Source organism: Salvelinus alpinus, chromosome 1 (assembly GCF_045679555.1).
Source record: "Salvelinus alpinus chromosome 1, SLU_Salpinus.1, whole genome shotgun sequence".
In the NCBI taxonomy this organism is placed as follows: Eukaryota; Metazoa; Chordata; class Actinopteri; order Salmoniformes; family Salmonidae; genus Salvelinus; species Salvelinus alpinus.
The window spans coordinates 103,197,148-103,341,326 of NC_092086.1; the positions used below are offsets into that span (position 1 = coordinate 103,197,148).

Sequence of the window (144,179 nt, forward strand, 5' to 3'; positions counted from 1 at the left end):
AACTGCCCCTCAGTCCAGAGCTGTCTCTCTGTCCGGAGCTGCCCTTCAGTCCGGAGTTGCCCCTCTCTCCTGAGCTACCTCTCTCTCCTGAGCTACCTCTCTCTCCTAAGCTCTCCCTCTGTCCTGAGCTATCCCTATGTCCTGAGCTACCTTGTCCCAGAGCTGTCCTTGATTCTGGTGTTGCCCCTAAATTTAGGTGGGGTTATTTGGAGGGTGGTCATTGTGGGGAGGCTAAGGAAGCGGGGATTGATTATGGTGGGGTGGGAACCACGCCCGGAGCCTAAGCCACCACCGTGGTCAGATGCCCACCCAGACCCTCCCCTGGACTTTTTGGTGATGCGTTCGGAGTACGCATCTTGAGGGGGGGGTTATGTCACGTTCCTGACCTGTTTTCTGTTTAGTTTTGTGTGTTAGTTGGTCAGGACGTGAGTTTGGGTGGGCATTCTATGTTATCTGTTTCTATGTTGGTTTAGGGTTGCCTGGTATGGCTCTCAATTGGAGGCAGGTGTTTGGCGTTCCTCTAATTGAGAGTCATATTTAGGTAGGCTGTTCACAGTGTTTGTTTGTGGGTGGTTGTCTCCTGTGTCTGTGTCGATGTTTGCACCATACGGGACTGTTTACGGTTTGTTCATTTCATGTAGTCTGTTCCTGTTTATTTCGTTCTTCACGTTGTATGTAAGTTCGTTGTTCAGGTCTGTCTACTTTCGTTTTGTTATTTTGTATCATTTTCAAGTATAGTTCGTTTTCATGTTTGTTCGTTTTGTTTATTTAATAAATCATTCATGTCATTTCAACGCGCTGCACCTTGGTTCAATCCCTGCTCCTCCTCTTCGGATGAAGAGGAGGAGGACCGCCGTTACACACCTACATGTACAGATTACCTCAACTAGCCTGTACCCCTACACACTGACTCGGTACCGGTGCCCCATGTATATAGCCTCGTTATTTTTATTCGTATTGTGTTACTTTTTATTATTACTTTTTATTTTAGCCTACTTGGCAAATACTTTCTTCTTCTTGAACTGCACTGTTGGTTAAGGGCTTGTAAGTAAGCATTTCACATGAAGTTTGATTTGAAATAGTCTTCAAAGGCAAAATGTTGATTCACCTTTGCTGTTGAACCATTTATCAAGAAACAACGGACTTGACAAATGTAAAAGGCTTCAACTGTCACGGCCGATGCTGGAAGAAGACCAAGGTGCAGCGTGGTGAGCGTACATATTCCTTTTTATTTGAATGTTGCCAACAAAACAATAAACAATACAAAACGACCGTGAAGCTTAACAGGGCTATGAAGCCTCTAACAAAGTTAACTACCCACACTGAAAGGAGGGAAAAAGGCTACCTAAGTATGATTCCCAATCAGAGACAACGATAGACAGCTGTCCCTGATTGAGAACCATACCCGGCCAAAACATAGAAATAAAGAAACATAGAAAACAAAACATAGAATGCCCACCCCAAATCACACCCTGACTAAACCAACTAGAGACATAAAAAGGCTCTCTAAGGTCAGGGCGTGACATCAACGTTGCTTTTTGCTACCATTCCTACTTCATAAACCATCAAGCTTGATGTATCCCAATTCATTTCAATGGGGGAATGCAGGCTTTAACATTCTAAACTGAAATCACTGCCACAAAACTTTCAGAATGTTCGAACTAAAACATTTTGAGAGCTTAACACATTAGTGCCTATAGAAGGTCTACACCCTTTTTTACTTTTTTCACATTTTGCTGCCTTAAAATTAATTGGGATTAACGGGATTAAATAATATTTTTTTCCTTACAGTTTTGCACAACCTACTCCACATTTTCAAAGTGAAAGAAAGTTATAGAAATTTAAGAAAAAGAGGAAAAAAACTGAAATGCATTATATCGAGCGTTTTTGTCAAAATTGCTTAGGTTTAGTAAATTTGGTTGAGGATCATTGATGGACAGCAATATTTAAACCTTGTCTCTTAAGCAGATTTTAGCCAGAACTGAAACTAGACCACTCAGGAACACTAAACACCTCTTGAAAATATATTCTGGCATGTCTTTGGCATTAAAATTTGTGTCATTGTCTCACTGAAAAATAAAACCCTATCCCAGGGTGAGGTTTTCAAAAGAGTGCTCAGACATGTCCAGGGACACATTTTTCAGTCACAACTATTACAGATGAATAACTATTACTGATCAAATCCACTCCTCAGCTTCTCTCAGCCCATCCCACCTATTTCCATAGACCACCCTCTCTTGCTTTCCTTGTGCTATATATTTTTCCACTGTGCTGTCTTACATAGGTTACGAATCTATCTAATCACATATTATCAACAGATTGTGATTTTAAAATGAAATTTTTTGCTAAGATTATTATGTTGTTGATTGATTGACTATGGCTTTCCAGATCGCCCAACAGTGCTATTTGTATGGTTCATTTTAGAGCACTCAAAATACAGTCAGGCCATCCCTGCACACTCAACAGAGTTTGATCTTGGTCAGAACAGCCGGCTTGTACAGCCTTTTAACGAAAAAGTGAAAGGGGTCTCATTCATTTTGGGAAACGATTTGGCTGGAGGGCAGGTTGTGCCTTTGAAGGTCAGAAATTTGAATGCACAGAGATACCGTGACGATATCCCGAGGCCCATTGTCGTGCCATTCATCGACTGCCATCACCTCATGTTTCAGCATGAAAACGCACGGCCCATGTCGCAAGGATCTGTACACAATTCCTGGAAGCTGAAAATGTGCCAGTTCTTCCATGGCCTGCATACTCACCAGACATGTCACCCATTGAGCATGTTAGGGATGTTCTGGATCGACGTGCACGACAGCGTGTTCCAATTCCCGCCAATATCCAGCAAATTTGCACAGCCATTGAAGAGGAGTTGAACAACATTCCACAGGCCACAATCAACAGCCTGACCATCTCTATGCGAAGGAGATGTGTCACGCTGCATGAGGTAAATCTTGGTCACACCAGATACTGACTGGTTTTCTGATCCACGCCTCTACCATTTTTTTTAAGGTATCTGTGACCAACAGATGCATATCTGTATTCCCAGTCATGTGAAATCCATAGATTAGGGCCTAATAAATGCATTTCAGTTAACTGATTTCCTTATATGAACTGTAACTCAGTAAAATCTTTAAAATTGTTGCGTTTATTTTTTCAATGGGGCCGTACATGACAAAAGACCTCAGGATCTTGTCACGTTATCTCTGTGCATTGAAATTGCCATCAATAAAATGCAATTGTGTTCGTTGTCCGTAGCTTATGCCTGCCCATACCATAACCCCACTGCCACCATGGGGCACTCTGTTCACAATGTTGACATCAGCAAACCGCTCGCCCACACGACACCATACACGCCATCTGCATGGTACAGTTAAAACCAGGATTCATCCATTAAGAGCACACTTCTGCAGCGTGCCAGTGGCCATTGAAGGTGAGCATTTGCCCACTGAAGTTGGTTACGACGCCGAACTGCAATTACGTCAATCGTATAGTAGCAATACATGTTTTATAGAAAATGTTGTTTTGAGAGAACTATGATGTATAATCAGTGGTGGAAAAAGTACCCAATTGTTATACTTGAGTAAAAGTAAAGATCCATGAATCGAAAGGACTCAAATAAAAGTGAAAGTCACCCAGTAAAATACTGCTTGAAAGTATCAACAGTAAAAGTATGAATAATTTAAAATTCATTATATTAAGCAAACCAGATGGCACGATTTTCTTTTTAGTTTATGGATTGTCAGGGGCATACTCCAACACTCAGACATAATTTACAAACAAAGCATTTGTGTTTAGTGAGTCCGCCAGCTCAGAGGCAGAAGGGAAGACCAGGGATTTTCTCTTTAAGTGTGTGAATTGAACAATTTTCCTCTCCTGCCAAGCATTCAAAATGTAATGAGAACTTTTGGGTGTCAGGGAAAATGTATGGAGTGGAAAGTACATTATTTTCTTTAGGAATGCAGTGGAGTAAAAGTGTCAAAAATATAAATAGTAAAGTAAAGTACAGATACCCCAAAAAACAACTTAAAACTTCTTCGGGATTGGTGTCCCGTCCCCGGGACGGTTAAGCTAACATAGGCTAATGCGATTAGCATGAGGTTGTCAGTAACAAGAACATTTCCCAGGACATAGACATATCTGATATTGGCAGAAAGCTTAGATTATTTTTAATCTAACTCCACTGTCCAATTTACAGTAGCTATTACAGTGAAATAATACCATGCTATTGTTTGAGGAGAGTGCACCATTTTGAACATGAAAAGTTATTAATAAACAAATTAGGCACATTTGGGCAGTCTTGATACAACATTTTGAACAGAAATGCAATGGTTCATTCGATCAGTCTAAAACTTTGCACATACACTGCTGCCATCTAGTGGCCAAAATCTAAATTGCAGCTGGGCTGGAATAATACATTATGGCCTTTCTCTTGCATTTCAAAGATGATGGTACAAAAAAATACAAAAGAACGGTTGGTTTTTACTTTGTATTATCTTTTACCAGATCTATTGTGTTTTATTCTCCTACTATCCTTTCACATTTCCACAAACTTCAAACTGTTTCCTTTCAAATGGTACTAATAATATGCATATCCTTGCTTCAGGGCCTGAGCTACAAGCAGTTAGATTTGGGTATGTCATTTTGGGTGAAAATTTAAAAAAAGGGACGGATCCTTAGTATTTTTACTTAAGTACTTTACACCACTGTGTATAATTATATAACGTCTAATAGCATGACATTGCTAATAAGTGTTAGCATTTTGTGTATGTACTGGATAACTTACACACACAAATACACATCCAGTTAGTTTTCAACATGAATCAAAACCTCAAAAATTTGTTTTATTATGTAGAATACACAGTGAACATGTTTGAGATATATTAAAAGATTTGAACTAACCTTTGCCTCCCCTCATCTCTTCTCTCTGTTCAGTCACCACTTGTCAAGATAATTTTCAATCCCAATGATAATAACTAACAATCAATAAGCTTTGACCAATCCCCGAGGTTTGTAAGACCATGGGTTTAATAATAATTAGGCAAAGACTCAGCTTATGCAGAAAGCTCGTACAGTTTATTCATGAGAGTGCTCTGAAGTCCATAATACAAAGACATCCATTTTATAACTCACTCCCTATTTACACACATACATACCCACGAACAGTTAGTGAGTTGTATCCACTGTTTATCACTACCAAGCCGACAGTTCCATTCCCCCGAGATTAGAGGAACCTTGAAAGGACTTGTAAGGACTCCCTGTCCTATCATACGTTTCTCAGAGTTCTAGCCAGGTCGGGTCTAACACAGTTGAATTGTTCTCTGTATTTTCTTATACACACACACACACATTTCTCTCCCTCACATGTCTCTACTGAACGTTATTGGACTTATGTTTAGTACTTTAATCATTCATTATACATGCTACATAAACTAATAATTACTAATAGTTACGTTTCAGGGTGGAATACTTTAATCATTACCTTTTAAGCATATAATTCCCTTATCACCACTCTGAGAAGATGAAAATAATAACTAAAACACCTAACACAGTGAACTTGGAGACACTGCACAGCTTCTTAAGTACTTTTCTCAGAAGCCTACCTTGACTTGAAACATCCAATACCCACAGTCGTTTCATTTTCACAGTTCAAAGACTAGCACAATTGTTAATTCCACCTCTTAAAAATTTACCCACTTTACCCATTTCCAATGCAACACAGAAGGTGAAAAAAAGCATCAATGTTACAGGCTGAACATTACCTTCCCTTTATACCTTTACTTACCGCGATAATAATAATAGTGTACAAACTGGGGATTTTTTTATTTGAAGATGAGAGATTACTGTCTTTTTGACAGATGTTAATGCCCTCTTGCATTTTAAGGAGACACTGCATGGTTTATTAGAGGTTGTAAAAGATAAGCGTTTGGGTCAACTGACACATTCAAACCTGGTATGTGTATGTGATTTTTTTTAAAGAGAGCGAAAGAAAGTTGTATAAGAGAGTGTGGTGAAATCAATATGATTTTTTTAAACACTTAGAGAACTTGTTTATTGGACTTTTTTAAAATTTCGAAGCATGAATTGCATTCGGAAAGTATTCAGACCCATTGACTTTTTCTACATTTGGTTACGTTACAGCCTTATTCTAAAATGATGCGGGAAAAAAATGTATTTAATCCAATCTACACACAATACCCCATAATGAAAAAGCGAAAACAGGTTTTTATAAATTTTTGAAAATGCAAATATAAAAAAAGCCTTAATTACACACTAAGTATTCAGACCCTTTGCTATGAGACTCAAAATCAAATCAAATTTTATTGATCACATACACATGGTTAGCAGATGTTAATGCAAGTGTAGTAAAATGCTTGTGCTTCTAGTCCGACAGTGCAGTAAGATCTAACAAGTAATCTAACAAATTCACAATGACTACCTTATACACACAATGTAAGGGGATGGAATAAGAATATGTACATATAAATATATGGATGTGCGATGGTCGTGCATCATAGGCAAGATGCAATAGATGGTATAAAATACAGTATATACATATGAGATGAGTAATATAGGATATGTAAACATTATTAAAGTGCCATTATTTAAAGTGACTAGTGATACCATTATTAAATCCATTTATTCAAGTGGCCAGGGATTTGAGTCTATGTTGGCAGCAATCTCTCTATGTTAGTGATGGCTGTTTAACAGTCTGATGGACTTGAGATTGAAAAACAGCTTCTATCTCTCTGTCACGGTTGTCGTAAGTATGGGACCAAGGCGCAGCGGATGTTGAGTTCCACATATTTATTTCAAAAGTGAAACTTAAAGCAAAAACAATAAATCAATAAACAAACAACGAAATGTGACTACGTGGTGCACAGGCCAAACACAAAACAATATCCCACAAACACAGGTGGGAAAAATAGCTACTTAAATATGATCCCCAATTAGAGACAACGATTACCAGCTGCCTCTAATTGGGAATCATACAAAACACCAACATAGAAAATATAAACTAGAATACCCCCTAGTCACACCCTGACCTACTACACCATAGAGAAACAAGGGCTCTCTATGGTCAGGGCGTGACACTCTCGGTCCCAGCTTTGATGCACCTGTACTGACCTCGCCTTCTGGATGATAGCAGGGTGAACAGGCAGTGGCTCGGTTGGTTGTTGTCCTTGATTGTCTTTTTTGCCTTCCTGTGACTTCGGGTGCTGTAGGTGTCCTGGAGGGAAGGTAGTTTGCCTCCGATGATGTGTTGTGCAGACCGCACTACCCTCTGGAGAGCCTTGTGTTTGAGGGCGGTGCAGTTATGTATGAGGGCTGTAGCGTGCCCCTGGCTATCCGTAAATTTAAAAAACAAGAAAATGGTGCTGTGAGGTTTGCTTAATATAAGGAATTTGAAATGATTTATACTTTTACTTTTGATATTTAAGTATATTTTAGCAATTACATTTACTTTTGATACTTAAGAATAATTAAAACCATATACTTTCAGACTTTTAGTCAAGTAGGATATTACTGGTGACATTCACTTTTACTTGAGTCATTTTCTTTTAAGGTATCTTTACTTCACTCAAGTATGACAATTGTGTACTTTTTCTACCACTGCTGTTTCCATTGATCATCCTTGATGTTTCTACAACTTGATTGGTGACCACCTGTAGTAAATACAAATCATGTCCAATCAATTGAAAAGGCACACACCTGTCTATATAAGGTCCCACAGTTGACAGTGCATGTGAGAGCAAAAACCAAGCCATGAGGTCGAAAGAATTGTCCGTAGAGCTCCGAAACAGGATTGTGTCGAGGCACAGATCTGGGAAAGGGTACCAAAAAAATTATGCAACATTGAAGGTCCCCAAGAACACAGTGGCCTCAATCATTCTTAAATGCAAGAAGTTTGAAACCACCAAGACTCTTCGTAGTGCCATCCACCCAGACAAACCGAGCAATCGGGGGAGAAGGGCCTTGGTCAGGGAGGCGACCAAGAACCCGATAGTCACTCTGACAGAGCTCCAGAGTTCCTTTGTGGAGATGGGAGAACCTTCCATGCTTTTGTCACTTCTAGGTTAGACTACTGCAATGCTCTAGTTTCCGGCTACCCGGATAAAGCACTAAATAAACTTCAGTTAGTGCTAAACACGGCTGCTAGAATCTTGACTAGAACCAAAACATTTGATCATATTACTCTAGTGCTTCCTGTTAAGGCAAGGGCTGATTTCAAGGTTCTACTGCTAACCTACAAAGCATTACATGGGCTTGCTCCTACCTATCGTTCCGATTTGGTCCTGCCGTACATACCTACACGTACGCTACGGTCACAAGACGCAGGCCTCCTTACTGTCCCTAGAATTTTTACGCAAACAGCTGGAGGCAGGGCTTTCTCCTATAGAGCTCCATTTTTATGGAATGGTCTGCTTATCGATGTGAGAGACGCAGACTCGGTCTCAACATTTAAGTCTTTATTGAAGACTCATCTTTTCAGTAGGTCTTATGATTGAGTGTAGTCTGGCCCAGGAGTGTGAAGGTGAACGGAAAGGCACTGGAGCGACGAACCGCCCTTGCTGTCTCTGCCTGGCCAGTTCCCCTCTCTCCATTGGGATTCTCTGTCTCTAACCCTATTACAGGGGCTGAGTCACTGGCTTACTGGTGCACTTCCATGCCATCCCTAGGATGGGTGCGTTACTTGAGTGGGTTGAGTCACCGACGTGATCTTCCTGCCCGGGTTGGCGCCCCCCCCCCCCCTTGGGTTGTGCCGTGGCGGAGATCTTTGTGGGCTATACTTGGCCTTGTCTCAGGATGGTAAGTTGGTGGTTGAAGTTAACCCTCTAGTGGTGTGGGGGCTGTGCTTTGGCAAAGTGGGTAGGGTTATATCCTGCCTGTTTGGCCCTGTCCGGGGATATCGTCGGACGAGGCCACAGTGTCTCCCGACCCCTCCTGTCTCAGCCTCCAGTATTTATGCTGCAGTAGTTTATGTGTCGAGGGCTAGGGTCAGTCTGTTATATCTGGAGTATTTCTCCTGTCTTATCCGGTGTCCTTTGTGAATTTAAGTATGCTCTCTCTAATTCTCACTCTCTTTTTCTCTTATTGTAACGGCAGCCTTCCTCCTCTTCACGAGAAGAGAAGGTGTAGCAGGGATCGGACCAACACGCAGCGTAGCCAGTGCTCAACATGTTTAATAAAACGAAACTGTGAACACTTACAACAATACAAAATAACAAATGTGGCAAACCGATACAGCCCTATCTGGTGCAGAGAAAACACAAAGACAGGAAACAACCACCCACAATCCCCAACACAAAACAAGCCACCTAAATATGATTCCCAATCAGAGACAACACAAAACACCTGCTTCTGATTGGGAACCATATTAGGCCAAACATAGAAACAGACAAACTAGACACACAACATAGAATGCCCACCCAGCTCACGTCCTGACCAACACTAAAACAAGCAAAACACACAAGAACTATGGTCAGAGCGTGACACTTATTCTCTCTTTCTTTCTTTCTCTCTCTCTTTCTTTCTTTCTTTCTTTCTTTCTTCTCTCTCTCGGAGGTCCTGAGCCCTAGGACCATGCCCCAGGACTACCTGGCCTGATGACTCCTTGCTGTCCCAAGTCCACCTTGCTGTGCTGCTGCTCCAGTTTCAACTGTTCTGCCTGCGGCTATGGAACCCTGACCTGTTCACCGGACGTGCTACCTTGTCCCAGACCTGCTGTTTTCAACTCTCTAGAGACCGCAGGAGCGGTAGAGATACTCTGAATGATCGGCTATGAAAAGCCAACTGACATTTACTCCTGAGGTGCTGACCTGTTGCACTCTCGACAACCACTGTAATTATTATTATTTGACCCTGCTGGTCATCTATGAACATTTGAACATCTTGGCCATTTTCTGTTATAATCTACACCCGGCACAGCCAGAAGAGGACTGGCCACCCCTCATAGCCTGGTTCCTCTCTAGGTTTATTCCTAGGTTCTGGCCTTTCTAGGGAGTTTTTCCTAGCCACTGTGCTTCTACACCTGCCTTGCTTGCTGTTTTGGGTTTTAGGCTGGGTTTCTGTACAGCACTTTGTGACATCAGCTGATGTAAGAAGGGTTTATAAATACATTTGATTGATTGATTGACAACAATCTCTGCAGCACTTCACAAATCGGGCCTTTATGGTAGGGTGGTCAGACGGAAGCCACTCCTCAGTGAAAGGCAAAAAAAACAAACAAAGGAAAATAAAGGTCAGAACGTAACAATGGGTCTGTGATGTTTATCCAACACCTGCTGGGACATCCTTATTCTGTTCCCTTCCTATACTACAAATGGTTCCAAAATCTGCAGCCCGACTCCTGACTCTCACCAAGTCCTGGCAGAAACTTGGTCTGGTCCACAGGATTAGCACTGACTCAGCCCCCAGGTACCTATCCAATTACTTTTATTTTGTTAGATGTCCAGCGTAATACTACAGCCAGAGACTCTAATATTCACTGTTTTAAATGTAAGAGTTTATCTGGTAAGAACACCTTTTTATATACCTGCACTGTTGAGTGGAACAAACTACTACAGCAACTCAAAGCCATACCAACCATAACCAATTTTTATTAAAGTCAAAAGCTGCCTAATGATTGAACAGTATACCATTTTTCATGTCTGTATCTACAGTGCCTTGTGAAAGTATTCACCCCCTTGGCATTTTTCCTATTTTGTTGCCTTACAACCTGGAATTAAAATAGATTTTGGGGGGGTTTGTATCATTTGATTTACACAACATGCCTACCACTTTGAAGATGCAAAATATTTTTTATTGTGAAACAAACAAGAAATAAGAAAAAAAACAGAACTTGAGCGTGCATAACTATTAATCCCCCCCAAAGTCAATACTTTGTAGAGCCACCTTTTGCAGCAATTACAGCTGCAAGTCTCTTGGGATATGTCTCTATAAGCTTGGCACATCTAGCCACTGGGATTTTTGCCCATTCTTCAAGGCAAAACTGCTCCAGCTCCTTCAAGTTGGATGGGTTCCTGCTGGTGTACAGCAATCTTTAAGTCATACCACAGATTCTCAATTGGATTGAGGTCTGGACTTTGACTAGGCCATTCCAAGACATTTAAATGTTTCCCCTTACACCACTTGAATGCTGCTTTAGCAGTATGCTTAGAATCATTGTCCTGCTGGAAGGTGAACCTCCAGCCCAGTCTCAAATCCCTGGAAGACTGAAACAGGTTTCCCTCAAGAATTTCCCTGTATTTAGCACCATCCATCATTCCTTCAATTCTGAACAGTTTTCCAGTCCCTGCCAATGAAAAACATCCCCACAGCATGATGCTGCCACCACCATGCTTCACTGTGGGGATGGTGTTCTCTGGGTGATGAGAGGTGTTGGGATTGTGCCAGACATAGTGTTTTCCTTGATGGCCAAAAAGCTCAATTTTCATCTCATCTGACCAGAGTACCTTTTTCCATATGTTTGAGGAGTCTCCCAAATGCCTTTTGGTGAACACCAAACGTATTTGCTTATTTTTTTCTTTAAGCAATGGCTTTTTTCTGGACACTCTTCCGTAAAGCCCAGCTCTACGGCTTAAAGTGGTCCAATGGACAGATACTCCAATCTCCGCTGTGGGACTTTGCAGCTCCTTCAGGGTTATCTTTGGTCTCTTTGTTGCCTCTCTGATTAATGCCCTCCTTGCCTGGTCTGTGAGTTTTGGTGGGCGGCCCTCTTTTGGCAGGTTTGTTGTGGTGCCAAATTCTTTCCATTTTTTAATAATGGATTTAATAGTGCTCCGTGGGATGTTCAAAGTTTAAAATATTTTTTATAATCCAACCCTGATCTGTACTTCTCCACAACTTTGTCCCTGACCTGTTTGGAGAGCTCCTTGGTCTTCATGGTGCAGCTTGCTTGGTGGTGCCCTTTGCTTAGTGGTGTTGCAGACTCTGGGGCCTTTCAGAACAGGTGTATATATACTGAGATCATGTGACAGCTCATGTGACACTTAGCTTGCACACAGGTGGACTTTAATTAATTATGTGACTTCTGAAGGTAATTGGTTGCACCAGATCTTATTTAGGGGCTTCATAGCAAAGGGGTGAATACATACGCACGCACCACTTTTCCGGGTTTTTGTTCAGAATTGTTTAATTTTTTTTCATTTCACTTCACCAATTTGGACTATTTTGTGTATGTCCATTACATGAAATCTGAATAAAAATCCATTTAAATTACAGGTTGTAATGCAACAAAATAGGAAAAACGCCAAGGGCGAATACTTTTGCAAGGCACTGTATGTAATGTTATGTACAAAAATAAAAACAAGGACCACAATGGAAATAAGTCTGACTTTATTCTGCCATCACATTTAAAAAAAATGTATGCACTCTGTATACAGTGCATTTGGAAAGTATTCAGACCCCTTCACTTTTTCCTAATTTTGTTACGTTACAGCCTTAATCTAAAATTGATTAAATAGATTTTCCCCTCATCAATCTACACACATATATTGTTTTTCTAATTTATAAAAAATAAACTGAAATATCACATTTACATGAGCATTCAGACCCTTTACTCAGTACATTGTTGAAGCACCTTTGGCAATGATTACAGCCTCAAGTCTTCTTTGGTATGACGCTACAAGCTTGGCACACCTGTATTTGGGGAGTTTCTCCCATTCTTCTCTGCAGATCCTCTCAAGCTCTATCAGGTTGGATGGGGAGCGCCGCTGCACAACTATTTTCGGGTCTCTCCAGAGATGTTCGATCGAGTTCAAGTCTGGGTTTTGGCTAGGCCACTCAAGGACATTTAGAGACTTGTCCCGAAGCCACTCCTGCATTGTCTTGGCTGTGTGCTTAGGGTCGTTGTCCTGTTGGAAGGTGAACCGTTGGCCCAGTCTGAGGTCATGAGCGCTCTAGAGCAGGTTTTCATCTAGGATCTCTCTGTACTTTGCTCTGTTCATCTTTCCTTCTATCCTGACAAGTCTCCAAGTCCCTGCCGCTGAAAAATGTCCCCACAGCATGATGCTGCCACCACCATGCTTCACCATAGGGATGGTGCCAGCTTTCCTCCAGACGTGACGCTTAGCATTCAGGCCAAAGAGTTCAATCTTGGTTTCATCAGACCAGAGAATCATGTTTCTTTAGATTAGAGTCCTTTAGATGCCTTTTGGCAAACTCCAAGTGGGCTGCCATATGCCTTTTACTGAGGAGTGGCTTTCGTCTGGCCACTCTACCATAAATGCCTGATTGGTGGAGTGTTGCAGATATGGTTGTCTTTCTGGAAGGTTCTCCCATCTCCACAGAGGAACTCTGGAGCTCTATCAGAGTGACCATTAGGTTCTTGGTCACCTCCCTGACCTATGCCCTTCTCCCCCGATTGCTCAGTTTGGCTGGGAGGCCAGCTCTAGGAAGAGTCTCGTGGTTCCAAACTGCTTCCATTTAAGAATGATGGAGACCACTGTTTTCTTGGACCTTTAATGCTACAGAAAGTTTTGGGTACCCTTCCCCAGATCTGTGCCTCAACACAATCCTATCTTGGAGCTCTACAGACAATTCCTTCAACCCCATGGCTTGGTTTTTGCTCTGACATACACTGCAAACTGTGGGACCTTATATAGACAAGTGTGTGCCTTTCCAAATCATGTCCAATCAATTTAATTTACCAAAGGTGGATGACAATCAAGTTGTAGAAACATCTCAAGGATGATCAATGCAAACAGGATGCACCTGAGCTCAATTTCGATTCTCATAGCAAAGGGTCTTAATACTTATGTAACTAAGGTATTTGTTTTTTATTTTTAATAAACTTCCACAAATTTCTAAAACACTGTTTTCGCCTGTCATTATGGGGTATCTGTGTTGATTGATACATTGTTTTATCCATTTTAGAATAAGGCTGTAACGTAACAATGTATGGAAATAGTCAAGGGGTTTGAAAACTTTTCCGAATGCACTGTATCATTTAAAAAAAACTTTAAACTTCAACCAGTAAAATGGCTCTTTAGCTAGAGTTTGCTACAGCCTATATCAATGAGCGTTAGCATTCTAGCTTACAACTGCTGCATCCAAAATAGTTATTTATTAAAGACCACAAACAAATCTAATCTTAGCAACTGTTCAAGCAAGAATCGAAACCCCAAAGGTTATTTTGTTTAGAAGTAGCCTAATGTAAATGTAGGCTGTTTAATGGGCGAAGAGTCCTGCGTAATATCCGTGTGTTGTGTACTGGAAAAGGGTCTTACACCGCCAATTTATACCGCTAATAATTACCTCAGACAGGGCTTTACCCAAACCCCTGCCTCGTGGCTATGCAAGGTCCATAGGGGTTTGGTGGCATTCATTGAGCCCCGTTGGGGAAGCGCTATCCTTCTCCAATTACATTTTGAGTTTATTGACACTTTACTCAATTTAATTTCGCTTTTATTCTCGAAATATTGTCACTTTTGCCACGAGTACTATCGTGCAAAAAAAGAATGTCCAAGTACCACCACCACCCTTTGTTTTACCTATAATATTCTTTCAGACTCATCAGGGAGTTTTCCATAGTTGAGTTTGTGTGGCTTTGTTCTGCTGTCTGTATTACAGCTGCGAAACAAGGCGCATCTCTGCAGCGGGCCCTACTCGCTCCTCTCCACTTGACGCAAGCGCGCTGTCTCCTCTGTGCGCTCTGTACGGTGTGTTTGCATTGTGTCAGAACTGCCGGTGAGCTTTAAAATATTTCGTAGCCTTCCAACGGCGGCAATGTCGGGCAGGTCCGTACGAGCCGAGACCCGGAGCAGGGCGAAAGATGACATCAAGCGGGTTATGGCCGCGATTGAGAAAGTACGGAAATGGTAAGACAGAGAGGAAAAAACACCATTCGTTACCAAACATGGGAAAAAGCCTTGCACGTTTTTTGGAGGGAAATAGAACGAATGAGCATGCGATTGAAAAATGATTTTGGACAGTATCTCTACTCATGTGCGCAGGGCGCACTCGTGGTGTGCGTGGCTAGGTATATCGAGTATCCTACAAACCGAGATCCCTATTATTCTAGAGAATTTTCCACCAAGGTTTAATGTGGGTTAAACCCAGAAGCCATTTCGTTGCAGTCACATGAAGCCATTCCTTTCTCCTGGCTGCTGTAGTGGCAGAGGGAGAGAGCCGACAGAACACTGGCTCGACGCAAATCATTCATTAACACACTTCAGGACTATGACAAGTGCGCCCTAGAGCCGAAGTAGTTTTTAGACCGTCTGGAGTTTTAAATTAAGCGCTTTGGGTCGCCCTTTAGGTCGAACAGAGATTGCGCGGTGGGGTCTGGGAGAGACAGGGCGTAGGAGTAGTGGATTGCTGAACAAGCAGTCAGTCTCAGGGTTTTACAAATAGATGTTTTTCAAATCTTCAAAATTATGTTTATGAACTTTATATCAAGGCAACATTCATTTTCACCAGTGGATTCGTTTGATTCGTTTTATGAATTAAAATAGAGATTCTGCACCCATGTCTCCATGAAATAGAGTAATTCTGCAAAATAATTGAAAAGATAGGAACATTTTTAAGGCCATTTGCAAATTACCGTTAGGAAACTTTCGAGATGGAAAGAATGTAAACAAAATCTAATAGCTTACTTCAGTTTGTTTTCATATGGATATGTTTACTTGTACCCCTTGAATCAAAACTATTTTGATTTTCAATTGTAATAGGCCCACATTTGTATTGGATCACGTTTGCTATTGCAAAATTGCAATTACTGTTTTATTATTATAATGCAGAAAGTCCTATTTTTTTACCTTTATTTAACTAGGCAAGTCAGTTAACAAATTCATATTTACAATGACTGCCTACCCCGGCCAAACCCGGACGACGCTGGGCCAATTGTGCGCCGCCCTATGGGACCCAATCACGTCCGGTTGTGATACAGCCTGGAATCGAACCGGGGTCTGTAGTGACACCTCTAGCACTGAGATGAAGTGCCTTAGACCACTGCGCCACTCGGGTTTAAACCAGGAGTGATAGGAACTATTTTATTCTATAACAAAAGTCTGGGACTGTCTCCATGTTGTTGTTTATTTCTGACTGACCGTAGTCTGTATTGTGTTTTGTGGGATGCCCTGAGAGAGCTGTTATCAGTAAAGGAACATTGAATGCGAATCGAAGTGAACCATTTAAATACTTGTGTGTGTGTGTGTGCGTGTCTCTCTCTACCAGGGAGAAGAAATGGGTGACAGTTGGAGACACGTCCCTGAGGATCTTCAAGTGGGTTCCAGTGACTGAGCCCAAAACAGCAGATGAAGTACATAATAAACAGCCCACCACACACACCACCACACACACCACACCTCACCACACACACCACAGTCTCATTCAAGTTCAGTGTCTAGTTCTTTTATAGAATTCTCTCAGCATCTCAAACTCATGTCACGTCATTGTGTTGTATGTAAACAGTATTTCTGCCCCTGTCTGCTGTCTTGCAGAAGAAGAAGGGGAAGGATGAGAAGTATGGGTCAGAATTGACCACACCAGAGAACAGCTCTTCTCCTGGGATGATGGACATGAATGGTGGGTAAAGCTCAATTCAGAGTCCATAGCTGCGAAACTCAGACAAACGGTCCATTATTACATATTTACAAACCTTATTTAATTGGCTGTTATCTAGTCGCGGCCATATCTCACAGTAAATAACATGGCTCCACAGCTTTGAACTCTGTAGGACGCTTAACGTCCAGTGTGTGGGTCAGTGTGTATGCCAGTGGACCCAGAATGGAGTTAAAGGTTAAACAAATGTAAAAACCTTCTGTCTTCTTCCCTTTCCCCTTCTTTTTCTCAGACGACAACAGTAACCAGAGTTCTATCGCTGACTCCTCCCCCGTCAAACAGGAAACCAGCAGCAGCACTAGCCCAGCCCCCGAACCCACCACCGTATCCCACGGCGACAACAGTGAGGCCAAGAGCGACCAGAGCCCTGACTGCAAGAGGGGTGAGACACACACACACGACCACTACCACCAACATGGGAAATCACGCTCAAATTCCCAGCCTGAAATCCCCTCCTGTAGTGGCCCATCCATACACTTTTAATAGAACTGGAAGGGTGAACCCTGTGGTAGGGTTTAGTGTTTCTTCAATTGCTGTTTGGTTAGCTGGAGAGCTCCAGTTGTTAGGCCTGAAGTCACAGGGCTGTACTCAGAGGCTCATCACGCTGGGAGACTGTGGGAGAGAGAGAGAAGGAGAAAGGGTTATCTTTTCTATCCCGCTGAGAGAGAGAGGGAGTGCAGCTGTGACCAGACCCTCGAGGCTTCAACTGCCAACCCTCCATCTGCACCCCTGCTAACAAGAGACCTCTCAGCCTGCTACAAAATAGAACTCTTTTTATCCCCTCTTTCACTATTTTTCTCTTTCTCCCTCTCTCTCTTTTTGTCTCCCTCTCTCCCCTTTCCTTTTCTCTCTCTACCCCATCTCTCTTTCTCTCTCTCTCTACCCCTCTCTTCTTCTCTCTCTCTACCCCTCTCTTCTTCTCTCTCTCTACCCCCTCTCTCTCTCTCTCTCTCTCTCTCTAGCTCTCTCTTTCTCTACCCTCCTCTCTCTTTCTCTCTACCCCTCTCTTTCAAGTATGCCTATATTTATTACTCTCTCCCAGTCATGCCTTTTTATCTGAGCACAAGTAATTACCTCATATCACCACACAGGAGCATTAATCCGTTCCAGTTGCCCTTGACTTGAGTTGTTTACAAGTAGCAAATAAAAGTGTAAACATGAATCCTCAACAGTAGGTCTTGTTACAGAAATAATGCATGATTTATCTGGGCCTTTGGTAGCAGCCTTTACTGGTTCTAACAGCAGAAACATAAGCTTGCTGCCAGCTTTTAGCTAACTGTTGGAAAAATTGTGTTTGACCAAATACAATGCTATTTCTGTAATGGCTGTTGGAAGGAGAGGACCAAGGTGCAGCGTGGTACGTGTCCATATTTATTTAATGAACACTGAAATAACAAAAATAACAAAGAGAAGGACCGAAACAGTTCTGGCTGGTGCAGACACAACAGAAAACAACTACCCACAAAACACAGGTGGGATGAGGCGATAGACAGCTGCCTCTGATTGAGAACCACACTCGGCCAAACACATAGAAATATAAAACATAGAACAAAAACATAGAATGCCCACCCCAACTCACGCCCTGACCAAACCAAAATAGAGACATAACAAAGGAACTAAGGTCAGGGCGTGACAATTTCTCTGTAAACAATTTAACAACAGACTTTCACCATGCTTATAGAGAAGGGCACTCAATATGTACTGCACTGACACAAATGACTGATGATTGGTTGAAGGAAATTGATAATAATACGTTTGTGGGAGCTGTACTGTTAGATTTCAGTGCAGCCTTTGATATTATTGACCATAACTTGTTGCTGAAAAAACGCATGCGTTATGGCTTTTCAACCTCTGCCATATCATGGATTCAGAGCTATCTATCTACTAGAACTCAAAGGGTTATCTTTAATGGAAGCTTCTCTAATGTTAAACATGTGAAGTGTGGTGTACCGCAGGGCAGCTCTCTAGACTCTCTACTCTTTTCTATTTTTACCAATGACCTGCCACTGGCTTAAAACAAAGCATGTGTGTCCACGATTCAAGCATATACGCATCAGCAACCACAGCTAATGAAGTCACTGAAACTCTTAACAAAGAGTTGCAGTCTGTTTTGGAATTGTTGGCCAGTAGTAAACTGGTCCTGAACATCTAAAACTAAGAGCATTGTATTTGGTACAAATCATTCCCTACGTTCTAGACCTCAGACTCTGGTAATGAATGGTGTGGCTGTTGAACAAGTTGAGGAGACTAAATTACTTGGCCTTACCCTAGATTGTAAACTGTCATGGTCAAAACATATAGTTTCAATGGTTGTAAAGATGGGAAGAGGTCTGTCTGTAATAAAGAGATGCTCTGCTTTTTTGACACCACACTCCAAAAGCAAGTCCTGCAGGCTCTAGTTTGATCTTATCTTGATTATTGTCCAGTCGTGTGGTCGAGTGCTGCAAGGAAAGACCTAGTTAAGCTGCAGCTGGCCCAGAACAGAGTGGCATGTCTTGCTCTTCATTGTAATCAGAGGGCTGATATCAATACTTTGCATGGCAGTCTCTCTTGGCTAAGAGTTGAGGAGAGACTGACTGCATCAGTTCTTTTTATAATAAAAATGTATGTGTTGAAAATCCCTAATTGTTTGCATAGCTTACACACAGCTCTGACACACACACTTACCCCACCAGACATGCCACCAGGGGTCTCAAAAAAGTGTACAATATCATATAGAGCCATTATTGCATGGAACTCCATTCCATCTCCATATTTCTCAAGTGAACAGCAAACCTATTTGACCTAGATAGTTTGTGTGTATGTATTGATATGTAGGCTACATGTGGCTTTTTTTATGTAGTTCTGTTCTTGAGCTGTTGTCTATTAATGTTTTGTATTATGTCATGTTTTATGTTTTGTGTGGACCCCGGGAAGAGTAGCTGCTGCTTTTGCAACAGCTAATGGGGACCATACCAAAATACCAATACTAATTGATGTTCAAATATACAAATCAAATGTATTTATAAAGCCCTTACACCAGAAAATGTCACAAAGTGCTATACAGAAACCCAACCTAAAACCCCAAACAGCAAGCAATGCAGATGTACAGACAGTCATTCAACAGTTGAAGATCTGACAGTGACTTGTTTAATAGGTATTTAATATGGTGTGTTATTGTGTGTTTGGTGCAGTGAAGAGCAACCCATCAGAGAGAGGACAGAGGGACAAGAGAGACAGCAGCCAGACATCCTCGGGAGAAAAGGACACCTCAGATAGCCGCAAAGCCACTCAGGTACTCTACTCTATATTCCACCATATACCCTGGCCAGTCTGGTACTCTATATTCAACTCTTCCACCACAAAGAATATTAGTGGCATGAGGGCCTCCTTAAAAATCAAAGCCTCCTTAATCTCTTTTTATCCCATCCACATTTTTAATTGAATAAATGGACAAATTGATTTCCTCAGATATGGTTGTGTTTGTATGTTCGTCTGTTGGCTGGCAGGATCCGGAGGAAGAGGCTCCTCGCAGTAAGAAGAACAAGCAGGAGTCTCCATCTTAGGACTATGAGGAGAAATAGTCACACTGCATCCTTTCGTCTCTCTATCCTCTTCCTTCCCCACGTAGCCCCTAACACTCCTCTGAGCAGAGGGAGAAAGGACTTTACCTCCCTTCACTGAGCACCTCTTCTCTTCTTCCACACTCACTAATGCCACGAGTAGCTCTATGATCCAGCCTGTTATCCTCTCCATGGCCAGGGGTGGCGCTGTGTGCTCAGCTCAGCCCAGAAGAGAAAAACACTGCGGCGTCTCAAAATGGACAAACTGCTATTGACGCTTTTTCTCATTTTTTTAAGCAAAGGTCTTTTAAGGGAGTATGCAAGCACACTCGTTCGGTTTGGCTAGCCGAGTTCGGCTAAGCGCCAGCCGAACTGAAACATGCTGACGCCTTAAGGGCATCTTCTAACCCAGGAGCCACGTCAAACCTCCCCCTAACTGACCTCTGGTTGATACAGTGTTTGTTTAGGACAGTTTCCAGTTGTTACGTTTAGTTTTGGGGTTGTTTTTTTTAGCTCAGGAGGGTCAATGCACTGCTAAGATATAATGTCACACAAACACCACACCATGGTTTTACTGCTGCTGTACTGGGTGTGGATTTGTGTCCTTTTTCCTATTTTTCCTATTTTGTGGCCTTATAACCTGGAATTAAAATAGATTTTTGGGGGGGTTTGTATTAGAGGTCGACCGATTATGATTTTTCAACACCAATACCGATTATTAGAGGACCAAAAAAAGCAGATTCTGATTAATCGGATGATTAAAAAAAAAATGTATTTATTTATTTGTAATAATGACAACTACAACAATACTGAATGAACACTTATTTTAACTTAATATAATACATCAATAAAATCAATTTAGCCTCAAATAAATAATGAAATGTTCAATTTGGTGTAAATAATGCAAAAACAAAGTGTTGGAGAAGGAAGTAAAAGTGCAGTATGTGCCATGTAAGAAAGCTAACGTTTAAGTTCCTTGCTCAGAACATGAGAACATATGAAAGCTGGTGGTTCCTTTTAACATGAGTCTTCAATATTCCCAGGTAAGATGTTTTAGGTTGTAGTTATTATAGGAATTATAGGACTATTTCTCTCTATACCATTTGTACTTCATTAACCTTTGACTATTGGATGTTCTTATAGGCACTAGTATTGCCAGTGTAACAGTATAGCTTCCATCACTCTCCTCGCCCCTACCTGCGCTCAAACCAGGAACACATCGACAACAGCCACCCTCGAAGCATCGTTACCCATCGCTCCACAAAAGCCGCGGCCCTTGCAGAGCAAGGGGAACAACTACCTCAAGGTCTCAGAGCGAGTGACGTCACCGATTGAAACGCTATTAGCGCGCACCCCGTTAACTAGCTAGCCATTTCACATCGGTTACACTAGCCTAATCTTGGGAGTTGATAGGCTTGAAGTCATAAACAGCTCAATGCTTGAAGCACAGCGAAGAGCTGCTGGCAAACGCACAAAAGTGCTGTTTGAATGAATGCTTACGAGCCTGCTGCTGCCTACCACTGCTCAGTCCGACTGCTCTATCAAATATCAAATCATAGACTTAATTATAACATAATAACACACGGAAATACAAGCCTTAGGTCATTAATATGGTCAAATCCGGAAACTATCATTTCGAAAACAAAACGTTTATTCTTTCAGTGAAATACGGAACCGTTCCATATTTTATCTAACGGGTGGCATCCCTAAGTCTAAATATTGCTGTTACATTGTACAACCTTCAATGTTATGTCATAATTATGTACAATTCTGGCAAATTAATTACGGTCTTTGTTAGGAATAAATGGTCTTCACACAGTTCGCAACGAGCCATGCGGCCCAAACTGCTGCATATACCCTGACTGCTTGCATGGAACGCAAGAGATGTGACACAATTTCCCTAGTTAAAAGAAATTCATGTTAGCAGGCAATATTAACTAAATATGCAGGTTTAAAAATATATACTTGTATATTGATTTTAAGAAAGGCATTGATGTTTATGGTTAGGTACACATTGGTGCAATGACAGTGCTTTTTTCGCAAATGCGCTCATCACCCGTTTGGCGAAGTAGGCTGTGATTCGATGAGAAATTAACAGGCACCGCATCGATTATATGCAATGCAGGACACGCTAGATAAACTAGTAATATATCAACCATGTGTAGTTAACTAGTGATTATGTTAAGATTGATTGTTTTTTTATAAGATACGTTTAATGCTAGCTAGCAATTTACCTTGGCTTCTTGCTGCACTCGCGTAACAGGTAGTCCGCCTGCCACGCAGGCTCCTTGTGGAGTGCAATATTAGGCAGGTGGTTAGAGCGTTGGACTAGTAACCACAATCGGTGTCCAAAAATGCAGATTACCGATTGTTATGAAAACTTGAAATCAGCCCCAATTAATCGGCCATTCCGATTAATCGGTCGACCTCTAGTTTGTATAATTTGATTTACACAACATGCCTACCACTTTGAAGATGCAAAATATTTGTTTTATTGTGAAACAAACAAGAAATAAGACAAAAAAATACAAAAAAACTGAACTTGAGCGTGCATAACTATTCAACCCCCCCCCCAAAGTCAATACTTCTTAGAGCCACCTTTGGCAGCAATTACAGCTGCAAGTCTCTTGGGGTATGTCTCTATAAGCTTGGCACATCTAGCCACTGGGATTTTTGCCCATTCTTCAAGGCAAAACTGCTCCAGCTCCTTCAAGTTAGATGGGTTCCGCTGGTGTACAGCAATCTTTAAGTCATACCACATATTCTCAATTGGATTGAGGTTTGGACTTTGACTAGGCCATTCCAAGACATTTAAATGTTTCCCGTTAAACCACTCAAGTGTGGCTTTAGCAGTATGCTTAGGATCATTGTCCTGCTGGAAGGTGAACCTCCGTCCCAGTCTCAAATCTCTGGAAGACTGAAACAGGTTTCCCTCAAGAATTTCCCTGTATATAGCGCCATCCATCATTCCTTCAATTCTGACCAGTTTCCCAGTCCCTGCCAATGAAAAACATCCCCACAGCATGATGCTGCCACCACCATGCTTCACTGTGGGGATGATGTTCTTGGGGTGATGGGAGGTGTTGGGTTTGCGCCAGACATAGCATTTTCCTTGATGGCCAAAAAGCAGAATTTTAGTCTCGTCTGACCAGATTACCTTCTTCCATATGTTTGGGGAGTCTCCCAAATGCCTTTTAGCGAACACCAAACGTGGTTGCTTATTTCTTTCTTTAAGCAATGGCTTTTTTCTGGCCACTCTTCCGTAAAGCCCAGCTCTGTGGAGTGTACGGCTTAAAGTGGTCCAATGGACAGATACTCCAATCTCCGCTGTGGATCTTTGCAGCTCCTTCAGGGTTGTCTTTGGTCTCTTTGTTGCCTCTCTGATTAATTCCCTCCTTGCCTGGTCCGTGAGTTTTGGTGGGCGGCCCTCTCTTGGCAGGTTTGTTGTGGTGCCATATTTTTCCATTTTTTAATAATGGATTTAATGATGCTCCGTGGGATGTTCAACGTTTCTGATATTTTTTTATAACCCAACCCTGATCTGTACTTCTCCACAACTTTGTCCCTCCTGTTTGGAGAGCTCCTTGGTCTTCATGGTGCAGCTTGCTTGGTGGTGCCCCTTGCTTAGTGGTGTTGCAGACTCTGGGGCCTTTCAGAACAGGTGTATATATACTGAGATCATGTGACAGATCATGTGACACTTAGATTGCACACAGGTGAACTTTATTTAACTAATTATGTGACTTCTGAAGGTAATTGGTTGCACCAGATCTTATTTAGGGGCTTCATAGCAAAGGGGTGAATACATATGCACTTTTCCGTTTTTAATTTTTATTTATTTTTTGAAACAAGTCATTTTTTTCACTTCACCAATTTTTTTCACTTCACCAAGACTATTTTGTGAATGTCCATTCCATGAAATCCAAATAAAAATCAATTTAAATTACAGGTTGTAATGCAACAAAATAGGAAAAACGCCAAGGGGGTGAATACTTTTGTAAGGCACTGTATATATATATATATACACACAGTACCAATCAAAAGTTTGGACAACACCTACTCATTCAAGTAAAAAAAAAAAAAAAAAAGTTTACTATTTTCTACATTGTAGAATAATATTGAAGACATCAAAACTATGAAATGGAATCATGTAGTTTTTGTATTTTAGATTTTAGATTCTTCAAAGTAGCCACCATTTGCCTTGATGACAGCTTTGCACATTCTTGGCATTCTCTAAACCAACTTCACCTGGAATGCTTTTCCAACCGTCTTGAAGGAGTTCCCGCATATGCTGAGCACTTGTTGGCTGCTATTCCTTCACTCTGCAGTCCAACCCATCCCAAACCATCTCAATTGGGTTGAGGTCGGGTGATTGTGGAGGCCAGGTCATCTGATGCAGCACTCCATCACTCTCCTTCCTGGTCAAATATCCCTTACACAGCCTGGAGGTGTGTTGGGTCATTGTCCTGTTGAAAAACAAATGATAGTCCCACTAAGTGCAAACCAGATGGGATGGCGTATCGCTGCAAAATGCTGTGGTAGCCATGCTGGTTTAGTGTGCCTTGAATTCTAAATAAATCACAGACAGTGTCACCAGCAAAGCACCATCACACCTCCTCCACCATGCTTCATGGTGGGAACCATGATCAACAGATCAACCGTTCACCTACTCTGCGTCTCACAAAGACACAGCGGTTGGAAACAAAAATCTCAAATTTGGACTCATCAGACCAAATTACAGATTTCCACCGGTCTAATGTAAATTGCTCGTGTTTCTTGGCCCAAGCAAGTCTCTTCTTCATATTGTTGTCCATTAGTAGTGGTTCCTTTGCAGCAATTCGACCATGAACAGTTGATGTTGAGATGTGTCTATTACTTGAACTCTGTGAAGCATTTATTTGGGCTGCAATTTCTGAGGCTGGTAACTCTAATGAACTTATCCTATGCAGCAGAGGTAACTCTGGGTCTTCTATTCCTGTGGCGGTCCTCATGAGAGCCAGTTTCATCATAGCTCTTGATGGATTTTGCGACTGCACTTGAAGAAACTTAAATATTTCTCAAAATGTTCAGGATTGACTGACCTTCATGTCTTAAAGTAAAGATGGACTGTCGTTTATTTTTTGCTTATTTGAGCTGTTCTTGCTGTAATATGGACTTGGTCTTTTACCAAATAGGGCTATCTTCTGTATACCACCCCTACCTTGTCACAACACAACTGATTGGCTCAAACGCATTAAGAAGGAAAGAAATTCCACAAATAAACTTTTAACAAGGCACACCTGTTAATTGAAATGCATTCCAGGTGACTACCTCATGAAGCTGGTTGAGAGTGTGCAAAGCTGTGATCAAGGCAAATGGTGGCTACTTTGAAGAATCTCAAATATAAAATAGATTTTGATTTGTTTAACACTTTTTTTGGTTACTACATGATTCCATATGTATTATTTCATAGTTTTGATGTCTTCACTATTATTCTACAATGTAGAAAATAGTAAAAATAAAGAAAAACCCTTGAAAGAGTAGGTGGGTCCAAACTTTTGACTGGTACTGTGTGTGATTTAAAAACATTGTTTTACTGTCTTTGTTTTCTAGAGGTAGAACAACACAGTGGTATTGGTCTCATTTACAGTTGAAGTTTACATAATCTTAGGTTGGAGTCATTAAATCTCGTTTTTCAACCACTCCACAAATTTCTTGTTAACAAACTATACTTTTGGCAAGTCGGTTAGGACATCTACTTTGTGCATGACACAGGGTAATTTTTCCAACAATTGTTTACAGACAGATTATTTCACTTATAATTCACTGTATCACAATTCCAGTGGGTCAGAAGTTTACATGCACTAAGTTGACTGTGCCTTTAAACAGCTTGGGAAATTCCATAAAGTGATGTCATGGCTTTAGAAGCTTCTGATAGGCTAATTGACATCATTTGAGTCAATTGGACGTGTACCTGTGGATGTATTTCAAGACCTACCTTCAAACTCAGTACCTCTTTGCTTGACATCATGGGGAAATCAAAAGAAATCAGCCAAGACCTCAGAAAAACAATTGTAGACCTCCACAAGTCTGGTTCATCCTTGGGAGCAATTTCCAAATGCCTGAAGGTACCACGTTCATCTGTACAAACAATAGTACGCAAGTATAAACACCATGGGACCACGCAGCCGTCATACCACTCAGGAAGGAGACGCGTTCTGTCTCTTAGAGATGAACGTTCTTTGGTGCGAAAAGTGCAAATCAATCCCAGAACAACAGCAAAGGACATTGTGAAGATGCTGGAGGAAACACGTACAAAAGTATCTATATCCACAGTAAAACGAGTCCTATATCGACATAACCTGAAAGGCCCCTCAATAAGGAAGAAGCCACTGCTCCTTAACCGCCATAAAAAAGCCAGACTACGGTTTGTAACTGCAAATGGTTACAAAGATCGTACTTTTTGGAGAAATGTCCTCTGGTCTGATGAAACAAAAATATAACTTTTTGGCCATAATGACCATCGTTATGTTTGGATTGAAAAGGGGGAGGCTTTCAAGCCGAAGAACACCATCCCAAACGTGAAGCACGGGGGTGGCAGCATCATGTTTTGGGGTTGCTTTGTTGCAGGAGGGACTGGTGCACTTCACAAAATAGATGGCATCATGAGAATGGAAAATGTGTGGATATATTGAAGCAACATCTCAAGACATCAGTCAGGAAGTTAAAGCTTGTTCGGAAATGGGTCTTCCAAATGTACAATGACCCCAAGCATACTTCCAAAGTTGTGGCAAAATGGCTTAAGGACAACAAAGTCAAGGTATTTGAGTGGCCATCACAAAGCCCTGACCTCAATCCTATAGAAAATGTGTGGGCAGAACTGAAAATGCGTTTGTGAGCAAGGAGGCCTACAAACCTGACTCAGTTACACCAGCTCTGTCAGGAGGAATGGGCCAAAATTCATCCAATTTATTGTGGGAAGCTTGTGGAAAGCTACCCGAATCGTTTGACCCATGTTAAACAATTTAAAGGCAATGCTACCAAATACTAATTGAGTATATGTAAACTTCTGACCCACTGGGAATGTGATGAAAGAAATAAAAGCTGAAATAAGTAATTTTCTCTACTATTATTCTCACATTTCATATTTTTCAAATAAAGTGGTGATCCTAACTGACATAAGACAGGGAATTTTTACCTGGATTAAATGTCAGGAATTGTAAAAAACTGAGTTTAAATGTATTTGGCTACGGTGTATGTAAACTTCAGACTTCAACTGTATGTTTTCCCGTAAGGACAGGCTTGTAGCGTAGGTAGGTTTTATCTGAGGGTGTGTCTTGGTTGCTATAGTAAAACGTACTTAGTAGGTAAAACAGTTTAACACATTTTTAGTGCCATGTTTTTATTTGCCTTAAGTTTTAAACATGTCACTGAGGTGACACTACATAATTGTAATAAATATTTACATTTAACTATGAATGACAGGTTCAGTACATTTAAACTACAGAGTTGGGAATGGAGTCTGTAACTGAATGACATCATATAAAAACCGTCATTGTTGTTGACCAAGTTGGAATTTAGCCTGGATTCCATCCTGTCTCTGCTGAACTCCTCAACTCTTTTGTGGTTATCATGTCTTTTGATAGGAAAGGAGCTGGTTAAACAACACAGACTGGCACCCAGGCTAGTGGGAAGCTGGGAGGCTAAAGTAAATTCTCCTTTCAGAGATTGCAGAAATGGTTCAGTAGTTGTCATCTACAGTATGCAGCTTGGTACATACAGGACATGTTGAGATCGTTCTTACTGTATCTTGTGTAATACCTTTTATCATCTCCACTCAGCTCACACTCAGTCTTGTAGTTCAAACCGTGTCTCAGATTCTCATTCAAGGTGCTCTCTGTCAGTTGCAACCTAGCTTCAGAATAGGGGGAGGAATGCATATTCGCACATCTATCAAATCTAAATAATCAACCTCAAGGCTATTTATGTATGTGTTTTTATTCAGGCTCAACACTTAGTATTTAAAAGTGATCAACCAATCAATAATTATTCATTTTTCAGGAAATCAATGAGTTCAGATGGCAGATGATGTAGACATGTGGATCTCAGAGCATGAGCCTACCTGACCCAATGTTTATCAGTGGGTGCACACATCCAAACATCAGTTCAATGGAGAGAAATTACATTTCAGTGGAGACAGGGGATGGCTTAGCATATACCTCATTCCCAGTCCAGCAGTGCTGGTACTAGTGATGTTATTGACATGAACAGTTAGAAGAACAGCATTATGTACATCCCTCAGTGTTAGATCTCTATTTATCTTTATTATGTTGTAGCTTTCACCTGATTCTGATTGAGTCAGTTAATGCTTCTAGTTTAACTCATAAACTGTGTGTACGGAGCTGGGAGATGTGAAAATGTCCGATATTTTAGTGTGTTTTCTTGGGACCATGTTTGAGTTTAGAATGATCTTGTACAGATTGATGGTTAGTTTGGACTTATTTATTACATCGCTAGTGCTTGGATTTGATTATGTCCAATGGTTTTGTTTAATTAATAAAAATCCACAAATCATTCTGTTACCCGTTCACATGATTTCAGACGTACTAACTCCAGTACTAGCCAACTCTTCAACAGTCGGGTAAGCCTCAGTATTTCTGTATTTGTCTTTCTGTTTGAATTATAGGTCAAAATAACTAAACTTTTCCACGGAGTTTGAGGCCTGCAGAGTTCTCCTAATGCATATTTTGTGTTGATAATCCAGTGTGAATGAGGATCCCATTAGACTCAGAGAGAAGGGAATCAGTGGTAGCATCTGGCTCTGTGTGCAAAAATACTTCCCTAATCCCTTCCCCTTCTCTTTTAGGGGCCTGTGGTTATTTAATGATTATTTTCCTTCTGTTTTGTTTGACTACATTGGCTGGGAGGGGAACTCATTAAAAATGAAGAGGGTTATTTCAGTTCCCCTTGTCCTGTCAGGGGTAATGGATCTGGGGATGAATGAATCATGAGCAGCTCCTGTACTTATTGGTCCTAGAGATGGAAACAGCCTAGTAGTTAGTTAGTATAGGTGTGGCTGGCTGGTGGCCTTGGGTTGGGGGGGCTGAGCAGAGGTGCCTTGTCCAAAAACAATCCCTACTCCTACCCACTGGACACTGTGGAGATCTGAAAGGATGGATTGGATAGGTGTATGCAATATGGTTGTTGTTTATTCCACCTTCTCTTGATAGATTGTTGGACTATAGTTAACATCATCAGACAAGAGAAAATCAAGACGCCACATGTGGAGTATTTGTTTTTATAGTATTTGTTGTATTGAATCATTAGGTGTGTACAGAACATAGAAAAACAGTACCATTTTAAGGGTCCTCATCTGTAAAGGGTTTATAACAGTTTAACAATTTATAAACCCTTTATAAAGCCTTTATAGATGATGTTAAGTGTAACATAGAAAACAGTGCACTAATCAGACACGTCACTTAGTAAAGTAGAAAGTCAACAATGTGCTTATAGAGTTAATAACATCTTTACAAGTGTGTTAAGTTTGTTCCCTGGAGTCGATACGGCATTATCATACAACAACATACAGGTCCGTTTCCTATCAAGACAAAGCAGAAGAATAAAATACGCATAAAATATCCTTTTGTTTCCATGGCACCTTGTGCACATTTTGTTCTTTCAGAAAACGTCTGATGGGTATTGACAAAGACAGGTGTCATTGGTTAGTCACATAGATCTAGCATACATATCTTTGATACACTGGGAGATTCAATATGATCCAAACTGTGTGCTTCAGTACATAGCTCTAATACCCGTATATCTATACAGGTAGTTTTTATAAGACAATACATAAAAACATAGGCATTACATAAAACGTGACAATAACTACTAGGTACCATTCTGTCTTGACATTTATTATCAAATCAATAAGTTAGAAACTGCCATGCTAAAACAAAAATAGTCTAAGTGTGTCCTGTAGTCTAAGAGGGCGTTTTAAAGTGAGTAGTGCAGTAAGTTAGTAGTGGCTGGCGTCCTGTTGCCTTGGTTTGGGTCTGCTAGCGCATGTTGACGTTAATTGTTATGAGTCTTGTCCTGGAGCGATTTCCCCTTAGATAGGCCAACTACAAAGTCAAAATGAGCTATATTGTGAACATTTATGAAAACAAAAATGTGCTTTTTGGTCTTAATTTAAGGTTAGGATTAGGCATTAGGGTTAGCAGTGTGGTTAAGGTTAGGGTTCAAATCAGATTTTATGACCTTGTGGCTGTGCCTAGTGGCCACTCTGCAGAGCTGCCTCCAGAACAAGATTCATGATGGTAAACGCAAACTTGTGCAACTAGCACCAGGTTAATGTTGAGTGGACATGAAAACGTTTTGAAACTGAAAATGAGCTTTTTTTTTGTTGAGAATTTCCTGAAATATCTCCAGTTCTAAAACGTTCTCTACCATTTGGTGCCTACTGAACACAACCTAGTAGTACAAGTAGATGTGTCCTGTGGTACTAGCTTGTTCCCTATGTGGAGTGGACATCCCTAGGGTCCATGTCTGGGCCTGGATACAGTACACTGACTGGGAATGTGACATGAGAAAGACAGGAATGTGTTAGAGAAACATTAATAGTGAACCAGTCTGGTGCATCCAGGCCCTTCACCACGCGTATGTCTGCGTCAAATGCCATCCCTCTTGCCCGGTTACACATAGGAAGTTTAGTTCCCGTAGGAACTGAAGTCAAAAACCAACCCATGCTCTATATGAAAACAAACAAACAAATACATAAAATAATGAACTAATAACAGAAGACTGATTTCTCTATGGACTAATAACAGAATACTGATTCCTTTATGAACTAATAACAGAATACTGATTCCTTTATGAACTAATAACAGAAGACTGATTCCTTTATGGACTAATAACAGAATACTGATTCCTTTATGGACTAATAACAGAATACTGATTCCTTTATGAACTAATAACAGAAGACTGATTCCTTTATGAACTAATAACAGGAGACTGATTCCTTTATGAACTAATAACAGGAGACTGATTCCTTTATGAACTAATAACAGAAGACTGATTCCTTTATGAACTAATAACAGAATACTGATTCCTTTATGAACTAATTACAGAATACTGATTCCTTTATGAACTAATTACACAATACTGATTCCTTTATGAACTAATAACAGAACACTGATTCCTTTATGAACTAATAACAGAAGACTGATTCCTTTATGAACTAAAAACAGAAGACTGATTACTTTAGGAACAAATTACAGAAGGCTGATTCCTTTATGACTAATAACAGAAGACTGATTCCTTTATGAACTAATCACAGAAGACTGATTCCTTTATGAACTAATCACAGAAGACTGATTCCTTTTGTTCCAATCCTAAAATGTATCTTGCACCACAGCAGTATATCTCTGGATGTAGGAAAGGGAGTTAGAGAGAGGAGAGCGATAAGAGGAGAGTTAGAGCAAGGAAGCAGAGTTAGAGGGAGGAGATTTAGAGAGAGGGAGGAGAGTTAGAGAGAGGGAGGAGAGTTAGAGGGTGATGAGAGTTAGAGAGAGGGAGGAGAGGAGAGTTAGAGAGAGGGAGGAGAGTTAGAGAGAGGGAGGAGAGTTAGAGGGTGATGAGAGTTAGAGAGAGGGAGGAGAGTTAGAGAGAGGGAGGAGAGTTAGAGGGTGATGAGAGTTAGAGAGAGGGAGGAGAGTTAGAGAGAGGGAGGAGAGTTAGAGGGTGATGAGAGTTAGAGAGAGGGAGGAGAGGAGAGTTAGAGAGAGGGAGGAGAGTTAGAGGGTGATGAGAGTTAGAGAGAGGGAGGAGAGGAGAGTTAGAGAGAGGGAGGAGAGTTAGAGGGTGATGAGAGTTAGAGAGAGGGAGGAGAGGAGAGTTAGAGAGAGGGAGGAGAGTTAGAGGGTGATGAGAGTTAGAGAGAGGGAGGAGAGGAGAGTTAGAGAGAGGAAGTATTAGAAATAGTAGCGGGTGATTTGGGGTTATCCGAGTGGACTATGACAGTGAGGGACATACATAAATACTATGTTATTAAAAACCCAGAGAAAGGAGTCTGGTGTGTGTTTGGCGGTCTGTGAAGGGTCTTAAAGCTAGGCCTGGCATGGTTGGGGTGAGAAGATGAGTGTCTAGAAGGTCTGGTCTTCCTGGCAGGACTCTGTGGAGTGACCGAAGGCCTCACAGATGTCGCAATACGGCCGCTGGTCGGCAGGTTTGCCCTTGAAGGAAGAGTGGGGGACTGAGTCGGGGCTCTGGGCCTGGGTTGGACAGTCCTCAGTGTCATGCAGGTCAAAACAGTCACAGATATCACAGAACAGACGAGGAGGAGCCTTCTTGTCCTTCTTAGATCCACCCTCCAAACTAGAGAGAGAGAGAGAGAGAGAGAGAGAGAGAGAGAGAGAGAGAGAGAGAGAGAGAGAGAGGCTAAATAGTGCATTTTGAGGGGTCTGTCAACAACTGTAACTAAGGACTAAATTTGGAGTTAGGGTTCAGAGGTTATTGGTTATAAGACTGACCCATCAGTGCCATTGAACTCCGCCAGAGCCATCTTCTTCAGCTTGACCTTCAACTCCTCATTCTTCCTCTGCAGGTCCACGATCACACTGTTCAGGAAGTTAATCTGAAGGAGGGAAATAGATGGATGGAGAGAAGAGAGATCACAGTCAAGTTAATATAAGAAAGAGCGAAGTGGAATGAGAGACAATGGTGGAAGCGCAGATATCTTTCTATGCAAATGACATACTGCATTAGTGACAAGCAGATGGTGAAATTGTTTTACTAATTGCCAATCATACCTGTCCCTCTGCAAACTCCTTCTCTTCTCTCAACTGGTCCAGAGCTGTGTCACCTGAGGAAGGCACTCCACTGTCCCCTCCCTCGGAAGCCTGCCGTCCCAATAGCCTCTGCTCCAGGCTGGTGACGCGTTCCTGTAGCTGGGCCTTGTCTCTCTCCAGCGTCTCCACGGCAGACTGCAGCGTCTTGGCCATGGCGTTCTCACCTCGCAGCACCGCGATCTACAGGGAGAGGGAGACAGAGGTTTCAGCTAATATACAGATACAGAAAAAAAGCATCGGAACCAATGCCAGTTCTTCATTTCTTCATCAAAAGACCCAGTCTGCCAGAGTTGTGTATATACACTACACCTCATCCCTCAGAGTCTGCCAGAGTTGTGTATATACACTATACCTCATCCCTCAGAGTCTGCCAGAGTTGTGTATATACACTATACCTCATCCCTCAGAGTCTGCCAGAGTTGTGTATATACACTATACCTCATCCCTCAGAGTCTGCCAGAGTTGTGTATATACACTATACCTCATCCCTCAGAGTCTCCAGCTCCTTGTCCTCATCTGTCTCCTGGTTGGACAGAGTTTCCCTGAGGAGGAACAGAGGCAGAGAACAGCTTAATACAGAACTCACCCAGCAACACTGGGCCTGTCAGGAACAATGCAGTAATGTGTGTGTGGATAAGGTCGTTAATAGTTGCCATTATGCACAAATTCTTTGCAAGGTGTTCGCCTAGGCTACGCAGCAGAACATTGTAGCGAATTCGGGGGGCAGACTGACAGGGACTCAACCCTAGTTCCCGTTGTGCAGTGACAGTGCCAATAAAGTTTTTTGTTTGTGCTCATAACGCACCATGGCTGTTAGAAGAGTGTATGCCTATAGTCTGAAATTGCCACGGGGAAACTTGGTGTGTGTGTGTGTGCGCAAGCATACATGTCTCTATGGGTAGAGTGTCTGATGAAGGTCTCTGACTGTAACGTCACACAATGTTTTTAACTTTTGATTTAACATGAATAATATATTTTTATAATGGAGAGTTTCACACCTCAATTTATTGTGTAAAAAAACTTCACACAATAGTTTGTAGTGATACTCAAAGTGAGACAAGCTTCACCAAAACATACTGAGAGTAGTTAGCTCATTTTCACTCACTACACTGGGGAGCCCTGACAACACTAATCCAGATGTTGAAATCATCAGACTTGACAACCAGCAGCAGCAGCAGCAGGGGGAGGAGTCAGATTACAGTGGATTAACCTGTCTGTGGATGGCATTACCCTGCTGGGTCTCATCCAATATAACCTCTATCACAACAGATGTAGCTTTGATGTCTCTCCCTAAACAAAGCCTGTACAATAGATACACGTCTAGATATATACTATTGTAGATCCTATCTTTATCCATTCCTGTCTGGATTAGCGATCATACACTGTTTACCAGGGGGCAGGGCTACCGATGTTAAGGCTAATCTGAAGATGGTGCTGACTAAGGCTAAAACTGGCAAGTTTAGAGAGTATAGGAATATTGTTATCCACGTCGGCACCAACGGTGTTAGGATGAAACAGTCAGAGGTCACCAAGCGCAACATAGCTTCAGCGTGTAAATCAGCTAGAAAGATGTGTCGGCATCGAGTAATTGTCTCTGGCCCCCTCCCAGTTAGGGAGTGATGAGCTCTACAGCAGTCTCAGAACTCAATCGCTGGTTGAAAACTGTTTTCTGCCCCTCCCAAAAGATAGAATTTGTAGATAATTGGCCCTCTTTCTGGGACTCACCCACAAACAGGACCAAGCCTGGCCTGCTGAGAAGTGACGGACTCCATCCTAGCTGGTTGGGTGCTCTCATCTTATCTATGAACATAGACAGGGCTCTAACTCCTCTTGCTCCACAAGTAGAGGGTGCAGACCAGGCAGCAGGCTGTTAGCCACCCTGCCAGCTTAGTGGAGTCTGCCACTAGCATAGTCAGTGTAGTCAGCTCAACTATCCCCATTGAGACTATGCCTGTGCCTCGATCTAGGTTGGGCAAAACTAAACATGGCAGTGTTCGCCTTAGCAATCTCACTGGAATAAAGAGCTCCAGTCACTGAGTCACTGACGTGATCTTCCTGTCCGGGTTGGCGCGCCCCTCGGGTTCATGCCATGTGTATGTGACAAATAAAATTTGTCACATACAAATAAATTTGATTTGATTTACAAATAACATTTGATTTGATTTGCCGTGGGGAAGATCTTCGTGGGCTATACTCGGCCTTGTCTCAGGGTAGTAGGTTGGTGGTTGAAGATATCCCTCTGGGGCTGTGCTTTGGCAAAGTGGGTGGGGTTATATCCTGACTGTTTGGCCCTGTCCGGGGGTATCGTCGAACGGGGCCACAGTGTCTCCTGACCTCTCCTGTCTCAGCCTCCAGTATTTATGCTGCAATAGTTTGTGTCGGGGGGCTAGGGTCAGTCTATTATATCTGGACTATTTCTCCTGTCTTATCCGGTGTCCTGTGTAATTTTAAGTATGCTCCCTCTAATTCTCTCTCTCTTTCTCTCCCTCTCTCTCTCTTTCTTTCTCTCTCTCTTCTCCCAGAGGACCTGAGCCCTAGGACCATGCCTCAGGACTACCTGGCCTGATGACTCCTTTCTGTCCCCAGTCCACCTGGTCATGCTGCTGCTCCAGTTTCAACTGTTGTGCCTGCGGCTATGGAACCCTGACATGTTTACTGGACGTGCTACCTTGTCCCGGACCTGCTGTTTTGGACTCTCTCTCTACCGCACCTGCTGTCTCTAACTCTGAATGATAAGCTATGAAAAGCCAACTGACATTTACTCCTGAGGTGCTGACCTGTTGCACCCTCTACAACCACTGTGATTATTATTATCTGACCCTGCTGGTCATCTATGGACATTTGAACATCTTGGCCATGTTCTGTTATAATCTCCACCTGGCACAGCCAGAAGAGGACTGGCCACCCCTCAGAGCCTGGTTCCTCTCTAGGTTTATTCCTAGGTTTTGGCCTTTCTATGGAGTTTTTCCTAGCCACTGTGCTTCTATATCGGCATTGCTTGCTGTTTGGGGTTTTAGGCTGGGTTTCTGTACAGCACTTTGTGACATCGGCTGATGTAAAAAGGGCTTTATAAATCAATTTGATTGATTGATTGATTAGGTAGTGCTGCTGAATCACAGATCATAACTGACTGTCTGGGTGTGAAATATTCACCTGATGAGGTAGTTATCCCCTGATGTGTCCTGACTGATTAGTTCTGGTCTACATAACATTCCTCTCATCATTTCCCTATGGCTTAAATAACCTTTTTGACGCCATCCTCCTCTCTTCACTCCTCCCTCTTCTCCCTTCCTCTTCTCCTCTCTTCTCCCTTCCCCTGCCCTACTTTTTCCTCCCATTCCATCTCCCTTCCTCCCCAACCTTTTCTCCCCCTCTCCCATCTCTTCTCTTCTCCTTTCCCATCCTTTCTCCTCCTATTCCCTCTCCTCCCCAACCTTTTCTCCCCCCTCCCTTCTCCTCTCCTCCCTTCCCTTCTCTTCTTCTGTCATTAGAAGTGTTCGTGATGGGATATACAAAGACATTACTTTACTGTAGTGGTATTAGGTGCAGTGCAGGCTTTTTGTCTTCTGAGTCCATTCTGAGCCCCAGATGAAATGTACTGACTGTCATCACACTAAAACCACATCTGTCTCTGTCCACTGCTCTCACTGTCTGTTTTACTGTGTTTTAATCATTTTTAGAGGACCTGATCACATCAACTAAATCAACTGTGTTTTTTTTTATAAACCTTCATTTATACTAGGACCCTGATGATAATTATGGTCCACTATGCACAGCTGTTGGAAAGGAAAGCTGTAGATGTCTACGCTATAAGTGCAGCTACTTCCATAGTTAGAAATACTGAAAATGTTTACAATCAACCCGGTCTTCCTAAGGCAGCAGAGAATACATGGTGCAATACATGTCTTACCTGTCTTTCATGTCTGGCTGGTTCTGAGACTTCAGACTGGCCAGCTTCAGTACCTCACTGAGAGAGAGAGTGGGAGAGAAAGAGAGAAAGGGGGAGAGAGAGCGTGAGTTGCCTACCAGGGACAGTCAACATGCATTATATCTAGAGGTACTTTCTAATAAAGAATAATCAACATCAATAATAACACATACAGAAATAAAAATCAATTTACAGCACAAGTGATCTCTGCTTGGCTGTTCGGCTGATATGGGTGTACAGGTTGTCATGGCTATGTAGTGATGAGTGTAGAGGTCATGTCTAACTCTCAGTATGTGTGAACCCCCCGTTTGAGTCGGATGCAGCTGTTCTCCCAGACGAGATGTCTCTGGCAGCACAAAGCTGCGCTTTATCCCTCTCACACACACCCACAAACACGCATACACACACACACGCACGCACACACACACACACATGCTTGCAGGCCTGTGCACTTGGGCTCCTGAGTGGAGCAGCGGTCTAAGGCACTGCATCTCAGTGCAATAGGTGTCACTACAGTCCCTGGTTCGAATCCAGGCTGAATCACATCCGGCCGTGATTGGGAGTCCCATAGGGCGGCGCACAATTGGCCCAGCGTCGTCCGGGTTTGGCCGGTGTAGGCCGTCATTGTAAATAAGAATTAGTTCTTAACTGACTTGCCTAGTTAAATAAAGGTTCAATAAATACACATTTTAAAAATGCACACGTCATGGAGGTCATGAGATGCGATGCACGGTGCGGCCATGTTGGAGGCAGGAGGTTCTAGGAGAAGATGTGATTATATAACACCTCTCCCTCCACCTTATGGGTGGAGCTGGAGAGGGATGAGTCTGTCTCTTTATAGGATGAAGGGAGAGAGGGATGAGTGAAGGAGAAGAAAGATGTATGGCCACTAATAGATAAATCAGGACAAAGTGAATAATAAAGGACCTGATGACACACACAGACAACGTTAAACATGCACTTCAACATGCACACACACAGACGTGTGCACTCATGCACACACATAGACGTGTGCACTCATGCACACATACAGACGTATAAATAGAACTCTACGTCATGCATGACGCTCACCATAACAAAGAGAGATTTCATATGGTCTATCTCTCTCTCTCTGTGGCAGCCTCCCTACATATCTGTACCTATCAGTAGCATACTGATGTCTAGTAAGGCACAGAGGGAACTATGCCATCATAACTGGTTACTGGTTTTCAGGTTCTAATACCAGAAGACTACGTTCTACACAGCATGCTTACACACTGGTATTACAGACTGACTATACAAGTGAATTGTACTTCAAGCTCTCTCAATCTCTCTCATGATCTCCCACTCCATCTCTCGATCGTTTTATTTCTCCCTCAATCTACCTCTCAATCTCTCACTGTGTGTCTCGGCCACATAATCAGTATGAGTAAGCAGCATGAGTCAGATTTATATATGAGTCTATGACTCTATTTGAGTAAGACTTTGATATGAGCCTCTCTCACGTTTCCCTGCACGGGCTTCTGAAGTGCTGGTCTAACCCACACACTGAAACACCTCAAAGCCACATAGCTTACACTCCTCTCCTCCTGTGTATTTTGGGCCCAAAGAAGCTGGCATGTTGGGTTTAGTCGCTGTTTCCAGGGCAGTCTGTAGTCAAGGTATAAATTGAACGCTGAATGCCACCGTATCATCTGAAGAACCATCATTTCCATGCATAGAATTCTGATATGCCGGTACTCCTGGTTCTAGTTCTACTCATTTTTACTAGCACAACATTCCAATACTCTAGTTTCAGCCGTTTACACACACATTCCATCAACAATGCTGTGCAAGCAACAAGCAAGCGTAAGAAACCTTCGTCCATACTCACATTTCCTTGCACAGAGTTCCGATGTGCTGGCTTTCTGAGCTGCCTCGCACCTGCGAGAGACTGAGTTCTTCCTGGAATTTGGAATTGTGCTGTTTCAGTGCCTCGAGCTGGAAGATGATCCACGGATGGATGGAAAGATGAAAGGAAGGAAAGAGACAGACAAAAGAGAGATTTAGACATGCAGTAAACAGTAAACAGAAAAAGCTGTATCTTCTTCACGCCTCTCTAACAGTTTTAGTCACAGACATTAACATGAAGCCACAGTGCTGCGTTACGCTGCTCAACTGGAACAGCCGCTTCCTCGGTATACAAAGATAAACATTACTCATTATATGAGCTGTCTGCCAAACATACGTACAGAGACATACTGTGAGTGTGTGAGGGATGGAGTCACTTCTAGCAACAATATTGATGGAGGAGATGATTCCTCCATCGTCAGTTAAACCACCATTAGGGAGGAGATGGTTCCTTCATCGTCAGTTAAACCACCATTAGGGAGCAGATCGTTCCTCCATCGTCAGTTAAACCACCATTAGGGAGGAGATGGTTCCTCCATCGTCAGTTAAACCACCATTAGGGAGCAGATGGTTCCTCCATCGTCAGTTAAACCACCATTAGGGAGGAGATGGTTCATCCATCGTCAGTTAAACCACCATTAGGGAGGAGATGGTTCCTCCATCGTCAGTTAAACCACCATTAGGGAGGAGATGGTTCCTCCATCGGCAGTTAAACCACCATTAGGGAGCAGATGGTTCCTCCATCGGCAGTTAAACCACCACTAAGGAGGAGATGGTTCCTCCATCGTCAGTTAAACCACCATTAGGGAGGAGATGGTTCCTCCATCGTCAGTTAAACCACCATTAGGGAGGAGATGGTTCCTCCATCGTCAGTTAAACCACCATTAGGGAGGAGATGGTTCCTCCATCGTCAGTTAAACCACCATTAGGGAGCAGATGGTTCCTCCATCGTCAGTTAAACCACCATTAGGGAGGAGATGGTTCATCCATCGTCAGTTAAACCACCATTAGGGAGGAGATGGTTCCTCCATCGTCAGTTAAACCACCATTAGGGAGGAGATGGTTCCTCCATCGGCAGTTAAACCACCATTAGGGAGGAGATGGTTCTTCCATCGTCAGTTAAACCACCATTAGGGAGGAGATGGTTCCTCCATCATCAGTTAAACCACCATTAGGGAGCAGATGGTTCCTCCATCGGCAGTTAAACCACCACTAAGGAGGAGATGGTTCCTCCATCGTCAGTTAAACCACTATTAGGGAGGAGATGGTTCCTCCATCGTCAGTTAAACCACCACTAAGGAGGAGATGGTTCCTCCATCGTCAGTTAAACCACCATTAGGGACAAGATGGTTCCTCCATCGGCAGTTAAACCACCACTAAGGAGGAGATGGTTCCTCCATCGTCAGTTAAACCACCATTAGGGAGGAGATGATTCCTCCATCGTCAGTTAAACCACCATTAGGGAGGAGATGGTTCCTCCATCGTCAGTTAAACCACTATTAGGGAGGAGATGGTTCCTCCATCGTCAGTTAAACCACCATTAGGGAGGAGATGGTTCCTCCATCGTCAGTTAAACCACCATTAGGGAGGAGATGGTTCATCCATCGTCAGTTAAACCACTATTAGGGAGGAGATGGTTCATCCATCGTCAGTTAAACCACTATTAGGGAGGAGATGGTTCCTCCATCGTCAGTTAAACCACTATTAGGGAGGAGATGGTTCCTCCATCGTCAGTTAAACCACCATTAGGGAGGAGATGGTTCCTCCATCGTCAGTTAAACCACCATTAGGGAGGAGATGGTTCCTCCATCGTCAGTTAAACCACTATTAGGGAGCAGATGGTTCCTCCATCGTCAGTTAAACCACCATTAGGGAGGAGATGGTTCCTCCATCGTCAGTTAAACCACTATTAGGGAGGAGATGGTTCCTCCATCGTCAGTTAAACCACCATTAGGGAGGAGATGGATCCTCCATCGTCAGTTAAACCACCATTAGGGAGGAGATGGTTCCTCCATCGTCAGTTAAACCACCATTAGGGAGGAGATGGTTCCTCCATCGGCAGTTAAACCACTATTAGGGAGGAGATGGTTCCTCCATCGTCAGTTAAACCACTATTATGGAGGAGATGGTTCCTCCATCGGCAGTTAAACCACTATTATGGAGGAGATGGTTCCTCCATCGGCAGTTAAACCACCACTAAGGAGGAGATGGTTCCTCCATCGTCAGTTAAACCACCATTAGGGAGGAGATGGTTCCTCCATCATCAGTTAAACCACCATTACAGACAAGATGGTTCCTCCATCGTCAGTTAAACCACCATTCGGGACAAAATGGTTCCTCAATCGTCAGTTAAACCACCATTAGGGAGCAGATGGTTCCTCCATCGTCAGTTAAACCACTATTAGGGAGGAGATGGTTCCTCCATCGTCAGTTAAACCACTATTAGGGAGGAGATGGATCCTCCATCGTCAGTTAAACCACCATTAGGGAGGAGATGGATCCTCCATCGTCAGTTAAACCACCATTAGGGAGGAGATGGTTCATCCATCGTCAGTTAAACCACCATTAGGGAGCAGATGGTTCCTCCATCGGCAGTTAAACCACCATTAGGGAGGAGATGGTTCCTCCATCGTCAGTTAAACCACTATTAGGGAGGAGATGGTTCCTCCATCGTCAGTTAAACCACCATTAGGGAGGAGATGGTTCCTCCATCGTCAGTTAAACCACCATTAGGGAGGAGATGGTTCCTCCATCGTCAGTTAAACCACCATTAGGGAGCAGATGGTTCCTCCATCGTCAGTTAAACCACCATTAGGGAGGAGATGGTTCCTCCATCGTCAGTTAAACCACCATTAGGGAGCAGATGGTTCCTCCATCATCAGTTAAACCACCATTAGGGAGCAGATGGTTCCTCCATCGTCAGTTAAACCACCACTAAGGAGGAGATGGTTCCTCCATCGTCAGTTAAACCACCATTAGGGACAAGATGGTTCCTCCATCGGCAGTTAAACCACCACTAAGGAGGAGATGGTTCCTCCATCGTCAGTTAAACCACCATTAGGGAGGAGATGGTTCCTCCATCATCAGTTAAACCACCATTACAGACAAGATGGTTCCTCCATCGTCAGTTAAACCACCATTCGGGACAAAATGGTTCCTCAATCGTCAGTTAAACCACCATTAGGGAGCAGATGGTTCCTCCATCGTCAGTTAAACCACTATTAGGGAGGAGATGGTTCCTCCATCGTCAGTTAAACCACCATTAGGGAGGAGATGGATCCTCCATCGTCAGTTAAACCACCATTAGGGAGGAGATGGATCCTCCATCGTCAGTTAAACCACCATTAGGGAGGAGATGGTTCATCCATCGTCAGTTAAACCACCATTAGGGAGGAGATGGTTCCTCCATCGTCAGTTAAACCACCATTAGGGAGGAGATGGTTCCTCCATCGGCAGTTAAACCACCATTAGGGAGGAGATGGTTCCTCCATCGTCAGTTAAACCACTATTAGGGAGGAGATGGTTCCTCCATCGTCAGTTAAACCACCATTAGGGAGGAGATGGTTCATCCATCGGCAGTTAAACCACTATTAGGGAGGAGATGATTCCTCCATCGTCAGTTAAACCACTATTAGGGAGGAGATGGTTCCTCCATCGTCAGTTAAACCACTATTAGGGAGGAGATGGTTCCTCCATCGTCAGTTAAACCACCATTAGGGAGGTGATGGTTCCTCCATCGTCAGTTAAACCACCATTAGGGAGGAGATGGTTCCTCCATCGTCAGTTAAACCACCATTAGGGAGGAGATGGTTCCTCCATCGTCAGTTAAACCACCATTAGGGAGGAGATGGTTCATCCATCGTCAGTTAAACCACTATTAGGGAGGAGATGGTTCCTCCATCGTCAGTTAAACCACCATTAGGGAGCAGATGGTTCATCCATCGTCAGTTAAACCACTATTAGGGAGGAGATGGTTCCTCCATCGTCAGTTAAACCACCATTAGGGAGGAGATGGTTCCTCCATCGTCAGTTAAACCACTATTAGGGAGGAGATGGTTCCTCCATCGTCAGTTAAACCACCATTAGGGAGGAGATGGTTCCTCCATCATCAGTTAAACCACCATTAGGGAGGAGATGGTTCCTCCATCGTCAGTTAAACCACCATTAGGGAGGAGATGGTTCCTCCATCGTCAGTTAAACCACTATTAGGGAGGAGATGGTTCCTCCATCGTCAGTTAAACCACCATTAGGGAGGAGATGGATCCTCCATCGTCAGTTAAACCACCATTAGGGAGGAGATGATTCCTCCATCGTCAGTTAAACCACCATTAGGGAGGAGATGGTTCCTCCATCGTCAGTTAAACCACTATTAGGGAGGAGATGGTTCCTCCATCGTCAGTTAAACCACCATTAGGGAGGAGATGGTTCCTCCATCGTCAGTTAAACCACCATTAGGGAGGAGATGGTTCATCCATCGTCAGTTAAACCACTATTAGGGAGGAGATGGTTCATCCATCGTCAGTTAAACCACTATTAGGGAGGAGATGGTTCCTCCATCGTCAGTTAAACCACTATTAGGGAGGAGATGGTTCCTCCATCGTCAGTTAAACCACCATTAGGGAGGAGATGGTTCCTCCATCGTCAGTTAAACCACCATTAGGGAGGAGATGGTTCCTCCATCGTCAGTTAAACCACTATTAGGGAGCAGATGGTTCCTCCATCGTCAGTTAAACCACCATTAGGGAGGAGATGGTTCCTCCATCGTCAGTTAAACCACTATTAGGGAGGAGATGGTTCCTCCATCGTCAGTTAAACCACCATTAGGGAGGAGATGGATCCTCCATCGTCAGTTAAACCACCATTAGGGAGGAGATGGTTCCTCCATCGTCAGTTAAACCACCATTAGGGAGGAGATGGTTCCTCCATCGGCAGTTAAACCACTATTAGGGAGGAGATGGTTCCTCCATCGTCAGTTAAACCACTATTAGGGAGGAGATGGTTCCTCCATCGTCAGTTAAACCACCACTAAGGAGGAGATGGTTCCTCCATCGTCAGTTAAACCACCATTAGGGACAAGATGGTTCCTCCATCGGCAGTTAAACCACCACTAAGGAGGAGATGGTTCCTCCATCATCAGTTAAACCACCATTACAGACAAGATGGTTCCTCCATCGTCAGTTAAACCACCATTCGGGACAAAATGGTTCCTCAATCGTCAGTTAAACCACCATTAGGGAGCAGATGGTTCCTCCATCGTCAGTTAAACCACTATTAGGGAGGAGATGGTTCCTCCATCGTCAGTTAAACCACTATTAGGGAGGAGATGGATCCTCCATCGTCAGTTAAACCACCATTAGGGAGGAGATGGATCCTCCATCGTCAGTTAAACCACCATTAGGGAGGAGATGGTTCATCCATCGTCAGTTAAACCACCATTAGGGAGGAGATGGTTCCTCCATCGTCAGTTAAACCACCATTAGGGAGGAGATGGTTCCTCCATCGTCAGTTAAACCACTATTAGGGAGGAGATGGTTCCTCCATCGTCAGTTAAACCACCATTAGGGAGGAGATGGTTCATCCATCGGCAGTTAAACCACTATTAGGGAGGAGATGATTCCTCCATCGTCAGTTAAACCACTATTAGGGAGGAGATGGTTCCTCCATCGTCAGTTAAACCACTATTAGGGAGGAGATGGTTCCTCCATCGTCAGTTAAACCACCATTAGGGAGGTGATGGTTCCTCCATCGTCAGTTAAACCACCATTAGGGAGGAGATGGTTCCTCCATCGTCAGTTAAACCACCATTAGGGAGGAGATGGTTCCTCCATCGTCAGTTAAACCACCATTAGGGAGGAGATGGTTCATCCATCGTCAGTTAAACCATTATTAGGGAGGAGATGGTTCCTCCATCGTCAGTTAAACCACCATTAGGGAGCAGATGGTTCATCCATCGTCAGTTAAACCACTATTAGGGAGGAGATGGTTCCTCCATCGTCAGTTAAACCACCATTAGGGAGGAGATGGTTCCTCCATCGTCAGTTAAACCACTATTAGGGAGGAGATGGTTCCTCCATCGTCAGTTAAACCACCATTAGGGAGGAGATGGTTCCTCCATCGTCAGTTAAACCACCATTAGGGAGGAGATGGTTCCTCCATCGTCAGTTAAACCACCATTAGGGAGGAGATGGTTCCTCCATCGTCAGTTAAACCACTATTAGGGAGGAGATGGTTCCTCCATCGTCAGTTAAACCACCATTAGGGAGGAGATGGATCCTCCATCGTCAGTTAAACCACCATTAGGGAGGAGATGATTCCTCCATCGTCAGTTAAACCACCATTAGGGAGGAGATGGTTCCTCCATCGTCAGTTAAACCACTATTAGGGAGGAGATGGTTCCTCCATCGTCAGTTAAACCACCATTAGGGAGGAGATGGTTCCTCCATCGTCAGTTAAACCACCATTAGGGAGGAGATGGTTCATCCATCGTCAGTTAAACCACTATTAGGGAGGAGATGGTTCATCCATCGTCAGTTAAACCACTATTAGGGAGGAGATGGTTCCTCCATCGTCAGTTAAACCACTATTAGGGAGGAGATGGTTCCTCCATCGTCAGTTAAACCACCATTAGGGAGGAGATGGTTCCTCCATCGTCAGTTAAACCACCATTAGGGAGGAGATGGTTCCTCCATCGTCAGTTAAACCACTATTAGGGAGCAGATGGTTCCTCCATCGTCAGTTAAACCACCATTAGGGAGGAGATGGTTCCTCCATCGTCAGTTAAACCACTATTAGGGAGGAGATGGTTCCTCCATCGTCAGTTAAACCACCATTAGGGAGGAGATGGATCCTCCATCGTCAGTTAAACCACCATTAGGGAGGAGATGGTTCCTCCATCGTCAGTTAAACCACCATTAGGGAGGAGATGGTTCATCCATCGTCAGTTAAACCACTATTAGGGAGGAGATGGTTCCTCCATCGTCAGTTAAACCACCATTAGGGAGCAGATGGTTCATCCATCGTCAGTTAAACCACTATTAGGGAGGAGATGGTTCCTCCATCGTCAGTTAAACCACCATTAGGGAGGAGATGGTTCCTCCATCGTCAGTTAAACCACTATTAGGGAGGAGATGGTTCCTCCATCGTCAGTTAAACCACCATTAGGGAGGAGATGGATCCTCCATCGTCAGTTAAACCACCATTAGGGAGGAGATGATTCCTCCATCGTCAGTTAAACCACCATTAGGGAGGAGATGGTTCCTCCATCGTCAGTTAAACCACTATTAGGGAGGAGATGGTTCCTCCATCGTCAGTTAAACCACCATTAGGGAGGAGATGGTTCCTCCATCGTCAGTTAAACCACCATTAGGGAGGAGATGGTTCATCCATCGTCAGTTAAACCACTATTAGGGAGGAGATGGTTCATCCATCGTCAGTTAAACCACTATTAGGGAGGAGATGGTTCCTCCATCGTCAGTTAAACCACTATTAGGGAGGAGATGGTTCCTCCATCGTCAGTTAAACCACCATTAGGGAGGAGATGGTTCCTCCATCGTCAGTTAAACCACCATTAGGGAGGAGATGGTTCCTCCATCGTCAGTTAAACCACCATTAGGGAGGAGATGGATCCTCCATCGTCAGTTAAACCACCATTAGGGAGGAGATGGTTCCTCCATCGTCAGTTAAACCACCATTAGGGAGGAGATGGTTCCTCCATCGGCAGTTAAACCACTATTAGGGAGGAGATGGTTCCTCCATCGTCAGTTAAACCACCATTAGGGAGGAGATGGTTCCTCCATCGTCAGTTAAACCACTATTAGGGAGGAGATGGTTCCTCCATCGTCAGTTAAACCACCATTAGGGAGGAGATGGTTCATCCATCGTCAGTTAAACCACTATTAGGGAGGAGATGGTTCCTCCATCGTCAGTTAAACCACTATTAGGGAGGAGATGGTTCCTCCATCGTCAGTTAAACCACCATTAGGGAGGAGATGGTTCCTCCATCGTCAGTTAAACCACCATTAGGGAGGAGATGGTTCCTCCATCGTCAGTTAAACCACCATTAGGGAGGAGATGGTTCCTCCATCGTCAGTTAAACCACTATTAGGGAGCAGATGGTTCCTCCATCGTCAGTTAAACCACCATTAGGGAGGAGATGGTTCCTCCATCGTCAGTTAAACCACTATTAGGGAGGAGATGGTTCCTCCATCGTCAGTTAAACCACCATTAGGGAGGAGATGGATCCTCCATCGTCAGTTAAACCACCATTAGGGAGGAGATGGTTCCTCCATCGTCAGTTAAACCACCATTAGGGAGGAGATGGTTCCTCCATCGGCAGTTAAACCACTATTAGGGAGGAGATGGTTCCTCCATCGTCAGTTAAACCACTATTAGGGAGGAGATGGTTCCTCCATCGTCAGTTAAACCACCACTAAGGAGGAGATGGTTCCTCCATCGTCAGTTAAACCACCATTAGGGACAAGATGGTTCCTCCATCGGCAGTTAAACCACCACTAAGGAGGAGATGGTTCCTCCATCGTCAGTTAAACCACCATTAGGGAGGAGATGGTTCCTCCATCATCAGTTAAACCACCATTACAGACAAGATGGTTCCTCCATCGTCAGTTAAACCACCATTCGGGACAAAATGGTTCCTCAATCGTCAGTTAAACCACCATTAGGGAGCAGATGGTTCCTCCATCGTCAGTTAAACCACTATTAGGGAGGAGATGGTTCCTCCATCGTCAGTTAAACCACTATTAGGGAGGAGATGGATCCTCCATCGTCAGTTAAACCACCATTAGGGAGGAGATGGATCCTCCATCGTCAGTTAAACCACCATTAGGGAGGAGATGGTTCATCCATCGTCAGTTAAACCACCATTAGGGAGGAGATGGTTCCTCCATCGTCAGTTAAACCACCATTAGGGAGGAGATGGTTCCTCCATCGTCAGTTAAACCACCATTAGGGAGGAGATGGTTCCTCCATCGTCAGTTAAACCACTATTAGGGAGGAGATGGTTCCTCCATCGTCAGTTAAACCACCATTAGGGAGGAGATGGATCCTCCATCGTCAGTTAAACCACCATTAGGGAGGAGATGATTCCTCCATCGTCAGTTAAACCACCATTAGGGAGGAGATGGTTCCTCCATCGTCAGTTAAACCACTATTAGGGAGGAGATGGTTCCTCCATCGTCAGTTAAACCACCATTAGGGAGGAGATGGTTCCTCCATCGTCAGTTAAACCACCATTAGGGAGGAGATGGTTCATCCATCGTCAGTTAAACCACTATTAGGGAGGAGATGGTTCATCCATCGTCAGTTAAACCACTATTAGGGAGGAGATGGTTCCTCCATCGTCAGTTAAACCACTATTAGGGAGGAGATGGTTCCTCCATCGTCAGTTAAACCACCATTAGGGAGGAGATGGTTCCTCCATCGTCAGTTAAACCACCATTAGGGAGGAGATGGTTCCTCCATCGTCAGTTAAACCACCATTAGGGAGGAGATGGATCCTCCATCGTCAGTTAAACCACCATTAGGGAGGAGATGGTTCCTCCATCGTCAGTTAAACCACCATTAGGGAGGAGATGGTTCCTCCATCGGCAGTTAAACCACTATTAGGGAGGAGATGGTTCCTCCATCGTCAGTTAAACCACCATTAGGGAGGAGATGGTTCCTCCATCGTCAGTTAAACCACTATTAGGGAGGAGATGGTTCCTCCATCGTCAGTTAAACCACCATTAGGGAGGAGATGGTTCATCCATCGTCAGTTAAACCACTATTAGGGAGGAGATGGTTCCTCCATCGTCAGTTAAACCACTATTAGGGAGGAGATGGTTCCTCCATCGTCAGTTAAACCACCATTAGGGAGGAGATGGTTCCTCCATCGTCAGTTAAACCACCATTAGGGAGGAGATGGTTCCTCCATCGTCAGTTAAACCACCATTAGGGAGGAGATGGTTCCTCCATCGTCAGTTAAACCACTATTAGGGAGCAGATGGTTCCTCCATCGTCAGTTAAACCACCATTAGGGAGGAGATGGTTCCTCCATCGTCAGTTAAACCACTATTAGGGAGGAGATGGTTCCTCCATCGTCAGTTAAACCACCATTAGGGAGGAGATGGATCCTCCATCGTCAGTTAAACCACCATTAGGGAGGAGATGGTTCCTCCATCGTCAGTTAAACCACCATTAGGGAGGAGATGGTTCCTCCATCGGCAGTTAAACCACTATTAGGGAGGAGATGGTTCCTCCATCGTCAGTTAAACCACTATTAGGGAGGAGATGGTTCCTCCATCGTCAGTTAAACCACCACTAAGGAGGAGATGGTTCCTCCATCGTCAGTTAAACCACCATTAGGGACAAGATGGTTCCTCCATCGGCAGTTAAACCACCACTAAGGAGGAGATGGTTCCTCCATCGTCAGTTAAACCACCATTAGGGAGGAGATGGTTCCTCCATCATCAGTTAAACCACCATTACAGACAAGATGGTTCCTCCATCGTCAGTTAAACCACCATTCGGGACAAAATGGTTCCTCAATCGTCAGTTAAACCACCATTAGGGAGCAGATGGTTCCTCCATCGTCAGTTAAACCACTATTAGGGAGGAGATGGTTCCTCCATCGTCAGTTAAACCACTATTAGGGAGGAGATGGATCCTCCATCGTCAGTTAAACCACCATTAGGGAGGAGATGGATCCTCCATCGTCAGTTAAACCACCATTAGGGAGGAGATGGTTCATCCATCGTCAGTTAAACCACCATTAGGTAGGAGATGGTTCCTCCATCGTCAGTTAAACCACCATTAGGGAGGAGATGGTTCCTCCATCGTCAGTTAAACCACTATTAGGGAGGAGATGGTTCCTCCATCGTCAGTTAAACCACCATTAGGGAGGAGATGGTTCATCCATCGGCAGTTAAACCACTATTAGGGAGGAGATGATTCCTCCATCGTCAGTTAAACCACTATTAGGGAGGAGATGGTTCCTCCATCGTCAGTTAAACCACCATTAGGGAGGAGATGGTTCCTCCATCGTCAGTTAAACCACCATTAGGGAGGAGATGGTTCATCCATCGTCAGTTAAACCACTATTAGGGAGGAGATGGTTCCTCCATCGTCAGTTAAACCACCATTAGGGAGCAGATGGTTCATCCATCGTCAGTTAAACCACTATTAGGGAGGAGATGGTTCCTCCATCGTCAGTTAAACCACCATTAGGGAGGAGATGGTTCCTCCATCGTCAGTTAAACCACTATTAGGGAGGAGATGGTTCCTCCATCGTCAGTTAAACCACCATTAGGGAGGAGATGGTTCCTCCATCATCAGTTAAACCACCATTAGGGAGGAGATGGTTCCTCCATCGTCAGTTAAACCACCATTAGGGAGGAGATGGTTCCTCCATCGTCAGTTAAACCACTATTAGGGAGGAGATGGTTCCTCCATCGTCAGTTAAACCACCATTAGGGAGGAGATGGATCCTCCATCGTCAGTTAAACCACCATTAGGGAGGAGATGATTCCTCCATCGTCAGTTAAACCACCATTAGGGAGGAGATGGTTCCTCCATCGTCAGTTAAACCACTATTAGGGAGGAGATGGTTCCTCCATCGTCAGTTAAACCACCATTAGGGAGGAGATGGTTCCTCCATCGTCAGTTAAACCACCATTAGGGAGGAGATGGTTCATCCATCGTCAGTTAAACCACTATTAGGGAGGAGATGGTTCATCCATCGTCAGTTAAACCACTATTAGGGAGGAGATGGTTCCTCCATCGTCAGTTAAACCACTATTAGGGAGGAGATGGTTCCTCCATCGTCAGTTAAACCACCATTAGGGAGGAGATGGTTCCTCCATCGTCAGTTAAACCACCATTAGGGAGGAGATGGTTCCTCCATCGTCAGTTAAACCACCATTAGGGAGGAGATGGATCCTCCATCGTCAGTTAAACCACCATTAGGGAGGAGATGGTTCCTCCATCGTCAGTTAAACCACCATTAGGGAGGAGATGGTTCCTCCATCGGCAGTTAAACCACTATTAGGGAGGAGATGGTTCCTCCATCGTCAGTTAAACCACCATTAGGGAGGAGATGGTTCCTCCATCGTCAGTTAAACCACTATTAGGGAGGAGATGGTTCCTCCATCGTCAGTTAAACCACCATTAGGGAGGAGATGGTTCATCCATCGTCAGTTAAACCACTATTAGGGAGGAGATGGTTCCTCCATCGTCAGTTAAACCACTATTAGGGAGGAGATGGTTCCTCCATCGTCAGTTAAACCACCATTAGGGAGGAGATGGTTCCTCCATCGTCAGTTAAACCACCATTAGGGAGGAGATGGTTCCTCCATCGTCAGTTAAACCACCATTAGGGAGGAGATGGTTCCTCCATCGTCAGTTAAACCACTATTAGGGAGCAGATGGTTCCTCCATCGTCAGTTAAACCACCATTAGGGAGGAGATGGTTCCTCCATCGTCAGTTAAACCACTATTAGGGAGGAGATGGTTCCTCCATCGTCAGTTAAACCACCATTAGGGAGGAGATGGATCCTCCATCGTCAGTTAAACCACCATTAGGGAGGAGATGGTTCCTCCATCGTCAGTTAAACCACCATTAGGGAGGAGATGGTTCCTCCATCGGCAGTTAAACCACTATTAGGGAGGAGATGGTTCCTCCATCGTCAGTTAAACCACTATTAGGGAGGAGATGGTTCCTCCATCGTCAGTTAAACCACCACTAAGGAGGAGATGGTTCCTCCATCGTCAGTTAAACCACCATTAGGGACAAGATGGTTCCTCCATCGGCAGTTAAACCACCACTAAGGAGGAGATGGTTCCTCCATCGTCAGTTAAACCACCATTAGGGAGGAGATGGTTCCTCCATCATCAGTTAAACCACCATTACAGACAAGATGGTTCCTCCATCGTCAGTTAAACCACCATTCGGGACAAAATGGTTCCTCAATCGTCAGTTAAACCACCATTAGGGAGCAGATGGTTCCTCCATCGTCAGTTAAACCACTATTAGGGAGGAGATGGTTCCTCCATCGTCAGTTAAACCACTATTAGGGAGGAGATGGATCCTCCATCGTCAGTTAAACCACCATTAGGGAGGAGATGGATCCTCCATCGTCAGTTAAACCACCATTAGGGAGGAGATGGTTCATCCATCGTCAGTTAAACCACCATTAGGGAGGAGATGGTTCCTCCATCGTCAGTTAAACCACCATTAGGGAGGAGATGGTTCCTCCATCGTCAGTTAAACCACCATTAGGGAGGAGATGGTTCCTCCATCGTCAGTTAAACCACTATTAGGGAGGAGATGGTTCCTCCATCGTCAGTTAAACCACCATTAGGGAGGAGATGGATCCTCCATCGTCAGTTAAACCACCATTAGGGAGGAGATGATTCCTCCATCGTCAGTTAAACCACCATTAGGGAGGAGATGGTTCCTCCATCGTCAGTTAAACCACTATTAGGGAGGAGATGGTTCCTCCATCGTCAGTTAAACCACCATTAGGGAGGAGATGGTTCCTCCATCGTCAGTTAAACCACCATTAGGGAGGAGATGGTTCATCCATCGTCAGTTAAACCACTATTAGGGAGGAGATGGTTCATCCATCGTCAGTTAAACCACTATTAGGGAGGAGATGGTTCCTCCATCGTCAGTTAAACCACTATTAGGGAGGAGATGGTTCCTCCATCGTCAGTTAAACCACCATTAGGGAGGAGATGGTTCCTCCATCGTCAGTTAAACCACCATTAGGGAGGAGATGGTTCCTCCATCGTCAGTTAAACCACCATTAGGGAGGAGATGGATCCTCCATCGTCAGTTAAACCACCATTAGGGAGGAGATGGTTCCTCCATCGTCAGTTAAACCACCATTAGGGAGGAGATGGTTCCTCCATCGGCAGTTAAACCACTATTAGGGAGGAGATGGTTCCTCCATCGTCAGTTAAACCACCATTAGGGAGGAGATGGTTCCTCCATCGTCAGTTAAACCACTATTAGGGAGGAGATGGTTCCTCCATCGTCAGTTAAACCACCATTAGGGAGGAGATGGTTCATCCATCGTCAGTTAAACCACTATTAGGGAGGAGATGGTTCCTCCATCGTCAGTTAAACCACTATTAGGGAGGAGATGGTTCCTCCATCGTCAGTTAAACCACCATTAGGGAGGAGATGGTTCCTCCATCGTCAGTTAAACCACCATTAGGGAGGAGATGGTTCCTCCATCGTCAGTTAAACCACCATTAGGGAGGAGATGGTTCCTCCATCGTCAGTTAAACCACTATTAGGGAGCAGATGGTTCCTCCATCGTCAGTTAAACCACCATTAGGGAGGAGATGGTTCCTCCATCGTCAGTTAAACCACTATTAGGGAGGAGATGGTTCCTCCATCGTCAGTTAAACCACCATTAGGGAGGAGATGGATCCTCCATCGTCAGTTAAACCACCATTAGGGAGGAGATGGTTCCTCCATCGTCAGTTAAACCACCATTAGGGAGGAGATGGTTCCTCCATCGGCAGTTAAACCACTATTAGGGAGGAGATGGTTCCTCCATCGTCAGTTAAACCACTATTAGGGAGGAGATGGTTCCTCCATCGTCAGTTAAACCACCACTAAGGAGGAGATGGTTCCTCCATCGTCAGTTAAACCACCATTAGGGACAAGATGGTTCCTCCATCGGCAGTTAAACCACCACTAAGGAGGAGATGGTTCCTCCATCGTCAGTTAAACCACCATTAGGGAGGAGATGGTTCCTCCATCATCAGTTAAACCACCATTACAGACAAGATGGTTCCTCCATCGTCAGTTAAACCACCATTCGGGACAAAATGGTTCCTCAATCGTCAGTTAAACCACCATTAGGGAGCAGATGGTTCCTCCATCGTCAGTTAAACCACTATTAGGGAGGAGATGGTTCCTCCATCGTCAGTTAAACCACTATTAGGGAGGAGATGGATCCTCCATCGTCAGTTAAACCACCATTAGGGAGGAGATGGATCCTCCATCGTCAGTTAAACCACCATTAGGGAGGAGATGGTTCATCCATCGTCAGTTAAACCACCATTAGGGAGGAGATGGTTCCTCCATCGTCAGTTAAACCACCATTAGGGAGGAGATGGTTCCTCCATCGTCAGTTAAACCACTATTAGGGAGGAGATGGTTCCTCCATCGTCAGTTAAACCACCATTAGGGAGGAGATGGTTCATCCATCGGCAGTTAAACCACTATTAGGGAGGAGATGATTCCTCCATCGTCAGTTAAACCACTATTAGGGAGGAGATGGTTCCTCCATCGTCAGTTAAACCACTATTAGGGAGGAGATGGTTCCTCCATCGTCAGTTAAACCACCATTAGGGAGGTGATGGTTCCTCCATCGTCAGTTAAACCACCATTAGGGAGGAGATGGTTCCTCCATCGTCAGTTAAACCACCATTAGGGAGGAGATGGTTCCTCCATCGTCAGTTAAACCACCATTAGGGAGGAGATGGTTCATCCATCGTCAGTTAAACCACTATTAGGGAGGAGATGGTTCCTCCATCGTCAGTTAAACCACCATTAGGGAGCAGATGGTTCATCCATCGTCAGTTAAACCACTATTAGGGAGGAGATGGTTCCTCCATCGTCAGTTAAACCACCATTAGGGAGGAGATGGTTCCTCCATCGTCAGTTAAACCACTATTAGGGAGGAGATGGTTCCTCCATCGTCAGTTAAACCACCATTAGGGAGGAGATGGTTCCTCCATCATCAGTTAAACCACCATTAGGGAGGAGATGGTTCCTCCATCGTCAGTTAAACCACCATTAGGGAGGAGATGGTTCCTCCATCGTCAGTTAAACCACTATTAGGGAGGAGATGGTTCCTCCATCGTCAGTTAAACCACCATTAGGGAGGAGATGGATCCTCCATCGTCAGTTAAACCACCATTAGGGAGGAGATGATTCCTCCATCGTCAGTTAAACCACCATTAGGGAGGAGATGGTTCCTCCATCGTCAGTTAAACCACTATTAGGGAGGAGATGGTTCCTCCATCGTCAGTTAAACCACCATTAGGGAGGAGATGGTTCCTCCATCGTCAGTTAAACCACCATTAGGGAGGAGATGGTTCATCCATCGTCAGTTAAACCACTATTAGGGAGGAGATGGTTCATCCATCGTCAGTTAAACCACTATTAGGGAGGAGATGGTTCCTCCATCGTCAGTTAAACCACTATTAGGGAGGAGATGGTTCCTCCATCGTCAGTTAAACCACCATTAGGGAGGAGATGGTTCCTCCATCGTCAGTTAAACCACCATTAGGGAGGAGATGGTTCCTCCATCGTCAGTTAAACCACTATTAGGGAGCAGATGGTTCCTCCATCGTCAGTTAAACCACCATTAGGGAGGAGATGGTTCCTCCATCGTCAGTTAAACCACCATTAGGGAGGAGATGGTTCCTCCATCATCAGTTAAACCACCATTACAGACAAGATGGTTCCTCCATCGTCAGTTAAACCACCATTCGGGACAAAATGGTTCCTCAATCGTCAGTTAAACCACCATTAGGGAGCAGATGGTTCCTCCATCGTCAGTTAAACCACTATTAGGGAGGAGATGGTTCCTCCATCGTCAGTTAAACCACTATTAGGGAGGAGATGGATCCTCCATCGTCAGTTAAACCACCATTAGGGAGGAGATGGATCCTCCATCGTCAGTTAAACCACCATTAGGGAGGAGATGGTTCATCCATGGTCAGTTAAACCACCATTAGGGAGGAGATGGTTCCTCCATCGTCAGTTAAACCACCATTAGGGAGGAGATGGTTCCTCCATCGTCAGTTAAACCACTATTAGGGAGGAGATGGTTCCTCCATCGTCAGTTAAACCACCATTAGGGAGGAGATGGTTCATCCATCGGCAGTTAAACCACTATTAGGGAGGAGATGATTCCTCCATCGTCAGTTAAACCACTATTAGGGAGGAGATGGTTCCTCCATCGTCAGTTAAACCACTATTAGGGAGGAGATGGTTCCTCCATCGTCAGTTAAACCACCATTAGGGAGGTGATGGTTCCTCCATCGTCAGTTAAACCACCATTAGGGAGGAGATGGTTCCTCCATCGTCAGTTAAACCACCATTAGGGAGGAGATGGTTCCTCCATCGTCAGTTAAACCACCATTAGGGAGGAGATGGTTCATCCATCGTCAGTTAAACCACTATTAGGGAGGAGATGGTTCCTCCATCGTCAGTTAAACCACCATTAGGGAGCAGATGGTTCATCCATCGTCAGTTAAACCACTATTAGGGAGGAGATGGTTCCTCCATCGTCAGTTAAACCACCATTAGGGAGGAGATGGTTCCTCCATCGTCAGTTAAACCACTATTAGGGAGGAGATGGTTCCTCCATCGTCAGTTAAACCACCATTAGGGAGGAGATGGTTCCTCCATCATCAGTTAAACCACCATTAGGGAGGAGATGGTTCCTCCATCGTCAGTTAAACCACCATTAGGGAGGAGATGGTTCCTCCATCGTCAGTTAAACCACTATTAGGGAGGAGATGGTTCCTCCATCGTCAGTTAAACCACCATTAGGGAGGAGATGGATCCTCCATCGTCAGTTAAACCACCATTAGGGAGGAGATGATTCCTCCATCGTCAGTTAAACCACCATTAGGGAGGAGATGGTTCCTCCATCGTCAGTTAAACCACTATTAGGGAGGAGATGGTTCCTCCATCGTCAGTTAAACCACCATTAGGGAGGAGATGGTTCCTCCATCGTCAGTTAAACCACCATTAGGGAGGAGATGGTTCATCCATCGTCAGTTAAACCACTATTAGGGAGGAGATGGTTCATCCATCGTCAGTTAAACCACTATTAGGGAGGAGATGGTTCCTCCATCGTCAGTTAAACCACTATTAGGGAGGAGATGGTTCCTCCATCGTCAGTTAAACCACCATTAGGGAGGAGATGGTTCCTCCATCGTCAGTTAAACCACCATTAGGGAGGAGATGGTTCCTCCATCGTCAGTTAAACCACTATTAGGGAGCAGATGGTTCCTCCATCGTCAGTTAAACCACCATTAGGGAGGAGATGGTTCCTCCATCGTCAGTTAAACCACTATTAGGGAGGAGATGGTTCCTCCATCGTCAGTTAAACCACCATTAGGGAGGAGATGGATCCTCCATCGTCAGTTAAACCACCATTAGGGAGGAGATGGTTCCTCCATCGTCAGTTAAACCACCATTAGGGAGGAGATGGTTCATCCATCGTCAGTTAAACCACTATTAGGGAGGAGATGGTTCCTCCATCGTCAGTTAAACCACCATTAGGGAGCAGATGGTTCATCCATCGTCAGTTAAACCACTATTAGGGAGGAGATGGTTCCTCCATCGTCAGTTAAACCACCATTAGGGAGGAGATGGTTCCTCCATCGTCAGTTAAACCACTATTAGGGAGGAGATGGTTCCTCCATCGTCAGTTAAACCACCATTAGGGAGGAGATGGTTCCTCCATCATCAGTTAAACCACCATTAGGGAGGAGATGGTTCCTCCATCGTCAGTTAAACCACCATTAGGGAGGAGATGGTTCCTCCATCGTCAGTTAAACCACTATTAGGGAGGAGATGGTTCCTCCATCGTCAGTTAAACCACCATTAGGGAGGAGATGGATCCTCCATCGTCAGTTAAACCACCATTAGGGAGGAGATGATTCCTCCATCGTCAGTTAAACCACCATTAGGGAGGAGATGGTTCCTCCATCGTCAGTTAAACCACTATTAGGGAGGAGATGGTTCCTCCATCGTCAGTTAAACCACCATTAGGGAGGAGATGGTTCCTCCATCGTCAGTTAAACCACCATTAGGGAGGAGATGGTTCATCCATCGTCAGTTAAACCACTATTAGGGAGGAGATGGTTCATCCATCGTCAGTTAAACCACTATTAGGGAGGAGATGGTTCCTCCATCGTCAGTTAAACCACTATTAGGGAGGAGATGGTTCCTCCATCGTCAGTTAAACCACCATTAGGGAGGAGATGGTTCCTCCATCGTCAGTTAAACCACCATTAGGGAGGAGATGGTTCCTCCATCGTCAGTTAAACCACTATTAGGGAGCAGATGGTTCCTCCATCGTCAGTTAAACCACCATTAGGGAGGAGATGGTTCCTCCATCGTCAGTTAAACCACTATTAGGGAGGAGATGGTTCCTCCATCGTCAGTTAAACCACCATTAGGGAGGAGATGGATCCTCCATCGTCAGTTAAACCACCATTAGGGAGGAGATGGTTCCTCCATCGTCAGTTAAACCACCATTAGGGAGGAGATGGTTCCTCCATCGGCAGTTAAACCACTATTAGGGAGGAGATGGTTCCTCCATCGTCAGTTAAACCACCATTAGGGAGGAGATGGTGCCTCCATCATCAGTTAAACCACCATTAGGGAGGAGATGGTTCCTCCATCGTCAGTTAAACCACCATTAGGGAGGAGATGGTTCCTCCATCGTCAGTTAAACCACTATTAGGGAGGAGATGGTTCCTCCATCGTCAGTTAAACCACCATTAGGGAGGAGATGGATCCTCCATCGTCAGTTAAACCACCATTAGGGAGGAGATGATTCCTCCATCGTCAGTTAAACCACCATTAGGGAGGAGATGGTTCCTCCATCGTCAGTTAAACCACTATTAGGGAGGAGATGGTTCCTCCATCGTCAGTTAAACCACCATTAGGGAGGAGATGGTTCCTCCATCGTCAGTTAAACCACCATTAGGGAGGAGATGGTTCATCCATCGTCAGTTAAACCACTATTAGGGAGGAGATGGTTCATCCATCGTCAGTTAAACCACTATTAGGGAGGAGATGGTTCCTCCATCGTCAGTTAAACCACTATTAGGGAGGAGATGGTTCCTCCATCGTCAGTTAAACCACCATTAGGGAGGAGATGGTTCCTCCATCGTCAGTTAAACCACCATTAGGGAGGAGATGGTTCCTCCATCGTCAGTTAAACCACTATTAGGGAGCAGATGGTTCCTCCATCGTCAGTTAAACCACCATTAGGGAGGAGATGGTTCCTCCATCGTCAGTTAAACCACTATTAGGGAGGAGATGGTTCCTCCATCGTCAGTTAAACCACCATTAGGGAGGAGATGGATCCTCCATCGTCAGTTAAACCACCATTAGGGAGGAGATGGTTCCTCCATCGTCAGTTAAACCACCATTAGGGAGGAGATGGTTCATCCATCGTCAGTTAAACCACTATTAGGGAGGAGATGGTTCCTCCATCGTCAGTTAAACCACCATTAGGGAGCAGATGGTTCATCCATCGTCAGTTAAACCACTATTAGGGAGGAGATGGTTCCTCCATCGTCAGTTAAACCACCATTAGGGAGGAGATGGTTCCTCCATCGTCAGTTAAACCACTATTAGGGAGGAGATGGTTCCTCCATCGTCAGTTAAACCACCATTAGGGAGGAGATGGTTCCTCCATCATCAGTTAAACCACCATTAGGGAGGAGATGGTTCCTCCATCGTCAGTTAAACCACCATTAGGGAGGAGATGGTTCCTCCATCGTCAGTTAAACCACTATTAGGGAGGAGATGGTTCCTCCATCGTCAGTTAAACCACCATTAGGGAGGAGATGGATCCTCCATCGTCAGTTAAACCACCATTAGGGAGGAGATGATTCCTCCATCGTCAGTTAAACCACCATTAGGGAGGAGATGGTTCCTCCATCGTCAGTTAAACCACTATTAGGGAGGAGATGGTTCCTCCATCGTCAGTTAAACCACCATTAGGGAGGAGATGGTTCCTCCATCGTCAGTTAAACCACCATTAGGGAGGAGATGGTTCATCCATCGTCAGTTAAACCACTATTAGGGAGGAGATGGTTCATCCATCGTCAGTTAAACCACTATTAGGGAGGAGATGGTTCCTCCATCGTCAGTTAAACCACTATTAGGGAGGAGATGGTTCCTCCATCGTCAGTTAAACCACCATTAGGGAGGAGATGGTTCCTCCATCGTCAGTTAAACCACCATTAGGGAGGAGATGGTTCCTCCATCGTCAGTTAAACCACTATTAGGGAGCAGATGGTTCCTCCATCGTCAGTTAAACCACCATTAGGGAGGAGATGGTTCCTCCATCGTCAGTTAAACCACTATTAGGGAGGAGATGGTTCCTCCATCGTCAGTTAAACCACCATTAGGGAGGAGATGGATCCTCCATCGTCAGTTAAACCACCATTAGGGAGGAGATGGTTCCTCCATCGTCAGTTAAACCACCATTAGGGAGGAGATGGTTCCTCCATCGGCAGTTAAACCACTATTAGGGAGGAGATGGTTCCTCCATCGTCAGTTAAACCACCACTAAGGAGGAGATGGTTCCTCCATCGTCAGTTAAACCACCATTAGGGACAAGATGGTTCCTCCATCGGCAGTTAAACCACCACTAAGGAGGAGATGGTTCCTCCATCGTCAGTTAAACCACCATTAGGGAGGAGATGGTTCCTCCATCATCAGTTAAACCACCATTACAGACAAGATGGTTCCTCCATCGTCAGTTAAACCACCATTCGGGACAAAATGGTTCCTCAATCATCAGTTAAACCACCATTAGGGAGCAGATGGTTCCTCCATCGTCAGTTAAACCACTATTAGGGAGGAGATGGTTCCTCCATCGTCAGTTAAACCACTATTAGGGAGGAGATGGATCCTCCATCGTCAGTTAAACCACCATTAGGGAGGAGATGGATCCTCCATCGTCAGTTAAACCACCATTAGGGAGGAGATGGTTCATCCATCGTCAGTTAAACCACCATTAGGGAGGAGATGGTTCCTCCATCGTCAGTTAAACCACCATTAGGGAGGAGATGGTTCCTCCATCGTCAGTTAAACCACCATTAGGGAGGAGATGGTTCCTCCATCGTCAGTTAAACCACCATTAGGGAGGAGATGGTTCATCCATCGGCAGTTAAACCACTATTAGGGAGGAGATGATTCCTCCATCGTCAGTTAAACCACTATTAGGGAGGAGATGGTTCCTCCATCGTCAGTTAAACCACTATTAGGGAGGAGATGGTTCCTCCATCGTCAGTTAAACCACCATTAGGGAGGTGATGGTTCCTCCATCGTCAGTTAAACCACCATTAGGGAGGAGATGGTTCCTCCATCGTCAGTTAAACCACCATTAGGGAGGAGATGGTTCCTCCATCGTCAGTTAAACCACCATTAGGGAGGAGATGGTTCATCCATCGTCAGTTAAACCACTATTAGGGAGGAGATGGTTCCTCCATCGTCAGTTAAACCACCATTAGGGAGCAGATGGTTCATCCATCGTCAGTTAAACCACCATTAGGGAGGAGATGGTTCCTCCATCGTCAGTTAAACCACTATTAGGGAGGAGATGGTTCCTCCATCGTCAGTTAAACCACCATTAGGGAGGAGATGGATCCTCCATCGTCAGTTAAACCACCATTAGGGAGGAGATGGTTCCTCCATCGTCAGTTAAACCACCATTAGGGAGGAGATGGTTCCTCCATCGGCAGTTAAACCACTATTAGGGAGGAGATGGTTCCTCCATCGTCAGTTAAACCACTATTAGGGAGGAGATGGTTCCTCCATCGTCAGTTAAACCACTATTAGGGAGGAGATGGTTCCTCCATCGTCAGTTAAACCACCATTAGGGAGGAGATGGTTCATCCATCGTCAGTTAAACCACTATTAGGGAGCAGATGGTTCATCCATCGTCAGTTAAACCACTATTAGGGAGGAGATGGTTCATCCATCGTCAGTTAAACCACCATTAGGGAGCAGATGGTTCATCCATCGTCAGTTAAACCACTATTAGGGAGGAGATGGATCCTCCATCGTCAGTTAAACCACCATTAGGGAGCAGATGGTTCCTCCATCGTCAGTTAAACCACCATTAGGGAGGAGATGGTTCCTCCATCGGCAGTTAAACCACTATTAGGGAGGAGATGGTTCCTCCATCGTCAGTTAAACCACTATTAGGGAGGAGATGGTTCCTCCATCGTCAGTTAAACCACTATTAGGGAGGAGATGGTTCCTCCATCGTCAGTTAAACCACCATTAGGGAGGAGATGGTTCATCCATCGTCAGTTAAACCACTATTAGGGAGCAGATGGTTCATCCATCGTCAGTTAAACCACTATTAGGGAGGAGATGGTTCATCCATCGTCAGTTAAACCACCATTAGGGAGCAGATGGTTCATCCATCGTCAGTTAAACCACTATTAGGGAGGAGATGGATCCTCCATCGTCAGTTAAACCACCATTAGGGAGCAGATGGTTCCTCCATCGGCAGTTAAACCACTATTAGGGAGGAGATGGTTGCTCTGAGGCAAAACCAGCAGAGACCACGCAGAGATAATGATAATGACTAAAAGATCATGTTTGTTCCTAAAGGGACAGCAGCACAGGGGAATCAAACCATTAGCGTTCAAATCATGAGTCAAATTCTAAGTCATTTTAAGCTTTCACTACTACCAAGACGGGGTCCGCAATTCCATTCAGCCACGGGCTGATGTTTTCTTTAGGATGGTCGGGTTGCCAGAACATAATTAGAAATAATTTGTACACTGCAGATTGACCGCAAGAAGTCCAAACCAATATAGTATTTGACAAGAACAGAATCTTTTCAAACCTTGATTACATTGGGATAGATCACATATGGGGATATTTGGGAACAGATTTCTTATTTAAAATACTTTTAAATAGATTTCCTGTTGAATTTACAGTATTTTATGTCCAACAGCGATTTACATTTTTTTTTTAATGAAAACTTGGGGGGCCAAAGAAAATCCCCCACGGGCCGCCTACACACACACATCCAACAAGATACAAACAACCAGACAACAAACTCACCCTCAGTCCCAAAGGCAAAAACAACAATCTCTCTTCCTAAAAATACAATCATCTAAATCAGTAACCTCAAGTACTTTCATATTCAAATCATCCTCACTCATCCTCCCTCAATTACCATTCAAGAACAAATCGCCCCCAAATAGAACACAACTGCAGCAGATTGAAACACGGAGTCGAACTAAAAAACAATCAGCTAAAACATCACCAATCCATTTGAACGACGACACACAGATGTAAGAAATCTGATGCGAGGAACCGAACAGCTGTGTTTACCTGGTAGTGAGAGGAGTAGACGCTGCTTGGATAGCCCTGGTGCATAGCAGCCACATCCATGCCTGAACAGCTCTACCGTACAGTGTGGTCCTCTGTCAGAGCTCTCTCTCTCCCCCAGTACTGGTCTGTCTGTCCCAGTGGCAGGACCGTCCCTCTAAATGTCAATACTGTACTATCCCAGTGTTCTCTCCCAGTGACACACACAATAAAGCAGCCTCCCTATCAATAAACCATCAGCTCCCACCCCCTACCGTGCCCGCCAGAGAGAGAGAGGTAAGAGAAAGAATGTGAATGTGTGTGTGTGTTGCCTGAGCACACGCTCGCTAGCTGGCTGGCTCACACACACGCAACAGAGAGGAGCAGCGCCTTCATTATGTAAGTCCCAACAGGCTCCTCTTCCCACCCTCACGCACGCACACACTCACTGTCTTTCTGGCACACACAATATCACTCACTCACACTCACAGAAATGCATAATCTCTCACTCACTCACTTAGTCACGCCATGCACACAGACACACACACATTCTCACAGACACTTACAATCTCTGCTGGACTCGATTGGTCCCACCTTCACACTTCGTTCACAGTCGGTCAGAAAACCCTTAAATTAATCAGCCTCCCACGTCCCAACCAGTTGACTGACTGAAAGACCAACAGTTGTGATCCAGGATAGATAGGTAGATCTATGGATCGCTACATATCTGGCACTATTACAGCTCTATATTATATCTATACAGTGCATTCGTTAAGTATTCAGACCCCTTTACTTTTTCCACATTTTGTTACGTTATAGTCTTATGGATTAAATAAAAATGTTTCCTCATCAATGTACATACAATATCCCATAATGACGAAGCGAAAACAGATTTTTAGAAATTATTGCAAATGTATTCAAAATAAAAACAGAAAGTATTCAGACCCTTTGCTATGAGACTCAAAATTGAGCTTAGGTGCATCCTTTTTTTATTGATGTATTTTAAATGTGATATAATTTTTTATATATATTATACAGTCGAAGTCGGAAGTTTACATACACTTAGGTTGGAGTCATTAAAACTTGTTTGTCAACCAATCAACACATTTCTTATTAACAAACTATAGTTTTGGCAAGTCGGTTAGGACATCTACTTTGTGCATGACACAAGTAATTTTTCCAACAATTGTTTACAGACAGATTATTTCACTTATAATTCACTGTATCACAACTCCAGTGGGTCAGAAGTTTACATACACTAAATTGTCTGTGCCTTTAAACAGCTTGGGAAATTCCAGAAAATGATGTCATGGCTTTAGAAGCTTCTGATAGGCTAATTGACATCAATTGAGTTAATTGGAGGTGTACCTGCGGATGTATTTCAAGGCCTACCTTCAAATTCAGTGCCTCTTTGCTTGACATCATGGGAAAATCAAAAGAAATCAGCCAAGACCTCAGAAAAACAATTGTAGACCTCCACAAGTCTGGTTCATCCTTAAGAGCAATTTCCAAACATCTGAAGGTACCACGTTCATCTGTACAAACAATAGTACGCAAGGATAAACACCATGGAACCACACATCCATCATACCGCTCAGGAAGGAGACGCATTCTGTCTCCTAGAGATGAATGTACTTTGGCGCGAAAAGTGCAAATCAATCCCAGAACAACAGCAAAGGACCTTGTGAAGATGCTGGAGGAAACAGGTACAAAAGTATCTATATCCACAGTAAAACGAGTCCTTTATCAACATAACCTGAAAGGCCGCTCAGTAAGGAAGAAGCCACTGCTCCAAAACCGCCATAAAAAAGCCAGACTACGGTTTGCAACTGCACATGGGTACAAAGATCGTACTTTTTGGAGAAATGTCCTCTGGTCTGATAAAACAAAAATAGAACTGTTTGGCCATAATGACCATTGTTATGTTTGGAGGAAAAAAGGGGAGGCTTGCAAGCCGAAGAACACCATCCCGACCGTGAAGCACGGGGGTGGCAGCATTATGTTGTGGGGGTGCTTTGCTGCAGGAGGGACTGGTGCACTTCACAAAACAAATGGCATCATGAGGAAGGACAATTATGTGGATATATTGAAGCAACATCTCAAGACATCAGTCAGGAAGTTAAAGCTTGGTCGCAAATGGGTCTTCCAAATGGACAATGACCCCAAGCATACTTCCAAAGTTGTGGCAAAATGGCTTAAGGACAACAAAGTCAAGGTATTGGGAGTGGCCATCACAAAGCCCTGACAGGGAGTTTTTACTAAGATTAAATGTCAGGAATTGTGAAAAACTGAGTTTAAATGTATTTGGCTAAGGTGTATGTTCCGACTTCAACTGTATATACATTTGCTAGGTATGCACAATATATCAGTAACAATATCGGAATCGGACAATATTAGCTAAAAATGCCATCATCGGCATTGGCTCTATGTATAGTTTAACGGCGATGTGCAAAACCGATGTCAAAGCTGACGTGCATACCTGTATAACATACACTACCATTCAAAAGTTTGGGGTCACTTAGAAATATCCTTGTTTTTTTAAAGAAAAGCACCTTTTTGTCCGTTAAAATAACATCAAATTGATCAGAAGTACAGTGTAGACATTGTTAATGTTGTAAATGACTATTGTAGCTGGAAACGGCTGATTTTTTATGGAATATCTATGTACATACAGTGGGGAGAACAAGTATTTGATACACTGCCGATTTTGCAGGTTTTCCTACTTACAAAGCATGTAGAGGTCTGTAATTTTTATCATAGGTACACTTCAACTGTGAGAGACGGAATCTAAAACAAAAATCCAGAAAATCACATTGTATGATTTTTAAATAATTAATTTGCATTTTATTGCATGACATAAGTATTTGATCACCTACCAACCAGTAAGAATTCCGGCTCTCACAGACCTGTTAGTTTTTCTTTAAGAAGCCCTCCTGTTCTCCACTCATTACCTGTATTAACTGCACCTGTTTGAACTCGTTACCTGTATAAAAGACACCTGTCCACACACAATCAAACAGATTCCAACCTCTCCACAATGGCCAAGACCAGAGAGCTGTGTAAGGACATCAGGGATAAAATTGTAGACCTGCACAAGGCTGGGATGGGCTACAGGACAATAGGCAAGCAGCTTGGTGAGAAGGAAACAACTGTTGGCGCAATTATTAGAAAATGGAAGAAGTTCAAGATGACGGTCAATCACCCTCGGTCTGGGGCTCCATGCAAGATTTCACCTCGTGGGGCATCAATGATCATGAGGAAGGTGAGGGATCAGCCCAGAACTACACGGCAGGACCTGGTCAATGACCTGAAGAGAGCTGGGACCACAGTCTCAAAGAAAACCATTAGTAACACACTACGCCGTCATGGATTAAAATCCTGCAGCGCACGCAAGGTCCCCCTGCTTAAGCCAGTGCATGTCCAGGCCTGTCTGAAGTTTGCCAATGACCATCTGGATGATCCAGAGGAGGAATGGGAGAAGGTCATGTGGTCTGATGAGACAAAAATAGAGCTTTTTGGTCTAACTCCACTCGCCGTGTTTGGAGGAAGAAGAAGTATGAGTACAACCCCAAGAACACCATCCCAACCGTGAAGCATGGAGGTGGAAACATCATTCTTTGGGGATGCTTTTCTGCAAAGGGGACAGGACGACTGCACCGTATTGAGGGGAGGATGGATGGGGCCATGTATCGCGAGATCTTGGCCAACAACCTCCTTCCCTCAGTAAGAGCATTGAAGATGGGTCGTGGCTGGGTCTTCCAGCATGACAACGACACGAAGCACACAGCCATGGCAACTAAGGAGTGGCTCCGTAAGAAGCATCTCAAGGTCCTGGAGTGGCCTAGCCAGTCTCCAGACCTGAACCCAATAGAAAATCTTTGGAGGGAGCTGAAAGTCCGTATTGCCCAGCGACAGCCCCGAAACCTGAAGGATCTGGAGAAGATCTGTAGGGAGGAGTGGGCCAAAATCCCTGCTGCAGTGTGTGCAAACCTAGTCAAGAACTACAGGAAACGTATGATCTCTGTAATTGCAAACAAAGGTTTCTGTACCAAATATTAAGTTCTGCTTTTCTGATGTATCAAATACTTATGTCATGCAATAAAATGCAAATTAATTACTTAAAAATCATACAATGTGATTTTCTGGATTTTTGTTTTAGATTCCGTCTCTCATAGTTGAAGTGTACCTATGATAATAATTACAGACCTCTACATGCTTTGTAAGTAGGAAAACCTGCAAAATCGGCAGTGTATCAAATACTTGTTCTCCCCACTGTAGGTGTACAGAGGCCCATTATCAGCAACCATCACTCCTGTGTTCTAATGGCACATTGTGATAGCTAATCCAAGTTTAGCATTTTAAAAGGCTAATTGATCATTAGAAAACTCTTTTGCAATTATGTTAGCACAGCTGAAAACTGTTGTCCTGATTAAAGAAGCAATAAAACTGAAAAAAATGTGTTAGAATAAGAGTGAGTGCGAGTTTGAGAGAGTGAAAGACAGAGAACGAGAAAGAGTGTGTGTGTGTGTGAGGCTAAGCACACTTCACTAAAATAAAACCACTGCTCTCCAACAGCCTCTCTATTTAAAGGGATTTTTCTAATCTCATCAGCACCACATCGGATCCCTCTTCAAGATGAACCTCTTTAACGACTCTTTCAGACTCCTTTCAGTTTTCCTATTCCTTATATTCAAAAGACTCAGGCATTTTCAAAACGTCTGTGTTATATTTTGCGGCTAAGCCAGTCATGTATTTCGCAGCTGAGCTAAATAGCTGCACCATTGAGAGCATCCTAACTGGTTGCATCACCCCTTGGTATGGCAACTGCTTGGCATCCGACCGCAAGACGCTACATATGGTTGTCACGGTTGTCGTAAGAACGGGACCAAGGCGCAGCGGAGGTTGAGTTCCACATATTTATTTCAAAAGTGAAACTTAAAGCAAAAACAATAAATCAATAAACGGACAACGAATGTGACTACGTGGTGCACAGGCCAAACACAAAACAATATCCCACAAACACAGGTGGGAAAAATAGCTACTTAAATATGATCCCCAATTAGAGACAACGATTACCAGCTGCCTCTAATTGGGAATCATGCAAAACACCAACATAGAAAATATAAACTAGAACACAACATAGAAATAATAAACTAGAATACCCCCTAATCACACCCTGACCTACTACACCATAGAGGATGACTACCTCCTTCATCTCTGTACCTCACACATATAATTATCTGTAAGGTCCCTCAGTCGAGCAGTGAATTTCAAACACAGAAAAAAACACAAAGACTAGGGACGTTTTCAAATGCCTACTACTGGTAGATGGGTAAAAAAAAATACAACAGACATTGAATATCCCTTTGAGCATGGTGAAATTATTGATTACACTTTGGATGGTGTATCAATACACCCAGTCACTACAAAGACACAGACGACCTTCCTAACTCAGAGAAAACTGAGGATGGATCAACATTATAGCTACTCCACAATACTAACCTAACTGACAGAGTGAAAAGAAGGAAGCCTGTACAGAATAGAAAAATGTGGCAAAGCAATTCACTTTTTGACCTGAATACAGTGTGTTATGTTTGGGGCAAATCCAATACAACACATTACTGAGTACCACTCTCCATATTTTCAAGTGTAATGGTGGCTGGATCATGTAATGGGTATGCTTGTAATCGTGAAGGACTGGGGAGTTTTTTAGGATATAAAAAAATTAACTGAATGGAGCTAAGCACAGGCAAAATCCTTGAGGAAAACCTTGTTCAGTCTGCCTTCCAACAGACACTGGGAGAAGAATTCACTTTTCAGCAGGACAATAACCTACAACACAAGGCCAAATCTACACTGGAGTTGTTACCAAGAACACAGTGAATGTTCCTGAGTGGCCGAGTTATAGTTTTGACTTAAATCTAATTATCTATGGCAAGACCTGAAAATGGTTGTTTAGCATTGATCAACAACCAATCTGGCAGAGCTTGAAGAATTTTGAAAAGAATAATGGGCAAATGTTGCACAGGTATGGAAAGCTCTTAGAGACATACCCAGAAAGACTCACAGCTGTAATCGCTGCCAAAGGTGCTTCTACAAAGTATTGACTCAGGGGTGTGATGAGAGATTTCTGTATTTCATTTTCAGTAATTTTGCAAAAATTTCCAAAAACATGTTTTCACTTTGTAATTTATGGGATATTGTGTGTAGATGGGTAAGAACAAAAATCTATTTAATACATTTTGAATTCAGGCTGTAACACAACAAAATGTGGAAGTTCGCCAAGTACAGGTGTGCCAACCTTGTAGCGTCATACCCAAGAAGACTCGAGGCTGTAATCGCTGCCAAAGGTGCTTCAACAAAGTACTGAGTAAAGGGTCTGAATACTTATGTAAATGTGATATTATTTTTTGTTATATATAAATTTGCTAAAATTATGGGGTCTTGTGTTGTAGATTGATGAGGAGAAAAAACTATTTAATCCATATTAGAATAAGGCTGTAACATCACAAAATGTGGAAAAAGTCAAGGGGTCTGAATACTTTCAGAATGCACTGTATTTACCTCTTTTACCCCGGCACATCGACTCACTAATGATACCCTGTCTACAGATGTAGAATCTTTAATTTAAAAAAAAAATATTACGCCTTTTTCTCCCCAATGTCGTGGTATCCAATCAGTAGTTACAGTCTTGTCTCATCGCTGCAACTCCTGTACGGACTCGGGAGGCGAAGGTCGAGAGCCGTGTGTCCTCCGAAACACAACCCAACCAAGCCGCACTGCTTCTTGACACAATGCCCACTTAACCCGGAAGCCAGCCGCACCAATGTGTTGGAGGACACCGTACACCTGGCGACCGTGTCAGCATGCACTGCGCCCGGCCCGCCACAGGAGTCGCTGGTGCGCAATGGGACAAGGACATCCCTGCCGGCCAAACCCTCTCCTAACCCGGACAACGCTGGGCCAATTGTGCGCCGCCCCATGGGTCTCCCGGTCGCGGCCGGCTGAGACAGAGCCTGGGCTCGAACCCAGAATCTCTGGTGACACAGCTAGCACTGCGATGCAGTGCCTTAGACCACTCAGATGTAGGAACTTAATTTGATTACTCTTTTGTTGCTGACAATTTTCTTGCATAGCAGGACATGCAAACGTGTAGTGTATTTGAGTTTTAACAAGGCTTCTAAAGTTTGTAATTTCCACTTTGAAATTTCAGACTTGATTTGCCCTAATGAAAAATGCATAAATACCTACAAAAACGTATGATTATAATGCACATAAAAAAAATCACATTTCCTGTTGCTGCAGGATTATTTTCCTGCTGTAACAAACTGGATCAAATGAAGATCCTACATCTGTAGATAGCCCGCCTTGCATGGCGGTACGCCCCCTGCCTAAGACTGAGTGAGAGAAATTAGGGTCCGTATTTGTGTCCTTGTATTTATACGATGTGTATTGTTATATTTGAGTAAAATGGCTTTCATTACTCATATCTGCTGTCCTGCGCCTGACTCATCTCACCAGCTACACACAGACGCATTACACTTAAAAGTTAATTGAAACTTAATTGTTAAAAGTTCATTTGAAATAATACATCTTTAATCATGAACTATGGTGGAACATTAACTATTTAGTTATATAAACATTACATAAAGTAGACGCCTGCCTGCATATTAAAGAGACATGGAAAAGGTTAGTCACTTGTGTGTGTGTGCCTGTGTGTATGTGTTTGTGTTAGTCATGTATTCATTTTGACATTGTTCAGCTAGCCTGCAGCCATAGCTTCAGCCTCAGAGATCTAGCTTCAGCCTCAGAGATCTAGCTTCAGCCTCAGAGATCTAGCTTCAGCCTCAGAGATCTAGCTTCAGCCTCAGAGATCTAGCTTCAGCCTCAGAGATCTACCTTCAGCCTCAGAGATCTAGCTTCAGCCTCAGAGATCTAGCTTCAGCCTCAGAGATCTAGCTTCAGCCTCAGAGATCTAGCTTCAGCCTCAGAGATCTAGCTTCAGCCTCAGAGATATAGCTTCAGCCTCAGAGATCTAGCTTCAGCCTCAGAGATCTAGCTTCAGCCTCAGAGATCTAGCTCAGCTTCGGTGGGTCTGGATGAACATTATATGACCTTGTGCGTCACAGCTGCTGTTTTCAAGCATACATCATCATGCTACAAACATTACATACACACCTTTCCACCTGCACACATACAGGCACACACACAACCGACAGAAAGACAATTGTTTTCCTACAACACACACTCGCCAACACACGCACGCAGGCACGCACGCAGACACACACACACACACACGCAGGCACGCACGCACGTAGATGCACAGACACACACACACACCTGTGTCAGTCTATCCTGAAGCTCTTTCTCTTTGCCTTGGTTCTCTTCTCTCTGTGCCTCCCTCTCTTTTTCCGTCTGCTCTCCTCTTTTCTCCAGCTCTGCAACAAAAGTCGGAGAGACTCTTCATGATGAATCTTTACCAGTGCCTCTCTTAGGGCCGCTTTGCTTACCTTGCATGGTTCGTGCCGTCCTCTTGTTCTTTTCCTCTGTTACGTCCAGTTTCTGTCTCTGAAATGGCAAACAAACAAACAAACAAAGAACAACAAACGGCACTCTTCAGTAGGTCCTATGATTGAGTGTAGTCCGGCCGAGGGGTGCAAAGGTGAACGGCAAGGCACTGGAGTGACGAACTACCCTTGCTGTCTCTGCCTGGCCGGCACCCCTCTCTCTCCACTGGGATTCTCTGCCGCTGACCCTATTATGGGGGCTGAGTCACTGGCTGCTCGCGCTCTCCCATGTCGTCCCTAGGAGGGGTGCATCAAGTCATGCCAGGATTTTTTCGCTATACTCGACTTGAGTGGGTTGAGTCCCTGACGTGATCTTCCTGTCCTGTTTTGCGCCCCCTCAGGCTTGTGCGGTTTGGGAGAGCTATGTGGGCTATACTCTGCATTGTCTCAGGGTAGTAAGTTAGTTGTCTGTTGATATCTCTTTGGTGGTGTGGGGGCTGTGCTTTGTAAAAAGGGCTCTATAAATACATTTGATTGATTGATTGATTGACTAAAGAGCAATAACATTCTTTCTCCATGAGCTATACAGGGAAGGCTAACAATTTTTATCATCATGACCGTGTGTGTGTGTACACGTGTGTGTGTGTGTGTGTGTACACGTGTGTGTGTGTGTGTGTGTGTGTGTGTGTGTGTGTGTGTGTGTGTGTGTGTGTGTGTGTACACGTGTGTGTGGGTGTCTCACCAGGCTGGTTAGCTGCTGTTCCAGGGAGCTCTTGTCCTCTTCTACAGAGCATAGCTGTTTCTGCCTGCTGTCCAGATTCACATTCAGTTCACTTATCTGGAGGGAAGACAGACAGGAGACATAGTAATGTCCAAAGGGAGGCAAAACCATAAAAAACAGATGATTGTAAATGCAAAGACCATGGGAATGACCGTGCTGGAACAAAAGCCTACACACACAGGGTGGAACAAAAGCTGTGCGCACACAGCAGACCAGGACTGGCAGCCTGACCATATTAAACAGACATCGGCTTCGGAACATATACTGAACAAAAATATAAATGCAACATGCAACAATTTCAATGCTTTTACTGAGTTACAGTTCATATAAGGAAATCAATCAATTGAAATCAATTCATTAGGCCCTAATCTATGGATTTCACATGACTGGGCAGGGGTGCAGCCATGGGTGGGCCTGGGAGGGCATTGGGGCGCAGCCAATCAGAATTAGTTTTTCCCCACAAAAGGGCTTTATTACAGACAGAAACACTCCTCTGTTTCATCAGCTGTCCAGGTGGCTTGTCTCAGACGATCCCTCAGGTGAAGAAGCCAGATGTGGCGGTCCTGGGCTGGCATGGTTACACGTGGTCTGCGTTTGTGAGGCCGGTTGGACATACTGCCAAATTCTCAAAACTTTTCTTTCAGCTCATGAAACATGGGACCAACACTTTACATGTTGTGTTTTATATTTTTGTTCAGTATATATTTGTGTACCTCCATTTAGTATGAATGTTACCTTAAGTTACAAATGGAATAATGGTCTGGTTACTTATGACAGAAACAAAAGAAGGGAGGTTGGTCGGGGAGGATGGGTGGGAGGAAAAGTGGTCTAAGAGCAAGACGTATAATACTATACAGTGCATTCGGAAGTATTCAGCCCCCACATTTTCAGACCCATTTTGTTACATTACAGCCTTATTCTAAAATGTATTAAATAAAAAAAATCCTCATCAATCTACAGACAATACCCCATAATGACAAAGTGAAAACTTTTTTTTTTTTTGTGTGTGTGTGCAAATGTATGAAAAATAAAAAACAGAAATACCTTATTTACGTAAGTATTCAGACCCTGAGATATGAGACTCGAAATTGAGCTTTGGTGCATCCTGTTTCCATTGATCATGTTTCTACAACTTGACTTGAGTACACCTGTGGTAAATTAAATTGATTGGACATGATTTGGAAAGGCACACACCTGTCTATATAAAGGTCCCACAGTTGACAGTGCATGTCAGAGCAAAAACCAAACCATGAGGTTGAAGGAATTGTCTGAAGAGCTCCGGAGCAGGATTGTGTCAAGGCACAGATCTGGAGAAGGGTAACAAAACATTTCTGCAGAATTTAAGGTCCCCAAGAACACAGTGGGGTCCATCATTCTTACATGGAAGAAGTTGAGAACCAACAAGACCCTTCTTACAGCTGGCTACCCAGCCAAACTGAGCAATCGGGGGAGAATGGCCTTGGTCAGGGAGGTGACCAAGAACCCGCTAGTCACTCAGAGAGCTCGAGTTGCTCTGTGGAGATGGGAGAAACTTCCAGAAGGAGAACCATCTCTGCTGCACTCCACCAATCAGGCCTTTATGGTAGAGTGGCCAGACGGAAGCCAATCCTCAGTATAATACACATGACAGCCCGCTTAGAGTTTGCCAAAAGGAAAATAAAGATTCTCAGACCATGAGAAACAAGATTCTCTGGTCTGATGAAACCAAGATTGAACTCTTTGGCCTGAATGCCAAGTGTCATGTCTGGATGAAAACTGGCACCATCCCTACGGTGACGCATGGTGGTGGCAGCATCATGCTGTGGGGATGTTTTTCAGCGGCAGGGACTGGGAGACTAGTCAGGATCGAGGGAAAGATGAACGGAGCAAAGTACTGAGAGATCCTTGATGAAAACCTGCTCCAGAGCACTCAGGACCTCAGACAAGTCTCTGAATGTCTTGAGTGGCCCAGCCATAGCCCGGAATTGAACCCGATCAAACATCTCTGGAGAGACCTGAAAATAGCTGTGCAGCGACACTCCCCATCCAACCTGACAGAGCTTGAGAGGATCTGCAGAGAAGAATGGGAGAAACTCCGCAAATGCAGGTGTGCCAAGCTTGTAGCGTCATACCCAAAAAGACTCAAGGCTGTAATCGCTGCCAAAGGTGCTTCAACAAAGTACTGAGTAAAGTGTCTGAATACTTATAAAAATGTGATATCAGTATTTTTATGTTTATAAATTTGCAAAAAATAAATAAAAAACAGTTTTGTTTTGTCATTGTGGGGTATTTTGTTTTGTCATTGTGTGTAGATTTATGAGATTTTTTTTGGAATCCTTTTAGAATAGGGCTGTAACGTAACAAAATGTGGAAAAAGTTAAGGGGTCTGAATACTTTCCGAATGCACCGTACGTTTCCAAATGCACTCCAAGATGTATGATACATTACATAATCTAATTTCTATGATTTGTACAACCAGACAAGATGTATGATACATGACATAATCTAATTTCTATGATTTGTACAACCAGACAAGATGTATGATACATGACATAATCTAATTTCTATGATTTGTACAACCAGACAAGATGTATGATACATTACATAATCTAATTTCTATGATTTGTACAACCAGACAAGATGTATGATACATTACATAATCTAATTTCTATGATTTGTACAACCAGACAAGATGTATGATACATTACATAATCTAATTTCTATCATTTGTACAACCAGACAAGATGTATGATACATTACATAATCTAATTTATATGATTTGTACAACCAGACAAGATGTATGATACATTACATAATCTAATTTATATGATTTGTACAACCAGACAAGATGTATGATACATTACATAATCTAATTTCTATGATTTGTACAACCAGACAAGATGTATGATACATTACATCATCTAATTTCTATGATTTGTACAACCAGACAAGATGTATGATACATTACATCATCTAATTTATATGATTTGTACAACCAGACAAGATGTATGATACATTACATAATCTAATTTATATGATTTGTACAACCAGACAAGATGTATGATACATGACATAATCTAATTTCTATGATTTGTACAACCAGACAAGATGTATGATACATTACATCATCTAATTTATATGATTTGTACAACCAGACAAGATGTATGATACATTACATAATCTAATTTATATGATTTGTACAACCAGACAAGATGTATGATACATTACATAATCTAATTTATATGATTTGTACAACCAGACAAGATGTATGATACATTACATAATCTAATTTCTATCATTTGTACAACCAGACAAGATGTATGATACATTACATAATCTAATTTCTATGATTTGTACAACCAGACAAGATGTATGATACATTACATAATCTAATTTATATGATTTGTACAACCAGACAAGATGTATGATGCATTACATCATCTAATTTCTATGATTTGTACAACCAGACAAGATGTATGATACATTACATCATCTAATTTATATGATTTGTACAACCAGACAAGATGTATGATACATTACATCATCTAATTTCTATGATTTGTACAACCAGACAAGATGTATGATACATTACATAATCTAATTTATATGATTTTTACAACCAGACAAGATGTATGATGCATTACATCATCTAATTTCTATGATTTGTACAACCAGACAAGATGTATGATACATTACGTCATCTAATTCGTATGATATTGTACGACCAATACTCCGTTCATAACGTAACGTAACGCAACATATCATACTAAATAGAGGGACACAAATTTATGTCCCAAATTCTACAAATTTCCCTGAGGCCAGGTTTGGATTTGAGTTGCCCATCCCTGTTAGAGGAGTAGGAGCTAAGGGGTTATTAAGGGGATGTTTTTTGACCATGACTATGAGATCCCCCACCTTCTTCTCCTGGGACTGGGCCCGGGCCTTGAGGTTGCTGAGCGCCTCTGGTGACAGCGACACAGCGCCCCCTGTCTGCTGGGAGGAGCGTAGTCTCATCTGCAGCTCCGCTACCTCTCTCTCCAGCTCCATGATCCTGGACCGCTCAGACACTGTGGCCACCTGAGGAGAGAGAGAAGGGGGAGGGAGAATAAGAGGGGGGAATGAGAGGGCAGAGAGTAGAGAGAGCCAGCCCTAGCCCATCCAGCTTTTTTGAGATAGGGCAACAATATATTTGAAAATAAATCCAATATAATTTATGCCCTATATGAAGAACAGTATCAAGGCAGGGTAAGAATGTGCAGATAAGACTAAGGTACAAGTCGCAGCAGCATGAGAACAGCTTTTTGTTCCAGAGAGCTTGGGGCATCCAGAAGAAACATTGTGGAATGCTGTGGCAATTTGAGTATTTCCTCCTGAGACAAGAGTCCTTTTGATTACATTTCTTCAACATTCTGTCTTTAAGAAGAACTAGATAGAAAACAATTTCAGTAAAATGTGCTCTGCTCACAAGGAGGTACTTTCTTCCATTTTCCCTATATAATATTGTATACAAAATGATTGACGCATTTGTCTCCCCGTTTTTTATCTATTGTACACCTATATTACTTGACATGGATTAAAAAAACTAGATGTATTAATGTTTTTCCATATATGTCTACTGTGTAATATTTATTGTGATCTTAATGTACTATATGTATTTAACTGACCGGATGTACATGCCTCTAGAGGTATTTCAGTAGGTGTGTTTCACAGTGGTGTATGACCTGACGAAGAGCCAACTCGGATCGAAACGTTGTCTTTATTGTGCGTCTGATTAAATCACCATGGGAGCATACCAGAGCTGCAAACATTCCTTTTTTCTTAGCCAGATGGCTGTGGACATCTATATCGAAAACTACATTGATGCGCAACATACACCCCAACCCTACTGTGTCTAGAATGTAAGATCCAGGAATATCCAGAAGTAGTACCCAATGATGTTGTATATCTTATGTCTATGATGGCATTACCCTAGTGTCCTCTAAATCCCTCTGCAGTTTGTCAGCTTTGGTCTTTTCAAACAGAAGGCTCTGCTCAAGCTCCTTAATATGGACATGTTCCAGTTTGGTCTGCGTCTGTTAGTCATAGAGAAGAGGAGGAAGAGGAGAACACACCAACACCAGCGTCACATGCCAGCACCATGCCACACACAAGGATAGGACAGAAAACAATGATGTCATAGTAAAGACCAGGAAGTAGGAAGTGCATATGAGAGCCAAAGGTTTTATTTCAATGGGTTCTATTTTATTTCAAATGTTATATTCCAAAGATTCTATTAGGACAAATCCTCAATGAGCAGACCCATATATAGAGGCATATAGAGCAGACCCATATATAGAGGCAAATAGAGCAGACCCATATATAGAGGAATATAGAACAGACCCATATATAGAGGAATATAGAACAGACCCATATATAGAGGCATATAGAGCAGACCCATATATAGAGGAATATAGAACAGACCCATATAGAGGAATATAGAACAGACCCATATATAGAGGCATATAGAGCAGACCCATATATAGAGGAATATAGAGCAGACCCATATATAGAGGAATATAGAGCAGACCCATATAGAGCAGACCCATATATAGAGGAATATAGAGCAGACCCATATAGAGCAGACCCATATATAGAGGATTATAGAACAGACCCATATATAGAGGAATATAGAACAGACCCATATATAGAGGCATATAGAGCAGACCCATATATAGAGGCATATAGAGCAGACCCATATAGAGCAGACCCATATATAGAGGAATATAGAACAGACCCATATATAGAGGCATATAGAGCAGACCCATATATAGAGGCATATAGAGCAGACCCATATATAGAGGAATATAGAACAGACCCATATATAGAGGAATATAGAACAGACCCATATATAGAGGCATATAGAGCAGACCCATATATAGAGGAATATAGAGCAGACCCATATATAGAGGCATATAGAACAGACCCATATATAGAGGAATATAGAACAGACCCATATATAGAGGAATATAGAGCAGACCCATATATAGAGGAATATAGAACAGACCCATATATAGAGGCATATAGAGCAGACCCATATATAGAGGAATATAGAGCAGACCCATATATAGAGGCATATAGAACAGACCCATATATAGAGGCATATAGAACAGACCCATATATAGAGGCATATAGAGCAGACCCATATATAGAGGCATATAGAACAGACCCATATATAGAGGCATATAGAGCAGACCCATATAGAGCAGACCCATATATAGAGGCATATAGAGCAGACCCATATATAGAGGCATATAGAGAATATGGTGCCATTTGAGAAGCAGCCTAAATCTTCTAAAAGGACTCTAGCCCTCTAAAGTGAACCTCTATGAGACTGAGCCGCACACTAACCACCTCTGTTTGGGTCTTTGGTTTATTGAGTCCCAGATGTACAGAGTTCTGCTAACTATCCTCCATGTTGGAACCAACAGCTACATAAAGACAACATTCTTATCATTCTAAGCATTTGTCTTGCAACTTTTCATTAATTGCGTTTGCCAAACTGTGTCTAGTGTATCTATGGATCTGCTTAGATCTATTTTCAGGACAGCTCCATCTTGTGGATTCGGTTGTGTTCACTTTGGCTCCCAGTGCTCAAACCCTTTCTTGACAAGGTCTTACAATCAGTGACATCATCGCTCTATCTTTCTTGCTCTTCTGTAAGCGCCAAAGGGAGAGAGAGAGACAGATGAAGGCTTTGTGACATCATCCTCTCCATGAGCGAGGAAGAGAGGGAGCGGAGGCGAGAGGGAGAGTTGAAAGAATGTGAAAAGAGAAGAAGCGTGGCAAGGAGAGAAAAGAGAGCTCTCAGGGAGGCGATGGATAGAAAAACAAAGAAAGAATAAGGAAAGAGTGGCGGAAGAACTGATAGAGGAACAAATAAAAGAACGAAAACAAGAAAATGTAATCATGAATGAGTGAATTGAAGAGGGCTGGGAAATTAAAGAGATTAAGGGAATAGATGATGAGATAATAATTTAATTTAATGAATGTGTGAATAACCAAAATCCTTGAAAATAGCATTGGTTTCTTTATTATTCCAGCAGCAAAAGCCAAAATCAAGAGAAGAGTATTGTGAAAACCATTAAGTCATCACCATGCTAACATGTGCACTGAAGTGGGTAGTAGTGAATAATGGTTAAAAGATGTATATCCCCAAACTGCTGGAGCTACTGAATCAGAACTTCCAGAGGAGATGTATGAAGCGGGATAGTGAGGAGAGACTATTAAAAAGATTTTCAGCTAACCAATTGGATGAGTGAGAGAGCTTCAGGTAACCAATCAGATGAGCGAGAGAGCTTCAGCTAACCAACCGAGATGATGAGAGCCGTGGTCAACTGGTGACCTATACTGTATTAAAACCCAGCCTTGTTCTCCGAGTGTAGGGTGTGTTATAGAACAAAACATGGAGTCATGACATAGTATGACGTGTAAGATAGACCAAGTGAAATAGGTGATATGACAGAATGATGTATCAGTGTTTCATGAGGGGTTGAAATGAGAAAGGTGTAACAACTGTGTAACAACATGTGGTTTTCACTACGTTAAATAACATTATCTGGGTTCTGTTAGCTTAGCTAAAAAATGTAATCAGACTGTGTGTGTGTGTGTGTTTGTCTGTGTGTGTGTGTGTGTGTGTGTGTGTGTGTGTGTGTGTGTGTGTGTGTGTGTGTGTGTGTGTCAGAGTAGAGAGTACTGAATCATTTGTTTACCTCTAGGTCACCTTTAGTGATACAAGCCTCTTCCACAGTGAACTGCAGGTCTTCCACTTTCCTGTCAGACAGATAGAAAGAGTTATCCTATCCACCTCTCCTCCAACATCCCAGGCTCCAGCCCCTACCGTGCAAGACACACACCTCTCCTCCAACATCCCAGGCTCCAGCCCCTACCGTGCAAGACACACACCTCTCCTCCAACATCCCAGGCTCCAGCCCCTACCGTGCAAGACACACACCTCTCCTCCAACATCCCAGGCTCCAGCCCCTACCGTGCAAGACACACACCTCTCCTCCAACATCCCAGGCTCCAGCCCCTACCGTGCAATACACACACCTCTTCTCCTCCTCCAGTTGGCTGAGCAGCTCCACCTTGTCTCTGTCTGCTGTCTCCACCAGTTTACGCAGCTGGTCCAGCTTATCTTCCATCTCCATAGCATACTAGCATTTATACACACACACACACACACACACACACACACACACACACACACACACACACACACACACACACACACACACACACACACACACACACACACACACACACACACACACACACACACACACACACACACACACACACAAGCGCTATATTAATGCATTTTGATAGTACAGTACAGTGTCATGACATTGAAAAGTGGACAGTGTACCGTAAGTAAGGTTTTCTATGGTCAACAACATAACGCCTGTGTGGGAGACGAATAGTCCAGGTGTGTATTGTATTTTTCTCTCTCTGTGTGTATGTGTTTTCTCCCCTCACCTGCTCCTGAACCTTCCTGAGCAGAGACAGTTCCTGCTGCACCTCTCCAGCATGGCTGGTTGCTTTGGCGACCTCCCCGCGTTCCATGTCCCTCTCGGCCAATAGCTGCTCGATGTGCTGCTGCTTCTCCTTCAGCGCTTCCTGTAGCGCTGTGGTGCCAGAGATCTTACGAGCATACCGTGACGAGGTCTCTGTCAACTGGGGGGGAATAGAGAGACGGACACATTCAGAGAACACGGGAAAGAAAAAAAACAGACTTGCTCGTGTGCGTTTGTGTTTGTCTCACCAGGCCAGCGCGGCTGGGTTTCCCACTAACAGAGGAGGTGACAGAGCTCAGGGAGCTCATGGAGGAGGCACTGGGACTCCTCTTCATGGTGGAGCGTCTCCGAGAGGAAGCCTTGGCTTTAGCCTGGGTGCTGGGGAAGCCGATACGAGTCACCTTATGGACTGGAGCAAACAGACCGTATCGCGGCAGGCACTGGAAATACCTGGAGACAAAAGAAAGGAATATCAGAGGACGTCAACAACACTGATTCTGTGTAGAGGGTCCCCACTCAAAAAGGAGTGTTTCAAAGTTATTTTATGCTATTTATTCAATTCAGAGGCAACAAGAGCCAAACAAATGTTGCATGTCAACAACAATGAACACTGACTGCAATTCTCATACCGCCCCAATAGATCCACAGATGACGCAATCTGTTCTGCACACCACACTGCCCTTTCCCACCTGGACAAAAGGAACACCTACTTAAGAATGCTGTGCATTGACTACAGCTCAGTGTTCAACACCATAGCGCCCTCCAAGCTCATCACTAAGCTAAGGACCCTGGGACTAAACCCCTCCCTCTGCAACTGGATCCTGGACTTCCTGACGGGCCGTCCCCAGGTGGTAAGGGTAGGCAACAACACATCTGCCACGCTGACCCTCAACACAGGGGCCCCTCATGGGTGTGTGCTTAGTACCTTCCTGTACTCCCTGTTCACCCACGACTGCGTGGCCGCGCACGACTCCAACACCATCGTTAACTGTGCCAATGACGCGACAGTGGTAGGCCTGATCACCGACGACAGTAACACAGCCTACAGGGAGGAGGTCAGAGACCTGGCCGTGTGGTGGCAGGACGGTGGCAGGACAACAACCTCTCCTTCAACGTCAGCAAGACAAGGGAGCTGATAGTGGACTACAGGAAATGGAGGGCTGAGCCCCCCCCCCCTCATTAACATTGACGTGGCTGTAGTGGCGCGGGTCGAGAGCTTCACGTTCCTCGGTGTCCACATCAATAAGGTCATATCATGGTCCACACACACACCAACACAGTCGTGAAGAGGGCACGAAAATGCCTCTTCCTCCTCATGGGGTTGAAAATATTTGGCATGGGTCCTCAGATCCTCCAAACGTTCTACAGTTGCACCACTGAGAACATATTGACTGGCTGCATCACCGCTTGGTATGGCAACTGCTTGGCATCCGACCGCATGGCGTTACAGAGTGTAGTGTATACGGCCCAGTACATCACTGGGGCCAAGCTCCCTGCCATCCAGGACCCCTATACCAGGCGGTGTCAGAGGAAGTGTCACGCCCTGACCTTAGAGATCCTTTTTATGTCTCTATTTTGGTTTGGTCAGGGCGTGAGTTGGGGTGGGCATTCTATGTTTTGTGTTCTATGTTTTCTATTTCTGTGTGTTTGGCCGGGTGTGCTTCTCAATCAGAGGCAGCTGTCTATCGTTGTCTCTGATTGAGAACCATACTTAGGTAGCCTTTTCCCACCTGTGTTTTGTGGGTAGTTGTTATCTGTTTTGTGTTTCAGCACCTGACAGGACTGTTTCGTTTTCGTTCATTCTCTTGGTTATTTTGTTAAGTGTTCTGTTTAAATAAAAATAACATGAACACTTACCACGCTGCGCTTTGTTCCACACCTAATTCAACAGACGAACGTTACAGGAAGGCCCCAAAAATTGTCAAAGATTTCAGCCCCCCAAGTCACAGACTGTTATATCTGCTAGCGCACGGCAAGCGGTACCAGTGCACCAAGTCTTGCACCAAAAGGCTCCTGAACAGCTTCTACACCCAAGCCATAAGACTGATGAACAGTTCATCACATGGCCACCCGGACTATTTGCATTGACCCCCTTTTTTTGGTTGCACTGGCTCTATACACTCACCGGACTCTACCCACACACTCCAACACACACATACACACCACACACATACACTACATACTCTCACACACAAAAAATACACACACACATGCATATTGACGACAAACACACACAGACACTCACACATAGACACACTTTCACACTCTTCACGCTGTTGCTACTCTGTTTATTATCTATCCTGATTGCTTAGTCACTTTTACCCCTACAGTCTGTTAACAGTCTGTTACCTACTGTCACGCCCTGACCATAGTAAGCTGTTTATTCTCTGTGTTGGTTGGGGCGTGATAGTGACTTGGGTGGGTCATCTAGGTGAATTTGTATGTCTATGGTGGCCTGATATGGTTCAGAGGCAGCTGTTTATTGTTGTCTCTGATTGGGGATCATATTTAGGTAGCCATTTCCCCATGGTTATTCATGGGATCTTGTCTAGATTTAGTTGCCTGAGTGCACAACAGCAGCTTCACGTTTCGTTTTTGTGCTTGTTTGTTTTGTTTTGCTGAGTTTCGGTTTATAAAAAATATGTGGAACTCTACTCACGCTGCGCCTTGGTCTATTCATTACGACGAGCGTGTCACCTACATGTACATATTACCTCAATCACCTTAACTACATCGTACCCCCAGCACATTGACTCAGTACCGGTACTCCTTCTATATAGCCTCGTTATTGTTATTTATTGTGTTACTATTTTCTATTATATTTTTTGCTAATCTTCTTACTTTTTAACTCTGCATAGTTGAGAAAGGGCTTGTGAGTAAGCATTTCACTGTAAAGTGTACACCTGTTGTATTTGGCGCATGTGACAAATAAAATGGGATTTGATGAATTTATTTTTTACTTGCATTACACCTGAATCATAAGAGGAGGACAGGTTTTTATTCAGTATCATTATTTTAAGGCTCTCTGTCTATACGTGTGTCATAATATATCTAACCTGGTTCCAGCCACGGCTCCATCATTCTTCCCAAGAGGTTCGTCCAGCTCCACTCCACACCACTCCGCCTTGGCAAACTCTGTCTCCCCCAAGAACCTCACCACCCCTGCCTTAGTACCCCCCACCTTGAGAGAGAAATAGAGGTGGGAGGGAGAAAGAGAGGTGGGTAGAGAAGGAGAAAGAGCTGTGAGTTAACACATCTGTGAGCCAGAAACACAAACATGAGCACACATACACTAACATAAACACACACAAACACACAGACAGACACACACTTACCAGCACGCGGTCTCCCAGTCTCAGTTCTCTTCTGGTCTTCCTGGCTGAGTCTGTCTCAGAGAGGTTGGACATTGACCCATTGCCGGTCACGGTTCTACTCAGCGGTGTCTTGGTGCTGTTACCAGTGGTAGTAGCAGCCCCAGCAGCAGCAGAGCTAGGGGACTTGGCCCCTGTCTCGCCAGGGTTATGCTGCCCACCATTGGCCTCCCTCTCCGGCATAGCTGTCTTGGTCAGCTTGGAGGGCCGTGTGAATATCCCTCTGCCATCCTCACACTGGAAATACTGGACACCTGCCACAGACCCATCGTTCTTCCCGATAGCCTCATCCAGGACGATGCCGACCCACTGGCCCGGGGCAAACTGTGTATCCCCCAGGAAGTGGACATATCCTGGCTTGTTGCCGTTGACCCACACCTTCTCCCCCACCCGGTAGTCCACTGCTCCATCCTGGGTGGGAGACTTCTCAGGGGGCACAGGCTTGGAAGCAGCTGGAAAAACAATCATCATCATCAGCAGCAGCAGCAGCAGATACATGATGAGCCCTGCGGCTGATTCTTACCAGAGGAAGGGGAGGTGCGTGTTGGTAACCCAGTTGGCCTGCTTATCTTACTGGGGGGCTTGATTCCGCTGGGCTTGCCTGTGCTCATGGTCCCTTCTCAGTCCTGGAGGGGCTTAGGCTAGGGGATACTGGAGCGGAAGCTGGGGCTGGCCTCTTGTAAGGATGGGGGGCTAGGAGCTACTGGAGCAGAAGCTGGGGCTGGCCTCTTGTAAGGATGAGGGGCTAGGAGCTACTGGAGCAGAAGCTGGGGCTGGCCTCTTGTAAGGATGGGGGGCTAGGAGCTACTGGAGCAGAAGCTGGGGCTGGCCTCTTGTAAGGATGGGGGGCTAGGAGCTACTGGAGCAGAAGCTGGGGCTGGCCTCTTGTAAGGATGGGGGGCTAGGAGCTACTGGAGCAGAAGCTGGGGCTGGCCTCTTGTAAGGATGGGGGGCTAGGAGCTACTGGAGCAGAAGCTGGGGCTGGCCTCTTGTAAGGATGGGGGGCTAGGAGCTACTGGAGCAGAAGCTGGGGCTGGCCTCTTGTAAGGATGGGGGGCTAGGAGCTACTGGAGCAGAAGCTGGGGCTGGCCTCTTGTAAGGATGGGGGGCTAGGAGCTACTGGAGCAGAAGCTGGGGCTGGCCTCTTGTAAGGATGGGGGGCTAGGAGCTACTGGAGCAGAAGCTGGGGCTGGCCTCTTGTAAGGATGGGGGGCTAGGAGCTACTGGAGCAGAAGCTGGGGCTGGCCTCTTGTAAGGATGGGGGGCTAGGCCTTCCTTCCCCACCACCCACCTCACTCTGCCCCACCTTGAGGCCCAGGCCTGGGAGACACAAGACACAGGATAGGTCTACATAGATTTCATTTGGATTTCGTTTTCACAAAAATAACATGCAATTCATTATGAAGCTCATTATTGAATAATGATAATATGCACAGTGACAGTGTCTGTGGTAGTATGATTATGTAATTACAATGTTTATAAATCAGGAATTAGTAGGGGACTAGAGAGAGAGCAGAGAGATACACAGACAGAGACAGAAAGACTGAGAGGGAGAGAGGGAGAAAGAGAGAGGGGGGGAAGAGATGAAGAGAGAAGGGGACAGAAAAGGAGAGATCCAAACACACAAGGTCAAACACACAATGGACAGGAAGTCAAGACATTTTAAACCGAATCAGCAGCATTTCACTTTTTTTAAATTGAACCTTTATTTAACTAGGCAAGTCAGTTAAGAACAAATTCTTATTTACAATGACGGCCTAGGAACCGTGGGTTAACTGCCTTGTTCAGGGGCAGAACAACAGATATTTACCTTGTCAGCTCGGGAATTCGATTTAACAACCTTTCGGTTACTGGCCCAACGCTCTAACCACTAGGCTACCTGCCGCCCCCACTTACAAGGTACACACACACAATCAGGAAAAAGCATCATTATAACTACATTGTACTTCTGGAATGGTGCTTGTTACTGAACAGGCCTGACTAGTGACTAAGATATCTGTCCAGAATGACATGACTAAACGGCCTTAAACAAAGCAGAGTAGACATCCTATATCTAAGGAGGCTCAGAGAGATGCTCCAGTCCCATCTCTCATCCAGTCAGGGTTTAGCTGGGAAACATTGGCCACTTGTTCTCTGTCTTCCCTATGGGGGGAAAGACACTATAGGAACTGTCTGAATCCTGGACGCAGCTCAACACTAGTTTGACCACAGTCAGGTCTATCATTGCTTCAATTAGGCCAATGGCTTGCATTTACAGCTGAAGTCAGAAGTTTCCATACACCTTAGCCAAATATATTTAAACTCAGTTTTTCACAATTCCTGACATTTAATCTGAGTTAAAATTCTCTGTCTTAGGTCAGTTAGGATCACCACTTTATTTTAGGAATGTGAAATGTCAGAATAATAGTAGAGAGAATGATTTATTTCAGCTTTGACATATTTCATCACATATTTTGTATTGGCAGCATTGCCTTTAAATTGTTTAACTTGGGTCAAATGTTTCGGGTAGCCTTCCACAAGCTTCCCACAATAAATTGGGTGAATTTTGGCCCATTCCTCCTGACAGAGCCGGTGTAACCGAGTCGGGTTTGTAGGCCTCCTTGCACACGCGCTTTTTCAGTTCTGCCCACAAATTTTCTATGGGATTGAGGTCAGGGCTTTGTGATGGCCACTCCAATACCTTGACTTTGTTGTGGCTTAAGCCATTTTGCCACAACTTTGGAAGTATGCTTGGGGTCCATTTGGAAGACCCATTGCGACCAAGCTTTAACTTCCTGACTGATGTCTTCAGATGTTGCTTCAATATATCCACATAATTGTCCTTCCTCATGATGCCATCTATTTTGTGAAGTGCACCAGTCCCTCCTGCAGCAAAGCACCCCCACAACATGATGCTGCCACCCCCGTGCTTCACGGTTGGGATGGTGTTCTTCGGCTTGCAAGCCTCCCCCTTTTTCCTCCAAACATAACAATGGTCATTATGGCCAAACAGTTCTATTTTTGTTTCATCAGACCAGAGGACATTTCTCCAAAAAGTACGATCTTTGTCCCCATGTGCAGTTGCAAACCGTAGTCTGGCTTTTTTATGGCGGTTTTGGAGCAGTGGCTTCTTCCTTGCTGAGTGGCCTTTCAGGTTATGTCGATATAGGACTCGTTTTACTGTGGATATAGATACTTTTGTACGTGTTTTCTCCAGCACCTTCACAAGGTCCTTTGCTGTTGTTCTGAGATTGATTTGCACTTTTCGCACCAAAGTACGTTCATCTCTAGGAGACAGAACGCGTCTCCTTCCTGAGTGGTATGACGGCTGCGTGGTCCCATGGTGTTTATACTTGCGTACTATTGTTTGTACAGATGGAAATTGCTCTCAAAGATGAACCAGACTTGTGGAGGTCTTGGCTGATTTCTTTTGATTTTCCCATGATGTCAAGCAAAGAGGCACTGAGTTTGAAGGTAGGCCTTGAAACACATCTGCAGGTACACCTCCAATTGACTCAAATTATGATAATTAGCCTATCAGAAGCTTCTAAAGCCATGACATAATTTTCTGGAATTTTCCAAGCTGTTTAAAGTCACAGTCAACTTAGTGTATGTAAACTTCTGACCCACTGGAATTGTGATACAGTGAATTATAATTGAAATAATCTGTCTGTAAACAATTGTTGGAAAAATTACTTGTGTCATACACAAAGTAGATGTCCTAACCGACTTGCCAAAACTATAGTTTGTTAACAAGAAATTTGTGGAGTGGTTGAAAAACAAGTTTTAATGACTACAACCTAAGTGTATGTAAACTTCCGACTTCAACTGTATATAGGCTAGTGCCCTTTAAATCGGCAATCAGCAGTAGAAACAATAACACAGCTTGTCCCCACCCATGTTTCGATAAAAGACTGAGGGGGCTGGAGAAATGTAACAGATCTCAAATTCAGACAGAACTATGGATGCAACGACTGTCAATATATTATATAATAACTATAGTTTTAACCATGTTTTGAGGCGATATAGTGTTTGTTTAAATTCACCGGTAGACAGTGTCCTTCGCTCCCGCCTGCTGAACACCTGCTCTCACCGTCGTTAACAGAACTGCTCAAACATCCTTACATCCTTAAACACGAGTGGGCGACATCATGTGATCGTTACTAGCTTGTTAGTGACAAGCTAGCATACGTGTCGCCCCCACCTCCCGCCTGCTGTGTAAACTGTGCCCAACAGGTGGGGGCAAAGGACACTGTCTACCGATCGACACCGTGTGTTAGCTTGAGCTAACTAGCTAGCTTGCTCGCCTGCTATGTACTGTACTAAACTCACGTCCTCTCACTGTCAACTGCGTTTATTTTCAGCAAACTTAACATGTGTAAATATGTGTATGAACATAACAAGATTCAACAACTGAGACATAAACTGAACAAGTTCCACAGACATGTGACTAACAGAAATTGAATAATGTGTCCCTGAACAAAAGGGGGGTCAAAATCAAAAGTAACAGTCAGCATCTGGTGTGGCCACCAGCTGCATTAAGTACTGCAGTGCATTTCCTCCTCCTCCCAGATGTGCCAGTTCTTGCTGTGAGATGTTACCCCACTCTTCCACCAAGGCACCTGCAAGTTCCCGGACATTTCTGGGGGGAATGGCCCTAGCCCTCACCCTCCGATCCAACAGGTCCCAGACGTGCTCAATGGGATTGAGATTCGGGCTCTTTGCTGGCAGAACACTGACATTCCTGTCTTGCAGAAAATCATGCACTGAACGCAGTACGGTTGGTGGCATTGTCATGCTGGAGGGTCATGTCAGGATGAGCCTGCAAGAAGGGTACCACATGAGGGAGGAGGATGTCTTCCCTGTAATGCACAGTGTTGAGATTGCCTGCAATGACAACAAGCTCAGTCCGATGATGCTGTAACACACCGCCCCAGACCATGACGGACCCTCCACCTCCAAATCAATCCCGCTCCAGAGTACAGGCCTCGGTGTAATGCTCATTCCTTCGACGATAAACGCGAATCCGACCATCACCCCTGGTGAGACAAAACTGCGACTCGTCAGTGAAGAGCACTTTTTGCCAGTCCTGTCTGGTCCAGCGACAGTGCCCATAGGCGAGATTGTTGCCGGTGATGTCTGGTGAGGACCTGCCTTACAACAGGCCTACAAGCCCTCAGTCCAGCCTCTCTCAGCCTATTGCGGACAGTCTGAGCACTGATGGAGGGATTGTGCGTTGCTGGTGTAACTCGGGCAGTTGTTGTTGCCATCCTGTACCTGTCCCCGCAGGTGTGATGTTCGGATGTACCGATCCTGTGCAGGTGTTGTTACATGTGGTCTACCACTGTGAGGACAATCAGCTGTCCATCCTGTCTCCCTGTAGTGCTGCCTTAGGCGTCTCACAGTATGGACATTGCAATTTATTGCCCTTGCCACATCTGCAGTCCTCATGCGTCCTTGCAGCACGCATAAGGCACGTTCACGCAGATGAGCAGGCACCCTGGGCATCTTGATTTTGGTGTTTTTCCAGAGTCAGTAGAAAGGCCTCTTTATTCCTAAATTTTCATAACTGTGACCTTAATTGCCTACCGTCTGTAAGCTGTTAGTGTCCTAACGACCATTCCACAGGTGCATGTTCATTAATTGTTTATGGTTCATTGAACAAGCATGGGAAACAGTGTTTAAACCCTTTACAATCAAGATCTGTGAAGATATTTGGATTTTTACGAATTATCTTTGAAAGACAGGGTCCTGAAAAAGGGCGGTTTCTTTTTTTGCTGAGTTTACCTGGCTAAACTCCCTCCTGCCGAACATCTGCCCTCGCCGTTGTTAATAGAACTGCGGAAAAACAGTGCCTGACAGGCAGGGACGAAGGACACTGTCTACCGCTGTACGGCTAGCTAGCTACCGTTGTCGCCCCCGCCCTGTGTGGGGTTTATCTGCGGCTGGCATCCAACGTTATTGTGCATTAACGCCACCTAATGTACTGGAGCTCTCCCGTCCTAGCTTAAAAATCGACCAATAGAAGTATAAAGAGGGGTTTGTGTAGATGCTGGAATGTAGGAACGCCCGGAATTGCAGGCTGCAATTGCACGGTTCTCCCTGCATGGTGATGTAGACAGGGACGCTCCTCCCCCTCGGTGTTAGAACAAAACAATTCCAGTATGATGCTGTCAAATAGAGCTGTTATTGTCTCTGGCTGCTATTAACTCTCTGTATAACCACTCTCCAGATCGTAATACACGTATTATAACACATGAATATTGACACAACGCCAAGTTAACCGTTACTTTTAAGCTTATCTGCTGATAAGAAAAAGTAACAAAATGTAGGCACTCACTACTGTAAGTCGCTCTGGATAAGAGCGTCTGCTAAATGACTAAAATGTAAAATGATGATCTTACCATAGCATAGGTGTGTCTAAGTAAAATAGATAGACAGTGGTTCAAGTAATGATTGAGGAATGGTTTGCTTTTGCTAGTCAAATATCTAGCTAGCTGACCAAAGCATCAGTTACAGTACAGCTTTACTGAGGATGGATACAAGTTGCCTTTGCTGACCTCAATTTAGTCAGTCTCTCCAAGCAGGTGCATCTCTCTTCATCCCAGTCAACACCCGCACTCACTGCAACTTTCCATAATGGCTATAAGTTATCTAGCTATATGGCTCTTGAGTGATGATATTGATAGATATTAGATAGGTTACTTTTAATAGTTTATGTTAGCTGGGTATTTACTACTAGCCACCAGCTGGTTAGAACATAGGAATGATGGCATATCCGGGTCTGAATGTGACTGACGCCTGCTTGGCTAGCTGACAAACCTAGCGCGAGCTGCAACCTTATTGAGCAATTTTGCTTTATTGAAAGTACGTTATATGCTTTCATCCACTTATGTATTGTATTAGAGAATAATCACTTGCGGAGATAACTAGCTAGCTAACCCGCTACGCACTTCTGCTTTGGACCAGTGGATTTAATTCCCGATGCCTTCGCTTCTTTCCCTCCCTGTCGGAATTTCAGTGGCTAGCTAGGCAGCTTTCCATTGCATAAAAAGAAAAACAATGGGGATATGCGTGTTATGTAAAAACATCTATTGCTTACCTGAAGCGTTGTCGATAAATCACTGTTTGTTTTGATCGAAACGATTAAGATAACCAGGTAGATGCTGCAGTAAGCCCGACAATACCCAAACCCTGCGCCGCAAGTTATCTTCAGCAGCCAGCCCTTCCCCCGACTGACGTCAGTCGAAGCATCCTCGTCTGAACTTTCTCCCTCCATCCCCATCCACTGTGTTATTTCCACAGGCATAATAAACATAGCCCAAATATAATCAAAGGGTGTGTTAATTAAATGTAGAGTGATCGCTAAAATCATATTGTAAATATTATAAAACAACAAGCAATGAAATGTGCTTTTATGCAAACTCTTAAATATTCCACATTATCTGTGATCTTTTTTACAACACGTATTCATGCATTGCTGAGCACTTATAAAACCCTAGACAGCCTCACAAAACACATTTGTATCACTTGGAAAGTCATTGTATTCGACAAGTAAGACTTTCATTGTAAATAATCCCTCTGGAAATATTTTGTGGAAATGACAATTCATTCACAAAGAATTTACTTTAATCATAAGCATATAAAAAAACGAATCAAAGACTAACTATTGTAAATATGAAATACTACATGAATGATTGCCGTGTTATACAGCATGCAAATTGTTAATTGTTCAAACCTATTTATTTGTACTTTCAGCTATCGAACATCAACATAACATTTGGTTGTTGGCTATATACAGCAACCAATATACAGCAACAAAAATGATTATCTTTAATGTTAAAATAGGCATTCTTCTCTGCAGACGCCTATCTCCACCCTCAGCTTCCTTCACGTCTGGTTCGAGATTCTTCACTGACCATGTTTACATGCACACCAATATCCCTTTATTATTCGGGATACTCAAGTATTCTGTTTTTGAGTTGATGCATGCCTGGGATATGCTGATATAAGATGGGATACTGTGACACGCAAACATTTTATCCCGTTTACTGTTGTTTTTGCGGTCTACTCAGGCTCAGTTTCGCATATCATGGGGTGTTGTGTGATGATGTTTTCATCTGATTGTCAAACAAATCACTTCAAAATGTAGACTACCTGCGCAGTTCGAGCCACGATAATTACGTAATAATTTTGCCTATAATTAATTTACTATAATTTACTACTGGCTACTTTCACCCCTAATTTAGACACGTTTCTGCTTATCATTTTCGACATTTGGTAAGCCATATTATAATTCCCGACATTTGGTAGGACATTGTCAATAGTTTGATACATGTAGCTTCTCTTCTGTCATAACCTTTTGCCCCAGAAGACTAAATAAAGGAGTGCTCACCAGAATAATGTCTCACATCGATAGAATGAATGCATTAGTAATCTAGTTAACACCGGTAAAGTTGTCTGTCTGTTTCGTTTAGGGACTGGGGAGAAAACTCCAAAAAGTGGTACGATTGGTCCTGTGCAAAATGTCCAAATGTCATCAGTTTGACCGTTTTTAAGGAAATGATAAGCTGAGAAAAACTACAAAACATGTTTCTGATAAGACTTCAGTTCGTCTTGGCTGCATATTTTATTTTGTTGAAACACTATCTGCTTGCATAACAGTGTCAAAGATAACACATTACAAGCACATTAACATTTTATCAATAGATGCTGAAATAAATAAATCATATTTCTCACTTCTGTTCCCTAGACAAAATGTACATATAATATAATTATAATTTCACTGCAAGATATGCATATTTCTGCAGGGGTTAATATTATATTACTCTACATGTGAGAGGTTACAGGCTTACAGTCCGTGTCCATATTTCCATATTTCAGATACTATTCCATTTAACCCATATACTTAAATTAGGAATATTATGTTTATTCATGTTTAAACGGATACACATGACTGGGATATCAAAGGTGCATGTAAACAGCTTATCCCGAATAAGACCTTAAATCGGGATATGAGCTACTGTCTGGAATACTGTGCGCATGTAAACGTGGTCACTGACAGATAACAATATTCCACTAGAACAGGAACATCAATTAGATTGAGCCGCAGGCAGATTTATTCTTGAGCATGGTCAGGGGGCCAGAACATAACTATAAATAAAACAATCATTTCAAACCTTGCTTACATTTATTTACATATGATCACATATATATTGTATTTGTCTTTTATGTGTGGGAATTCTTTGGAACAGATATCCATAATTAAAATCACTTGATTTATTTTTGCTGGTGTTTTTACAATATTTTATGTCCAACAACAATAACTTCAAAAATTTTAAATATATATATAGATTTGTTTTGCTCAGAAAACTTGGGGGTACAAATAAATTCACCTGTGGGCCACCAGTTGGTGAACCTTGCACTAGGAGTAGAAATAACTACAGTCAGATACTTCTGGGTCCATATTCACAAAGGGTCTCAACGTATGAGTGCTGATCTAGGATCAGTTTTGTATTTTAGACCACAATGAATAAGACTTACTCTGAGACACTTTGCGAGTACATGCCCAAGCCCAGATCCTGGATCATTGGTTAGAAGTGACTAACTACCACTACAGATCCTCCCTGATACTGTGTTCGGACTGCCGATCCCGGTCCCATTCACAGGCGAGGCTGACTGTTCCTCCTCCTCTTTCCTCCCCAGCAGTCTGTTGAACAGCTTTAGGAAGGTCCCGTTGAAGGCCGGGCTGGAAAAGTAGTATACGATGGGGTTCAGCACACTGTTGAAGTAGGTGAAACACACAGAGGTGTAGAATGCCAGATTGGCCTCTTGGAAATACCGGCATTCGTTGTACCAGGCCTTGAGGATCCACACAGCGATCCGAGACACCGTACTGGGGAAGAAGCAAATGATGAAGATGAGTGCCACGGCCATGACGAACTGCACCGCCCGCTTGATCTTCCCTCCGGTGTCAATCGTCTTGCTCTTCAGCTGCCAGGTTATGCAGACGGTGCAGAAGGTGACGATGGTGGTTGGCAGGAAGAACTGGATTACGTAGAAGGTGTTGTGCCACGTAGACAGCGGGCTGAAGCCCATGCAGATGTTGAAGCTCTCGCACTGCGTCCGGTTGTTGCGGTAGAAGAAGTGTTCATTGGCCAGCAGGTACCCGGTTGCAGCGATGATCAGGCCCCACAGGCCCAGAGACACCCACAGAGCATAGTTCAGGCCCATCCGGTTGATCTTGTTCATAGGGTGAACGATCTTGAAGTAACGGTCTACGGCCACCGCAGTAAGGAAGAAGATGCCAGCGGCACGGTTGGCCGCCAACAGGAACAGCATAAGCCGGCACAGGACATCACCATGGATCCAGTGTTTGCCACGTCTGTAGTAGTCGGCTCTGAAGGGCAGACAGAACAGGACGATGGAGTCAGCCACGGCAAGGTGTGTGAGGTAGACAGAGTTGGGCTTCCAGGTGTCCATGTGGAAGATAAACATCCACAAAGCCACAATGTTCCCCATCAGCCCAAACATGAACTCCAGCACTAGGATAGGAGGCAGGACCAGGTCCAGAATGGGAGATTCGAAGGCGCAGCAGTTGTCATCCATAGTAGTGAAGTTCGCCATGGGTCAAACGATACGCTACGGACTAGAGAGCGTCTGTGTGCAACTTTTCCCCCCTCTGAAGAGTCAACCTGCAGATAGGGTGTACTACGCACCTCCTGGGATCAGGGATTTTATTGTTTGTGCTCATGCAAACGATCTTCCAGTGCCAACAACTTGGAGTGTGTTCTCTCTTGTGGGGTGCTATTTGTCCATAGGGAAATGGCTCTGCGTGTGTATACTAACAGCCCAGGGATTATGGCTTCATTATAAAACTATTATGCTGGTGGAAATATTATACTCATGGGTATATAAGGGACATCAAGGGTTCCCAGAAAACAATAAAGGTCACAAAACAGGGTCATGTTCAGTAGGCACGAAACGGAAAACACTCCGAATGATGATGTTTCAAAGTGAGCTACTCTCAGACCTTGACCCGTACCAATGTATTTTTTATCATTGTTTTAGGACAATGGATTATTGGAGAAGACTCATTAGACCATAGCCTTACTGGTAAAATGCACGAGTGGATGACCCTGCCCCTTGCCCACAGAATGACCACAGATGTGTCGAAGATGTGTCTTATGAAATTAAATTACACAAAGGCAGGATGAACACAGTGCAGACAGTAGAGTGAGACGTGTACATACACATAGTGATATGATGAAGGACTAAAGCGTGAACAAGTGATTGAGACCGACATTTATTACCCTACAAGCTTGCCGAGTGAAAAGCGTTTTGGAAGGATTCAGATCATCAGACCAGACCTTTGGCAAACAAGAGAGCAGCTATCAAAAACTGAAAAATGCCAAGTGGGGTGGCCGAGTCAACAGTTTCTATACAGTAAATAAAATAGATATAAAAGACTCCTTTTTTAATGTTAATGTGTACATTTGGCCAGGTTATTGTTGTTGTTGTAACAGGTCACATCCATTCTCACTAAAAGCACACGTCGGGTCTTCACTTCTTGACTTCTCCAAGATCATCAATACTGTCGTCATCCACCTACAACGGACAGAAAGACAGATGGCTAGAGCGTGTGTAGGGCTGTGATGTCTCATTGAGGTTTTGCACTAGTTACCACAGCCACAAAATTAAAACAATGCGCTTTTTGGGTTTAAGGTTAGGCATAAAGTTAGCAGTGGGGTTAAGTTTAAAATCACATTTTAAGAAAATAAATTGTAGAAATGGGCAGGGTTTATGACTGTGGCAACTAGTGACGGCCCTCATTGAGGTACACACAGGCTAATCTTTCTATTTACTGTAACTATTTTCCATCATCTATGTGACGTGGGAGAGTAAACGCAGCTTTCTTACCTCAGGCCACTTCTCCTGAATGACATCAATGATGTCATCTGTAAAATCTCCCTGAATGATGATTTCATCCTCCGCCGTCACAGAGGCGCCGCAGGAGAACTTCTGAGCAAAGAATCTCTGAGCCTCTTTAAGGTCAATGTCTGCAGAGAGGACATCCACAGTCACAAGCAAAAAAAACAAGGTTACTGGTCTGTCCATGTCTTTAAAGAGGTGGTTACAGTAAAGGTGTGTGTGACAGTCAGTAGTCTTACCAAATGTGTTCATTCCACAGACCCGTGTGACGTATTTCTTCTTGGCGCGGGGGATTTTAGCAATTGTTATTTTCTGAGGCACAGTCTTCTTTTTCTGTTTGATCTGTCCTCTGCCACCTGGACAGTCAGAACAAACAGATTAGAACAGGAGTCTCCAAAACCAGTCCTCAGACACCCTTAGCCGTTGCACGTTTGTTCTATACCAGCACTAACACACCGGACTCAACCAATGAACAGTGGTGTGTAGTCATGGATGCCAAGGGAAGCCAGGACTCCCAAAAATTTGACCAATAAAACAATTATAAAAAAACAAAAATATTGTCTCATCAGAGCGAGGGAAACAGCACCTCTCTGTCTCAGTAGGTGTAGCCCATGTATCTGATACTGTCTGGCCAAAAAGCATATGACATATTTTATTAGGATGCCCCATAGCTGACGCCAATGGCAACAGCTAGTCTTGCTGGAGTCCGACCAATGATGTATATTAACCCTGTATTGCTGACGCTACGTACTGGCCATTGAGAGGCTTTGAAGCCACCAGTCGGCAATATTGGCACACTCTAGTAGGAGCAGTCCGCCATAGGAATGAATGTAATTCTATACTATTTCAGTTAAAATGTGTCAAGGACAAAATTACATGTATTTAAGTATTTTGTTGTTGTAGTGGGGACAGTAACATTAGTATTCTCAGCAAAAAAAGAGAAAAACTTAGTATTTTCTTTCTATTTATGTTTAACTCACATAATTTAAAAAGTTGCGCATTAAGGTGTCTGTAATACAATAAATGTGTCAAAAACGTATATAGACATTAGGGTTGAAGATTTTGGGGAATATTCAGAGGTGGAAATTTTCCGTGGGAATTAACGCAAATATGGGAATTAACGGAAATGTATGCAAATCAATATTAATACCCTTTAAATGTAGATGTTTTTTGTATTGGATATATTTACCATATCAAATGGAGACAGAAACATAAACCTTTTACCTTATCATAAGTAGACATAATTGCAAATGATTAAATCCTTCCAATAGAAATAAAAAAACTATTTAGTTACGAATTGAACTTTAATTAAATGAGTTGACTCTTCACATGGGATGATTTCACTGAACAACAAAAGAAAGGGAATATTGAATGATCCATCGCATCTCCCAAAAACGTTTCCAACATACATCTGTAAAATGATGGTCATCTTCCTCTCAGGCTTCCATGTCTTCTCCCTGGACCTCCTCAATGTCCACCTCTTGAACATCAGACTCTGAGGCCTCATCTTCACTGTCACTTTCCAACCTTGTTGAGGATGGCTCGTTGTCAGGCTCAAAAAAACTAAAATTTGCCCGGACAGCCACCAATTTTTCAACCTTTGTATTGATCAGCCTGTTGCGTGCTTTGGTGTGTGTGTTCCCAAACAAGGACCAGTTGCGCTCTGACACGGCTGATGTTGGTGGGATTTGGAGGATGATGGAGGCAACAGTGAAAAGAGCCTCCGATCCACAAAGTCCATTTCCAACAGGTGGCTGATGAGATATGTTGGCACGACTGCCATATTGCATCTCCATCCCAAAGCCCTTGCTTGGAAGTGTACTTCGCCAGACTGCAAGAATCTTGCCCTCATCCAGGCCAAGGTGGCGAGACACAGTAATGATGACACCATAGGCCTTGTTGATCTCTGCACCAAACAGGATGCTCTTGCCAGCATACTTGGGTCCAACATGTACGCTGGGGCGTGTATGGGCTTCAGGCAGAAGTCTTCACGGTTTTTAATGTATTTCAGAACTGCAGTTTCCTCTGATTGGAGCAACAGTGAAGTGGGCAGGGCAGTATGGATTTATTCTTTTACATCTGCAAGCAGAGTCTGAACATCAGACAGGATGGCATTGTCTCCCTCAATCCGTGCAATGGCTACTGTTATAGGTTTCAGGAGTTTCAGGCTGCTTCCCACTCTCTCCCAAAATACATCATCCAGGAGGATCCTCTTGATGGGGCAGTCTATATCGGCAGACTGTGATACAGCCATTTCTTGGAGAGACTCCTTCCCCTGAACCTTCACATACCTAACCATTTCCTTGGCTCTCTTGTAGAGTGTATCCATTGTTTTCAGTGCCATGATGTCTTTGAGGAGCAGATTCAATGCATGAGCAGCACAGTCAATGGGTGTGATGTGAGGGTAGGACTCCTCCACTTCAGACCAAGCAGCCTTCATGTTCGCAGCATTGTCTGTCACCAGTGCAAATACCTTCTGTGGTCCAAGGTCACTGATGACTACCTTCAGCTCATCTGCAATGTCTGTTGTCCCTTGTGTCTGTGCTCTTGTAGAATGCTGGTTGAGGGGTGGAGATGTAGTTAATTATTCCTTGCCCACAAACATTTGACCACCCATCAGAGAAGATTGCAATACAGTCTGCTTTCTCTATGATTTGCTTGACCTTCACATGAACTCTGTTGAACTCAGCATCCAGCAAATTAGTAGATAAAGCATGTCTGGTTGGAGGGGTGTATGCTGGGCGAAAAACGTTCAGAAATCTCTTCCAATACACATTGCCTGTGAGCATGAGGTGAACCAGTTTCATACACAGCTCGAGCAAGACATTCATCCGCATTTCTCTAACTACGTTCCTCCATTGAGTCAAAAAAAACTTCTGATTCCAGGAGGACCATGAGCTGTTGCTATCGATAAGGTGTCTGATTCATCATTTTCACCTCGAATAGAAGTAGAAGGACTTTTGTCAGAGGTTGCTTGTTGTGAGCGCTGAGGGAACTTTATCTACTTGGCCACATCATTCTGCATCTTTGTTGCATTCTTCACATATGATTTGGCAGAGTATTTACAAATGTACACAGATTTTCCGTCTACATCAGCTGCAGTGAAATGTCTCTACACATCAGATAGTGCCCGTGGCATTTTCCTGTTAAGATTAGAAAAAAGGAGTAAAAAAAACAAACAAATACAATTCCATGTACAGATAAATAGTTAGATTAAACAACTCCTTTGTAAGATGCATGTTTTAAAATGAAACATGTATGGAAACAGGTGAATTAACACTCCTCAGTTAGCAGGCTCAAGCAAGCTAAAACCCACATGGTAACAAAAACTAACTAGCAGAAATTGTTAACAAGTTAGAAATTATTTAAACACACTTTGTTGTAGGCTACTATTTACTAGTTAACAGAAAATTATGTCATAACAAATACATTCACCCCACCCAGTATTCTAATCAAAACTTACCAGAAAGCATGTAGTCCTTGGCTCAGACAGTGTAGTAGTGTGGGTTCAATAGCATCTCATTAGTGTGCAAGATTTTGAGAATCAGCTGTACATGTGCTGGAAGAGTGCACTGCACATGTGATGGAAGAAGAGGGTTGCAATTCCATTGAATTGGGGATAGTTTAACCAAAATATGCCACAAGACCTAGAATTGCCCAATGTACATCCCACAAAAAAAGGTTCACTGTTACAAGCTAACTTTTTTGACGAATTTAATCAAAATTCCCCAAATTCCAGGACTTAACTTCCCATGAAACATTTCCGACCTTTTGCAAACCTAGTAGACATTAATAAATGGATTTCTATAGCTTCCAAAATATTTTTTTACAATGGAGGAGGAGTGCCAAGATGGCTGTGCGGTGGCTTCAATACAACGCCCCCAAATCAGTCATCCAGGGTTTATACACATCATCGGGTACGACAAACAATGAAAAAAGACATTACAGACAAAAGACTCCAATTTACACACATTTAAAAGATCAACGTAGTGTGCATGCATCTATCAGTTACACATACATGTCAGTACATACACAGACAAATAAGTTCAAATGGGGGAGAGGCATTGTGCCATAAGGTGTTGCTTTATTTGTTTTTTGAAACCAGGTTTGCTGTTCACTTGCGCTATATGAGATGGAAGGGAGTTGGCTCTGTATAATACTGTACGTTTCTTGCATTTGTTCTGGACCTGGGGACTATGAAAAGACCCCTGGGGGCAAATCTGGTGGGGTACGTGTGTGTTTCAGTGCTGTGTGTAAGTTGACTATGCAAAAAATTTCCAACACATTGTTTCTCATAAAAATAAGAAGTGATGCAGTCAGTCTTTCCTCAACTCTTAGCCAAGTTAGCGGAGAACATCACGAAAATGTTGCGCACGCTTCAATGGGGCAGAAGTACATGTGTTGTTGTGATTCTGGATGGCCAGAAAGCGAGCAACAATGACAGGAAACTGCCATGTGGGGAATCGTAAGTGGCTCATTTCAGCTAGTTTTAGTTTGTTCTTGATACCATGTCGAGGTGTTGACTGATGTCACGTCAATATGTCTAAAATTCGCTAGCTAGCTAACCAACAACTGTAACAACAGATTTGACAGACAAGTGCTCATTGTGCAACTTAATGCATTCAATGAACATTGGAAACTAAATATAGTTTACATGTTGTCAACAATCTAATCCAACCCAGTATATTTTGGCCTATAGTTTCGCACGCATCGGTTTTGTTGCTAAACAACCAACTCGTCTATTGAATTCAATACAACGGTATGAAAGTCCTGCCTACTTCCTGAATCATGTCCCAGGCTGTTTCGGAATGGCCTTCAATATTATATAATCAAATTCATGAACACACGGTCATATGTAAAATTGTATTCGTGAAATAATTTACTTCTAAATGATGCCTTTCATGAAGGTTTTCGTTTGCATTTTATTTTTATAAAACCTTCATAGGGTAGAATTTAATTAATCCACAAATAAAAATAGAATTTTACATATTACATATAACTGTGTTTTCATGAATTTGATTATATAATCTTGAAGGCCATTAAAAAATCCTGAAGGACATGATCCAGGAAGTTGGCGGGACTTTCATACCGTATAGCAAGGGAAGCCTACAAAAAATAGCCAATCAGGGTTTAGCTAAACCAGGTCCTGGCACACCCCCAAAAAGTTAAGGGAGGCCAAGCTTCACACCAATCAAATCACATAAAAGCAAAACGTCATTGACAGAAAAAAAACATATTGCTTCGTTGTCCTCCAGTGGCTAGTTAGCTAGAATATCGGCCCTTTCCTAAATGGAGATGGGGATTTGGACTTGTGGTTTTATTTGATTATAACAGTGATTCTGATCAAACCATTAAACATATATTTTGCCCCTGGCCTGAGTGGATGGAAGTTCAATATGTAACTAGATGTAAGAAGGCTAACGTTAACTAGCTGGCTCATCGTTGCCCATGAGAGAAAGTTGGCTGGCAAACATTTTACCCAGGTAGCCTAGTCTAGGACAACAAAAACTAAAAGTGTGTACTGTATGACAGTCAGACCATTTTGGAAACATGAAAGAGGGTAGGATGGCATTAGCATGTCAACAAGTTTTCGACATGCACGCACACACAAAACAGTACCATGGACAGCCACATTATATTTAGCTTACGTTGATTGGACTAAATTGTTTTTGGTTTCTTTAACTTCATTAGACTAAGCATAGGCTATAGTTGATTTGATGATGATGAAATGATGCTAGAATAGCGGAGGCAGCTCCTATTTCCTTTGCGACTTGCGGTAACTCTCCATGGTTCTAAATCAATAATTGGATATATTTACCATATCAAATGGAGACAGAAACATAAACCTTTTACCTTATCATAAGTAGACATAATTGCAAATGATTAAATCCTTCCAATAGAAATAAAAAAACTATTTAGTTACGAATTGAACTTTAATTAAATGAGTTGACTCTTCACATGGGATGATTTCACTGAACAACAAAAGAAAGGGAATATTGAATGATCCATCGCATCTCCCAAAAACGTTTCCAACATACATCTGTAAAATGATGGTCATCTTCCTCTCAGGCTTCCATGTCTTCTCCCTGGACCTCCTCAATGTCCACCTCTTGAACATCAGACTCTGAGGCCTCATCTTCACTGTCACTTTCCAACCTTGTTGAGGATGGCTCGTTGTCAGGCTCAAAAAAACTAAAATTTGCCCGGACAGCCACCAATTTTTCAACCTTTGTATTGATCAGCCTGTTGCGTGCTTTGGTGTGTGTGTTCCCAAACAAGGACCAGTTGCGCTCTGACACGGCTGATGTTGGTGGGATTTGGAGGATGATGGAGGCAACAGTGAAAAGAGCCTCCGATCCACAAAGTCCATTTCCAACAGGTGGCTGATGAGATATGTTGGCACGACTGCCATATTGCATCTCCATCCCAAAGCCCTTGCTTGGAAGTGTACTTCGCCAGACTGCAAGAATCTTGCCCTCATCCAGGCCAAGGTGGCGAGACACAGTAATGATGACACCATAGGCCTTGTTGATCTCTGCACCAAACAGGATGCTCTTGCCAGCATACTTGGGTCCAACATGTACGCTGGGGCGTGTATGGGCTTCAGGCAGAAGTCTTCACGGTTTTTAATGTATTTCAGAACTGCAGTTTCCTCTGATTGGAGCAACAGTGAAGTGGGCAGGGCAGTATGGATTTATTCTTTTACATCTGCAAGCAGAGTCTGAACATCAGACAGGATGGCATTGTCTCCCTCAATCCGTGCAATGGCTACTGTTATAGGTTTCAGGAGTTTCAGGCTGCTTCCCACTCTCTCCCAAAATACATCATCCAGGAGGATCCTCTTGATGGGGCAGTCTATATCGGCAGACTGTGATACAGCCATTTCTTGGAGAGACTCCTTCCCCTGAACCTTCACATACCTAACCATTTCCTTGGCTCTCTTGTAGAGTGTATCCATTGTTTTCAGTGCCATGATGTCTTTGAGGAGCAGATTCAATGCATGAGCAGCACAGTCAATGGGTGTGATGTGAGGGTAGGACTCCTCCACTTCAGACCAAGCAGCCTTCATGTTCGCAGCATTGTCTGTCACCAGTGCAAATACCTTCTGTGGTCCAAGGTCACTGATGACTACCTTCAGCTCATCTGCAATGTCTGTTGTCCCTTGTGTCTGTGCTCTTGTAGAATGCTGGTTGAGGGGTGGAGATGTAGTTAATTATTCCTTGCCCACAAACATTTGACCACCCATCAGAGAAGATTGCAATACAGTCTGCTTTCTCTATGATTTGCTTGACCTTCACATGAACTCTGTTGAACTCAGCATCCAGCAAATTAGTAGATAAAGCATGTCTGGTTGGAGGGGTGTATGCTGGGCGAAAAACGTTCAGAAATCTCTTCCAATACACATTGCCTGTGAGCATGAGGTGAACCAGTTTCATACACAGCTCGAGCAAGACATTCATCCGCATTTCTCTAACTACGTTCCTCCATTGAGTCAAAAAAAACTTCTGATTCCAGGAGGACCATGAGCTGTTGCTATCGATAAGGTGTCTGATTCATCATTTTCACCTCGAATAGAAGTAGAAGGACTTTTGTCAGAGGTTGCTTGTTGTGAGCGCTGAGGGAACTTTATCTACTTGGCCACATCATTCTGCATCTTTGTTGCATTCTTCACATATGATTTGGCAGAGTATTTACAAATGTACACAGATTTTCCGTCTACATCAGCTGCAGTGAAATGTCTCTACACATCAGATAGTGCCCGTGGCATTTTCCTGTTAAGATTAGAAAAAAGGAGTAAAAAAAACAAACAAATACAATTCCATGTACAGATAAATAGTTAGATTAAACAACTCCTTTGTAAGATGCATGTTTTAAAATGAAACATGTATGGAAACAGGTGAATTAACACTCCTCAGTTAGCAGGCTCAAGCAAGCTAAAACCCACATGGTAACAAAAACTAACTAGCAGAAATTGTTAACAAGTTAGAAATTATTTAAACACACTTTGTTGTAGGCTACTATTTACTAGTTAACAGAAAATTATGTCATAACAAATACATTCACCCCACCCAGTATTCTAATCAAAACTTACCAGAAAGCATGTAGTCCTTGGCTCAGACAGTGTAGTAGTGTGGGTTCAATAGCATCTCATTAGTGTGCAAGATTTTGAGAATCAGCTGTACATGTGCTGGAAGAGTGCACTGCACATGTGATGGAAGAAGAGGGTTGCAATTCCATTGAATTGGGGATAGTTTAACCAAAATATGCCACAAGACCTAGAATTGCCCAATGTACATCCCACAAAAAAAGGTTCACTGTTACAAGCTAACTTTTTTAAAAGTCCCTGACTTAGCTTGATCAAACCATTAAACATATATTTTGCCCCTGGCCTGAGTGGATGGAAGTTCAATATGTAACTAGATGTAAGAAGGCTAACGTTAACTAGCTGGCTCATCGTTGCCCATGAGAGAAAGTTGGCTGGCAAACATTTTACCCAGGTAGCCTAGTCTAGGACAACAAAAACTAAAAGTGTGTACTGTATGACAGTCAGACCATTTTGGAAACATGAAAGAGGGTAGGATGGCATTAGCATGTCAACAAGTTTTCGACATGCACGCACACACAAAACAGTACCATGGACAGCCACATTATATTTAGCTTACGTTGATTGGACTAAATTGTTTTTGGTTTCTTTAACTTCATTAGACTAAGCATAGGCTATAGTTGATTTGATGATGATGAAATGATGCTAGAATAGCGGAGGCAGCTCCTATTTCCTTTGCGACTTGCGGTAACTCTCCATGGTTCTAAATCAATAATTGTTTAGTAGTTGTAAAATGTAGGAAACATGAACTTGATTGACCATGTTGAGGGTCAGGGATGGGCAGCTTTGATGGGGGTGGGGGCCCAAAAAATCTGAACTCATCATGAGGGGCCACAGTGGCTCGCTGTCTGCATACCCACAGCCCTACACTTTTGTGAGCCCTAAAATGTAAGTTTTAGAGTTAATTTCCTGCAATTCTAGACATTTTGCCATGGAGCATAGAGAAAAGGTTGCAGTTAAAAAGCAAGTTGACTGCAATTCTACACATTTTGCCTTAGGGTGGAGAGAAGATTTAGCAATTTTATAACTGATTTCATGAGATTCGACTCATTTTGCCATGGGGCAAAGGGGAAAAAATGTCCGTTTACAGCTAATTTCCTGCAATTCTACACATTCTTCCATAGGGTGGAGAGAAATGTTTGCAGTTTTTAATGATATCTGAGTGAGCGTGACTTACAAAATCAATGGGGACCACCCCGGTCAGTAACTCGACCATGACTACTACAAGTTTAGATCGCTGGCTGCTAGACTAACTTATCAATAAAAAAATGTTTTGCTGACATTGAGTGGCTAATTGAGTGACTGTCAGTGACTGACAAACATAAGAGAAAAACTGCTGAGGCAGAACCAAATTTCAAAATTACACAGTTCCTACAAAAGGGGGGCTGTGGGTCGTAAATTGCCCATCCCTGCTGTAGGTCATGTAACTATTTGTTACATGCAATATTTGCATTGTGGACATCATCGGAAAGACGCTACTCTCCGGTTTTGTTAGGAAACAAAAGTGTGGTTAAATGTATTCAGCCACTGTGTGACTTGTCTTTGCCTAACGGGTTACAGAGCAAACAATGCAATTATCACTACACATAGGTTGTAATATGTATTTTTCCTGGCTTGGCTACCCCAGTAATTTGACACATGCACCGCAACTGCCAATTAAGAGCTTGATGACTAGAACAATAGTCTGGAATATAACAAGTATGTAGACCGGCTAGAGGGTCCCTGAAGAGTGTGCAGGGAAACACTGGGTTAGGATTTGAGGAGGAAGGAAGCATTTTTTAAGAATCTAAAACTAAAGAGTTGAACTCAGACCTCTCTTCTGCTTCTTCCTCTCCTCCTCCTCTCCAACAGGTGGCGCCTCTTCACAGCCGGTGTCCTGCTTGGGAGCATTTCCTACCGGACCAGTAAGGCAGAAGAAAAAAAATAAAGTATTTTAATATAACAGCACCCATCTTCCTGATAGGAAAAATAAGGGAGGGAGTGGGAGACTGTCTGATGGAACTCACCTACACTCATTCTGGCAAACACATCTGGGAAGTTCTTCTCCAGCCACTGCCTGCATTTGGCTGGCTCAGGCATGTACTCACAATACTCTGTTGGCAAGGAGCACACTGCAAAAAAAAAGTACATGGAGAAGTGTTAGACCTTGACAATAATGTGACATTACAAAACAATGTTTTAGGAATTGGCCATGATCATCTATAGATCACTAGAATAGCGTGCCATTTTGGACGCAATCATTCACTTACCTCCACAGTACTGGACTTTCGTTGGGTGCTTTGTGTTCGGGTAAGCACTCCCATGATGGTCTCCTTTGTTTTCTGGTAAACTTGTCTCTGCATTCTCAGTAGTAGCCATGATCGATTATCTGAACAGAGGGGAAAAAGGTTAATTAGGTAAAGTATGCCTTCAAATCGAACGAACAGTGAGAATCATAGACAATCAGTATTTTACCACTAACAACATGGCTTAGTCATGATCCTGGACCCTCAACAATGGATTGGTCTGATGACAGCAAACATACATTGTCAAAGCACTGAAAACAGATGCCTGTCAGTCATGGCCTGCCATGTCAGTCAACATGGATGCATAACACCAAACTTCACCACATAAACTGCTGCAATATATTTTTGACAGAATAGTGCTGCTGCTGCTATTGCAGTGACATTGCAACTCAATAAATTAGCCAACACCCCCATCTTCAGCTAAGCAGCTACATGATGTCATACATTATATATACAGACGTATGTGGACTCCCCTTCAAATTAGTGGATTCGGCTAGTTCAGCCACACCAGTTGCTGACAGGTGTATAAAATTGAGCACACCGCCATGCAATCTCCATAGACAAACATTGGCAGCAGAATGGCCTTAATGAAGAGCTCAGTGACTTTCAACTTGGAAACATCATAGAATGCCACCTTTCCAACAAGTCAGTTAGTCAAATTTCTATCCTGGTAGAGCTGCAACTGTAAGTGCTGTTATTGTGAAGTGGAAACGTCTAGGAGCAACAACGGTTCAGCTGCGAAATGGTAGGCCACACAAGCTCACAGAACGGGACCGCTGAGTGCTGATGCGTGTAAAAAATAGTCTGTCCTCACTTGCAACACTCACTACAGAGTTCCAAACTGCCTCTGGAAGCAACATCAGCACAAGAACTGTTCGTCGGGACTTTCATGAAATGGGTTTCCATGGCCGAGCAGTCGCACACAAGCCTAAGCTCACCATGCGCAATGCCAAGCGTTGGCTGGAGTGGTGTAAAGCTCGTCGCCATTGGACTCTGGCGCAGTGGAAACGCGTTATCTGTAGTGATGAATCACGCTTCACCATCTGGCAGTCCGATGTACGAATCTGGGTTTGGCGGATGCCAGGAGAACGCTACCTGCCCGAATGCATAGTGCCAACTGTAAAGTTTGGTGGAGGAAGAATAATGGTCTGGGGCTGTTTTTTCATGGTTTGGGCCCCTTAGTTCAAGTGAAGGGAAATCTTAACAATACAGCATACAATGACATTCTAGATGATTCTGTGCTTCCAACATTCTGGAAACAGTTTGGGGAAGGCCATTTCATGATTCAGCATGGCAATGCCCATGTGCACAAAGCGAGGTCCATACAGAACTGGCTGGTCAAGATCTGTGTGGAAAAACTTAACCGGCCTGCACAGAGCCCTACAAGCAACCCCATCGAACACCTTTGGGATGAATTGGATCGCCGACTGCGAGCCAGGCCTAATCGCTCAACATCAGTGCCCAACCTCACTAATGCTCGTGTGGCTGAATGGAAGCAAATCCCTGCAGCAATGTTTCAAGAATCTAGTGGAAAGCCTACCAGAAGAGTGGAGGCTGTTATAGCAGCAAAATGGGGGAGACAAACTCCATATTAATGCCCATGACTTTGAAATGATATGTTCAAAGAGTAGGTATCCACATATGTTTGGTCATGTAATGTACCTCGGTCTTAGCTAGCTAACAGGCTGAGGATCAATCTCTAGCAACAAAGATGATTGATATTAATTCACAAAGTCAAAGATAGGTAGAATTGTATGACAATTTCCATACATCTGCTGTTGAAACTCAGTCTGTCAGACATAATTAGCCAGCAATTGCGTTAAATTGCTAACTTGCATGATGCCTATATTCTGGTGCCTTTGCCAGACAAAATTGGAAGGTAACATTTTATTGTAAACGGTGACCAATCATACAGACAATCATAGCTAGGATATATCCAAGACTAGCTACAAGTTAGATCGCTATGGTAACTGGCGAGCTAGCTTCAAGAGCTGGTGAGCTAGCTAATATTTTTGACAACTGCCTAGTTTCTTGGCTGAGACTTCATTCATAGCTGGCTAGATACCTAGCTATACTAACTAACGGCGCAGTCAATGTTACACAGCAGTAGCTAGCTAGCATTACCTCCAAGTCAATCAACGGAAAGACAACATACCCCTCGAAAACGACCTTATTATTGTTGACTGTTTAACAAAACCGTAAGCATTATTAAGTAAAGTTAAAACAAATCGTTTAATTAGAATAATGCTTAGTTATAACCACTAGTTTTAACAGCTTGAGGCTCACACCTAATGCCTGATTTGGCTAGGGGTCCTGTCAATGCCTCTTGGAACGCACGCACGTCTACGGCAATAAATAGTAGGCGTTGTCTTAGTTGCCTGCATTATCACTTCTAAAAAGACAAACAATTTGTCAAAGAAATAGCTATAAATTGCATTTAATATAACATTACAATGCAATGAAAAATAAAGTAAAAAATATCTAACATATGTAACTCCTATTATGGTTTTATATTGACGTTATACGACAGGCATTCACATGTATGCCTTGACAATCGTCCGCACCCATCACAAGTTTATTTTTTATTGCGTTACACCAGCGTTTCTTAAATGGTGGGTCGCGACGTAAATGTATAATTACTTCATTAATTAGTGGAATTGATTTGGCCAAGTGAACTGCGCTCTCCGTTCAGTGCGTTCTCTGCTTAGCAGTGGTGTCTGCTCAGTTTGGCTGCTGCGCGAGTGGTAGAGGGAGATGCCCGTGTGCTTCGCGGTTTACCGGATCTTTTTTCTGCAGTTTACTTGAAGATCACTCCGCGACCCACACACTGCAGCGCAGTCGTTCAAGCCACTGACTTGTTATTCCCGCTCGCCATCACTCACCGCTTCCATGAAATGGACTCAAGCTAGCCACAAGTTCTGACTGAGCCCAATCGTCATGAAACGCAAATACAGTGATGACTTTCTGTCTCTTTCATACACATTTTGAGAAATAACGAGGAGCGCCCACAATGTGTTTTGTGTGGGGAAGTGCTTAGTAATGAGTCTCTCAAAACGAACAAATTAATAAAACGACACGTCCTGGCCAAATATCCAGGCACGATATGACGGTAAACCAAGTGAGTTCTTTCAGAACGGGGCAGAACGCTTCAGGAAACAGTGCTTCGAAAGTGGAAAAATAAGTAAACTACCAAGGCATTGTTGTCATTTTATAACAGGTGATGATAAGCAGAAATAAGGGAGTCCTATCGGAGTAGATGTGAGTTTATCTTTCAAGCAAACCCCCGTTAGCCAAAGCAAGTTAGCTAGCTACTGATCGTGCACCCCTAAGGAACAGTACAGATGAAGATGAAAATTATCAGGCCTACTGTACATTTTACTGTAGAAATTATTGTTGAAAACAAGTCTAGGTTGGAACTGTTTGCTGTTGAAAATACAAGTAATCATTTTTATTCTGAACTGGAATAAACTGATTGAAGCAAGATGCTTTTTGAGGCGAACACTCACAGTTCTGGGTTGCTCATCTACAGTAGGAAGCAATCTCCTGTCTGACTGAGAAAGCAGTAGATGTTCTGATCCAGTTTGGCACCACATACCTATGCAAGTCAGGGTTCTCAAGTACAGAAACAGTGTCAAAAACTGAGCCCAGAATAGACATGCTTGTTGAAAACTTCAACCAGCCACACACCTCTCATTAGGACTGTGTGTATATTTGTTTTCTGGGCTACATCTATGTGATGTGATCAATCAGTTTATTCCAGTTCAGAATTAAATTATTTATTGTATTTTAACAGCAACAGTTCCAACCTAGACAGGTACACTACCGTTCAAAAGTTTGGGGTCACTTAGAAATGTCCTTGTTTTGAAAGAAAATCACTTTTTTTCATCCATTAAAATAACATTAAATTGATCAGAAATACAGTGTAGACATTGTTAATGTTGTAAATGACTATTGTAGCTGGAAACTGCTGATTTTTAATGGAATATCTACATAGGTGTACAGAGGCCCATTATCATCAACCATCACTCCTGTGTTCCAATGGCACGTTGTGTTAGCTAATCCAAGTTTATAATTTTAAAGGGCTAATTGATCATTAGAAACCCCTTTTGCAATTAGGTTAGCACAGCTGAAAACTGTTGTCCTGATAAAAGAAGCAATAAAACTGGCCTTTAGACTAGTTGAATATCTGGAGCATCAGCATGTGTGGGTTCGATTACAGGCTCAAAATGACTAGAAACAAATACCTTTTTTCTGAAACTCATCAGTCTATTCTTGTTCTGAGAAATGAAGGCTATTCCAATGTGAGAAATTGCCAAGAAACTGAAGATCTCCTACAACGCTGTGTACTACTCCCTTCACAGAACAGCGCAAACAGTCTCTAACCAGAATAGAAAGAGGAGGGGGAGGCCCGGTGCACAACTGAGCAAGAGGACAAGTACATTAGAGTGTCTAGTTTGAGAAACAGACGCCTCACAAGTTCTCAACTGGCAGCTTAATTAAGTAGTACCCGCAAAACACCAGTCTCAACGTCAACAGTGAAGAGACGACTCCAGGATGCTGGCCTTCTAGGCATAGTTCCGAAACAGATATGATGGCTGGTTACACAAATAAAGGGAGTTGGGTTTGAATGAAAGAGCGGGAAAACTGAGGAACAAAAGGATTGGGTCTCTATCGGACCTTATAAAGCTATGCTATCATAAATACAGAATCTTATGCATTCTAAATAACCGCCCATTCGGAAAAGGAGAATGCAAGAAATATATTTACTCTGAGTTGCACTTTGATAGATTGGTCGAAGATGGAGGGCTGGGTTGCCCAGCTGAGATCTCCCTTGTCCTTTGAAGAATATTTCTGGGCGGATACGTTGTAGTCTGTCGTTGTGTGGTAGAACGGATACGTTGTAGTACCCTGTCGTTCTGAAGAGATTGTCCGTCCTTTCCTAGGCCATGCACGTTTACAGCTGCTGCTGATAACTCAACGTCTAGGATGTATCACTTCTTTAGTGAATAAAAGTTCAATGTTCATACCAAGTTGCCATACTCAACTCATGCTATTTTCTGGTGTAGTCAAAATTCATCCTTCCAGCGTGGCGATCTTCACCTCCACGTTGAAATTAGCCCTTTTAAATGTATGGACATCAGACCTCACGTCATCGGGAACACAATGTTAATTTCGTTAGGTTGTAGTCGTTCAACAATTAGCAACCACAGCTCACGCTGGGGTTGACTTAGTCTGCCATGAATTGGGTCACGGGGGCTCTTATAGAAATGTAGAAAAGGCGTTGGTTCATATTTTCCAACCAATGCCTATTCACTTGGGCCACTGCGTGAGCATATTTTACTTATGAAAACAATTCTCTCATTTTAAAAACCAAAATTACATTTAATCTTTTCACAAATAGTTTCATATTTAAACATTTAAATTGCACAACAATTTAATGTGAATCCAATAACTAGAATGTGTAGACTTTCCAAGATACAATTTATGTCGTCCTATCATCAGTAATAATGTCTCGGACAACAACTGATCTGACATCATATTCTTTAAGTACCAACAGATACTTTCAACTGGTTGGATTACAGAAATATTGTTCCGTTCCCAACCTTTTGATGTTACCATACTCTCTCTATGTTAACAAAGGGCTTTCCAAGAGTCCATTCTGTAGAGTAGAGAGAGAAAAGGGGGAAAGGTATTTATGGGGGGGTCATAAACCTCACCAACAGGGCAACGTCATGACACCACCTGGGGTCGGCCTGTCAGGAAGTCCAGGATCCAGTTGCAGAGGGAGGTGTTCAGACCTAGAGTCCTAAGCTTGGTGATGAGCTTGGAAGCGACAATGGTGTTGAACGCTGAGCGGTAGTCAACAGCATTCTCACATAGGTATTCCTCTTATCTAGGTGGGTGAGGGCAGTGTGGAGAGCAATTGAGGTTGAGTCATCTATGGATCTGTTGGGGTGGTATGCAAATTGGAGTGGGTGTAGGGTGTCTGGGATGGTGGAGTTAATGTGTGCCTTAACCAGCCTCTAAAAGCACTTCATGATTACAGAAGTGAATGCTACAGGGTGGTAGTCATGATGGCATGAAGCCTTAGAGTTATTGGGGACAGGAATGTTGGTGGTCATGTTAAAACGTGTGGATTAAAGATTGGGACAAGGAGAGGTTGAAAATGACAGTGAACATGCCTGCCAGCTGTTCTGCGCATGCTCTGAGAACACGCCCTGGAATACTGTCGGGCCCCGTGGCCTTGCGGGTGTTAACCTGATCAAAGACCTTTCTTACGTTGGCCTCAGAGAGCGAGATCACCCAATCCACTGGGTCAGTGACGGCCCTCACACCCGGCACAATGTTGTTGTCAAAGCGTGAATAAATTGCATTGAGTTCGTCTGGTAGAGAGGCATCATTGGGCAGATCACTGTTGGGTCTTCCTTTGTAATCTGTAATGGACTGTATCCCCTGCCACATGCGGCAGGCATCAGAGCCTGTGTAATATGATTCCACCTTATTCGTATATTGTCCTTTTGCTCCTTTGATGACTCTGTGGAGGTCATAACGGGAATCCTTGTACTTATTCCTGTCCTCAGGGTTGTTTGCGGTAGCCCTGTCCTTTAGTTTAGCGCCAACCTCTGTGTTAATCCAGGGTTTTTGATTGGGGAAGCAGCGAACTCTCACCTTGGGGACAATGTTGCCGATACATGAAGCCGGTGACGGAGGTGGTTAGCTCGACAATGTTATCAGCGGAGTCTCTAAACATATTCCAATCAGCGATAGCAAAGCAGTCCTGTAGCATAATTTCTGATTCTGGTGATCATTTCTCAACGGAGCAAGTCACGGGTACTTCCTGTTTGTGTTTCTGCTTGTAAACAGGAAGCAGTAGTATAGAGTCATTATCTGATTTGCCGAATGGGAGATGAGGGAGGGCCTTGTATGCTTGCTAGTGGGTAGAATAAGAGTGGTCTAGGACTTTATCGCCCTTAGTGGCATTGGAGACGTGTTGATGGAAGTTGGGCATCACGTGACTTAGTGACGTGGAATTTAAATAGCCGGAAACCAGAAAAGCAGCCTCTGGATGTAGGTTTTCTTGCTTATTTATAGCCTTGTACAGTTCATTAAGTGCCAGCTTGTTATTTTCCTTGTCCTGAGGTGGAATGTATACAACAGTCACGATAACAGCTGAAAATTCCCTCGGGAGGTAGAAGGGTCAGCATTTGACCATCAGGTATTCCAAGATGGGTGAACAGTGGGTCGACACTTCCACCGCGCTGGAGTTAGCACACCAGTTGGTGTTGATGTAGAGGCAAACTCCTCCCCTCCTCGATTTCCCAGACTCCACTGTCCTGTCTGCCCTGTGAATGGAGAATCCATCGAGTTGGATAGTCATGGGCGGTATCTTGTCCGAGAGTTATGTTTCAGAAAAGCAAAGAATATTGCAGTTTCAAGAGTCCCGTTGGTAGCAAATTCGCGATTGGAGGTCCTCCATCTTATTATCGAGTGACTGTACATTGACTGTACCCCCCCCCCAAAAAAAGTTATTGTCGGTTGTATGAAATAATAGTGGATACATTTAACAATTGAGTGTTTTCAATTAAAATTCTTAGCAAAGAGCAATTTCGAAAGCAATCATTTTGTTACCAGGCAGGCCAAAACTCCATCCCACCACAACAGGCTGAAATTTGAGACGGTCTTTTCAAACAGCTCTTACACTAAAAGGGTGGTATCATCATTTCCACAATTTCACAGTATTATTCCAACCTCACTGAGTGTACAAAACATTAAGGACCCCTGCTTTTTCCGTGATATAGAATGCCCAGGTGAATCCAGGTAAAAGCTATGATCCCTTATTGATGTCACTTGTCAAATCCACTTCAATCAGTGTAGATGAAGGGGAGGAGACAGGTTAAAGAATAATTTTTAAACCTTGACATGGATTGTGAATGTGTGCCATTCAGAGGGTGAATGGACAAGACAAAAGATTTAAGTGCCTTTGAACGGGGTATGGTAGTAGGTGTCAGGCACACTGGTTTGTGTTAAGAACTGCAATGCTGCTGGGTTTTTCACGCTCATCAGTTTTCTGTGTGTATCAAGAATGGTCCTCCACCCAAAGACATCCAGCCAATTTGGCACAACTGTGGGAAGCATTGTAGTCAACATGGGCCAGCATCCCTGTGGAACGCTTTCAACACCTTGTAGACTCCATTACCCAACGAAATGAGGCTGTTCAATTCTCCCAATCAAGTTAGCTTTAGCGACAGAGTCTCGAACTACAGCCACCAGGGAACTTCAGGAAAAGAAGGTAGAGGGACACAGAGTCAGAGTGGAGTTAGCGGGAATTTTGGTGGTAATAACAGCGGGAATGTGGGTTCGCTGAGTCACACTTCTGGTAAAGTTAGCAGTAAGGACAGAGTATCGCACTACAGCCATCAGGGATCGTCAGGAAAATAATGCAGGGAAGCGTTGTGTGAGGGGGGAATCAGTACGAATGCCAGTTCTCTGGTGGAGAGGATGGAGTCCCCTGAATATGGGTGTAACAGTAGGATTAAGGGACAGACAGGACCTGGCTCCTATAATACAGCTAGTTGTGGCTGTGGTAGTATGGCTGACGGACAGGCAGGTGTAATGGGTGTCATCGTCGGATGAAGAGGAATCATTGGACCAAAGCGCAGCGTGGTAAGTGTTCATGACTTTTTATTAAAACTGAACACTAAACAAAAACAACAAAGTGAATAACCGAAACAGTCCTGTCAGGTGCAAAACACTAAACAGAAAACAACTACCCACAAAACACAGGTGGGAAAAAGCTACCTAAGTATGATTCTCAATCAGCGACAACGATAGACAGCTGCCTCTGATTGAGAACCACACCCGGCCAAACACAAAGAAATACAAAACATAGAAAATGAACATAGAATGCCCACCCAAATCACACCCTGACCAAACCAAAATAGAGACATAAAAGGCTCTCTGCGGTCAGGGTGTGACAGCAGGGCAAAGCTGTGGCTGTGGTAGTATGACTGACGGACAGGCAGGGCAAAGCTGTGGCTGTGGTAGTATGAGTGATGGACAGGCAAGGCAGAGCTGTGGCTGTGGTAGTATGACTGACGGACAGGCAGGGCAAAGCTGTGGCTCTGGTAGTATGACTGACGGACAGGCAGGGCAAAGCTGTGGCTGTGGTAGTATGACTGACGGACAGGCAAGGCAGAGCTGTAGGTGTAGTTGTACATCTGAAGGCCAGGAACAGAGTGAACCTACCCCATCTGAAGTAGACAACTCTCCGACAGGGACAGGGATAGAGCTCCTAGTTGTGTTTAATGGAGGACACCTCCATACTGGTGGTGTACATCAGCCCCAGAGCTCTGAAAGACTCAGAACACCTGGTAGGGAAAGACTATACTGAGAAAGAATGGTACACTCTTTTATGTTGACCTCACATTTCTCTCAGGGATAGCAATTGGTTGATTGATTGGCTGATTAAATGATTGACTGACTGCTTTCCCAGCCAAGGTGATCTCACCTGTGTGTACATGGATATCCCCTCCGCTTCTTCTCGGAGTAGGAGGAGCCCCAGTCCTGCCAATGACTCCGCCTCTCCACCAACCGCCTGTCAACAAGGTGTTGTCAATGGCAACCTGGGAAGCCTTTCTACAGCTGTAGATGATGTGAGTGGACCACGTAACCTGACAGGAAAAACTCCTGGCCTTCATAATAACTATGCATCATGGACATAAACAATTCGGTCTTAAACTTCATTATCTTTTGTCTGTATTCCTAAGAGGACGAGTGTTCTTCCACCAATCGTCTACAGAGGCTGCTAGCTGAGTCGCATCAGATGGTGGCTAGCTCAGAACGTACAACCCTACAATCTCTAAGCCCCTTCCAGAGCCTAGCTTCTAACTGTGACGCTGTCATTAGCCTCAGCATCAGCCACGATAGTGGAAACAATAACAAAGGAAACCTCAGTTGGAACCGTGACAGACATAATCAAAGCAATCCCAATCACTACCTCAACCAGAGCTCCACCCACACCCAACTTTTTTGATTGGCTCCAATTGTATGTGCGTTTTTTGTGTTTTATAGATACAATCATTATTCTGTCCAAAATACTACTGATAATTGTTATAATTGCAGACCTATGACTTTAAAACATTTTATAATGCTATGGAGGTGTGGGTGAAACCTTGGAGTATGGTGTAGTCCAGGGTGTGAACTGGTAGTGATTTACAGTGCTCCTCCCATCTCCTGTATTCTCCCAGCAGGATCGTGATACTCCACACAGGAACACTATTTTTAATTTCACCTTTGACCTAAAGTGTTACTGTAACTTCCTGGGGGGGGGGGGGGGGGGCATACCATGCATACCTTGAGGAACCTGAATACAGCTAGCCGCACCTGACCTTTGTTTGACTGGGAGGGCTGAGGACTATTCTATTGTTTCTACTGTAGCCATTGAGACTGGAGTCTATCATTGGTATGGCTTCCCAACCCAATATCGTAATCCAGGAAGTTCCAGTGACACTTGGGGTCAAAGGTGAAATCTCCTCCAATCAGAACCAGGGACACGGCAATGGGCAATGAATGAATTAAAATCATTTTTTAGAAAACCAAAGGACTTCTATTTCTTATGGTCAAAGGTACTTTTTGACACATTGTACCAGTCAAGTTTGAACACACCTAGTCATTCTGTAATGAATACTCAGGGAGAAAAAGGTGTAGATTCACGTGCAGAGCGCGGCAGGTGTTTTATTTCGCAGAAGGCAGCAATCGTGGTCACAGGCAGGCAATGGTCATACACAGCTGGCAAACAGGCAGGTGAATCAAAACTAGAACTGAAGGCTATAACTGGTTCTCACAAACAAGCTAGGAAAAGGCTTAGTAGAGTCAAAACGATCAATACCTCACAAAGGCACAAACAGAATGAACTGAACTAAATAAGGAGCTGATGAGACCAGGTGAGTAACTAACACAGGTGAAATCAATGAACAAAAATTAAAGACAGGACTACGTTCAAGAACACAATGAAACAAAACACAAGGTTGACTAAGAAAATAAATACAGAACCTTACACATTCCAGGGTTTTTCTTTATTTTTACTATTTTCTACATTGTAGAATAATAGTGAACACCTCAAAACTATGAAATAAAACATATGGAATCATGTAGTAACCAAAAAAAGGTTAAACATAGTCCCGGACTTGAACCCGATCGAACATCTCTGGAGAGACCTGAAAATAGCTATCCCCATCCAACCTGACAGAGCTTGAGAGGATCTGCAGAGAAGAATGGGAGAAACTTCCCAAATACAGGTGTGCCAAGCTTGTAGCGTTATACCCAAAAAGACTTGAGGCTGTAATTGCTGCCAAAGGTGCTTCAACAAAGTACTGAGTAAAGGGTCTGAATACTTATGTAAATTTGACATTTCTATTTTAACATTTTAATACATTTGCAAAAATGTCTAAAAACATGTTTTTGCTTTGTCATTATGGGTATTGTGTGTAGATTGATGAGGAAAAAATAATTTCAGCAATTTTAGAATAAGGCTGTAACCTAACAAAATTTTGAAAAAGTCAAGGGGTCTAAATACTTTCCGAAGGCACTGTACACCACCTAGTGTATCCTTGCCTTCAATGTCCTATTATGTTAACTTAGCTTATGTAACATGTTACATCAAAATACTTTCTCCTGTAGACACACCTTTCTGGTATGAATAAGTACATAGATTCTTTCCTCCCCAGCACAAGGTTATTCCAGGTGACCTGGAGGCCACAGACGAGACGGTGGAGAAAGAGGCAGGGATTGACGTCAACAAAATGTGAGTTTCTGTCCCCTCTGCCAAAACAGTCATTAGCAGCATACTGTACCCCCAAACTCCTATAATATTATGGATCCAAATGTCTTTCTCAACACCAAATCGGGGGTTGTCGAGTTGTTTCTGAGGTGAGCTACGTTTGCAGGTGTTAAGTGTTCTCTGTAACACTATAAGGGGTTCTCTTCTCTATAGATTTGATATTACTCAGGAGCTGCTAGATTACTTGGATGCTACCTCTGTCCCAGCACGAATCCTTTCCCCTTCCAAATAACCCAATAGAACTCACCAAGCCACCCTCCACTTCAAGGAAACCTTTCATCTTCCACAAAACAGGAACCCTGTTCAGTAAGGTAAGAATCATAATGAACTGTTGTAGCTAGTATTAATCAGCCTCATTGTCACAGGCATTAAGGTTATCAGTATATGAACAGGTCAAGGACCTAAGGCCTAAGGATGGGAGTGAGTGATTGTGTTGGAGCCAGGTTGAATACCCACAGGGATTGAATTGTGATGTCATTGGTGATTTGTTTTTCCTCTGTTTGTTGCAGTTCCGAAAGACGTGGAACAGAGGAATCCTGACTCCGAAATGTTAGAATCCTGACTTTGGAGTGAGAAGATTCTACCAGTCTGGATACCTTATCATACCTGTAACATCACCTGTGTACATAATGGTTAATAATAATATTATGATTAATTACTAAAATAATTCTCAAAATGTGCTAACTTATATGACTTTACTCGCTTTAATCTAAGAATGTGTATTATCTTTCTACTTGAAAGAGCAGTCATCTCTTGACCACTGCAGTGCTTTAATGATGAATGGTGTCTAAACCAACATCCCAATGCCTTGTCCAAATGCCTTCAAACTGCTTGAATAGGTAACATGATAAACGACCAATCAATGTACAGCTGACTATTAGACAGAAACTTTACATAGTTCCTTGTATGTGAGTAGACTTACTTTACATAGATTTTGATATTTGTAACATGTATTTAGATAAACAGACATTTTAAATAAATATATACATTTACATATGTCCTGAAGTGTAGATTTAGTCTTTGTGATTGACAGGAGAAATGACCAGTGGGGCTTTATTGCGACTGTGATTGACCCCTGGGCTGAAGTATGGATTGAGTGTGTCAGCAAAGTTTGTATTTGTATTTATTATGGTTTTATTTGTCACGCCCTGATCCGTTTCACCTGTCTTTGTGCTTGTCTCCACCCCCTCCAGGTGTCACCTATCTTCCCCATTATCCCCTGTGTATTTATACCTGTGTTTTCTGTTTGTCTGTTGCCAGTTCGTCTTATTTGTCAAGCTTACCAGCGTTCGTCCTGTCAGCGCCTGTCTTTTTCCCTGCATCTCTTTTTCTCATCCTCCTGGTTTTTGACCCTTGCCTGTCCTGACCTTGTACCTGCCCACCTGACCACTCTGCCCGTCCCGGACCCCGAGCCTACCTTTGCTCCACCTCTGGATTATTGACCTCTGCCTGTCCCTGACCCTGAGTCTGCCTGCCGTCCGGTACCTTTGCTCCACCTCTGGTTTACTGAACTCTGCCTGTCCCTGACCCTGAGCCTGCCTGCCGTCCGGTACCTTTGCTCCACCTCTGGTTTACTGAACTCTGCCTGTCCCTGACCCTGAGCCTGCCTGCCGTCCGGTACCTTTGCTCCACCTCTGGTTTACTGAACTCTGCCTGTCCCTGACCCTGAGTCTGCCTGCCATCCGGTACCTTTGCTCCACCTCTGGTTTACTGAACTCTGCCTGTCCCTGACCCTGAGTCTGCCTGCCGTCCGGTACCTTTGCTCCACCTCTGGTTTACTGAACTCTGCCTGTCCCTGACCCTGAGCCTGCCTGCCGTCCGGTACCTTTGCTCCACCTCTGGTTTACTGAACTCTGCCTGTCCCTGACCCTGAGCCTGCCTTGACCTGTCGTTTGCCTGCCCCTGGTGTTACAATAAACATTGTTACTTCACACAGTCTGCACTTGGGTCTCACCTTGATTCCAGATATTATTATGCCAAGGCAGCAGCTACTCTTCCTGGGGTCTCACAAAATTAAGGCTGTTATACAATTTGATGCCTTCAAGTTGTAGCCCATGAAGAAGTAGATATGGCATTGAGCTCCCACATCATAAAAGGATACCCACCCTTGTTCGTAGTCTACGTACACCCCGACCCTGGGGTCAAGGAGAGAGGAACAGGAGAGTCACCAAGAGCTTTGTATGTGCTCCCATCTCTCAGCTAAATCAACTAGTATTCATTCTCAGGGTTTAGTAAAACACTGCCCTTCCTGTTTATGGACTCTCTCGCCACTCCTAATGTCCAGTCAGTCTTCCCCTTCACCATTACTTTGTAATAACACCTCCCTGTGGAAAAGCCCTCCTTTCCCAGGACACTGACGCTCAGATTAAATTATGCTGAGTAGTCTGGAAGATTCTTTCTTTGCTCTCCTCTTCTCGGGTCTCTCCGTGTCACTTGTTTCCCGTCTGCAGACAGGAGGAGAGAGAGAGAGATGAGCCGTATCAGGATCCAGAATCACATCCACTGTGGAGAATCAAGAAAGACAGAGTTGCCCGCTGAGCAAAGTGTACATAGTGAATACAGTGTTTTTTTGTAGTTTTATTAAATGAGTGGTTCGAGCCCTGAATGCTGATTGGCTGACAGCCGTGGTATATCAGACCATGTACCACGGGTATGTCAAAACATGTATTTTTAAACAGTTTATAATACCAATAAGGCACCTTGAGGGTTTGTGGAATATGGCCAATATACCACGGCTAAGGGCTGTATCCAAGCACTCTGCATTGTGTTGTGCTTAAGAACAGCCCTTAGCCGTGGTATATTGGCCATATACCACACCCCCTCGTGCCTTATTGCTTAATTATACAATGTGTGGGTCTAATCCTGAATGCTGATTGTGTACAGTGATGAATGTATTGTACTGGTTCATTCCAGTATGTTAGGTACAGTATGGTTAGGTACAATAGGTATGGTGGGAATGTGCCTGCACTTTTCTGCATCTTCTGCAACTCTGAAAAATGCTCAACATACAAAAAACACTATATGAATAAATGCTATATTTGAAGAAGTAAAAAAATATCCACAGAAACAAACTCAGACTAGCACAATACACAGACTACACATCTCAAAGCATTACTTCCTTACCTGTTGTAAACCATCACATTTTATTGTTGAATGCCTTCATCTTTCCACTGTTGTACCAGTCTGGAGATTCCCTGGGGTAAGGAACAGCTGCAGGAAGAGAGGCTTTGCCACCAGACCGCTTTGGGGCCTCGAGCCTCTCCTCTAATGCAACAGGAACAGCACCAATGTTGATATCTGAGAAACTATGATGAGTTCTAGGAATGTTATCTCATCTGATGTTGTACAGTAAAAAATGACAGTATGACAACACTCCTGCTATTCCAGTTTACAGAGCAAATCATAAACTCAGCAAAAAATGAAACATCCCTTTTTCAGGACCCTGTCTTTCAAAGATAATTTGTAAAAATCCAAATAACTTCACAGATCTTCATTGTCAAGGGTTTAAACACTGTTTCCCATGCTTGTTCAATGAACCATCAACAATTAATGAACATGCACCTGTGGAACGGTCGTTAAGACACGAACAGCTTACAGACAATAGGTAATTAAGGTCACAGTTATGAAAACGTAGGACACTAAAGAGGCCTTTCTACTGACTCTGAAAAACACCAAAAGAAAGATGCCCAGGGTCCCTGCTCATCTGCGTGAACGTGCCTTAGGCATGCTGCAAGGAGGCATGAGGACTGCAGATGTGGCCAGGGCAATAAATTGCAATGTCCGTACTGTGAGACGCCTAAGACAGCGCTACAGGGAGACAGGACGGACAGCTGATTGTCCTAGCAGTGGCAGACCACGTGTAACAACACCTGCACAGGATCGGTACATCCGAACATCACACCTGCGGGACAGGTACAGGATGGCAACAACAACTGCCCGAGTTACACCAGGAACGCACAATCCATCAGTGCTCAGACTGTCCGCAATAGGCTGAGAGAGGCTGGACTGAGGGCTTGTAGGCCTGTTGTAAGGCATGTCCTCACCAGCAACAACGTCGCCTATGGGCACAAACCCACTGTCGCTGGACCAGACAGGACTGGCAAAAAGTGCTCTTCACTGACGAGTCGCGGTTTTGTCTCACCAGAGGTGATGGTCGGATTCGCGTTTATCGTCGAAGGAATGAGCGTTACACTCTGGAGCGGGATCGATTTGGAGGTGGAGGTTCCGTCATGGTCTGGGGCGGTGTGTCACAGCATCATCGGACTGAGCTTGTTGTCATTGCAGGCAATCTCAACGCTGTGCGTTACAGGGAAGACATCCTTGTCCCTCATGTGGTACCTTTTCTGCAGGTTCATCCTGACATGACCCTCCAGCATGACAATGCCACCAGCCATACTGCTCGTTCTGTGCGTGATTTTCTGCAAGACAGGAATGTCAGTGTTCTGCTATGGCCAGCGAAGAGCCCGGATCTCAATCCCATTGAGCACGTCTGGGACCTGTTGGATCGGAGGGTGAGGGCTAGGGCCATTCCCCCCAGAAATGTCCGGGAACTTGCAGGTGCCTTGGTGGAAGAGTGGGGTAACATCTCACAGCAAGAACTGGCAAATCTGGTGCAGTCCATGAGGAGGAGATTCACTGCAGTACTTAATGTAGCTGGTGGCCACACCAGATGCTGACTGTTACTTTTGATTTTGACCCCCCCTTTGTTCAGGGACACATTATTCCATTTCTGTTAGTCACATGTCTGTGGAACTTGTTCAGTTTATGTCTCAGTTGTTGAATCTTGTTATGTTCATACAAATATTTACACATGTTAAATTTGCTGAAAATAAACACAGTTGACAGTGAGGACATTTCTTTTTTTGCTGAGTTCATCTACACACTAAGTACACAAAGTACTGTACCTCAACACATTCGATAGCCTTAAACCATAAGTTCAAGTGCAGTATTAAATTATGCACTAATATCACATTTTGTGCTGTGTTTTATCTTCACAATCGGATTTTTGGTAAGATAAACTCAACTATCCCTCAATGGTAACATAAAAACTAGAAAAGCCCATTGCATGTATTCTATTGTGTCTAGGTATTTCTGTCTTTCCACTTACCAGTATGGTGTTTTCAGGTCTAGTGAATCAGTACCAAGTTCCAGTGTATCATCATGTAAATCTCCTGTTTAGTTTCACCTCCCTACAGCTATGTCATAACCCCTCCCATTGCACCTTGCTTTGTTTGTTTCTCTCTCCTCCTCCTCCTCCCTGCTCTTCCTCCTCTTCCTCCTCCTCCTTCCTCCTCACCATCCTCTTCCTCCTCCTCCCCCTCTCGAGTGGCGCAGCGGTCTAAGGTACTGCATCTCAGTGCTAGAGACATCACTACAGACCCTGGTTTGATTCCAGGCTGTATCACAACAGGCTGTGATTGGGAGTCCCATAGGGCAGCGCACAATTGGCCCAGCGTTGTCCAGGTTTGGCCGGGGTAGGCCACCATTGTAAATAAGAATTTGTTCTCAACTGACTTGCCTAGTTAAATCAAATGTAAATAAATTCCTCCCCCTCCTCCTTCTCCCACAAAACTCACTCAATGAAAGAAAAGAAGCGTGGTTAGCCTAATTTTCGGAATAGTTTTTTCTGTCTGTATTTTTATAATTTTATCTGTGAATGTGTTAGGCCTTATAGTCTACTACTTGAAGTATGTGTTTACATATTGGACCAATGTATGTATTTTAGTGATTACTATTTTAAGTTTATTATATTGTACATTTTTCATTTGACAGTATACTGTAGTGCAGGGTGGATTTCCATAGTCAATGTTATCCTTTCAATAATAAACACAATCAGGGCATTACACTGATCTGATTTCTAATATTGTGGGATTAATTATGATGCCTATGTCTAATCCTTCTCCCCTCATTAATTATGATCATAAAAGTGTTGTGGCTAAGAGTGTTGTGCCAGTAAACAAAAGGCTGAAGGTTCAAATCCCTTAGCCGACTAGGTGAAAAATATGGCGATGTGCCTTGTATTCTGTCACAACAACTGAATATTTTTTTGCCACTAGTGGGAAATAATATACCACTCAGACTGAGATGTCATGTTCTATTATTTTTTCCAAATTCAACCTAGCAGCGACCTCATGCGACTGATATTCCTGACATGCGCATTACAAACTGCAATCTGACCACAGAATCGGAAAAGAACGACAGCAAAGACAAGACCACAATGGGACAGCGCCGGGTGATTTCATCAAATTTATCAAAAATCCCTTACAAGACGTCCGACAGGAGTAGAAAAACGCAATCGATACGCATTTAAGGACTTATTGAAGTGGATCAGATACACACAGAACGAACCGAACGACGAAAAGTCAATAGTTTTTCCTAAGGGAGGAAGTTTATTGTGGCGAAGGAAATATAATAGACCGGGTAGGCAGGGTGGGTCTGCGGAAAGCAGCCAGAGCGGGGTACAGTCAGAATACAAACCCACCCAGCAAGCAAGCCATGGAGGAGTTCGGGTCAGCGTTGGAAAAGAATGTGACCGATTTAACGGTTATGGACGTGTATGACATAGCCGCGGTAGTGGGCCAAGAGTTTGAGAGGATCATTGATCAGTACGGCTGCGAGGCTCTGTCCAGGCTCATGCCCAAAGTAGTGCGGGTGCTGGAAATCGTGGAGGTGATGGTCAGTAGGAACAGCATCAGCCCGGAGACAGATGAGCTGAGGCTGGAGCTGGATAAACTACGGCTGGAGAGGATGGACCGGCTGGAGAAAGAGAAGAAACACAAGAAGGTCACAATTATCTTATACAGGATGAGATAAATAATAGGCCTGAGATTAATAATAAGGGTAGTTGTTACCAAACGTAGCCTAATTTAAAACAGTAGGCCTAATAATAGGCATAATAGCCTAATAATTTATGGTGAAGATATGACAATACTGGTAACAAAAAATAGAAAAGAAAGAATGAAAACAAATAGAAAGAACAGAAAGAGAAGGCAAATAATTTGCCATCATGAGAATAATGCAATTACATTGTTATAACAATAACTTTGAAAAGTGTACTAGGCATTTTGAATAGTTGGCCGATACTATATATTAATATAATTGAAAATCTAACCACTGATATACCCCCTCTAAAATATGAATCTGACATTAATGACAACTTGATTGACTGTGGATAGGCTACATTGTTACATTTCACTTCTTGTATTGCTATATGTGGGCTATTATGTCACAGAAATCAATTAGGATATGTTTGATATAGAAACATTATAGCATTATTGAGTTGGGGCAATAGCCAAGGTAGTCTATTAGGAAAAAGCACAACTCTTCACTTTTTTTTGTTGTTGATTTATTTCACCTTTATTTAACCAGGTAGGCCAGTTGAGAACAAGTTCTCATTTACAACTGCGACCTGGCCAAGATAAAGCAAAGCAGTGCGACACAAACAACAACACAAAGTTACACATGGGATAAACAAACGTACAGTCAATTACACAATATAAAATCTGTACACCGTGTGTGCAAATGAAGTAAGCAGGTAAGGCATTAAATAGGCCATAGTGGCGAAGTAATTACAATTTAGCAATTGACACTGGAGTGATAGATGTGCAGGTGTTGGCTTTGGGGAGCGCGTGCTACGGGTGGGTGTTGCTATGGTGACCAGTGAGCTGAGATAAGGAGGAGCTTTACCTAGCAAAGACCTATAGATGACTTGGAGCGAGTGGGTTTGGCGACAAATATGTAGCGAGGACCAGCCGACGAGAGCATACAGGTCGCAATGGTGGGTAGAATTTGGGGCTTTGGTGACAAAACGGATGGCACTGTGATAGACTGCATCCAATTTGCTGACTAGTGTGTTACTGTGCACAAAAAAGCATAGTAGGTCTGTAACATGTCACATTTACATGAAGCCTATATCTCTATCCCTAGTTATGTTCCTCTGCCAAGGGCCGGTTTAATGCAGGTCCTTACAGGGGCCCCTGGGCCCAAGCCCGTAGGGGGCCCAGAGGCAGAATTCATATTATATATGTATAAAAAAAATACATTACTCGAACCACAGGAGCTGGGTCTCAAATGTTCAAAATAAACCAGAGAGCTTAATTTAGCCACAGAGGATTAAAAGCCTCTATATAAAAAAAAAAATAGCTGTGGATTAAGTTTTATCACAAGCGCATACAGGTAACTGGAAAAATAAAGGAAACACCAACAGAAGAGCTTTAATGCGCCAATGAGTGGTCCTAAACCATGCCAGGAAAATGCACCTCACACCATAACATATACTTTTTACCCCTCCTTTACTCAAGTGTTCCCTTTATTTTGGCAGTAACCGGTATGCCTACAGGCGTGAAGGATACCATTTGGGCAACATGTGCACCAAATATAGAACAGTTTGTTGCTTTGTGGCCATACACATATAATCCTAAATACAATCGCGGGAAAAACGTACAGTTTGGGGGGTGCAACTCAAAATTAGGAGGGTGTTCCTAAGGTTTTGTACACAGTGTATTCTGTAGGCAGGTAGCCTAGCGGTTAAGAGCGTTGGGCCAGTAACCGAAAGGTTGCACCTGTAAATCGCTCTGGATAAGAGTGCCCGCAAAATGACTAAAATGTGCTAATAAAATCTTTAGGACTATTCCACAAAACGTACTTGTTGTTGATAAAAGTCAGTGCGTGATGTCTTTTTCGCTGAAGTTTTCATGTACCAAATAAAAATTGCCTTCGCATTTTCAACTATACCGGTAGTTTTGTCACAGAAACTGTTGTGTTAAATAGCAAATGTGCCTTATCTGTTCTTGGCACGGGTGCTCTAGCCAACAGCTCGCAGATACAGTGTGGGTAGGCTAGTCTACATAATAAGATTATTATGGATGAGAGTGAGAATATTTTTATTTGTCAAACGGCAGCCAAGCATCGATCATCATGTCTCCAGAATAAAACCCCCAATATTTATTGGAAAGGAGCATCAAGCTCATCACCTTGCACTTTCACCACCCTGTGAAGTTCATCATCATTTATTTAATCTGTAGCCTAATAAACTACACTACTCCAAGATTACTTCGATATGATGGTTAATATTTAAATATTTTGCGGATAAAGGCATTTCCACCACCATTTCTCGCATAATTAATTTTACCCACAAAAAGATCCCACCATGTCGAACGAACAAATTATCTTTTGGCATTTATACAATTGTATCGAAACTACCTGTTTCCATAACAGCTGTCGTGATTGTTTTTTTTTAATGTGGAATGACTTTACTTGCATAAAAACTGTGGATGGAAACGTGGTTAGCGAGTGACAAAACAAGAGAAAAACTGCTGATGCAAATCCACGTTTTTAAATTGCACCTAGTGTATTCTACTATTCTAACTCTCATCAGTAAATTGAGACCCCGACTTACAAAAATATACATATGTATTTATATTTTTTGAAAACATTACGGAGGCCCGTACCTCAGTGTCATCACAGTTACGGCACTGAGGGTATGTGCAGTAAAATAACATTGCCACTGCTGGTCTCGTGACACTGACATAGTTGGAGTTAAACTTTCCTGTCATTTTTTGACTGAAATGTGTCTCGTTCCTCAAATAAAGTGTGTCAACAACATCAGTGTCACTTAGGCACAGAGAGCCATCTATATGATTATGGACCCTGGAAATGCGTAGGACTATTGTGTTTAAACTTAAAATTCAGATACATGTTTTGGAAATGTTCAGTAGAAAGTTAATTAGGTCTCAGAAAGTAGGCTATATGCAAACAACAAGTAAAGCAGTAAAGGCAGAATATAGTCTATAACATAGAAATAGAACGAATAGAACAGGCATTCCGTTCAAGTCAATAATGGCATAATGGGTGGACTGGTGGCCATTGCGATTGTACCCATAGAAGCAAAGCAGGAAGTAAAAGCAGGAAGTAAAAACAGGAAGTGTACTCATCAATACGTGCTGTGACTTGTTGATTAAACTGAACTGATATTACAAAAAATACATTCCATTGCATGAGCCACATCAGTTCACATAATTTGAATTAACATTCTACGTTAACATGGAAATTATTACATCACAATACCAGGCAGCCATTGTGAGTGTACTCATAGTTTACCAGTCAAATTGCCAGGGTTAGAGGTTCCAAGCCCGTTCTATTCATTCTATTTATATGGTCTGTAAGTCCCACTATCTTTAAAAGCTCACGGGGTGAAGACATTCATTGACAGAAAGCAAAAAGCTATTTTAAAAGTTCAGGGTTAAAACAAAACTGATGCCTTTTGTATAGCCTACCAATGCACATGTTGTACTTTAATACTCTAACAAACCATGGCTCAGTGGTATGTCTGTGTCCAAGTCCTAATATTAGCCCAAATATTAGCCCCTGTGATGCGTTGTGCAGACCTCACTACCCTCTGGAGAGCCTTACGGTTGTGGGTGGAGCAGTTGATACAGCCCGACAGGATGCTCTCGATTGTGCATCTGTAAAGGTTTGTGAGTGTTTTCGGTGACAAGCCAAATTTCTTCAGCCTCCTGAGGTTGAAGAGGCGCTGTTGCTCCTTCTTCGCCACGCTGTCTGTGTGGGTGGACCATTTCAGTTTGTCCATGATGTGTACGCCAAGGAACTTAACTTTTGCCCTTCTCCACTACTGTCCTGTGGATGGGGGCGGGGGGGGGGGGGGGGGGGGGGTGCTCCCTCTGCTGTTTCCTGAAGTTCATGATCATCTCCTTTGTTTTGTTGATGTTGAGTCAGAGGTTATTTTCCTGACACCACCCTCTGAGGGCCCTCACCTCCTCCCTGTAGGCCGTCTGGTCGTTGTTGGTAACCAAGCCTACCGCTGTAGTGTTGTCTGCAAACTTGATGATTGAGTTCGAAGCGTGCATGGCCACGCAGTCATGGGTGAACAGGGAGTACAGGAGAAGGCTGAGAACGCACCCTTGTGGGGCCCCAGTGTTGAGGATCAGCGGGGTGGAGATGTTGTTTCCTACCTTCACCACCTGGGGGCGGCCCGTCAGAAATTCCAGGACACAGTTGCACAGGGCGGGGTCTAGACCCAGGGTCTCGAGCTTAATGACGAGTTTGGAGGGTACTATGGTATTAAATGCTGAGCTGTAGTCAATGAACAGCATTCTTACATAGGTATTCCTCTTGTCCAGATGGGATAGCGCAGTGTGCAGTGTGTTGGCGATTGCATCGTCAGTGGACCTATTGGGGCGGTATGCAAATTGGAGTGGGTATAGGGTATCAGGTATGGTGGAGACGATATGCTCCTTGACTAGTCTCTCAAAGCACTTCATGATGACAGAAGTGAGTGCAACAGGGCGATATTCATTTATTTCAGTTACCTTAGCTTTCTTGGGAACAGGAACAATGGTGGCTATCTTGAAGCATGTGGGGACAACAGACTGGGATAGGGATTGATTTAATATGTCCGTAAACACACCAGCCAGCTGGTCTGCGCATGCTCTGAGGACCCGGCTAGGGATGCCGTCTGGGCCGGCAGCCTTGCGAGGGTTAACACGTTTAAATGTTTTACTCACGTTGGCCACGGAGAAGGAGAGCCCACAGGCTTTGGTAGCGGGCCGTGTCAGTGGCACTGTATTGTCCTCAAAGCGAGCAAAGAAGTTGTTTAATTTGTTTGGGAGCAAGACGTCGATGTCCGCGATGGGGCTGGTTTTCTTTTTGTAATCCATGATTGACTATAGACCCTGCCACATACGTCTCGTGTTTGAGCCGTTGAATTGCGACTCTACTTTGTCTCTATACTGACGGTTTGCTTGTTTGATTGCCTTGCGGAGGGAATAACTGCACTGTTTGTATTCGGTCATGTTTCCAGTCGCCTTGCCATGATTAAAAGCGGTGGTTCGCGCTTTCATTGTTGCGCGAATGCTGCCATCAATCCACGGTTTCTGGTTGGAGAAGGATTTCAAATAGTCACAGTGGGTACGATATCTCTGATGCACTTGCTAATAAACTCGCTCACCGAGTCAGCGTATACATCAATGTTGTTGTCTGAGGCTATCTGGAACATATCTCAGTCCATGTGATCAAAGCAATTCTGAAGAGTGGAATCCAATTGGTCAGACCAGTGTTGGACAGACCTGAGCACGGGCGTTTCCTGTTTTAGTTTCTGTCTATGGCTGGGAGCAACAAAATGGAGTCATGGTCAGATTTGCCGAAGCAGGGCGGGGGAGGGCTTTGTATGCATTGCGGAAGTTAGAGTAGCAATGATCCAGAATGCTAGCAGCCTGTGTCGCGCATTCAATATGCTGATAGAGTTTAGGAAGTCTCGTTCTCAGGTTAGCTTTGTTAAAAATCCCCGGTTATAATAAATGCATCCTCAGGATGTATGTAAAGGCAGCCTCAGTATGTATGGTATCCAGTTTACATAGAGTCAAGTGAAGTTCTTTCAGGACCGACGAGGTATCTCTGTGTGTGTGTGTGTGTGTGTATATGTTAACTCTATGTGTGTGTGTGTGTGTGTGTGTGTGTGTGTGTGTGTGTGTGTGTGTGTGTGTGTGTGTGTGTGTGTGTGTGTGTGTGTGTGTGTGTGTGTGTGTGTGTGTGTGTGTGTGTAGGAGTTGGAGCTGGTAGAGGATGTATGGCGAGGGGAGGCCCAGGACCTGTTGTCTCAGATCGCTCAGCTTCAGGAAGAGAACAAGACTCTTCTCACTAACATGTCCATCAAAGATCCCATGAGTGAAGAGGACCTACAGAGGCACGAAGGTACTCAACCCTAAACCCCTCACTCTACACCCTGGACACTAAACCCACACATGCATTATTATTTTAAATGTTTATGTGGTACTGACTCAAAACTTAATGAGAAGTCACATCAACTCAAACTAACTTCTTAAAAAAAAAAAACAAATCTGTGTTTTTGCATGTACATTGAGTGATTGATTGATTAATCGTATACTAAACTAATCCAAAAATTTAGTTAGATTTTTTGCACCCGTAACTGAAAATGTTGTTCCAGTTTATATGCCTTAGGTTGCCTGCTCACACTGCTCCTAAACATTGAAACTGTTGGATATCCTAACTCCAGCTGGACACCAATAGGAATTACACATCACTTTGCAAGCCAGTATAATGTGATTGCAGCTGGGGTTGCTTAATTCTGGTACATTTCCCAACTTTTCCAGAAATCCCGGTTGGATTATTTTTTTAAATCTGGGAATTTCGATAAAGTTAGGAATTTTGTAGGCCTGATGTGGGCTGTAAACCATGAGTTTCAGGCCACTGTAGTAGGGTTGTAACGGCTTTCGTCCTCTTCGTCTGAGGAGGAGTACGAAATATCGGACCAATGTGCAGCGTGGTAAGTGTCCATAATAGATTTTTAAATAAATCAAAATGAACACAGAACAAAAATAACAAAACACGAACAAACAACCGAAACAGTCCCGTATGGTGCAAACACTGAAACAGGAAACAACCACCCACAAAACACAATAGAAAACAGGCTACCTAAATATGGCTCCCAATCAGAGACAACGACTGACACCTGCCTCTGATTGAGAACCATACTAGGCCAAACACATAGAAATATAACAACAGAACAAAACATAGAAAAACAACATGGAATGCCCACCCCAACTCACGCCCTGACCAACTAAAATAAAGACATAAAAAAGGAACTAAGGTCAGAACGTGACAAGGGTAAAGCTTGGCCTCAAAGTAAGACTTTATGAAGTATAAATGTATTGTTATAAAGAGTTTAATTATAATGATAACATTCACCTAGGAACTCACTTGGACTGAAATGAACGAATTGAACAACCATGGCTCTGTCACTAACAAATACAGTCATGGGTGGTAACTACAATTCAATCGAAAAGGCAAGACACACTGGGAAATTATATTGGGAGACGTGGCTTAGTGGGGACGTTACTCAAACATTTTAAGCTGATACAACTTAAATCTGGACCCCTACAGGGTCACAGTGACTCTATCAGTTTGAGTAGTGACTACAAAATCATATATTAAAAGATACAGTATATTAAATGCAACAGGTTTCCTCAAAAGTTTTTAGTAATGGGGCACATTGGAGTTTACAGTGCACACACAATAACAATATTGAAAGAATGTGGGTTACACATACATACTATACAAACACCCTCAGAACAGCCTCAATTTGTCAGGGCATGGACTATACAAGGTGTCGAAAGCATTCCATGGGATGCTGGCCCATGCTGACTCCAAAACATCCCACAGTTGTCCTTTGGGTGGTGTACCATCCTTGATACACACAGGAAACTGTTGAGCGTGAAAAACCAAGCAGCGTTGCAGTTCTTGACACACTCAAACCGGTGTGCCTGACACCTACTACCATACCCGTTCAAAGGCACTTCAATCTTTTGTCTTGCCTATTCACCCTCTGAATGACACACATACACAATCCATGTCTCAATTGTCTCAAGGCTTAAAAATCCTTCTTTAACCTGTCTCCTCCCCTTCATCTACACTGATTGAAGTGAGTGGGATCGTAGCTTTCACCTGGATTCACCTGCTCAGTCTGTTATGGAAAGAATAGGTGTTCCTAATGTTTTGTGCAATGTACACTGTCGCTCTCTCACTCTCACTCTCACGTACACACACACACACACACACACACACACACACACACACACACACACACACACACACACACACACACACACACACACACACACACACACACACACACACACACACACACAAAGGAGGCCTTCTCTGTGTTTGAGGCTGAGCCAGTCTCATCACTGCATGAATGGCTCTGTTGTGATGTCACAGAGGGCGATACAGTTCCCCTGACACACACACACACACACACACACACACACACACACACACACACACACACACACACACACACACACACACACACACACACACACACACACACACACACACACACACACACACACACACACAAGAGGACGGGCACAGAGACAGACCACCCTCAGTGTTCCGTACACCTGCTAGACACACACACACTGCATAATCATGCTTCACGCACACGTAAGTCTCCACAAAGTCCCCCCAGTCCCCTCTCCACCTGCTCAGTGAGTCCTGACTGAAGTTTAAAAGTCTTGCTTCCTTCATCGCTTATATTCAGGGCTGTGTCAGCCAGGGGTACGCAGTATCTGTGTCAGAGAAATCAAGTGTGTGTGCTGTTTTCTATTTTTAACCTAGTCTGGCTCACAGACAGGAACTCCGCTGCTGTGCTCATAGTCACTTGATGTATTCTCCCATGCAGTTCAACATGTGTACACATAATACACACAGGGTATTCATGTTGTTCTAACTTGGCTCCTTTCTCCTTTGTCTTGGCTGCCAGGCCTTTATATTGTACCTCTATACTTACCCCTCTCTGCTCTGCATCTCAAGTTGCCAGATCTGATGTTGATTTGTTGCGTTGCCAGGTATGTCGGAGCGGGAGCGTCAGGTGATGAAGAAGCTGAAGGAGGTAGTGGACAAGCAGAGAGACGAGATCCGAGCCAAAGACCGCGAGCTCACGCTCAAGAATGAGGACGTTGAGGCAGTAAGGACGGCAGGATGTGTGCCTGCTTGGGGTAGAAGTTGTCCCTCCCTATACATAGACCTAAGATCAGCTAAACCCTTCCCCAATTCTAACCTTAGCCATTAGGAGGGAGAACACAAAGCTGACCTTAAGTCAGTGGTCAGGGGTCAGGGACTCTGTTTATTTATTCAAGTGTATTGATTTGATGGATCAATTAACTCTCTTCTCTCTCTTTCTCTTTTTCCCTCTTTATTACATCCTCCTGTACTTGTTCTCTCTCTGTGACCCACTCTCTGTTCTGCCTGTCCCCTAACTCTCTCTCACACTTCTTCTCATTTCTCCCCCCTCTATCTCTATCTCCACCCCATCCATCCATATCCCTGCATCTCCCTTCCCCTCCATCCCTTCACCTCTCTCTAGCTCCAGCAGCAGCAGTCTCGTCTGATGAAGATCAACCATGACCTGCGCCATAAGATCTCTGTGGTGGAAGCTCAGGGGAAAGCCCTCATCGAGCAGAAGGTTCCAAGCCCTTAGGATGTGTAATACATATTGTTTTACCAACTGTATTTGCAAAACAAAAGAGTTCAGAATTATTTTAAAAATGTATTATATTTGTATGTTAAGGTGGAACTGGAGGCGGGAGCTCAGGCACGGGTACAGGAAATGGGAGCACTCCGGCAGGAAGTTACACGTTTAAGGGAGCGACTGCACGGAGACATGCCCCCTCAGGTTCTAGAGGTGCCTCCTCCCCAGCTCCCATCCCCTGCACAGGTAATAACAACACCTGCTCAGGTCGCACAACCCAGCCAGGGACAGCTACACAGTAAACACTCACCTGCACAGGTGATAACAACACCTGCTCAGGTCGCACAAACAAGCCAGGAACAGCTCACAGTAAACACTCACCTGCACAGGTAATAACAACACCTGCTCAGGTCACACAACCCAGCCAGGAACAGCTACACAGTAAACACTCACCTGCACAGGTAACGATACAGTTATTACAGGCAGACATGCTCCCAGCAGGTGATACATTATAACCCTGGCAGCCTCTGGCAGAGTCACACGCAGTGTGCTGGTATTCTCTTTTCTTTCCACATCTATGAGAGTATCTTTGCAGCCTGAGTTCATTTATAGCAGTCTGACTCACAGCCTGTAGAGCCTGGCTGTAGCTAGTGAGTCAGGGAGCATGGAGTCTCTGCCTCATCGGAAAACATGACCTAGCTATCATATGAGGGGAGGGAGGGGGCCAGGACAGAAATAGTCTTCCTCCCTTCTACCCCTCCACAGTCAGCCAACCAGCCAGCCAACCAACCAGCCAACCAGAGGGATATAAAAAGAGACAGAATGGCAGCCAGACAATTCAGGACAGCTAAAAGTGACCTGACAATGACCTGTATAGTCACCAAATGGGTTCACTGGTAGCCAAATTAAACACTGATTTTTCACAGACTTCATACAGCAAGTGTAACACATACACTGAGTGTACAAAACATTATGAACACCTGTCCTTTCCATGACATAGACTGACCAGGTGAATCCAGGTGAAAGCTATTATCCCTCATGGATGTAATTGTTAAATCACATTCAATCAGTGTAGATGAAGGGGAGGAGACAGCTTAAAGAAGGATTTTTAAGCCTTGAGACAATTGAGACATGGATTGTGTTTGTGTGCCATTCAGAGGGTGAATGGGCAAGACAAAAGATTGAAGTGCCTTTGAACAGGGTATGGTGGTAGGTGACAGGCGCACCGGTTTGTGTCAAGAACTACAACGCTGCCTGGTTTTTCACGCTCAACAGTTTTCCATGTGTATCAAGGATGGTCCACCACCCAAAGACATCCAGCCAACTTGACACAACTGTGGGAAGCATTGGAGTCAACATGGGCCAGCATCCCTGTGGAACGCTTTCGACACCTTGTAGAGTCCATGCTCTGACAAATTGAGGCTGTTCTGAGGGCAAAAGCGGGGGTGGTGTGCAACTCAATATTAGGAAGGTGTTCTTAATTGTACACTCATCACCCACAATACTCTGCAGCACGATTTATGTTTTCACCTTCCTTTTACAATGTCTGTAAGAATTTTCTAGAGAGATTTGATCTCAGTGAGAATAACCTGGATAAAAAAGGTACAATAACTCCCCTCCTCCCCTGCCCCCAGCCTGGTAGCCCCTCCTCAGAGGCGGGCGTTCAGGGTGTGGGCTGGCCCGAACCAGACAGACACTACCCCCCAGAGCTGCGGTTGAGGCATTACGATCCCGCCCCGCATCTCCCGTCCCTGGATGCTGATGAGGATGTAGAGGAAGAGGCAGTGTTGCTATGGGTAACACCGTAGTGCTAGCTAGCTAGCCGCCCCCAGAATGGTGTGTTTGTCGTGACCTCTAACCTTTGCACCGCCACCGTCCCCCTGAACAGTGTTCTATAGATGCTGGTTTAGCTAGAGAACAGAGTGCTGCCTGGGTGACCGGTATGTGTGTGGGATTGTGAAGTTTGATTGCATTTCAAGGACTGTGTTTTTGATCCAGCAAACCTTGGTAGTTCAGCATGTGAGTCAGTGAACCCTTTTCCCTAACTAAACTTTACCACATAAGTGTGTGTTTGAGAGTAAGAGGAAGAGTGAGCGATTGTGTATGGATACAGTATGTGTTGGAGTGTGCATATGCATACTTTACAGTCCGTGTGTGTGTCGGGGAGGGATATATACAGTATATATATACAGTACCAGTCAAAGGTTTGGACACACCTACTCATTCACAGGTTTTCCTTTATTTTTACTATTTTCTACAATGTAGAATAATAGTAAAGACATCAAAACTATGAAATAACACATATGTAATCATGTAGTAACTAAAAAAGTGTTAAACAAGTCTAAATATATTTTATATTTGAGATTCTTCAAAAGTAGCCAACTTTGCAAACTCTTGGCATTCTCTCAACCAGCTTCATGAGGTAGTCACCTGGAATGCTTTTCCAACAGTCTTGAAGGAATTCTCACATATGCTGAGCAATTGTTGGCTGCTTTTAATTCACTGTGCTGTCCAACTCATCCCAAACCACCTCAATTGGGTTGAGGTCGGGTGATTGTGAAGGCCAGGTAATCTAATGCAACACTTCATCACTCGCCTTCTTGGTCAAATAGCACTTACACAGGCTGGAAGTGTGTTTTGGGTCATCGTCCTGTTGAAAAACAAATGATAGTCTCACTAAGAGCAAACCAGATGGAATGGCATATCGCTGCAGAATGCTCTGGTAGCCATGCTGGTTAAGTGTACCTTGAATTCTAAATAAAGTGTGTCACCAGCAAAGCACCCCCACACCATCACACCTCCTCATCCATGCTTCATGGTGGGAACCACACACGCGGAGATCATCCGTTCACCTACTCTGCGTCTCACAAAGACACAGCAGTTGGAACCCAAAATCTCAAATTTGGACTCATCCACCAGTCTAATGTCCATTGCTCGTGTTTCTTGGCCCAAGCAAGTCTCTTCTTCTTATTGGTGTCCTTTAGTAGTGGGTTCTTTGTATCAATCGACCATGAAGACCTGATTCACGCAGTCTCCTCTGAATAGTTGAGGATGAGATGTGTCTGTTACTTGAACTCTGTGAAGCATTTATTTGGGCTGCAATCTGAGGTGCAGTTAACTCTAATTAATGAACTTATCCTCTGCAGCAGAGGTAACTCTAACTTCCTTTCCTGTGGCGGTCCTCATATTTCATCATAGCGCATGATGGTTTTTGCGACTGCACTTGAAGAAACTTTAAAAGTTCTTGAAATATTCCGGATTGATTAACCTTCATGTCTTTAAAGTAACGAAGGGCTGTCGTTTCTCTTTGCTTATTTTAGTTGTTCTTGTCGTAATATGGACTTGGTATTTTACCAAATAGGGCTATCTTCTGTATACCAATTCCACAAATTAACTTTTAACAAGGCACACCTGTTAATTGAAATGCATTCTAGGTGACTACCTTGTGAAGCTGGTTGAGCAAAGCTGTCATCAAGGCAAAGGGTGGCTACTTTAAAGAATCTCAAATCTCAAATATATTTTGTTTGTTTAATACATTTTTGGTTACTACATTATTCCATATGTGTTATTTCATAGTTTTGATGTTTTCACTATTATTCTACAATATAGAAAATAGTAAAAATAAAGAAAAACCATTGAATGAGCAGGGGTGCAAACTTTTGGCAGCTACTGTACATGCACAGTGTGTATGTGGGAGTGTGTGTGTGCTCCTGCCTGCAGTTTTACTACCCCAGTGTGAACACCCTAAATGTTGATTTAGATGGCACAGAGCATGTGTGAATTAAGTGTCCCTCTACCAACTATGTCAGTGTGTGTGTGTGTGTGTGTGTGTGTGTGTGTGTGTGTGTGTGTGTGTGTGTGTGTGTGTGTGTGTGTGTGTGTGTGTGTGTGTGTGTGTGTGTGTGTGTGTGTGTGTGTGTGTGTGTGTGTGTGTGTGTGTGTGAGAGAGATAACTGGGTCAGACTGTCCCACTGCAGCTGTCACATCTAAACATAGACTTCTCTGACACCCCTGTAACAGAACATGGACTAGTCCAGTCCCTTCCCTTTCATCTGCAATGGCAAACGTATGTAGTTGGCACCAACAGAACTTAGAGCATTAGAACGTTAGTTTAGCCAGTCATGATAATAGCATGAGTGGTTGTTCATGCCTCTTTTTTTCACGCTTCATTTGCTACACAGTGACTTGCTAAAAGTCTGTTTGCTGCATGACTGACCTCTGTTGGTTGCATGCAATGAGTTAGTCTGAAGCTCAGTATCTGAGGTAAGGATGGAAGGCAGGAAGGAGAGAAGGGTGCATTGCCTTAGTATTTTAACAGGGCCCAGGGTCTGACCTACAGTTCTCTTCCTGTGCCACCAGGAGGCGATGTGTGATCAGGACACACCTGCTCTGTTCCAACATTTTACCAAGGTATCCCTCCTTTCTTCTATTCCTTCCTTTCCTGCCCTCCTCTCTTCCTTTCATCATCCCATGGTGTAATGTGGCTGTTCCCCACTAGGAGGCACTATGTGATGAGGAGGTGGACGGCCTGGACCAGAAGGATCCCAACAGGCCCCGGTTCACACTGCAGGAGCTAAGAGACGTTCTGCATGAGAGGAACGAGCTCAAGTCCAAAGTGTTCATGCTGCAGGAGGAGGTCGCCTACTACAAAAGGCAGTCATCTTTATTTTTACCATACAAACAGAACATGTTTAGAAAAACATAAACAATCAGATGAGATTATCGCAGTTTGTCAGGTTTAATTTAAGAAGTTAAAAGTTAACAATATTGAAGTTAACAATATTGACAATGCTGATGATGATGATGATGATGGTAGTGGAGCGATGACTGTTCTTCCTCTCTCCAGTGAAGAGGTGGAGGACGAGACCGGCCCTCCCACTCCTTCCCCATCCCCCGAACAACTGAGGGCACGGCCCCGACACAACGCACAGCCTGAGTCAGGAATCAAACGCCTGTATGTACCAATCACACAGATACACTGGATACCTTTAATATATAGCATTTATGATGCGTACGTGCATTTATCTCCTGGTCAACTAAATCAGCATGTGTGGTTTAAAGTAACCACCATCTGGCAACAACACCAGTAACATGGCTACATCTCACAGCAGAAGAATATAAATGAAATGGGCTGTGGTTGATGTGGTCCCTCTTCCCTCTCTCTCTGCTTGCCTCTTTGTGAATGTCTGTGTGTGTATGTGCTTGTGCGGGTATACGCGTGTGTGTATTTATACCTGTGTTTGTGTGTGTGTGTGTGTGTGTGTGTGTGTGTGTGTGTGTGTGTGTGTGTGTGTGTGTGTGTGTGTGTGTGTACCTCTGTGTGACAGGATCTTCACAGCCATAATGCCGATGGTGGCGGCTGGGTTGATTCCAGATGACCCCACTTTACAGCCAATCAGACGTCTCATATCCCTTGTACGACCCCTGTCATTGGTTGGCCTCTGTGTCACTCACTGTCTTAGCTAACACCCCCCATCCAATGCTTTTATTCGTGTGGCCAGGAGTTTTTTCTTACCTTGTGATCTAACCAGTAAAAACTCTGGGCCCTGTTTATCGGACCTGCATGGACCCTCCCACCCCATGTAGGTGTTTGTATTCTGATTGGCTGATTGTGGGGATATCTAAATCACTGTCCAGTGTGAAGATGGTAGATCATTAGAATCAGCCAATCAGAATAGGATGTTTATTCACTCCCGTTTCCGATTCACTAACAGATTTGTATAAAACTTTTGCTTTTGCTCTGCTCCTGTTGCTTTGTGCTCTAACCCAGATGCACTTTCAGTCTCCACTCATAACTCACTAGGTAGAAATCACAGGAGGTTGGTGGCACCTTAAATGGGGAGGACGGGCTTATGGTAATGGCTGAAGCAGAATATGTGGAATGGCAGCAAATACATCAAACACATGGTTTCCATGTGTTTGATGCCATTCAATTAGTTCCTTTCCAGCCATTATTATGAGCAGTCCTCCCATCAGCAGCCTCCACTGGTAGAAATGCATCTCAGTTCTATGTATTTTAACAGTTATAACCAGGACTCTAAACAATATGTCTGGAGAACATAAAGGAACAATGACGCTGAGTAGTGAAGTCCACTTTTTTGTCTCTCTTTTTCTCTGGCCTTCTCTACTCTTCCCTCCTCTCTTCCTCGTGTTTTCCTCCTCTGTTCGTCCTTGCTTCCTCTTCTCTCCCAGGTTTAGCTTCTTCTCTCGTGACAAGAGGCGGAACTCCCAGCGGAATGCACAGTTTGATGACAGCTTCAGCTCGTGGGCGGGAAATGATGAGGTGTACACGGAACAGGCCCAGGAGGCTTTGCAGCACATGTAGTGATTGGACAGCATTTGATGATGTCACTCAGAACTCTTTCCCTGTAACGTTGCAATGCAATTAAAGGCCTCGTAAAGGTTAGCTTATTGCACAGTACACACACCTACAGCTCAGCACAGCCATCCACCTACTGAGATACATACTGACACTGAAATACCATCAGCTCTAAGTAACAGAGTCATTCACCCAGCATCTAGAGTAGTGAAACCTAACCACCCTGGCTTTGGCAGTAAACTCCTTGCCTTGCCTTGGGACTGTGCTTAGTGTGCCTGCTGCAGCATAATGGGATTGTATGACATTTTTGCTTCTAAGTGACAGGAATCACAGAGGGTTGAGGGTGAAGAGGAGCCTTTCTTTATCCCAAAGTGAAACCCACCAGAATTGATGGATGCTCAGAGCGGTTCCCTTTGTGTTAGAACAGGCAGGGATACACTAGGCGTGAGAGAGACACAGAGTCAGGCTTGGAAGGTTTGTGGAACGAGGTGACAGGAGAGCGAGATAGAGGAACCACACGAGACACTCCAGATAGAGAATCATGGGACACAGAAGAAGAAAGAGGAGGGTTAAATCCAGTAAAGAAACCTTGAAGACAAGTGGGCATGTTTTTTTAAATGATTCAAATAATGGTGGCAGTTCTGACCCAGATGTAGTAGGCTCTGAACCATCTGTATACTCCCCTGGCCCTGAGCTAGACCAGTCATGTCCTCAGAGGCAGCTAGAGGGCACTATGGCTAGGCCCACCTCACCAGCACTGGCTAAAAAGTGTGTGAACAAATGTGTTTTTTTTACAGATTGACCTTGCACATAAATTAATACGTTACTGGGTGTTGAGATGGGATTGCCCAATTTAAAGAAAATGTTATGGATTTATATTTTGCCAGTGGTGAATGAAGCACAGAAGGTTGTAGTTTTACAATGTCTTATGGAAAGACAGTATTTTTGTTTTGGAATTATTTAACTAGATGCTGCTTGCTGCTGCTTTTTTGTTTTCAGGCTTTTTATGGTGCCTTCAGGACTAGCCAAGTGGTGTACATGTACATTTTGAATGGGCGCCATGTTGGAACCAAATGTGACAACACAAACTAAAAACACTCCATTGAGAATGCAAATTTGAATGTTGTTGTGGAATATTTGGTTTAAACATGGATGACAGTTTGCCAAACTCTGCTGTGGCTGCAAGATGGTTTGTGAGAAGTAAAATGGTTAGTGTGGATGAGGGAGGTTCTTGATAATGAGTAGTCCTGACTTCAGCAGTCAGACAGACATAACACCTCACCCTCACTATGCTAAGAGATCATTGATACTATTACTATGACTGGACAACTTTTCAATTATTTATTTTATGATGCAAGACACTTAATCAAGGTGCAAAACTAGGGCAACGCTTATTGTGACAAAAGGGATTGATAGTCGAGAAAAGTTATATCTTGTCTGGTGGCAACATCTACACCAAAATGTACACAAAGGGGAAATAAATAATACAGAATCTATCCAAACAAGGGAAGATGTCAATATATGCAAGACGTCCCTCTTTTGCAACAAACTTTATGGACCTGCTTCACACCAGGTAGATTTCTATTGGAAGGATTTTAAATATGATAAATGTCTCAGTTTTCATACAGCTTGTTGCCTTTTATTCAGATATGCATACTCAATAAATATGGTGATCCCCAGAATGTTTCATGTATTATGTCAACTTTTTTCAAAAACAGACTGTAAAAGAAACTTTATTCAGTGCATAAAGAACAACAGGTAGATAATAACACCCTGCTGAGCCAGGCCAGCAGAAGGTTACAGTGAAGAAATGGGTGTGATGACATCACCTGTCCACACCAACCAGGTGGAGGAAAAAAAGACCAATGTAGTCAAAACGTTTTTGTAATACTTGCTCCACCCATGCATCCTTTCAGATGTCAGAGGGACCACTGAGTTTCATCTCCTGTCTCTGTGTCTGTACTTATCATCCCTGTGTCTTCTGTCATCCCTCTCTCTCCTGTCACATCTCTCTCTCGTCGACTCCCGCTCCCTCGTCGACTCCCGCTCCCTCGTCGACTCCCGCTCTCTCGTCGACTCCCGCTCTCTCGTCGACTCCCGCTCCCTCGTCGACTCCCGCTCTCTCGTCGACTCCCGCTCCCTCGTCGACTCCCGCTCCCTCGTCGACTCCCGCTCTCTCGTCGACTCCCGCTCCCTCGTCGACTCCCTCTCATAACTCCTATCCCTCCTCTCTCGGTGGTACTCCCTTTCTACACCTCTCTCTCTCCCTCTGTCATCTCTCCTCCCCCTACTCCCCCAATCAGTCTCTCTCTCACGGCTCAGGGACCCATCTCTGTAGCGCTCCTCTCTCTCACACTCTCTGCCACCGCCACCCCATTCCTGGTTCATGGTGACAGGAAGGTTGATGGGTTTGCGAAAGGGTCTGTCCTTCCCACCAAACCGCAGCTGACCAGACTCCTTCTTGCCCCCCTGCCCTCCGCCCAGCCGACGAGGTACCCATCCCTTCAGGGTTCTCTCCTGCTCGAAGTCCACAAACAACTCACTTTGGTCCACCACTAGTTTGTTGGCGTCTCGCCTCGCCCTGACCACGGACCTCTCCTCTTTGTATTCAACGAAGGCATATCCCTTAGAGAACCCAGTCACTATGTCCCTCACCAGGCGCAGGCGGCGGATATCCCCGTAATTGGAGAACACTTCATTCAGCTTCTCCTCCGTTGTTTGAGGGTTCAAGCGGGCCACGAATAGAGTGAGGAGCGGGTCCCCCACCACGGCTTTGTTGGGTTTGTAGCGGGCGACCATGGCTCTCCAGACGGCCCGGTCATGGGGCTCCACGTCTGTGCCATCGATGCTGCCCGCCTTGAGAGGGTCGTAGACTTTAGCCACTGGACTCCAGTCGTTCATAACTCTCTTTCTCTGACACTAAACAATGTGGCTGAAAAAAACAAATAGTTTTAAAAACGGTACATAAAATGCACATTTGTTTGCGACATAGCTACTGATCATTTTTGGGTGGGTCATTACTTACAAGACGTCGCTGCAAGTCGGACACCAGTCGGAATCTAAAGAATTGTGCCTCACTCAAAACAGTCCGTGTAGGAAATGTTTTAATTCAGCACGTTCCGTTAAGAAATGTGTCTCAGTAAAGCCAGCTTTCTTCTTCTTCGATATCATGGCGGTTCGCAAACAAACGTTTAAAGTACATGCTGCCACCTACTGTGCTGAAATGTACGATCAGTCATGATCTGCCCAATTCTGTACTACCATGAAAAATACAAGTAAAAACAAAATAAATCTCTACTAACTTCTACCACAACCTCAAAATTCTCTGACATTGAAACTAAGGAATCCTATCTGTACTTTTCCTGGCAAAACTTTCTCAAACCTCAGCATCACTGATAAGCTTTTACTTATTTGACCCGCTTTCCTACTGATCAACCTTTTGGCCTTAGTCACTCTGTCTCCCTTAACATTTTCTTCAATATCATCTGTGGACATAGATATTGGGACCCCAGTGACGACTCACCTCAACCTAGCATAAGCTCCAGGTACATTGCTTTTAATCTTCCCATTAAGCTTTCTATTTGCAGAATATTCCCTTGCTGAGCCTGGCTCCGACAAAATATTAGCAACCTACCATTTCCAATGAACTGGGCTCTCTCTTTCTATACGGCATTAGTTAGACGGAGAG

At 43.7% G+C, this 144,179-nt stretch overlaps 6 protein-coding genes across 18 annotated transcripts; 2 read left to right on the forward strand and 4 right to left on the reverse strand.

Annotated features, from left to right (window-relative positions):
• Positions 1-14,577: 14,577 nt before the first annotated feature.
• LOC139537298 (B-cell CLL/lymphoma 7 protein family member A-like) lies at positions 14,578-36,642 on the forward strand. Of its 2 annotated transcripts, none has more exons than XM_071338457.1 (6): positions 14,578-14,819; positions 16,177-16,261; positions 16,443-16,527; positions 16,796-16,945; positions 19,737-19,837; positions 35,452-36,642. In XM_071338457.1, exons 1-6 carry the CDS (start codon positions 14,728-14,730, stop codon positions 35,458-35,460), a joined length of 522 nt encoding a protein of 173 aa, XP_071194558.1. In that variant the 5' UTR covers positions 14,578-14,727; the 3' UTR covers positions 35,461-36,642. The 2 variants fall into 2 exon arrangements, with proteins under 2 accessions (XP_071194558.1, XP_071194549.1); XM_071338448.1 differs by lacking the exon at positions 35,452-36,642 and adding an exon at positions 20,052-28,655 and having other exon boundaries at positions 14,579-14,819.
• Positions 29,367-91,231, reverse strand: LOC139537281 (CAP-Gly domain-containing linker protein 1-like). 3 transcript variants are annotated; one of them, XM_071338419.1, is made up of 19 exons: positions 91,107-91,231; positions 84,549-85,345; positions 83,990-84,477; positions 83,711-83,835; positions 80,903-81,104; positions 80,617-80,814; positions 80,191-80,294; positions 79,851-79,911; positions 77,070-77,174; positions 76,018-76,179; positions 72,085-72,180; positions 71,346-71,403; positions 71,176-71,273; positions 38,710-38,816; positions 36,840-36,896; positions 33,411-33,471; positions 32,891-33,109; positions 32,612-32,715; positions 29,367-32,456 (listed from the first exon to the last, which is right to left on the reverse strand). In XM_071338419.1, the coding sequence occupies exons 2-19, from the start codon at positions 84,634-84,636 to the stop codon at positions 32,225-32,227; spliced, it is 2,565 nt and encodes an 854-aa protein (XP_071194520.1). In that variant the 5' UTR covers positions 84,637-85,345; positions 91,107-91,231; the 3' UTR covers positions 29,367-32,224. The 3 variants fall into 3 exon arrangements, with proteins under 3 accessions (XP_071194520.1, XP_071194528.1, XP_071194537.1); XM_071338427.1 differs by lacking the exon at positions 77,070-77,174; XM_071338436.1 differs by lacking the exons at positions 77,070-77,174; positions 84,549-85,345.
• Positions 91,232-93,474: 2,243 nt separating this feature from the next.
• LOC139554596 (hydroxycarboxylic acid receptor 2-like) lies at positions 93,475-94,760 on the reverse strand. The gene has a single exon (XM_071367566.1). It carries the CDS (start codon positions 94,628-94,630, stop codon positions 93,608-93,610), a length of 1,023 nt encoding a protein of 340 aa, XP_071223667.1. The 5' UTR covers positions 94,631-94,760; the 3' UTR covers positions 93,475-93,607.
• A 533-nt stretch (positions 94,761-95,293) lies between these two features.
• Positions 95,294-109,059, reverse strand: LOC139554659 (density-regulated protein-like). Of its 7 annotated transcripts, none has more exons than XM_071367946.1 (7): positions 108,965-109,059; positions 106,289-106,407; positions 106,044-106,150; positions 105,852-105,939; positions 96,175-96,291; positions 95,924-96,063; positions 95,294-95,611 (listed from the first exon to the last, which is right to left on the reverse strand). In XM_071367946.1, exons 2-7 carry the CDS (start codon positions 106,395-106,397, stop codon positions 95,567-95,569), a joined length of 606 nt encoding a protein of 201 aa, XP_071224047.1. In that variant the 5' UTR covers positions 106,398-106,407; positions 108,965-109,059; the 3' UTR covers positions 95,294-95,566. The 7 variants fall into 7 exon arrangements, with proteins under 7 accessions (XP_071224047.1, XP_071224295.1, XP_071223959.1 ...); XM_071368194.1 differs by lacking the exon at positions 108,965-109,059 and adding an exon at positions 108,613-108,682 and having other exon boundaries at positions 105,852-105,932; positions 106,046-106,150; XM_071367858.1 differs by lacking the exon at positions 108,965-109,059 and adding an exon at positions 108,613-108,682.
• Positions 109,060-124,335: 15,276 nt separating this feature from the next.
• LOC139537309 (RILP-like protein 1) lies at positions 124,336-142,177 on the forward strand. Of its 4 annotated transcripts, XM_071338478.1 has the most exons (11): positions 124,336-124,946; positions 130,724-130,871; positions 133,550-133,668; positions 134,068-134,166; positions 134,272-134,418; positions 135,807-135,968; positions 138,532-138,582; positions 138,671-138,825; positions 139,019-139,126; positions 139,500-139,587; positions 140,365-142,177. In XM_071338478.1, the coding sequence occupies exons 1-11, from the start codon at positions 124,659-124,661 to the stop codon at positions 140,368-140,370; spliced, it is 1,371 nt and encodes a 456-aa protein (XP_071194579.1). In that variant the 5' UTR covers positions 124,336-124,658; the 3' UTR covers positions 140,371-142,177. The 4 variants fall into 4 exon arrangements, with proteins under 4 accessions (XP_071194579.1, XP_071194571.1, XP_071194588.1 ...); XM_071338470.1 differs by lacking the exon at positions 139,500-139,587; XM_071338487.1 differs by lacking the exons at positions 135,807-135,968; positions 139,500-139,587.
• A 31-nt stretch (positions 142,178-142,208) lies between these two features.
• snrnp35 (small nuclear ribonucleoprotein 35 (U11/U12)) lies at positions 142,209-143,658 on the reverse strand. Its single transcript, XM_071338512.1, has 2 exons — positions 143,517-143,658; positions 142,209-143,423 (listed from the first exon to the last, which is right to left on the reverse strand). Exon 2 carries the CDS (start codon positions 143,390-143,392, stop codon positions 142,430-142,432), a length of 963 nt encoding a protein of 320 aa, XP_071194613.1. The 5' UTR covers positions 143,393-143,423; positions 143,517-143,658; the 3' UTR covers positions 142,209-142,429.
• Between the last annotated feature and the right edge of the window lie 521 nt (positions 143,659-144,179).

Coding starts and splice junctions, on each gene's coding strand:
- LOC139537281 (XM_071338419.1), bottom strand. CDS start 84,636: ATGAGCACAGGCAAGCCCAGCGGAATCAAGCCCCCCAGTAAGATAAGC. Junction 77,175..79,850: donor TCACTAAAGGTGACCTAGAG/GTAAACAAATGA, acceptor TATGACTAACAG/ACGCAGACCAAACTGGAACA. Junction 32,716..32,890: donor AGGAGTTTGCAGAGGGACAG/GTATGATTGGCA, acceptor TCCCTCCTTCAG/ATTAACTTCCTGAACAGTGT.
- snrnp35 (XM_071338512.1), bottom strand. CDS start 143,392: ATGAACGACTGGAGTCCAGTGGCTAAAGTCTACGACCCTCTCAAGGCG.
- LOC139537309 (XM_071338470.1), top strand. CDS start 124,659: ATGGAGGAGTTCGGGTCAGCGTTGGAAAAGAATGTGACCGATTTAACG. Junction 124,947..130,723: donor AAGAGAAGAAACACAAGAAG/GTCACAATTATC, acceptor GTGTGTGTGTAG/GAGTTGGAGCTGGTAGAGGA. Junction 134,419..135,806: donor AGCTCCCATCCCCTGCACAG/GTAATAACAACA, acceptor CCCTGCCCCCAG/CCTGGTAGCCCCTCCTCAGA.
- LOC139537298 (XM_071338448.1), top strand. CDS start 14,728: ATGTCGGGCAGGTCCGTACGAGCCGAGACCCGGAGCAGGGCGAAAGAT. Junction 16,262..16,442: donor AGCCCAAAACAGCAGATGAA/GTACATAATAAA, acceptor GCTGTCTTGCAG/AAGAAGAAGGGGAAGGATGA. Junction 16,528..16,795: donor TGGGATGATGGACATGAATG/GTGGGTAAAGCT, acceptor TCTTTTTCTCAG/ACGACAACAGTAACCAGAGT.
- LOC139554596 (XM_071367566.1), bottom strand. CDS start 94,630: ATGGCGAACTTCACTACTATGGATGACAACTGCTGCGCCTTCGAATCT.
- LOC139554659 (XM_071367946.1), bottom strand. CDS start 106,397: ATGGCTACTACTGAGAATGCAGAGACAAGTTTACCAGAAAACAAAGGA. Junction 105,940..106,043: donor TTGCCAGAATGAGTGTAGGT/GAGTTCCATCAG, acceptor TGCCTTACTGGT/CCGGTAGGAAATGCTCCCAA. Junction 95,612..95,923: donor TTCAGGAGAAGTGGCCTGAG/GTAAGAAAGCTG, acceptor TGTCCGTTGTAG/GTGGATGACGACAGTATTGA.